The sequence below is a fragment of the Rosa rugosa genome, chromosome 2 (genome assembly GCF_958449725.1).
Source record: "Rosa rugosa chromosome 2, drRosRugo1.1, whole genome shotgun sequence".
Lineage (NCBI taxonomy): Eukaryota > Viridiplantae > Streptophyta > Magnoliopsida > Rosales > Rosaceae > Rosa > Rosa rugosa.
The window spans coordinates 41,257,077-41,400,362 of NC_084821.1; the positions used below are offsets into that span (position 1 = coordinate 41,257,077).

The window sequence follows — 143,286 nt, forward strand, 5'->3', positions numbered from 1 at the left end:
GTAGGTATTGGATTGCAGAGTAGTCAATATACAAAATTTGCCACGTATACAAATTGTGGAATATTAAATTGGAAAAAGCCCATTAGCCACCCATGATCGGTGAATGCTGCATGACAAGGCACCAATCCAACAAAATGGTGACAAACTGTTGGGTAACACACACCAACCCCAATCAGTGGGCTGAATCGGTGCTCACAAGCCCATTTTCTAGTAGTGAGATATGGATATGATATGGTGGTGGCTTCGCTGGCAGAGGCTTATGTTTATTCCAACACAAGCCAAAGCAAAAACATATTGTGAACGATCGTTGACTAGTTTAACTAGCTTCCACAATCACATTGTGATATATGAAATTATTTTAATCTTTGTCTTTGCAGCCTCTAGACTCTAGTTAATCCTTTGTTAAAATTCAAACTTAACTAATGATTCACAAAAGATTCTCAAAAAGAAAAGAAAAAATATACTACTTTTTTTTAAATAATCGTCACAAAAACTTTCATTAATAAAGGTAAGGCAAGAATTATTATTACATATCCTTCCATTACCATCTACAGATAGACAATAAGCTGTGATGAAGAAAAAACACCACGATGATACATAGGATAAGACAATTCATTTGACATGTCATGCTCAAAATAAGCCTATTTAGCTATGAAGCAACATAGTAATAGGTAAAGTTCAAACAAACATAAAACTAAATTTTCTCCTTGCCCTTAGAACTAGGGCTAGGAGGTTTCCCAGAATGGAGCAAATTCAGGACTTTTACAGCTGGTACCTTCTTCGATTTGGAGGGATTTTTATTTTTTTGGTCCCAAAGGTCTACCCTGTTTCTTCTTAATCACCAACTGATCACTATCAGTTCCATTCTTGGACATCTCTCTTGGCATTATCACCTCCCTTAGGACAAGCATACCTCTTGGAGTTTCAATTAGACCTAGAGACTTAGCTATAAACCTAGTGAGGTATCCTTACTTTCTTAGGCATCACAGCTTCAGTCATGCCATCTTGTGCGGTATTCAGCAGAACTTTAGCTTATTTAGGGAGGAGTACGGGGACATAGGTCTGTCTCGTTTTAATTCCTTTTGCTCCTCATCTATAGGGACCAATGCTAAGGTATCGTCACTACTAGCAGACCTACTATCTGCGCTTGTATTCCGAATAGCAATTGGCTTCCTCGGCTTGTTGGCATTATTGGAGCCGAACAGACTCCTTGCAATCGAAGGTAAGATTGGTGTTTGAACACCCTGAAATTTAAACGCACCATTAACAAACTTGTTCTCTGTAAAACCAATGAAAGGCTTAGGCAAAGACCCTGCTTATGGTAGATCAAGTTGCACCTTCTGCATTTTTCAATTAGGTTTTCAAAAAAGAAAGAAGTCTCCACCACAACCCCAGAAGCCAATTTTAGGGTTTTTTTTTTTTTTGTTTGGGGAAGAGAGGTTTGGAGATTTCATGAGCTACATGAACTCAAATCTTACCAGATGTATTGAAAAGCTTCTGATCCATGTCCTGATACGTCCCAGCAATAGAGGCAACGTTCAGTATCGTGCATTTGTTCCTATAGGGCCTATGAAATGTTACCTTGCTCATGATAGATCAAGTTGCACCTTCTGCATTTTCCAATTAGCTAGGTTTTCGAAAAAGAAAGAAGTCTCCACCACAACCCCAGAAGCCAATTTTAGGGGGTTTTTTTTTTTTTTTGGGAAGAAAGGTTTGGAGATTTCATGAGCTACATGAACCCAAATCTTACCAGATGTATTGAAAAGCTTCTGATCTATGTCTTGATACGTCCCAGCAATAGAAGCAATGTTCAGTATCTTGCGTATGTCCTCTAGGGCCGGTAGAATGCTACTAATGCGCACCAAAAAAAAGAGGGTTTCCATCAGATTAGTCTGAGGTACAGCTAAGCCATCATATGCTTGCAGAACAACAGGGGCTTTATTGAAGAACCAAGGAACCCCTTTGAGCACTTTGTTTCTGTCTCTGCGCAGATCAAAAGAGAACACAAATTGATTCTGAGTTTGATCTTGAACCTTGAAACACCCATCTGGCACCCAAATGCGCCAAAAATGGTGCTGCAGTTCCATGCCTCCAAACACCCTCGTCCTAAGTGAACGAGCCAGCAAGAAGGCCTGGGATCCTCGTCTGGTTCCCTAGCTGGCCATATGAGATGTCAACGACATCATCTCCAGCAAGATCGACTAAGGGATGCAGCAAAATTGGTTGTATCGTCCTCAATGAAAGTCATCAAGTAGTGGAGAAGAGCAAAAAAGCCGATTGGTGCGGCGTTAGGGTTTTTTCTTTCGAGCACAGTAGAAGCTGCTTTAGGGTTTTCACTCACTCAGATCCCAAAGTGCTACTTATCCACAAAGAATTAAGAGAAAATAGAGTATCTGATCAAAAAAAAAAAAAAGTGTATTTTTGACTAGCAAGAGAAGCCCTTGTTCTTATCATAACACATTACAGGTCATGTCACCCATACATATTTTTTGGTGACCTTGATTTTTTTAAGCCAACCATATATATTATTTTCTTTCCTATAAGAACACTTGGACACAAAGAGAAAAAAAAAACCAAGAGAGAGATCTTGTCTTCTGCATGAATGAATAATAGATTAAATCAAAGGCATAGAATATGTAGATCATGATGAGAGGATTATTTTCATACTTTTATAGTGCTAGAGATGACTAGAGTTGGGCAGTGAATTTTGGGTTGTGGCAGTATCTTTCCTGGCCGGTAGTAACTTTTTGGTTATGGGCAGTAGGTTTTTGTAAGATTAATTGCAGTAGTATTCAGAAAGATCGCGGTAGTTTTTTATTTTATTTTTTATTTTTTATTTTTTAAAGATGATTAAAATATTTCACTCCTACCCCCATGGTGACTCAAACCCAGGACCTTGATCTTAGGTAGTGAGTGCTCTAACCACTGAGCTAATACCACATCGTCAACGCGGTAGCTTTCTCAAGAATGACAATAGTTTTTTTTGGAGATGACGATAGCTTTATGGAGAAATAGCTTGTTAGCATTGTTGGTATTTTTATTAGGGGAAATGATCATTTACCCAATTTTGGAGTTAATTAACCCCACTTGTCCAAACACTCTAAGAGATTGCCCACTTACTCAAACACTCTAAGAGATAATTTCCCTAATACCCAATTAATTATTTTTTTATTCTTTTTTATTTATTTTTGGGACTTTTTTACCCTCTCCTTCTTTGTCACTTAGAGAGAGAAATTGGAGATCTTGCCGGACTCCGGTGACCAGTGGCCGGCCGCGGACTCCGTACTCCGGCGACCGGTGACCAGAATCCAGCAACCGGTCACCGGAATCCCGAATCCGGCTACCGGACTGGTGACCGGATTCCAGCGTTTGATTTTATTGCCCCCTAATAATACCCAGTAATCATATTATTGCCTCCCAATAATCATATTATTACCTCCAATAATCATATTATTGCCCTCTAGTGTATAGATCGTCTCTGCAAATTTTCAGCCAAAATGATGATCGTTAAGGCATTGATAATTGCCTTAAAGCTAGTACGGTTCAGGTTGACAGATTCAGTCCGTCCATTGGTTTAAGCGAGTTAGATACCTTAACGATCATCAATTTGGCTGAAAATTTGCAGAGATAATCTATACACTAGTACCTAAAAACTGAACGGTCGAGATGTGGATATGCGACCGAAAAGTGACCCAAAACTCGAACTTCACACGTTAATTTCAAAGCGGAGCTCCGCTCTGGATAAAATCTGTATATATATATATATATATATATATATATATATATATATATATATATATATATATATATATATATTTTTTTATTTTTTTATTTTAGGGATAATGATAAAAAAGGTCATTTTGAAGTGCCTTATTATAATTCAAACAGCACAAATGTCCCTATGATAATTAAGGTCACCTGTTCACGTTCTACCACTGTACTTCAATTTAATTACAAAACTGCCACCGTCAGTTTTCTCTGGCGGTTTGTAAGAGGTAGACTAAAACGGCACTATTGTTTCGTCTTCTCCACATTACTTCGGAAATTCAAACCTCAAAAAACCACTCAAACCTACTCCGAAATAGAGAAATATTAATCTCCGGCGGCCACATTCTTAGACACATACCTTCTCCGACGACTGTTTTGCTCAACGGTGAAGCAACGCCGACTCTGAAAAGTACTTCACAGAAAAAGCCCCAAATTTTAGGGATTTGAAGAATTGCAGAACTCGAATCGTCTAACTCGACCGGGTAATCTTTCAGCCATGATTCTCAGAAACTTCTCTTACTTAATTTCGAGTCATTGATATAGTATTTAGTTTTGGAATTATAAGTCGAATATGATATAATTATTTCTGCATTTGATTCTGAAACAAAACAATTCGATTCCAAGTTTTGGTTTGAGTGAAGATTTAAAGCTTTTTTGAGTGGAGATGATCAATGACTGTCTTCAAATTTTAGTTTGATGCTGTAACATAGCCAGTGACATAGGCTACTGACTGGGTATCATTTGATTTTGGAGGGGCTCTGTTTCCATTTTGGTGTGATTTGATACAGAGACATGGACAGTAACATAACAATTTATATGGAGATAATGACTGTGTGTCATGCTGTTTAGGCTTTAGGCTTTACTTGAATGGAAATTCTGCTAGTGCAAATACATATTTTATAGGCTCAGATAATGAAACTGGCCAGTGAGGTCACTGGCCAGGTCGCTAGACAAGTCAAAGGCCAAATAAGTCACTGGAAAAGGCCAACTCATTGGCAACGTGTGTTAAACTCCTTTCAATGATCATGTAACTGATCATGTAACTGGCCATGTAACTGGCCATGTAACTGGCCATGTAACTTACAATGCATGCAACTTATCATGTAACTGGTCATGTAACTGACGTTGTAACTTACAACATATGTAACTGGCCAAGTAACTGATCATGTAACTGACGTTGTCATTGAAATGAGCTGTAACTGACCATGTAACTGATCATGTAACTTACAATATATGTATCTGGCCAAGTAACTGACTACGTAACTGATTATGTAACTGCAAACTCAATGCTAACCTTCTTATTTTTTCAACAGAATTTAAACATCAGAAAATGGCAAGAACAAAAAGAAAAGAAAGGGAACCAAGCGATGATGACGAAGACTACCAAGAGGTGGAATCAGAAGATGAAGAACACGATCGAACGATACACAGAAAGAAGAATTCGAAGAAGAGCTTGAAGAAATCAAAAAAAAGGAGACAAGAAGAAATAGAAGAAGAAGAAGAAGAAGAAGAACCATCACTGAAGCAGATTCTCAAGAAGAGCTTAAAATCAAAAAAAAAAGACAGGAAGAAACAGAAGAAGAAGAAGAAAAAGTAGAACAATCACCAAACAAGGGTTCCTCTTTGGTGCTATTTCAAAAAACTGAAGCAGCACCAAAGAGGAAGAGAAATGTGAAACCAGGACATGTGCAGTACAGGTGCACATTAATAAGTTTCTTGAACACAATTAAAGATAACAAGAAGAATCTCAGTGCAAGAACATTAGATTTGCTCAGGCAGTCACCATTTGGAAATATTGTCGATGCATTCCATGGTGGCTACATAGAGGAGAAGTCAGCCAAGAAATCTGATGATTTCATTACACTCCTCCTGCAGGCCTACGACCATGAAACTGACCTCTTCTTCTTTGGAAAGAAGAAATTCAGGATCTCGACAAGAGATATTTCAAAGATCCTAGGAATGCCAGAAAAAGGTGACTTGGTCCCAAAGACTTCTGAGGGTGCATATCAGTCCGACTTTGTCCAACAGTTTTTTTCAAACACAGCGAGAATTAACAAGAAAGCCGTGGAGAAAGCTCTGCAAGATGCGCTGAAAGACAATCCAACAACAGAGGATGGGATTGAGAAGAAGGACAAAAATGTGGCAAGATTAATCTTGCTGGACTTGTCCATCAAGTTTCTGTTCCCAAACGCAGGAGGAACAATTTCATGGGACTACGTCAAAGCCTGCGAAAATTTGGATAAGATCGGATCTTATGACTGGGCAAGGGAAGTTGGAAGCTTCTTAAAAAAGTCTATAAAGACTTTGAAAAAGAAAAAGGAGTCAAGCAGCCCATATGGTAATACGGGGGGCTGCGTTCTGATAATACTGGTAAGTTACTGTCAGACTGAGATGTAACTGGTCAAGTCACTAATCAAGACAAACTGCATGTCACTCGTCAAGTCACTATGACTAATTTTTTTTTGTTTTTTTGTGCAAGCAGTACTGGTTCTGTCAAAAGACTGGAAAAATCAACCCAATATCTGGAAGGGAGAACGAAGATCATGGGATGAGAAAATGGGACATCCAGAAGCTGATACAGAATTGGACAAGTTTTAACAGCTTGAAAAAACTAGAGGTATTTTCTTCTCTGTCAAAGTAGTTGTCACTGGCCACGTAACTGGCCAAGTAACTATCTTGGTTAAAAGTCACCGATTAAGTCACTATCACACTGCATGTCAATGGCCAATTCACACTTCATGTCACTGGCCTTCATAACTGTTGTAAACATGTCATTGCTCATGTCACATAGCATGTCACTGACATATTGAATATGTTTCTTTCAGAAAATCTTTGAAAACCTGAAGGAGGATAGAGAGGAATCAGAATCCGAGGAAGAGGAGAATAGATCAGATGAAGCAAAGACAGTTCCGGAAAGAGAGGAAAAAGGAACTGATGATCAGAATTGTGAAAACAAAGAAGATAACCTACAAGTTGAGGTGGCTGAACAGGAAACAACTTCAGAAAAAAACAAGTGGGAGAAAGAGCTTCAGAAAAAGGAGGAGGAGATAAGATATATCACTGTGGAGAAAGATAATTTGAAGACAAAACTGAACGAAAAGGAACAGGAACTGAGGAAAATCACGGAGGAAATGATGAATCTGGAGGAACGAAATGCTACACTTGTGACCGACAATTTCTGCCTTGCATCATCGGTGAAGGAGTTAGAGATAAAATTGAAGGAATTGGAGCAAATGTTGAGCCAAAAGACTCACACCTCAACAGCAGCTCAGCAGCACAGCTCCCCACCACCTACCTCTGCAGAAGAAAAAAATGAATCAAATGGAGCTGCATCTAAGGCTGCTGAAAACGCAGAAAATAAAGATCAATCGACTGTTGAGGAAGCTCAGTCCCATGGCATCTGCACAGTCGAAGAATGTGCAGCAGCAGCAGCAGCTCAATCTCCACCTCACTGCACAGTGCAAGAAGAAACTCAATCGACAACTCCATCGCAAAAGGACTCACTGTTCCAGAGCCCCACAGTCTGCATGCTCACAGTCGAAGAAATGGAAAAACAAGCTGACATGTTTCAGATAGTAAAAAGTCCTGTAGCTGCGCGTGGCCTTCCACTTTGTACGTTGAGCCCAGAGAAAGAGGAGAAGACACCAGAGGAGAACAAAACAGGAGAGTTAACAATGCGCCTTACAGAGCAACATTCTGGTGAAACTGTATCATCAATGGGTCTCTACTCTTACGTTGTGAGATTAAAGAATAGGAGAAGAATACAGAAAAAGGACAACATTTACTGGTGGGGGGATGTGAAAGCAAAACGAAAGAAGAAAGCAAAGGAGATTGAACAGAGATTGAAAGAGGCTGAAAAGAAAGAAAAAGAAGAAAAAGAAAAGGAGATGAAGGCCTCACTGCCAGATGCTGAACGTAAAAGGCTAGAACAGATGGTAGCACAACAGAAGTTGGACGATGTACCAGAGGATGTTCGGGAAGCAATAAGACAGATGGACGCTGCAGAAAATGCACAAATCAATAAAGAGCAAGAAGAGAAGCAGCTACCTCCTGAGGTCGTAGACTGGGAGGAGAGCAAAGTATACAAATTTATGGACCAGGACACCAAGAGGAGAGTCCAGAAATACTGGCAAAATGCACCATCAGGGTAATACTTTAATTAAGTCAAAATTCTATTTTAAACTTATTGTCACTGGCCAAGTAACTGTTTATGTAACTATCAAAGTAACTGGCCAAGACGAAAGTTCTATTTTAAACTTATTGTCACTGGCCAAGTCACTGTCCATGTAACTGACAAAGTAACTGGCCAAGTAAATCGCTGGCCAAGTCACTGTCCATGTAACTGTGGAAGTCACTGGCCAGGCCAAGTCATTGGACATGTGATTGTTAAATAAACGACATCACTATCTATGTTACTTACACTATTCATTCTTTGCAGAGTATACTTCTGGGATGGAAGACAGTATGGAGCACAAGTTTCAAGACAGGATTTAAAAGACATGATCATGGACGAACCGATAGCAAGCAATTGCATCGAATGTTATGGAATTCTCTTGACTGATCAGCTGTTGGAGAAAGAATCACAAGGATTGGATGTCCCAACTTTTATGAATCCCTTGTGCTGGGTAAGTAGTGGAACGATTATCAATCTACAATCAAAGCAAATGATTCTTAATTGATAATAACTTGTCTTCTTTTTTTCTTACAAACAGAATTCTGCAGAAAATTTGACGGTGTATTATGTACATCTGTACCTATGCGAACCACTGTTCCAGAATCTGGCAAGATCCAACTATATATTGTTCCCAATCTCACATGAATCAGGATTTCATCATACACTGCTCATTTTTGACAAGGAATTAAAGAACTGGTACCACTGTGATTCAAAAAGACCGAAAAAATCATCAACTGGAAAATCCTTTAAAAATGTACAAAAAATGGTATGGAACACTTTCGTCATACTAATTTCATATATTTAATTTAAGCAGAAAGCATATTATTGATTATGTTGCGATGTTGGAAATGCAGGTTGACATGGTAGAACTTTGGATGACAGCAGTAAAAGAACAAGCCGATGACATGCTGGAACAGGGATGCAGAATGAAATTTGATGAAAAGAACAGTTCAGAAGAAGAACTGAAAATGATGGAAGTTCCATTGACTGAAACCGAGAGAGAAAGCATAAAGTGGATCAAGAATAACTATAAAACAAAAATGGCAGTGACAGAACTCAAAGACAGCCCTCAGCAAGGAGAAGATTCGTAAGTACACAGCTCTTTAAAAATGTCAATATAATCATTATAAAGTTCAAATTCATTTACTTCAATTTTTATATGATGAACAGATTGGATTGCGGACTTTTTGTAATGTACACAATGGAGACAATTTCGAAAAAAGGGAGAGTTCCAAAGAAGCTCACAAAGGATGATATTTTGAAGTTTAGAGCTCATGTTGTAAAGTCATTTGCAGAAAGTAGGCACAGCTGGAACTCAACACATGAAGAATCGTAGAAATTTGTTTAGGGAATAGGATAGGTTATATAGTTTTTTCGAATTGATTCATCATATATATCCATTCATTTGTTCAATCGGAATTTCAATTTTTTAATATTTTCTTGCAGATATTGCTTCAGTATATAAAAGTTTGTTTGATATGATCTTCTGAAACGAATTCATGTACTTAGGTACCTTTTAAAGTAAGTAACTGGCTAAGTTACAGAGACACTGAATGTCACTGGAAATGGCAACCTGTATGTCATAGACCAAGTCACTGGTCAAGTCACTGTACGTCTCAAGTAACTGGCAAAGTCACTGACAACGTAACTGCCCAAGTAACTAGCCTAGACACTAAACGAGTCAATCAATAAGTCTACAGATCTTATAGCAAGACACTGAACAAGTAATCAGCCATGATTTGGCAAAAATAATTGTAAAAGGTAATGTCATGAGCCAATACATAAAGCAAGTAACTGTAAAAAAATTCATGTCCTTATGTAGCCTATAAAGTAACTGGCCAAGTCACTGGCAAAGTAACTGTAAAAAAATTCATGTCCTTATGCACCCTATAAAGTAACTGGCCAAGTCACTGGCAAAGTAACTGACAAAGTCACTCACTAGCAAAAGACAAGACATTACCAAACTGATCTTTTTATTTTTAAATGCAGCGTGCCGTTGCACCGCAACTGCAGCGTTCCGCTGCACAACAACAAACAAAGTTTAAGTTTCAATTAAAAATCTGTAAAAGCTAATGTCATGAACCAATACATAAAGCAAGTAACTGTAAAAAAAATTCATGTCCTTATGTACCCTATAAAGTAACTGGCCAAGTCACTGGCCAAGTAACTTTAAAAACTAATGTCATGAGCCAATAAATAGAACAAGTACAAGTACCTGTAAAAATTAAAGTCACTGCTTATGTCACTTTCTATGTTTGAAATTACCTATCTAACCATTCAACTACAAGTAAACTGCCAGTGGCAGTTATCTAACCCGAGCGCGACTATTTCTCTTGGTTCATTTTCACAATTTCAAAACTCAGAGAAACTTTATACGATTTTTGCCCTAAACTCAGAGAAACTGCTCAAAGATTTTCTCTCCGGCTAAAACAGCGGACAACGACTGCTTTCCTCCACCGTAAACGGTGGGTAAGCAAGAGTGATTCACCGACTAAACCCCAAATTCTAGGGTTCTACAAATTTACCGAAAATTTACCGGTAACTTCCTCCTCCTTCTTTCATATAATTTCGATTTGAATAGCTTGCGTTTTGTTTGAATTAGAAAAGACATATTTCAATTACATGTGGAGTCTCATCAGAAAATGAATTTGCATGCGACATTTGTTTGAATTACATGTGGAATCTGATGAGAAAATGGTGAGACTTGTTTAAATTACATGCGGAATCTAATGAGAGAAAATGATGATTTCTGTTTGAATTACATGTGGAATTTGATGACAAAATGAATTTCCATGTTAGTTTTGTTTGAATTACATGTGGGATGATGCGAGAAAATTTCAGCATTTTGTCATTGTTCAATGTCTTTGTCACTGCCCATGTCGCTGCACTGGTCACTGGCTATGGTCATGTAACTGGTCATGTAACTGGTCATGTAACTGGTCATGTCACTATCATAAACATGTGCATAAATATGTCACTGGTTAAGTAACTGTCAAAAATAACTATTGAATTCTAATTTTCTTAACTGTTTACAGGATTTTTTTAAAAAAGTTCGAGGAATGGACCAACTAAAAAGAAAACAAAGTAAGGAATCTGGAGAAGAACAATCTGAAGGACAAAGTCCAGAAGAAACAATTGCAGAAAAGTTGAAAGTGATAAAATGGAAGAAACTGAAAGAGAGAAAAAAGCGAAAGCAGAAAACTGAAGATGAAGAAGAATCAAGTGAAGATGAGGAAGGAACAACTGGAGATGAAGAAGAATCTGATGAAGAACAAGTCCGGCGTAACAAGACGAAGAAGGATAAAAAGAAGAAAACTGGAAAGCAGAAAAGAAGAAAACCGGAAGGAACTGAAGATGAAGAACAATCTAATGAAGAACAAGTCCGCAGTAAGAAGAAGAATGAGATTAAAAAGGAGAAAAGAAGAAAAAGGGAAGAAAATGAAGATGAAGAAGAAGTTCGTGCAAAGAAGAAGAAGAAAATGGATAAAAGGAAGACCAAAAAAGAGAGTACAAAGAAGAAGGAAGAAACTGACGAGGAAGAAGATACAAAGGATGATGAAGAGGAAAAAGTCCCAGGGAAAAGGAAAAGATATGTAAAAGAGGGTTATGTGCAGTATCGCTGCACAATGCTTGCTTTTCTGAAAACAATTGCAGAAAACAAAAATAACCTGACTGAAGGTACTTTAGAGCTGCTGCAGAAAACACCCTTTGCAACGCTGATAGATGCATTCCATGGAGGTTCAATTAAAGAAAAGGATGCAAAGAAATCAGATGATTTAATCACACTTCTGCTACAAGCATACAACAGTGACACAGACCTTTTTGTGTTTGGGAACAGGAAATTCAGAATGTCAACAAGTGATATATCTATGATTTTAGGAGTGCCGGCATCCGGGTTATCAGTACCAAAGACCAAAGAAGGGGCATACAAATCTGAGTTCGTGACTAAATACTTTGACAAAAAGCAGAGGATCAACAAGGCGGCTGCAGAGGAAGCTTTGAAGAAGGCATTGGCAGAAACTCCAGAAACAGGGGATGAAAAAACGAAACGGGACAGAAATGTTGCCGTATTAGTACTCTTGAACCTTTTCATCAAACTCCTGTTCCCAAACTCTGGAGGAACAATATCTTGGGACTATATAAGAGTATGTGAAGAGGTGGAAAGTCTGGGAAAATATAGCTGGGCAAAGGAAGTTGGCGACTTCCTTAAAAAATCAATTAAACGAAAGGCAAAAGAATCCCAAAACATGGCAGGTTGCGTGATATTGGTGATGGTAAATTCCCGTAACTTGTTAAAAATTTGTTTATGCATCATTTTGCTGTCGTATGCTGTTGTAAGTACAAAAACTAGATCAGTGTCATGTCACTGTTAAGGTCACTGGACAGGTAACTGGCTAGGTCACTGTTAATGTTACTGTCAAGTTTTTGTCACTGACAATGTCACTGTTGTATTTGCATATGTCATTGGTTATGTTTGTGATATTCATATGGGTAAGCAGCTGTTTGAAAAATAACTAACTAGTTTTCTATTTTTATTTTTTATTTTCCAAACAGTATTGGTTTTGCCACAAGACAGGAGTAGTGCCGCCAATCTCTGGAAGAGAAACCGAAAAACACGGAATAAGAAAGTGGCAGTTAAAGACCCTGATAGAAAAAAAAGGGGATTTCAACACCATGGGAAAGTTGAAGGTATGTTAATTTGATGTAGATAAACTAGGTCAATGGTCTTGTCACTGGGTCTTGTCACTTGCTCAGTGACCTGGTCTTGGTCAGGTCACTGACCAAGTCATTGACTATGTCACTGGTCATGTTGTTGTTATATTTTCATGTCACAGTGCATGTATCTTTGCATGTCTATGATTGTGTTGTTGTTTTTTTTTCTGTCACTGCTTATGTCACTGACAACTTTTGTAATTTTGTTTCAGAAAATCTTTGATAAAGTTAAAGAAGATGCAGAGGAAGAAGATTCTGAGTCTAATACAGACACAGAAAGTAAAGAAAAAGAGAATGATGGGCAAGAAGATATTGTTGAAAATAGAACCAGTGGAAACATTAAGGATGAGAAGATGGAGACAGAGATAGGGAAGAACAATGAAGAGAAGAAGGAATTACAGAGAAAGCTGGAGGGAAAGGAAGAAGAGCTAAGTGCTTTGAAAAAAGAAGTTGAGGAGAAGGACAAGGAAATTGGCAGAATAAATGAAGAGAATGAGGATGTGTTATTGGAAAATGAGGTGCTGAAAATTGAGAAAGCCTCACTAATTAACAGAGTGAAGCACTTGGAGGGCATAGTGATGGCACTAACTGAGAAGTTTGAGTCGCCAATAGCACGTCCAGGTGATGACAACGACTCAACTCCTCCTCCCCCACCACCTAGTTTCCCTCCGCCAAAACCAAAGGCCCCTCAGGACAAGCCAACTGACAGCAAGCACTCCAAAAACACAAAATCTCAAGGTGGTAGTCAGGGAACTTAATCACAACCTGCCTGCTCCACAGCAAGCGCATCTGAGATGGCATCTGCAGCACCTCACTCAACCGACCAAGGACATCAGTCACCACTTCAATGCCTTGCCCAAGCAGCTGCACAGATTCATTCACCAACCTCTCCTGAGGTTAAATTGAGAATGACGGAAGATGCTTGCACACCGAACACTGCTTGGGTTAATGCATTGTTTGTGTTTCCACCTCCGGGCGTGTTTCAAACTCCACCTCCAAGAAAAGTCAGTTTGGAAGATATGCAAGCAGAGCCAAACAAGTATCAGATCATTATATCACCAGAGGTTCAGCCTGTTTTTGACGTCGAACCAGTCAATTACATTCCTCCTACAGAACAGATGACAAGAGCTGAGTTCATCAAGCCAATTTTAGAGGAGATATCAGGGCAGGACTCAGAATCTATTGGCCTCTATTGTTATGTGGTTAGGACGAAGAGAAAGGAGAGAGTACAAAAAACACATCATATTTTCTGGTGGGACGAGGTGAAAGAGCAAAGGCAGAGGGCGAAAATGACCAGAATCACAGCACAGGAAAAGAAAAAAGGACAGACAGCTGAACAGAAGCCACAGGAGGAAGTGATACATGATTTGACGATTAATGTGGATGACGAGGAACAAACAGAAAAAAACGAAATTGAAGTGATAGATTGGCAAAAACGACAACTGTACAACCTACTTGACAGCCCAACTAAAAGCAAACTAGAGAAGTACTGGAATAAGGCAGAACAAAGGTAATGTTTCATGTTACAGCTCACAAGATAGTGACTTAACTTGCCATGTAGCTGTCTGAGTCACTGGACAAGTCACTGTCCAGATCATGGCAATTGCCATGTAGCTGGCCTAGTCACTGGTCAAGTCACTGTCCAAATCATGGCAATTGCCATGTAGCTGGCCAAGTCACTGTCCAGATCATGGCAATTGCCATGTAGCTGGCCTAGTCACTGTCCAGATCATGGCAATTGCCATGTAGCTGGCTAAGTCACTGATCAACTCACTGTCCAGATCATGGCAATTGCCATGTAGCTGGCCAAGTCACTGTCCAGATCATTGGCAAGTGAAAAGTAACTGGCTAAGTCACAGGACTAACAACGTTCTATGTTATTCTGGGAGGGAAAAGAGCCTGGAAGCGAAATCACAAGGGCAGATGTCAAAATGTTCATAAGCGATCAATCAATAGCAAACAACTGGATTGATTGCTATGGGGAAATGTTGAAGGATGAACTGCAAAACGAAAGTTCACAAAGTTTGGGAAGATCTGCTTTTATGCATAGCATGTGTTGGGTAAGTATGACGAGCACTTTCTCATAAACATTGAATCCTTATCTCTCATTCTTTGTTTATTTATAACTCGTTCTATGTATTTCTTTCTTTCTTTTTCTAAATAGTATTCGACAATACATTTAACTGTGAGAAACCTCCATCAATACTTGTGTGAGCCGCTGTTCCAAAACATGGGAAAATGCAGCATGCTTTTCTTCCCAATTACCCATAATGAAGAATTTCACCACACGCTCTTGGTCTTTGACAAGGACATACCGCAATGGCTGCATTTTGATTCAATGAAACCAAGAAGAGCAGGAACAGGGGAGTGCTTTAAAAGTATAAAAAAATTGGTAAGAAACTTCTTACTGACCATGTAACTTACTATGTAACTATCACTCACTAATCTGTTAAAAACTACAGGTTGAAATGGTCGAGCTGTGGATGAGAGCAGTGAAAGATCAAGCAGATGATATGCTGCAGCAAGGCTGCCGAATGAAATTTGACAAGAGTCAAAGCACTCACACAAAATTAAAGATGGTTGAAAGTATTTTGAGCGATGACGAAATAAGAACAATAAGCTGGATAAAGGAAAATTATGATGGTGGAAGGATCCCTTTGAACCATGCCAGAATCTGCCCCCAACAAGACCAAGGATCGTAAGTCTATATTCAAAAATTTAAAATGATAACTTTACTGTTACTAAGTTTGGTCAAAATCATTAACTTGAAATTTTTAATTGTCAACAGATTAGATTGCGGACCTTTTGTAATGTATTACATGGACAGAATGGCAAAAGAGGAGAAGCTGCCAAACAAAGTCACCAAAGCTCAGATGATGAAGTTCAAAGCTCAAATATTCAAAAAATTTGCAGAACATAAGCAGAGCTGGAACTCAGCAAATTAAGAATTTTAGAAATTTGTTTGTTTAGTTCAGAATTTCAGAAATTTGTTTGTTTAGTTCAGCAAATATACTTGTATGGATCTTTTTATTCAAGTTTAATGCATCTTCTGAATTCATAGGGCAAGTCACTGACTATGTAAATATGAAGAACGCATATAATTGAAAGTGTCATTGTTAAATTCACTACTGCCCATTATGTAACTGCTTAAGTCACTGGCCAAGTAAAAAGAAAACTGAATGTCAGTGGCCAAGTCACTAGGCAAGTTACTGTAAAACTCAAGTAACTGACCAAGTCACTGATAATGTAGCTGACCATGTAACTGACCATGTAACTTACAATATATGTAACTGACCATGTAACTGAACATGTAACTAAACATGTAGCTGAATATGTAACTGGACAAAAAACATTAAAACTATAAGTCACTAGAGAAGTCACAGCCAAAATGATATTCCTATTTCAGTTTGCAGCGTGCCGCTGCACCGCAACGGCAGCGTTCCGCTGCCAATTAATAAACCAAAGTTGTTGTAGCTACTTCATTTTTTAATTTTCATTAATATTTGCAGCGTGCCGCTGCACCGCAACGGCAGCGTTCCGCTGCCAATGACCAAATCTATATGCAGTAATCCAACTACAAGTCATAGAACAAGTCACCGACAAGATAACTAAAAACTAATGTCAATGGACAAATCAATTAGTTTACAAATGGTTATGTCACTGTACATGTAACTATTAAAACCTGTAGACACAAAGAATACTGAAGGATTTATAAAAGAAGAAAGCAGAAAAACTGTCTCATAGTCAAAAAAAAAAATTCCAATGAGTAAGCACCTTACAAGCACTTCTTATCATTTATTGAAAAAAATGAAAAATCAAAACAAATATTCAAACTGTATTGGAGTCACTTGCTATGTCACTTGCCATGTCACTGTTAAAGGCATGTAGGCAGAATTGAACCTATATCGGAGCTGTACAACTCTTTCTGTTGTGACCATCACATTTTCCACACCTACCACACTTGATCACCCTGGTTTTCTCGCTCCTTTTTCTGAACCTCTTCTTTCTAGGCCTTCCCGGTGGTCTTCTAGTCAAAGGCGGCTGCAAGATCACAGCATCTCTACCAAAATCATGCACTTGCTTCGAAATAGAGGGAAGAGGATTAATTGGGAAAGAATAAGTTCCTCGATATTTATCCACCTTGTACAGCTCATTGACATACAAATACGGGGAAGAACCATGTTGTTGGATCACTACAAGTGCATGGGAACATGGGAAGCCATACAGCTGCCATTCTCCACACGAACAAAACCGACTTTCCAAATTTACCATGCTATTGTACTTCTGGCAGTGAACTTCATACACATAGGTATCAGACCTGCTCACTCTCCAATGCCTTCCGACTTCCAAATTGTCCTTCAGCTTCTTTTCAATCACTGGGCACAACTCAGAAAACCATTCATGAGCATCCTGCTTCCGAGCAGCAATTGAAGCCATGGACTTCACTCTAATGCCATCATTAATATCAAGAATAGGAAGACTCTTCAAAGGCAACACCCAATTATTGAAAGACTCAGCCAAGTTATTTGTCATTTCACCAAATCTTTCACCATTAAAGTAAGCCATACACCAGTTCTCCTTGGGAAGATCCTCCAGAAATTGAGCAACTATGTCCCCGCCTTCACTCCTCAAGATTTCCATGTTGAACTCATACATCTCCGGTGTGCGAGAATAAGCACAACACATAAACAAGTAAGGAATCCGATCCTTGAGGTAAGATCCAGCTGGAAATTTGTCAGAAAGGTTAGACATCAGGTGTCTAAAACAAAACCCATGTGGATTATTAGGAAACACTCTAGGGAAAGCACTAACAAGCCCAACATGACGATCAGAAATGAATGTCACCCTCCTCATAGGGTGTTTTGCAAACTCTTCAGCCAAAACCTCAAGAAAAAAACTCCAATTACTCTCATTTTCAGAATCCACAATAGCATAAGCAACTGGATACAAGCCTGAACAGAAAAACAAAATGATGTCACTGTCATGTAACTGTTAATGTCACTGACCATGTCGCTGACATAACTGCATATTACTTGACAGTGACATGGCCAGAGACATGTCATTCAAATCACAGAACATTTAGGTCATTGGACATGTAACTGTCAATGAACATGTAAGTGACCATGTCAGTAGCTATGTAACTAACCATGTCACTTACATTACAAAAAAAAAAAACAAGACATGGCAGCAAATAGAAAACAAGAAAAATAAAAAACTACAAGTAATGAAGGAGATTCAACCTTGATTGGCATCCTTTGCCGATGCAGCAATAATCTGCCCCTTGTACTTGTTGGTGATGAATGTAGCATCAATGAAAAGAATAGGTCTACAAGATTGAAAACCCTTCATCCATGCACCATAGCTCACAAACATACGCTGAAACCTGTGTGTTTCTCGATGAAACTCAACCACTATCCTAGAGTCGGGGTTTGACTTCATAACAGACTCACTGAACCAAAGTAGCTGAGCATAAGACTCAGCTTCATCACCATGTAGGGCTGTTTTTGCCAACTCCGTACCATACCAAACTGTACGATAAGCAACATCCAAACCATAATCACTCTTGATCTCATCAGCTATATCAATTGGCTTTTTGTTTGGATTGGCACGAATCTTATCCAGCACAATAGACTTGACAACCTTGGATCCCATCATCTTACTCTTCTGCAAACGAATCACACCATGACAAGTGTGAACATTAACCAACCTTTTAATCATAAAGAAACCATTAGCCCTACATAAATAAGCCTTCACCAGCCAATTGCAGCCTTGAGAATGTTTCTTAGAACACTGAGCAATAACACGAACCTTGTCATTTCTAACAAACTCATATGAAAAGCCAATTTCTATAGCATACTTACGCAGCTTATCCCTAAACTCAACAACCCCACCCTCAAACTTTTGGCCTTCAGAATGAATATAACTCTCCCAACCTTTCGTCATATAACTCTTCGGTGCCTCTGCCCTATAACACCCCAAATAATCATTCTCCTCAAGCATGGTACTAGAATCCTCACACACTGTGTTACTCACCACACTTTCACTAATAGAAGGCAAATCAGTCACAAACACTTCAACAAAATCAGAATTGTAACGAACCAAATTCCTAAAAATCATTCTCATATCAACTTCACTCTCTAGAAAACATGAAGTAGAATCCGGAGGAATAATGTACCTCAACATGAAATTGCCTTGAATCAAATCAGGAAAACGAGAGCGTATGGAATTGCATAGGTCAACAAACGACCAATTATGCAACAATGGAACTGTCGCTGCTTCACTAGAATAAATAAACTTGACAACATAGCTAGTATCCATAACAACTGCACAAGAATAAAACAAATCACTATCCATGTCACTACTAAGGAAATCAACAGAATCAACACAAACAAGTCACTGCCAAAGTAACTGTTAATGCCTGAACAGAAGAACAACCTCATACTCGCAAAATAAATGATAATTCCTGAACAAAACAGCAGTATTAAAAATGTAACTGGCCATGTCACTGATAAAAAAATCACAGTATAGAACAAATATAGTACAGCAATAGCACAAAACATCATCAACAATTCAACATAGCACTGAGTCCGACGAAGGAGAAGAAAACAGTAATCCAAAACGAACAATTGAACAATTTAACACAAACAACAAAAATACACTGCAAAATCCAAAACGAACAAATTCACAGAGAGATGGCTTACCGATCAAATCAGAGAAAACCAGAGAGAGGAAGAAATAGAGAGACTGTAACTAAGCACTGAGTCAACGAAGAAGAAGAACACAATAACGTGATCAAGACGAACACCGACGAAGCCAGAGATCCAGAAAAAGAGAAAAGAGCTGAGGAAGCTCCAAAACCACTTTCAGATCGTCGCAGAGGCACAAAGAGAAATCGGAAGCTTCCGACGGAGAGAGCGGCGAAGAAAAAATCTCGGAAAGAGATCTCCGATCAAATCGAATCAGAAGCTTTCTGATCAAAGGAGAGAGAAAATTTGAGCTCCCCGATTTTGAAATGGAAGGTTATAAAGGTTTGTTACCTTAGGGGCAGAATCGGAATGATAAAAATTAAAAACTGACCTTTTTTAACATGACCTCATTATTCATAAGGACTAAACTAATATTAATAACAATTTACAATGGACCTTCTTATCAAGTGGAAAACTAGGTGACCTTATTATCATTTCACTATCTAAAGTGACCTTTTCCATCATTTCCCTTTTATTTTTTTTATTTTATTATTTTTTTTTTTTGTAATAACTTAACCCCTTGTTGAAGACGAGATTTTCACAAATTTTAGGGATAAACTTGAAACCACGAACAATAATTGTATATGGCCTAAGAGAACATTTTCAACTCGATCACATGAGAATCCCTATCATTTCATCCAATCTTTTGCCACATGCCATTGTCATGCATGAGTTATTTATTGATCATTTCAACGGTTCATAAGAAGGGTACATATATCATCTCATTAAATTTTTTTAAGTGCAAAACATTAGCCACAAAAAAAAAAAAGTGCAAAACATTAAAACCAATTTTCAAAGTTGCATACCGTTGTATTGCCTTTGAAATAACGAAATATCTCTACATGATTGACATTTGACAAAAATTTGTACGAAAAATGGTAAATTTGATGAACAGAGTGGAAAATGGTGATTAATAAAAAAATCACAAAAATTTGATGAGAAAAAAGAATAGGAAGTAATTCAGACCCAAAGAAAAAATAATTTAGAAAAAACAAAGGTCTGTTGAAGGATATTGACACTTAGTGTGCCTAGTCAAACTAGGATAAGTTCTATAGTTGTAATAGGAGAGGTTTCCTACTCCAAGTTAGATAAGGAATCCTTGTACTCTTAGATTATGCACTTTGTAATCCCTATATATAGGGCTCCTATTCTCTATAATGAAATACACTTCTCTCATCAATCTCTCTCAATACCAATATACTTAAACACGTTATCAGCACGACTCATAGCCACAAAGCAAAAACCCGAAATCTTCTTCATCAAAACTGCCGAAGCCTCCTAGCCCGTGCTAGCCGAAGACCGCAGCCCCTGCTGCCCTGCGTGTTGCTCCTGCAGCCACACGCCCTGCGTCACTGCCTGCTGCCCCCGCAGCTCCTGCACATCGCTGCAGCCCGCGCGCCCGTGCGCCTGCAACCTCGCACAGCAGCCCCTGCTGCCCTGCGCGTCTCTGCCGGTCCCCGCGCCCCTGCGCACGCTGCTGCTTGCCCACACGTCCGCGCGTCTGCAGCCCTGCATCGCTGCCCCTGCAGCTCTGCCGTGCCCCTGCTGCCCCTGCAGCGCACCTACCTTAGCAGCTCCTTTTCTCACCTTCTACAACTCGCTGCAGCTGCAATATCACTGCAGCACCTACTGCCCCTGCTGCGAGCCTTCGCCCCATCACGCCTGCATCGACACGCGCGTGATCCAAAACCAACCAGTAAGTATCCAAAAGAGTAAGTTTTAAAGTTCCTAATTTGAAATTCTTTCTTTTTCTCGGGGACTTAAAAACCTCCCTTCTTCTTCATCCCACCTTTCATAGAACGTGGGTTCGATTCAAAGCCGAATCGTGGGGATTCGCGCTATTAACGAACTAAGAGTGTTCGTAAAAGACTTCGGACTAAGGGCGTCCGCAAGCATCGATTTATGACCTTATAAACATCATTGTTTCGGTCTAATCCAATTTTCTTGGAAATCGATTTCTTGGTAGCATAGCTCGGAAATCTTAATATTTAGTTGTCGTGGAAGTTTTAAACTCCGAAACTAATATATTCCTTCTTCTTATTTCAGGATGTCGAAACTTGACTTTCCTGCACTTACCTCAACTGGCTCGGAATATCATAGTTGGGCCACGGATGTTGAGCACCATCTCACTTCAAAAGGGATCCTACCCTTAATTCAAGCTCCTAATCCTACTCTCATATTTGAGCGTACGGCTACGAACAATGCCACCGCCCTCATCTTGATGAGGCGCCACATGGATAAATCACTCCGATTGGAGTACATGGCAATCAAGGATGCTAGAGAATTATGGGTCGCGCTAGAAGAGCGGTTTGGAAATATCAAGGATACCCTCCTCCCTGACTTGAAAGTTCAATGGGGCAATCTACGATTCGCCGACTTCAAGTCTGTAGCTGAATATAATTCAGAAGTTCTACGCCTCAAAACCATGTTGGGGTTCTGTGGACAACCCGTCACAGAGCAAGAACTAATTGAGAAAACTCTCTCCACCTTCCCCGTCTCAGCAATTTTGCTCTCAAAGCAATATCGAACGGAATTCGATACTAGACGGCTCACGAGATTTCATCAGCTCATTACTGTAATGTCTGTAGCTGAAAAACATGATAATATCCTCGTGAGAAATTATAATTCAAGGCCTATAGGAACTAAGAGCGTTCAAGAGGCGAATTATAATGATGCACCCAAAGGAGGGCGCAAGGAGCGGAACCCTAAGAATAAGGGACACAACGGACGTTCTGGTCCATATAACCGCCCTACAAAGGAAGGTACTCGTCAGAATGAAGGACGATCACGTGGCAATACATGGCAACGTGGGAGAGGAGGCCGTGGGGCTCCAGGACATGGAGGAACCACCCAAGGCCGTGGGAATGGCGCCAACTCCTATAGGGGACGCCACCCAAGTGCAAACAATGCACCTCAATTAAAGGGAGGAAATCACAATGACATGTGTCATCGATGTGGATCTAGTGAGCACTGGTTCAAACAATGCAAAGCAAGCAAACAATTAGCTGCGCATTACAAGGCATTTAGAGACTTCAGAGAACATGAAGCCAATTTTGCCGAAAATATAGAAGAAGATGGTGATGATGCCAACGTCAATCTCACCATAGCGGACTTCAAATCTGACAAAGAATTGCACAAAGATGCTGCAGATTTTGATTAGTATAGTCCTTTACTTTTCCAAGAATTATGTAATGGCAATTATGCCTTAAATCAATAAAATGACTTATTGTATTAACTTTTTCCCTCTAGGCGTACTCAAGAGTACTTGTGATGTCTAGGCAAGGTTTGATCTGAGAGAACGGTTTTAAAAGTGAGCAACGCTCCACCAAAATCTCGCCTTACCTTACCTGGTCACAACTAAATTGAAATTACCGAACGGATTGAGTGACTACGATTTGTCTACGGTTTGATTTTTATATTGGATTAGATTTTGGTCAAGAAACTTTGATGTAATCATTGGCTATTTTAATAAAGTTTTCGATTTGTTCTATACAATGTCTTGGACATATTTTTAATTCGAACTTTATTATTTTTCAGTATGTTTCCTGGAGAGCTAGAATGCCTCGTGGATAGTGCAACTACACATACTATCCTTCGAAATAGACAGCTATTTCTATGGATGACACCATCTCGATCTTCCGTGACTACGATGGCTGGATCATCTCGATTGATCCATGGTCGAGGACCAGCCCAATTTATGTTGCCAAATGGCACGACTTTAAATGTCACCGAAGCTCTTTACGCTCCTAGGGCAGGAAGAACCCTATTGAGCTTCAAAGATATAAGAGCCAATGGTTTTCATGTGGAAACACATTGTGAGAATGGACAAGAGTTCCTTTGCATCACCTCTCATGACTACGGACATAAACGAGTCTTAGAGAAACTTATGTGTCGCTCTAGTGGGTTGTACGCAACCACTATTCGAGTCATTGAATCCAACCATGTCATGAGAGATGATTTATGGGATTCCGACACATATAGGCTTTGGCACGACCGTTTGGGACACCCAGGTCGTGACATGATGATCCGTATATTAAAGACTTCACACGGACATCCCTTTTTCAGAACGAAAGGAAGTAAAACTCGAAATTTGGATCAAGGAGGAGCACCTGCGCCTCACGGCGCCTTTCCCCCTCAAGTCCGGCCATCACCGGTCGGCGCCGCCATCCCCCTGCGGCCCAAGGGTGGCTTTGACGCCACCCCTGCTCCCTTGCCTCCAATTTTTACTTCTAAGGTCCATTGTGACTTCATGGCTCAACCAAAATCCTCATTGGTTGTTTCCAAAGCCCATCATTCGTTCTGCAAAGCCTGCTCTTTAGCAAAATTAGGATCGAGACCATCCTATGCAAAGGACACTAAAGAAAATATACCATTCTTGCAAAGAATCCAAGGTGATATTTGTGGACCTATTCAACCATCATGCGGACCATTTCGATATTTTATGGTATTGGTTGATGCATCGACACGCTGGTCACATGTCATGCTATTGTCCACAAGGAACGCTGCATTCGCTAAACTCCTAGCACAAATCATTAAGTTAAGGGCTCACCACCCTGATCATCCTATTAAGTCTATAAGATTAGACAATGCTGGAGAGTTTACATCAAAGACTTTTGATGATTATTGCATGTCCATTGGGATTGATGTTGAACATCCTGTTCCTCATGTTCACACCCAAAATGGTCTCGCAGAAGCCGCCATTAAACGACTACAAATGGTCGCTAGGGCATTGGTAATGCGCACCAATCTCCCTATTTCTGCTTGGGGCTATGCAATATTGCATGCAGCTGTGCTTATTCGTCTGAGGCCCACTGCCACTCAACCCTTTTCTGCGTCCCAGATGGTGACTGGGTATGAGCCTAATGTCTCACACTTACGCATATTTGGGTGCGCAGTTTATGTGCCAATTGCGCCTCCACAGCGCACCAAAATGGGTCCTCAACGACGATTAGGCGTTTACGTTGGTTATGATTCTCCAACGATTATCCGCTACATAGAACCCTTGACAGGCGATCTCTTTACCGCTAGATTTGCGGATTGTCACTTCGATGAGACAGTCTTCCCGTCGTTAGGGGGAGATAAGAACATCAATGTTCAACAAGAACGACAGGAATTGTCGTGGTCTGTCCCCACTCTGTCTCATCTTGATCCCCGAACCGCACAGTCCGAAATTGAAGTGCGGAGAATTCTCGATCTTCAGAACGTAGCAGAATCGATGCCTGATGCGTTTTCTGATATCGCAAAAGTGACGAGATCACATATACCTGCTGCAAACGTGCCTGCAAGGATTGATGTCCCTAAAAGTAGAGGACATGACGCCAACTCAAGAATGCATGAGCATGGCGCCAACGTCCCATCTCTCAATGATGGTGACGTTATGGCTAGGCCCACGGCTCCCGCCAGGAAGCGCGGGAGGCCCATAGGTTCGATGGATTCTCGCCCAAGAAAGAAAGTGAGTTTGGCACAAAATAATCCATTAATCATCGATGTGAATAATCCATCTCATGAGAATGTTCCGGATTATGGTTATGTCCAAGAGACATCATTGGGGGACGCTCCAATGTCAGAACCAACTCCAGAGAATAGAGAGATCTCCATAAATTACACTAGTGTACATGAGATGATGGATAGAAATTCTATGGCGATTGATGATGCATTCGCATATCATATTGCAAAAGGAATTATAGAATATGATGATATCGAACCTCGCTCTGTTGAAGAATGTCAACGAAGAGCAGATTGGCCTAAATGGAAAGATGCGATCCAGGTTGAATTGGATTCACTAACAAAGAGACAGGTATTTGGGCCTGTAACGCAGACACCCCCAAGTGTAAAGCCTGTTAGCCATAAATGGGTCTTTGTTAGAAAACGTAATGAGAAAAATGAGGTGGTAAGATATAAAGCCCGCCTTGTGGCGCAAGGTTTCTCACACCGCCCTGGAATCGACTACGAGGAGACATATTCTCCCGTAATGGACGTTATAACGTTCCGCTACCTTGTCAGTTTGGTAGTTTCCGAAAAACTTGACATGCAGCTTATGGATGTGGTTACAGCATATCTCTATGGGGATCTAGATTCAGAGATATATATGAAGGTTCCAGATGGACTTCAATTACCCAAATCAAGTGGCTCTAAACCACGGAGCGCGTTTTCAATAAGATTAAAACGCTCACTATATGGATTAAAACAATCTGGACGGATGTGGTATAACCGTCTAAGTGACTACTTGATTGGGAAGGGATATATTAATAATGAAATATGCCCATGCGTGTTCATTAAAAGAACAAGTTCCGGATTTGCAATAGTAGCAGTTTATGTCGATGACATGAACCTAATTGGAACTCTAGATGAGTTGAAGGAAACTGCTAAATACTTGAAATCCGAATTTGAGATGAAAGATCTTGGGAAAACACGGTTTTGTCTCGGTTTAGAACTCGAGCACCGTAGTGATGGGATTTTGATCCATCAGTCTGCATATACTCAGAAAATTCTAAGGCGCTTTAATGAAGATAAAGCGAAGCCTGCGAGTACTCCCATGATCGGCCGTAGTCTTGAGCCCGGAAAAGATCCGTTTCGTCCAAGGGATGAGGACGAAGAACCCTTAGAGGCCGAAGTGCCCTATTTAAGTGCAATAGGCGCATTATTGTACTTAGCTCAATGCACAAGACCGGATATCTCATTCGCAGTGAACTTGTTAGCTCGACACAGCTCTGCGCCAACACGCCGCCATTGGATTGGTGTAAAGACCATCTTTCGATACCTAAGAGGTACGATTGATATGGGCCTATTCTATCCCTACAGAGAGAAAAGGAATGACGGAAAATTGGGATCAGACCCCAAAAGGCAAAACGCCCCCGTCCATGGAATGGCCGCCGGCCATGTTGCCGCCGCCGCCGCTCATGGTGGCCGGCGTCCTCCTATCTCTCTCCATCAAAACGACAATGATGTCTTGATGGGTTTTGCTGATGCAGGGTACCTCTCTGACCCTCACAAAGGTCGCTCCCAAACAGGTTATGTCTTTACCATGGGAAGCACTGCGATATCTTGGAGGTCTACGAAACAGACCCTTGTTGCTACTTCCTCAAATCATGCAGAGATTATTGCTCTACATGAAGCTGTACGTGAATGTGTATGGCTAAGGTCTGTAATTCGACACATTCAAGGAAGTTGTGGTTTGAAGTCTACCACAGATGAACCTACATGCATTTATGAGGATAATGCAGCTTGTATTGAACAAATGAAGTTAGGTTTCATCAAGGGCGACAACACCAAGCATATATCGCCTAAGTTCTTTTATAATCAGCAACAACAATCACTTCTAAAGATTGAAGTGAATCAAATCCGATCAGAGGATAATGTAGCGGACTTATTCACTAAGTCGTTACCTAAATCCACCTTCGAGAAACATGTGAAGAGTATCGGATTAAGAAGGTTATCCGAACTCCCATGATTGTAGCAATCAGGGGGAGATTTCGACATCAGGGGGAGTTACTCAGTCTCGAAGGATCAAGGACGTGTTGCACTCTTTTCTCCTCCTCGAGTTCATTTTTATCCCACAGGGTTTTTCACTTGAGCAAGGTTTTTAACGAGGCAACGGATGAAGCGTCACCACCAAGTTTGAGCGGCACAAGGGGGAGTGTTGAAGGATATTGACACTTAGTGTGCCTAGTCAAACTAGGATAAGTTCTATAGTTGTAATAGGAGAGGTTTCCTACTCCAAGTTAGATAAGGAATCCTTGTACTCTTAGATTATGCACTTTGTAATCCCTATATATAGGGCTCCTATTCTCTATAATGAAATACACTTCTCTCATCAATCTCTCTCAATACCAATATACTTAAACAAGGTCCAAATTAACAAGTCCACCGAAATTGAGGATGTAAAATGACATGTACGGATAAACCTTTGAGGTTTAAAGTAGGCAAATGAAAAGTGACCCAACGTTGGAAGCAAAGCGACGCATCAGGCCACAAAGATAACGGCAAAAACACCTCTTTTTCTCATAAGCACTTTTGGTGCTTCTAGGAGGAGGTTATCACTCTATATGTTGCTTGACCACATAGAAAGCTTGGCAGTTTCGGAAACTGGCACAATTTGTTTTCAGAATTTCCAAAAGACGCACATTGTTTTTTTCTCACATTCTGTCGAGATTGGCCCTTGATTAAGACGTTGTATATAACCACTTTCCTCAAGATGATTTCTACCAAATGGATATACCCGCCGGGCTGATTAATAAACCAGAAGAGTAACCAGCAGTCATATTAATCCAGACTGGTTCACTTACTTGATACATTGCTTTCTGACCCTGCGTAAATTTGTCAATATTGAATTTAGAATGGTGGAATAAATCAGATACATAGAACGTAACGATCCGCAAGCTGTTTAGAACATTGGTTATTCCACATGTATGAGATTAACTTTGTAATATACGAAACATGTCCTCATCTGATGAACCAGAATATTACAGCAAACCTTGACATTAATGTGAGACAATGTCTCTGATTTGAGATATTTTTCAATGGGAAAAAAGTAAAAACTCTCTATCACAGTTGCTTCAATTTCTGATGTTAGTCCAACAATGAAATAGAGCCAACAAAAATGAAGAGCAGGAGCCGTTTCAATCTGTTTCTCAAGGGCCTGATATTCATTGGAGTCCTTTCCTTCTGCACTGCGGTATGTAAGGGAGGTGAGTCATCGGAATTTGAATCATTGCTGAGGTTCATTAGAGCTGTTGATCCTAAACATGTATTGAATATTGGCCACAATATGCCATATTCCTGCAAGCATAAGTTGAAAGGTGTGGAATGCAACCCCGAGGGTAATAGCATAACAGAAATAAGGCTTCAAAATCTGCATCTTAGTGGCACACTTGATGTAGATTCACTATGCAAGCTCCCGAATCTACAAGTTGTTAGCTTAGCAAGAAACCGCATCCGAGGAACTATTTCTAACTCCATAGTGCACTGCACAAGACTAGCCTATTTGGATCTAAGCAACAATCTTCTGAGTGGAAGTGTGCCTAGGGCTCTGAATAAACTGAAATATCAAAGGAGATTGTACATCTCCAACAATTATTTTACTAGGGACATCCCAAGTTCGAGAGAGGAATATCAGCTTCATCCACATTTCAAGGAATCAAAGACATTACAGAGATATGGTGCCATGGACAAAGAAGAGGCAGGGCATCCAATGCGGATAATGACAGAGTCTGGGAGCCCTAGTTCTCCTCCTAAACCTGATGGTAAAAAGTGGTACAAGAGCATATTACCAGTAGTTTGTGTGATAGGACTATTTCTGGTGTTCATATTCTTTGCGGGAAGGAAGGCTGCTAATTTAGCTACTCAGAGGGAGATTCTGAAGTCACTTCAAGAGTACTCTACTCCGAAATCACCTCCAGCTAAGGTTCGACAGGAAGAGAAGCCAGTAGAGAATCAGTCAGAGCTCGTGTTCTTTGTTGAAGAGCATGAAAGTTTCAAGTTGGAGGACCTGTTTGAAGCCACAGCAGACTTGAGAAACCAGAGTTTCTGCAGCAGCCTTTACAAGGTAATACTCAAAAACAATGAACTGTATGCAGTCAAAAGGCTGAAGAAGTTGCAGGTACCCTTTGAGGAGTTTGGCCAAGCAATGAATCAGATAGGGAACATAAAGCATCCCAACATTCTGCCTCTTGTTGGTTACAATTGTACCAACGACGAAAAGCTTGTGATATATAAGTATCAAAACAATGGGAGTCTGCTAAACCTGCTTCAGGGTAAGTTGAGATAAAAAAAAATTTTAAAAAAATCCATTGATGGCAAGGCATCAATTGACCATACCAATGCAAACATTACTCTATAGTCTTTACTTATGCACACTGCATTCATATACACACACATAACATCCTTTCGCTTTTACTCCTACCTAAAACACAAATCTCATTAGTGTAGGCAATTTCAATGATAGAGTGGCAAGTACTATTGAATTAATTCACCAAACATTCACAAGAACTATTGATTAGTACGTGCATTTTGAATATGTATTCCCTTGATTATCTGCAGATTACACAGAAGGAAAGAGGGATTTCCCATGGAGGGTGCGGCTGTCCATAGCACAGGGAATTGCAAGGGGCTTAGATTTCATATACCAGAGGTCTGATGAGTGCATCCCTCATGGGAACCTAAAGCTTTCGAACATCCTTCTTGATGAAAAGGATGAACCACTGATCAGTGAGTATGGAATTTCAAAGTTCTTTGACCCCCTGAAAGGATGTGTCATCATCTCCAATGGTTATACAGCCCCGGAGAAAGATTTATCTGAGAAAGGCGATGTTTATAGTTTTGGAGTGATTCTTCTTGAGTTACTGACTGGCAAAACTGTAGAAACAAGTGGGATGGACCTTCCTAAGTGGGTTACTGCCATGGTTAAGGAGGAGTGGACTGGTGAAGTCTTTGACAAGGAGGTTGCTAAAGCTGCAAAAGAGTGGGCATTTCCTTTGCTCAACATTGCTCTCAAGTGTGTATCAGCATTGCCACAAAATCGGCCGAGTGTAGCAGAAATTTATAAGAAGATTGAAGAGGTTATGCAGGATAATTTGAATACATCAGATTGTACTGTTGAGTGTGGAACCGATGAAGACAACTTTTGTATGCTTCACTCCATCATACCTGAGACCTGGGATACTCCTGGATCAAATTATTAGTTGAAGGTTATACTTTCTGCATGCATATTTTCGCTCTCTTTTAGATTGGATTGTAGATGATCATAGAACCTTTTTCTCTACATTCACCAGTAAACAAGCTAGCCAGTTGAGTATGAATAATCAGTCTAGCTATTTTATAATGCAAGTAAAGGCAGCAGAGGAAATAAAAACTTATGGACATTTGAAGATGTACATCTAATGCAAAATATACAAACTATGGCCATTTCCTTATTAAGCCTGGAATTGAATGGATCACTGCATATTTTCCTAACTTTTAATTTTTGCTATATTTCACAAGTTCAAGACTACTACGTAAATTTCTCTCTGCTAGTGGAAGTTATAAGAAGAGATTGAAATATAAAAGCAAGCAGATTGATCAATTGATATTCATAGTTCATAGGTGCTTGCACCCTATATGCGTATATCTGCATTAGAGTTCATGGTCATCATCTTGTATGAATATAAGAATGTGAGCTTTTTAAGGAAGTTTAACTCTAGTATTGTTATTACTGATGGATTCTTCCAAATCAAGAATGTATATAACTACATACTGAACAGTTAGATCCAACCAGAAAACTGAGGCACTATTCTAATCTTGCAACAAACTATTGTCAATGGCTGGTGGTTATACATTATGAAAATAATCTACAAACATATCCATCTCATCTGACAAAATAATTCATTAAGGGAAAAGCATGAAACTAAATATTAAATCAAATTATTAATGATAACTGCTGGTATATAAATTCATATACCTTCAGGTTTAGAAGCAAAAGCATGAAGAGTGGCACTGAAGGATGGCAATCTGGATACTGATTTCGCAAGTACTAATATTCACCTTTGCAAGTTTGCAACCTGGCTTGCTTCTCTGTAATCAGCAAGTCTCTGATATATAAATAACTCTTCTGGCTTCTATTACCTATGGATTGTGCCAAATCAAAAGTGTCTAGAAACTCATACAACCAGAAAACCTTGTAACCTTCTATCCTGATCTTGTATCAAACCCTGTCAATGGCTGGTTATTCTACAATATGAAAAGAATCTACAAAATTATCCATCTTTTTTCATTAAATTTCTTCATGAAGAAAAACATCAGTTACTATTGAATAAAAACTGCAAGTATATAAACTCGGTTACCTATCAAGAACAATGTACAAAATCTGATCCGCTAATCATTCTACCATAAAGAAAATGTATTCTACCATAAAGAAAATGGGTTCGCATTCACTTTGAATTCAAGCCAGAGGGTGGCAACAACGGATTGAGACAGACAGTATTCCTTCACAGTAAATACTTTAGCCAGCTAAAAGGCGAGAAAAAGAAATGAAAAAGAACAAAAGAATGAAATTAGAATGAGTTCATCTACTTAATAGTGCTCCAAAGGAGGAATTGCATACTGTTACATTCTTAACATTGAAAGAACAAAGTTAGAAGGAAAGTATTTAAATAATTCACTGATCTAATTGGTAAGAGACGGTTGAACTGTGAGCTGGGTTATGGAAGTAACTGATGTTTAAATACTCCTACCATAAGTATTTAAATACATCACAAATACAATGCAAATGTTAATGAGCATTAGACATGCCTATTTCCTTCCATAACCCAGCTCACAGTTCAAATCTAACTCGTCTGTCTCTGCCAAGTCTCTTCTTTTTATCTCAAGATCCACCTCAGCAGCAATTATTACAGTCCTGTGTCTCTTTAATTCAACCTCCAACTCATCCACATGTTCCCTCAATCTTATAACTTTTCCTGACATCTCGATAAAATTCTTCCTGCCCAAAACAGATTGAACATAAGGCTTCAACCAAGCCAAGTCAAATCCGAAGACATCAAGCTCTTCCCACAACTTTTGAAGATCCGCAAACTTATCCTCAGTCATATCCTTGACCTCGTAGTCTTTAGAATATGCAGTAGCTTACCCAAGGATTTGAATGCACATTCACTAAATGTACGAGTTCTGTTCTTCTGGCATTCAATCAATGAAGGGTGCCATGAACAGACTTCCTCAAGCAGTGGAACAAAATGTTGATCTATGAGCCCTAAACCCCTGAATTCTGTAAGTGATGGGGTGGTGAAGACTCCACCAAGTTTCTCAACTACCGAAGGGCCAGCCGGGTCATCATTAGAAGCCATAGTGCAAAATGGTTCAAAAGCTGGTGTATCTTGCAAGTCAGCCACCTGTTCAGAAGAGATTGTGTCTTAGATGCTGCTGAAAAGACTTGAGCTTGCCCCAGAATTCACATTTGAAGGCTCCTCCCTGTTGGATTCTTTCTTTGAGGCAATTTCAGTTCCTGGATCTTCAATTCTAACGATTGGGGTTGCAACCGTAGTGCAAAATGGTTCAGAAGCTGGAGTATCTTGTAAGGTAGCCACCTGTTCAGAAGAAATTGTCTTAGGTAATGCCGAAAAAACTTGAGGTTGCCCAGAATTCACATTTGAAGGCTCCTTCCTGTTGGATTATTTCTTTGAGGAAATCTCAGTTCAGGGGTCTTCAATTTTAACGATTGGTGTTGCAACCTTTGCTTTTATAATACACATGTTGCTCATGAGATAACCAGCAATCCTGTCATAAAGCTCACTAGCAGGCACGAAAGACTTGAAGCCCAACTCACACTGATTTTCATTGAATAGTACAGTGCCTATGAACAAAAACAAAAACAATCAAGAACACAACATGGATCAGCAGGTACAAAGAAACAATAATAAACAAATCGACTCAAATTTATAAGTTACTACAGTCAATGAAATATGAATTCAATCAAGGTCAAGAAATACTGCTAATAATACAAACAAGAAACACACACACACACAGAGATGAATGTGTGTGTAATATCCAGCCTGTACATACATAGTATGTCCTTTCTATAGAACAGTAGTAAAGAAATACCCTTTGTAGATTTTGCTATTGACTTCTTGCTGTCAAGTTGATTAACCAAGGTAAAGCTAGAGTGGGCAAGTCTACTCCACCCAACTGGCAATCCTGAAGCATCTGCAACAGCCAAGTACATTGATAACTGCTCCACAGGAATTTTCATCACATAACCTTGGACATGCAATAATCTGCCTGAAAAAGTGGAGACACACCAAAAGCACATAAAAAACTAATAACATTATATGTCAATGATGTTACAGTTACGGACCATCTTTGGCCTTATGAGCTATTATTGGATGACTACTAGCTAGAAGCATAGATGGTTGCTATTTTCAGAAGATTTAAAAGTTGAGCGGAACACTCTTAGCATTTTCCTTTCCTCCATCTTCATTTGCAGCTTGTTGCTTATAGAACGCAAGAAAGGCCCACAAATTAATCATAAAGCTCCTCTTATTTTCTATCTGGGGTTACTGAACCAATTAACTAAGCAAAGCTATCCGTTCTACAATACATTTGGATAGAAAATGCCGGAATACAGGACCATTTCCTCAAATTGTTGGGAGTATCTAAAATCCACGAATAAAGAAATTCGAAAAAGAACAAAGCACCAATTTTGAAACTAATACATCATACTCATATGATAGATTACTTTTGAACCAATAAACTAATCGTAAGAATTTGAGAATTCTTTTGAAAAACCTTCCTACATACTTTTTTTGGCTCTTCACGAATAAAGACTATTACTTTAAACAAGTTCTTCTCAGCTAAAAGCTATTATGCAACCTAGAATTAAAAGCTTATTTACTGAAATTGAAATTTCATGGGTAAAAGACTGAGCTTGGCCAGAACAGATCAGGTATGAAAACCCAACAGTTTGTCAACTTCGAAGCTAAGATGATGATGACATAATATACAACAGATTATAATCTTTAACATGTACGCATAATGAAAACTGAAGCAAAATGTAAACAAAGAGAGAAGAGATGCTCACCATTTAAGACCACCGACGGTGGAAGTGTCAGAGTAATTTCGGCTGTTCTTGAGCTCAGATAAGCGGACTTTCCATATGAATGTGTGGGATACTTCTTCCTTCTGTTCCTTGATCTTCATTGTGCCAACTTTCCAAGAGCTCCAAAACCCAGAGACGGACAAATACCACACTACACTCTGACCCCGCGTATACTACCAAAGAGTGTTTTCATGGTGTGCCTTTATTCTCTTTTATTGTCATTCACCAGCTCTTTATTAGATTATTTTAAATCACACAATCTTGGATAAGGTTTAAAGTTGAGAAATATTTTCGAATAAATGATAATTCAATTAACAAAATAGAGAATTAATTAGCTAAAACAAAACAAAACTAAAATAGAGGCCACAGCCCAATCGCCCACAGTTTGCCCTAGCCAGAGCCCAAAAACAAACAGCCTAACCCAACCCTTGTCGCACTGTGCAAAGCCGCACCAAGCCACCACCTAAAAACCCCGCTGCCTATGCCTCCATCAAAGCCACCACATCTGCGTTGCTCCTCGACCCACCGTGTGGTTGTCGATCCCACATGCCTTACCGCAACAACATACTAGGATCCGGCGCCGATCCTGTCAACCTCCAATCCAAGAACAAATTAAAAACAGCCATCAACAGACCTTTGAGGCCCGTTCGGCAGCAGCCCAAACATCACACGACCAAGACCGACGTAGATGCGGGGCCAACACTGGACATGCGCTATAAACTTGAAGAGACGCGAACTGATATCATAGAGTTTTTATTTTTTATTTTTTTTATTCAAAATTTGTGATGCACTTCATAACTCCGTAGCCATGAGAAATTAAAGAGGAAAAGAAGAACGTGTAAAGAGCATATTACATCACTGGAGATGTGCAGGTGGTTTTAAATTATGCAAGAACCCAGAAATTTTTGTGGATTTTTGGGTTGAGAACGTAGCCTCCAGCTTGGCCCTTTTTCTGTACTCCAACATAATTGCACTTGTAATTCTCAATTAAATACTCTGTTGTATGCCTGTATTTATCCCTTTTGACTAACCTGTCGATGGCCCTCCACACCATGCCATGTATAGAGTTTAGACTTTAAAGTTGGTGGTGTGGTCATATATTAATCCTTCCTCTCCTCTCTATGTATATAGTTTCTTACCGGGCAAAGATAAAAAAAATTGATGTTTAAAGGAACTACATGTATCATTGTAGGAGGTATATTAAAAAAATAAATATAAAAAAGTAAAATACAAACAAGGACAAAAGAGGAAGTTTGTTGAAAAAAATTGGGATGGGAGGTCCAAAGAGCAAATTAGGAGGTCCAACTAGAACCACCCTTTTCTTTTTGACAAACTAATAAAGTTGGACAATATTGAAAGAAAAAAAAAACAGGATGAGAGAAAACCCTAGCCGCAGGTGGTCAGGGAGTGAACCCAATAATCTTCCTCTCATCCGGCGGTGTCCAGTGTCAACATTGGTACTTGCCTCGCTCCCGTTAGGATGCTGCCAGCTAGGAATGGTTGCTATTGCCCTAGGATGGATTGTAGTGTTTGAGGTTTAGACAGTGAGTGGGCAATTCTGCTCGGGTTTGAATCTCTTCTGCAGTTTAGGGCGTTCGTGGGCACTGCCTCATGGGATGACATCGGCAGCGCAGTATTACTTCTACTCGGCGATGTTGCTTTTTTGAGGATCTGTTGGAGGCTTGGGGCATAAAGGGCCCAAACCCGGTTGGATTTGGGTCTGGCCGAGATGTTCCTGCTTTGATTGGTGTCTTCAAGATGGCAGCGTTGTGGTGGTGATGATGTTTCCTTAAGGCGTAATGGTGGTGATGATGTTTCCTTAAGGCGTGGCGACGGTGACACGCTCATAGTGGTGGTGGCATTGAAGATACACTCTGATTGCGTGTAGTAGATTTCTGCATAGGGGTGGATGCTTGAACTGGGCCAGGCCAGTCATGTTTGAGCTTTGGGTGCTGCTTTTTTATGGGCCTTGTGGGCTGCTGTGGTTTTAGATAGTTTTAGTTTGTTTATTTTCAATAATTCTCTATTTTTTTAGAGGGCTATGCACTTTATTTTCTGCACCCTAAATATCTTGTCTAGGCGTCCTAGCGAATCTTCAATCTGGAGTAGTATCAAAGGAGGATTCAAGCTATTTGTAATCATGGTGCAATAGATGGCAAATGAGTGGACCTATTCCTATGCACCACAGCGGGTACTACTACATCTTCTTGTCTGTCTTAAGATGGCAGTGGAAGGGTATGTAATGGTCATTCTGGCTTGCGATGGATGCAATTAAAACCCGATTTGCGATTGATTCAATAAATAAATATATATATAAAGTTGGACATGTTATCGGCATAAGAACTTACACTTAATTAAAACGAGTTAATCAGCTAAGAAAAACATTAATGAAGATTTACAAAATGAAAAATTAATTTCAGTTTGGGCAACGAAGTTTCTTTAACAAATTCACTTCATTCAGAATACTTGAATCACCCATCAGTCACAAGGCGACTAATCTAATATTGTTTATGTATGAATACAAAAAAAAAAATTAGTTAATGGAGGTTTAAGTAGTGGAGTTGGAATTATAGTAGTAATTTAGTGTTTTTATGTTGATTTTATCATCATAATAATTTTATGAATTTATATGAGGCTTCGTAAGCAAATTTGCATTTTTAAAAGCAAAATGGAGGTGCACAGTGTATGCGAGGTTAGCAAGGAGATTTAAAAATCCCAAGAAAACTCATATTTCATAAAAATAAAAATAAAATAAATTAAATTAAGAGTACGATTTGCTACTAGCTTCGTAGAAGCTGTATAAAATAAAGTGCAGGAGGTCAAATGATATTGAAAGAGCACTAAATTGCTACCAATAAATAATACTGTTTATCTGGATAAATTTATTGAATTTGTCTCTCTACGTGACTAAGGGTGAGTTTGGCCTCGAGGTGATTAATTTAAAAGCAGCTTTAGCTGTGCTGTGAGTATAATCAGCTGTGAAATTAAGTAGTTGGGTGTTTGGTAAACTGTGCTTTTAAAAGTGATGTGAGTACAAAAGCAATGTTTAAGTGTTTGGTAAACTTTAATATAAAAGTGTTGTGAGTTTAGAAAATGACCAAAAATTACAAGAAGTTAAAATGATGTTACTTATACATATTTTTAGAAATATCTTTATAATAACATTTATTATCTATCTTACTACTAGGTGTTTTCTTTAGAACGCGCCCCACGCGCGAGAGGAAAAGAGAAAGAGAATACGGAGGAGGGCTTTCTCTCCCGGCCGATCGCCGATGGATCCTCCGTCGCTGCGCTTCGGTCCGGGAGGGGAGGCTGTTTGTTAAGATGTGGAGGGGTGCCAAGGATGCGGTGTGGCTCTGGGTAGGTGGCTGGGATGTTGTGCCGGTTTGGGCGGATTGATCTCGATCTGCCATCTCTAGTTCATGGGGGCCGGGCGCGGGGGTGCTGGGGCGGATCTCGGGGCTCCGGCGGTGGCTTCTATCGTCATCGTCTCTGCGTGTTGGCTGTGGCTGCCCGGATCTGATGTTGGTGGTGCCGATCCCGATGGGATCTGGCTCGATCTCTGTCTTGGATCTGCTGGGGGTCTTCAGTTTGGTGTAGGGGTGTCTTGCGGCGTGTCAGGGCGGTGCTGCGACGGAGGTTTTCGGATTGGCGCTGTTTTGACGCGTGGTGATGGCGTGGTGGCGGTTTTTGGTGCTTGCCGGCTGCTGGAGGTTTGCCTGCCGCGTTTGCCCGTTGCTGGGGTTGGTGGTCTTTGGGCTGGGCTTGTGTTCTTGGGCTTCTCTGGTTTTGTTTGGTAGATGTTTGTTTGAGGTTTTGTTGTTTGTTTTTCGGTGGTTATTTTGGTGAGGATAAGCCCCTCCTCGGAGGGCATGGTTAAAGTCCCTCCTCGGAGGGCGTGGTTAAAGTCCCTCCCCGGAGGGCATGGTTAGTGGCGGTGCTTTCTGGTTATCAACAGGACGGTGAATCACCCTTACACGTGGTCTAGCTGTTTTTGGACACGGTGTTCGAACGGGTGAAAACAATTCATCTTTTTGTTGGTAGCGGGGTGGTATCGTTATAATTGGGTCTGTTTAAAGGGTTTGTTGGTTCGGGGTTTTGAGTTTGTTTAGCTCATGTAAGAGTCCCGTTTGTTGCATTCAAGGAAGTGCTTGGGATATGAGTAGTGATTGGAAGTCTACTGTGTTTGGAATCCATGAGGCTACGTCGGGTCATTCCCACTATTTGTACTTTTTCTTTGGATTTAATAAACTCGTCTTTTATCAAAAAAAAAAAAACATTTATTATCTTTATAAGTTATACTCTACTCATTCATTTATCTTACATGTGTGTGTGTAATCATCTGCAAGTGTCTTTGACGTACATTATATTTCATGTTCTAATTATACTATTGCAAGGAAACATGGGTTCTTTCCTCTAAGTAACTTCCGTCGACTGAATCAATAAACTTCCTTGCATCCTCTTCCATGTGAAGTCTTGTAATGCCAAACTTACTATTCCACCACCAAACTCTACTAGAATATCCAAATCAATGTAGCCACTGGTTGCAATTGGAACATCAAAGTGGGATATTTGGTACGGCGTAAAAGCATTGTTTCCAATCAAACAATTAAGATAGCTAATATGTAAAGGAGTTGTTTGCTTATACATAGAGAGTAGAGGATGCACAGACATAGTTCATTCGATGTTTCTGGGATACAAAATCTTTAACACATCAGTTTACTTCCATTGCCAAAATATATACATCGAAAATTCAACCTAGCTCCAATGGAAAGGAGAGAATCAAAATGGAGGCAACAAAAATCACTCCCATTTCTTGATCACCAACGAGATAGGTAAGGTGGAAGAGTTCTTGATATCAACACGTCATCATATGAAAATATCAAATGGATCTTCTATGGTGAGCGAGCGTTCATTAAACTTGCAGCAATATCATTTCTCACTATATCCTTTCTTGTGCCCCGAGATTGTAGTTATACCATGTTCTTGTTGTGCATTCCCCCCATATCCATCTCATTTTGGACATTATTTCTATTATTGAAATGAATATCATCTCGACTATGCCTTCTTACATAGTTATGAAGCGTCATTGTCGCAATAATTATTTTGACTTGTGTAATGAAGGGATACTAGGCATGTCTTTTAAAATCTTAATTTTTTTTTTCCATGCTCCAAAAGTACGTTCAATGACACTCCTAAGAGATGAGTGCATATGGTTAAATACCTCTTTAGAAACACCACCGTACCGAAATTGTGGAAGATGATACCTCACACCACCTCTATAAGGTCCTAGATATCCCTTCATTTGTGGGTAACCAACATCCACAAGATAATATTTCCCTGTCAAATAAAAACTATGATAATTTAATTTCTTGTTTTTCAGTTTAGAAATTGCATAATTTGAGTCATTACCATTGGGAGGCTTAGGAAACTTCAAAGCATCATTCCTTATAGATGAGAGAAATATCCTTGTATCATGTGCAATTCCTTCCCACCCAGCACATGCAAAAGTGAATTGCATGTCAAAATTACACACCGCCATTATATTTTGAGTTGGTATGCCTTTCCTTTCAATATATGGTATTTGATTTCGAGAAGGTATTGAGGCATACACATGTACACCATCAATAGCCTCTATACAATTCTGCAAATAATATGGGATTAAAATGACTAAATGCTATGAACAAAATCAAGATATGCAATAAATAACAGAAAAAAAAAATTAACATTACCTTAAAATGAGGCATATATCTTGCATCTCTTGATATTTCTTCAGGCATTTCATTGAACTCAGGATCCGGCGGCTTTATAACATCAATAGCCATTCGACATACACTATCTAGGACAATAGCAAAGTATCTACTCACAGTCTCTCCAAAACGTTGGAATCATTCTTACGGGTAAAGCTATGGTATGTTAACATTTCTCATACATCAACTATTTTTACCACTTTAAGGACTCATGTTACCACTTTGAGGACTAATATTACTATTTTGAGGACTCATATGGTAAACTAAGAAAATTTACCACTTTTAAGGACTCATGTTATCACTTTGAGAACTAATATTACTATTTTGAGTACTCATGTGGTAACTAAGAATATTTACCACTTTAAGGACTCATGTTACCACTTTGAGGATTAATTAATATTACTATTTTGAGGACTCAGTTTACCACTTTTAAGGCAATTGTATGCATGTCATACGTTAACACATTGTAGAATTTTCCCATTCTTACACTAACTTATTCCCAACACCATGTTCTAACATGTGCACAAACATTCCCACTATCTCGATAGGACATATGTTCTTTGAACCAGTCAATCCATAATTATCTTGTAAATTATTATATAATTTAAGAAAACATGTTTTTTCCATCCTAAACATTCTATAACAACAACTTTCATGTCCTGCTAGTAATTCCATTATCCATCTATTTCCTGTTTGGTCAGAATTCATGCATGGAGTTTTAAGAAGATATGTGTTATGATAATATTCAGCTGTGCGTAGCAACAAACATACATCTTGGTAGAAGTAAAACTCCTCTATAATGTCCATATTGTGAAAACAGGACCTGCAATTCATCATTTCATACATTCAATTTATCTTAATACAATCAAAGATAAACAAACAATATATAAATGAGAAATAATTAAGAAATGAGAAGTAAAACAAAAAAGGATAATCAACCAAATATATGATGACCGGTGCAAATTAACATTCCAAGTTAATAATTCAACTTACGAAATAAAAATATCCAACTGACAATAGAACATATATATAATAGTTTATCCAAATACTAGCAGCACATGGTACTTGTCCAAGCTTCACAAGTAAACTAGGTTTCAAAATCAAAATAGCTAGTTTCTTCCTAGTAGCTTCTTAGTCATCTTGTTTGCCACCAGTTCCCATTTCATAAGAAAGCCACTGAATCTTGATATATGTATCTTCTATGGTGACAAACATCTCTCTCTTTTCTTGACTGATAAATAACTGAGTTGCAAAAAACCACAAAGGACTACCTGGCTCTGCCCCAAGTAAAGATGAAAATGATTTCATCACTTCAGCAATAGAAGTCCCCAACACACCTTTATTCATTACTGAAGTCACAGTGCTCCTATTTTGAATTGATTCCACCATCCAATCAATCTGTAATGATAACTTGGCTGCACCTCCCATCTTTCTTGATCCTATACCTTTGCGTTTATTATTTTTCTCAGTACCTGCATTAAATTGTTTTGTTGGTGTCCTTTTCCTCTTACCCAAAGAACCCGCAATGACCTCAATGGAACAGGCCAAATCATCATCGGTATCTAACGGAACTGCAACATTGTTAACTTCTATATCATCATGTGGAAGTACACCAAATGATGGTGCCCAAATCTAGTTTCTCTTCCAAATCAAGGTTAATTACCTTTTTACGCAATTTGGCATATTTAGGGTTGTCTTACATTTTAAAAAAGATGACTATTGAAATAAGTTCATTGTGAATTAACAAAATGCCACATTAAAACTAATTAGAAGATTACAAACCTGAATTTTACTACACCACCATTCATCAAGAGCATCTACAATTTTCAGTTTGGGGTTCCACCCCAAACCAGTCTCCTTCCTAATTAGTTCGTTCCACAATTTTCATTGATTTCTTAATAAATCCCACTTATTTTTTAATTGAGATTTAGTATATTGAAGTCCCGTCTCTTTAGCAAAGTTAACACCCAAATTGTCATAACCTTTTGTTGTGAGGTGAGTGCCTGGACGAGTCCCTTTCCCAATCTCCTAGATACAAAGGTCACAAAAGACATCTACATTATGATCAGTTCATGCAAGTAGTCTTTCCTTTTTCTTGTATTCCACTCTTGTTTGCCATCTGTGTTTTGTAAGTTGAAATTGAACAATTACAAGCTTATATTTAGCACAACAATTACTGTTACCAATAGAGCAAGTAATTAGAGATATTAAGTAATTCATAATTCCTGTTAAATATATTTATTATATGAATCAAATGAATATATGGGAAACCTAAATAGCTTGAATCAAGTGCTAAGATGTCGGAATACATATATCATAGTGATTACAGACATTATTGTGATTACAATTATCCTTTATGGGAGGGCATTGTATTAGGATGTTTTCACTATAAATACTAGGTCCCTGTACCCTCTTTAATATGAGCTATTCAGTTCTTGCCCCATAGATAGATAGCAAACAAAGAGAAGTACAGAAGATCTGTATTTAAGATGGCTTCACAAGTTCCAGCAGGTATACACCTTGTTCTAAGGATCTGCATATTTATTTCTCTATAATTATATATGCATCTGTGTATGTGAGCGCAATACATGTGTTTGTGTTTTATATGCAATTGTTTTAGTGTTCCAGATTTGCACTTTCAATTGGTATCAGAGCTTATTGCATGTTGCATAGACCAATTCACTTTTGTATGTTGGGTTTTGCACGTTCTCATTCTTAATAAAATAAAAGAAGAGCACTAACTTATTAAAATGTAAAGTTTGTTTCCAATAAACCCAACACTTCCCCTGATTTCGGGCCCACAAGTCCACATACACATAGTGCACATATGCAAAATCACGATTCCTATTGACCATTGCTTTCTAACCGGTCATTGACTTCAGTTTTCCCAGAATTAGGAATTAGGGTTCTAGAGAAAATCATTATTGATACTGTAAATTCCGCGTTTTTGACCCAAATTGCTGTGAGATACAAGTTCGATATGTCTTTGTATGTTGCTGTAAATGTTTATCTTGCTTCGATTAACTGTACAGCAGCGCAGCAGGAACACCGGGTTAGTTCCCAATTTTGAAATCTTCTTTTTATGTATATGTATATGATTCTTGATTGAGCATCTGAACACTAGACGCATTCCTGGCATGCACCTAGGTTAGAGTACATGGGGACCAGATGAAATTTACTTTAGCATGATTGATCTTGAATTTTTGATGTTTTGGAATTGGTTGAAAATTTCTGAATGATCAATTGTCTGCTCTTGAATTATGGTTGAATTATATATATATTTGTTTGTCTTGAATTGTTGACAAGAAAATCTCCCATTTTGGTAATCCAACTATCATAATCTTGCTCATGGAAATTCATTGATGAACAGGTTGTTTTCTTTCTTTGGTTTTAACTTAGCTTGCTGTGTTAAAAATTAAGGAGTAATAACCACTAGTTCTAGATTACAAGATGGTATATTGACACATGTTGTACACATCAATCTGTTAATGTATTGTTTTGAAGTCATTTGGATATAGAATTAGGAAATTGTGTCTTTATTTTTTTGGAACAAATTGTATCTTCAACAGAAGGATTAACTCTATGTTCTTAAAAGTAAAACAGTGCATCATGAAGTATTAAAAACTAAATTCAGAGAACTGGACTTTTCTTCTTGCTATACATGTGTTGACTGTTCCAGGGATATTTTGGTTTTTAGTATTTTGGTTTTGCAAAATAAGAAACTTAAGTAATAACATATTCTTTTGCCATACAGGTAAGATTTGTTATTGAAAATTAATATGCATATATTGGGGATTCTGATTACCATATATTCTGGTTTGATTTCGAGTTGTTTTGTTGTGACTTGATTCCTTTTGTATTGATAGTTTTCTGAAATTTGTTTGGACAAAAACTAAGGCAGAAAACTAAAATTTTCTTTACTTTTCTTTTCCAGCTTTGAACACCTCAGGATTATCCCTTGCAACCATTGAACCTCTCAATGGTTGTAACTTTAAGAAGTGGAAGGAATCCATAGAGCTTTACCTTGGCCTTCAAGGAATTGATTGGTGCCTAACTGAGCCCGAACCACTGATAGATGACACAAGCTCTGACCCAGTGATTGTGAAACATAGAGAATGGGTTAGAGCCAACAGGATGACCAAGCTTATTCTTAAGCAAACCATGACTGCTGTGGTTAGGGGGAGTATTGCTGACAAAGACTCAGCCACTGAGTTTATGGCTGCTATTGCCTTGAAGTTTCGAGAGAATGAGAAGGCAGAGATTTCTCTTCTGCTGGATATGTTGATGGGGATCAATTATGATTCCTCTAAGAGTGTCCGTGAGCATATCATGAAGATCATTGACATCACTACTAGGCTTGGAGATCTGGAGATACCCCTACCTGCTGAATTTATAGTGCATCAGTCCCTAAGAACCCTGCCTGCCTCTTTTGGTCAGTTGAAGACCACTTATTTTACACAGAAGTATAAGTGGGATTTGAATGAGCTAATAGCGATATGTGTGCAAGAGGAAGATAGGATCAAGAGGGATGGTCCACTTATTGTGAATTTGATCTCAAAGTCGAAATGGAAGGGAAAAGGCAAAACTGTTGCCTCTAGTGCAGCTGGTTCTGGAGAAGGTACCAGTGGGACCAAGCCTTACAAACTTGGCCCCAAGAAATCTGTGAACAGTAAGGGTAAGAAACCGGGAGTTTTCAAATGTTTTTTTTGTAAAAAGGAAGGTCATATGAAGAAAAATTGCCAGGGATTCAAGGATTGGATGGTAAAGAAGGGTAAGTCACAGTTAGATATTTTCTCTATTGAAGTTAATTTAGTTGATTTATCTCCTAGTTCTTGGTGGATTGACACCGGCTCACCGATTCACATTACAAATTCGTTGCAGGGCTTTCTAAGCAAGAGAGCTCCAAGGAAAAATGAGGTGCAAGTAGCAGTTGGGAATGGCATGGGAGTGGCTGTGAAGGCTATAGGCACAGTCCGTTTAGTGTTAGGCTCAGGCACTCATTTTGATTTGAGCAATGTTTTCTATATTCCCTCGATGAAGAGGAATTTAATTTCTGTTTCTCAGTTAGTGAAACAAAGATGTACTTTTTACATCGACTCTTTCGGAATAAAAATCTCCCATGATTCTCGTTATATTGGCTCAGCTTCTTTCTTGAATGATTATTGGTCTCTTGAATGTTCTTATCCTAAAGAAATATTGCTGATTGAGAATGCACAGAAAGATATAAGTAAAAAGAGAAAACACAGTGAGAACTCAGCTTATCTTTGGCATCGAAGGCTTGCACACATATCTAAAGATAGATTACAGAGAATGGTGAAAGAAAACTTGCTGCCTGCACTAGATTTTTCAGATTTTGACACTTGCATTGAATGTGTAAAGGGGAAAATGACTAAATCCAGAAATAAGGATTCCAATAGAAGCACAGAGCCATTGCAACTTATCCACACGGACATTTGTGGACCTTTTGCACACCAAACTATATGTGGTAATAAATATTTTATTACCTTTATAGATGACTACACCCGATATTGTACGGTTTTCCTCATTTCAGAAAAATCACAGAGCCTAGAAAAATTCAAAATTTTTAGAACTGAAGCAGAAAAAGAATTGGGAAAAGAAATTAAGGCTGTGAGGTCAGATAGAGGAGGGGAATATTATGGTAGGTATACTGAAACTGGACAGCAGAAGGGGCCTTTTGCTTTGTATCTGCAGGAGCATGGGATACAAGCTCAGTATACAACTCCAGGTACACCAGAATCAAATGGTGTGTCAGAGAGAAGAAATAGAACTCTTCTCAACATGGTGAGGAGTATGATGTGCACCTCAGGTTTGCCGAGATTCTTATGGGGAGAGGCTCTTAAAACTGCAAATTACATTACGAATAGAACTCCAAGCAAAGCTGTGGCTAAAACTTCTTTTGAGCTGTGGAAAAACAGAAAACCAAGTGTGCATCATGTGCATGTTTGGGGTTGTAAGGCTGAAGTTCGACCATATAATCCTCAAGAAGGAAAATTAGATCCAAAGACAATCTCAGCCCATTTCATTGGATATCCAGAAAATTCTAGAGGTTACAGATTCTACTGTCCTTCTCACACCACAAGAATAATTGAGACCAACAAGGCTGTTTTTCTTGATGAAATCAATTATTCTCACTCATATGAAAATCTTGAACTTGAGTTTCAAGAGTTACCTGAAGATGAATCTGAAAACATTGCCATCCCCATCACTTTTGAAACTGCAGCTGGAGATATTGAACAACCTCAACTTGAAGTTGTTGCAGAAAATCAAAATAACAATTTTGAAAATGCAGTGGGTAATCTGAATGAAGTAGAGCAAGAACCTGAGCCTCAAAACTTGCAAGAAGCACAAGTTGATCCTGAAGCAGCCCCTCAACAACTTAGAAGATCTGAAAGAATTAGAAAACCTGCCATTAACCCACAGGAGTATATGGTGTACTTGCAGGAAGCTGAATTTGATTGGGGAGAAGATAATGATCCGAAAAATTTTAGTCAAGCCATTAATAGTGATCAAAGCTTGAAGTGGATAGAGGCAATGGAAGCAGAGCTGAAGTCTATGTATGATAACAATGTTTGGGAGTTGGTTGAGCCTACTGGGAGTCATAAACCGATTGGTTGCAAGTGGGTTTTCAAAACTAAAAGGTGTGTTGATGGGTCAGTGGAGAGATTTAAAGCTAGACTAGTGGCGAAAGGGTTCACACAGCAAGAAGGAATAGACTTTAATGAAACCTTTTCACCAGTATCTACCAAAGATGCACTCCGAATCATAATGGCTCTAGTAGCTCATTATGATATGGAATTACATCAAATGGATGTCAAAACTGCATTCCTCAACGGAGATTTGGATGAGGAGATTTATATGAAACAACCAGTTGGTTTCATAGAGCCTGGAAAGGAACACTTAGTGTGCAGATTGAATAAATCCATTTATGGATTGAAGCAGGCATCCAGGCAATGGTACCTAAAATTTGATGCAGTAGTGACTTCTTTTGGTTTTGTTGAAAATCTTGTTGATGAATGTGTATACATGAAAATCAGCGGCAGAAATTTTATTTTTCTGGTGTTATATGTTGATGATATTCTATTAGCAAGCACTGATAAAGGGTTATTGCAGCAAACAAAGCATTTTCTTTCAGAAAACTTTGATATGAAGGATTTGGGAGATGCTTCATATGTTCTGGGGATTGAAATTACCAGGGATAGATCTAAACATCTTCTAGGTTTATCTCAGCAAGCCTACATTTCAAAAGTGTTGAAGAGATTTGAAATGCATACTTGTTCACCTGGAGCTGCACCTATGTCAAAAGGTGACAAGTTGAACAAAAATCAGTGTCCTAAGAATGGGTTAGAGAAGGAAGACATGAAAACCAAACCTTATTCCAGATTGGTGGGAAGCCTAATGTATGCACAAGTGTGCACTAGGCCTGATTTAGCCTATGCAGTGGGTATGTTGGCAATATTTCAGTCAAATCCAGGACATGAGCACTGGATTGCTGGAAAGAAAGTGTTAAGATACCTTCAGAAAACCAAGAGTTATAGTTTGGTGTATAGAAGAGTCAAAGATCTTGAAGTGGAAGGTTATTCTGATGCAGATTTTGCAGGACATTTTCCAGCTTCAGGAAAATCGACATCAGGCTATGTCTTTATGTTAGCTGGGGGTGCTATAGCTTGGAAGAGTGTAAAGCAAACACAAACAGCAACCTCTACCATGATGGCAGAATTTATTGCTATTTATGAGGCTACATGTCAGGGACTATGGCTGAAGAATTTTCTTGCACAGATCAAACTAGTTGATAGCATCATTTCAAGACCCTTGAAGATTCATTGTGACAACTCTGCAGCAGTTTATTTCACAAAGAATAACAAGAGATCCACCAACTCCAAGCACATTGACTTGAAGTATTATAGTGTCCGAGAGAGAGTGAAGCATAATGAGTTGGTTATTGCCAAAATCAACACTTTGAACCAATTAGCAGATCCTTTCACTAAGCCATTAACCATCGCAGCTTTTGAAAAACACACTGAAAGCATAGGCATTCTGCCTACTCTAGATACTTGAGCTTTGTGGGAGTTTGATTGCTAATTTCAGTGGGAGTTAGTGTTCATGTAGTAAAGCTGGAAATTTTATTCCATTAAGTTGCAGAATTTTCTTTTGGTTGTATTTTGAGATCTCATTGAGTTGTGAATCTTATGAATTTATTTACAATAAAACTCTTCTTTTACTGGATCCAATTGCGTATTTTTTGTTGTTGTTGTTACTGCAGTACAATTGTTTCATTCTTGTGATTCTTTCAAATAACTATTTCATAATTGTATACAACTTCAGTTTATGAGTTATTTTGAATCATTTTAGTTTCATTCCAGACTTGAGCTGGATAACATATTCAGAATAGTTGCTGATGCAATTATGTGTTGAGGTTCAGGCATATGGAACCATTTAGAGGACCATATACAAATGCATTTAGAAGATTCATTAAACCTGCATTGTATATATTAAGTGACATTTTTGTGTCTCATGTAGTTCATGGTTGTGATGATATGTGATTGTGGAGTAGCTGTGCTTTTAAGTGCAACCTTTTCTGCAGTTCTTCATCATGATTATGGATTGACAGAGATTTGATTAGGTACTTGAATGCTTTTATCTCTGGTGCACACTTTGGATTAATTACTATGTCTAGAACTACAGTATTCTTGTTGTATGAACTTGTAAATGTTCAAGTGGGAGATTGTAAGTTGAAATTGAACAATTACAAGCTTATATTTAGCACAACAATTACTGTTACCAATAGAGCAAGTAATTAGAGATATTAAGTAATTCATAATTCCTGTTAAATATATTTATTATATGAATCAAATGAATATATGGGAAACCTAAATAGCTTGAATCAAGTGCTAAGATGTCGGAATACATATATCATAGTGATTACAAACATTATTGTGATTACAATTATCCTTTATGGGAGGGCATTGTATTAGGATGTTTTCACTATAAATACTAGGTCCCTGTACCCTCTTTAATATGAGCTATTCAGTTCTTGCCCCATAGATAGATAGCAAACAAAGAGAAGTACAGAAGATCTGTATTTAAGATGGCTTCACAAGTTCCAGCAGGTATACACCTTGTTCTAAGGATCTGCATATTTATTTCTCTATAATTATATATGCATCTGTGTATGTGAGCGCAATACATGTGTTTGTGTTTTATATGCAATTGTTTTAGTGTTCCAGATTTGCACTTTCATGTTTAAATGATCATTCCAAAATCTATTAAAAATAGGTAACCGAAGATCCCTCATGTCACCTAAGAAGAAGGAAAGCACAAAGAAAAACAAAGGCCAATAACCATGGCACAAAACAAGAGCAGAGCAACAAGACACACTAGGGGTTGCCTATAATGTTCTTATAGTTTAAATATTCTGCAAAGATGCTTTTTTGTGCAGAGTTCTTTTTACTTGTTCATCTGTTACTATGTCCACTTTGATTCTGAGTTTCTTATATGCTACTTGCTGCTATATATTTGAAATTGGGAATGCAAAGATTGTTTTGTAATCTTTACAGAGCAAAGGTACGTAGAATCTTTACTTTAGTAAGCTACTTGCTTTCATATAATGTTTTAGTTTAATATTGCATCTCTCTACTTTAGATGTTTTCAACAATATCAATATCTAATCTAATCTAATGTATTTATAAAGTAACAAAGTTTTACTCTTTATTTACTCTTTATCAAACTCGATCAGTGTGATGATTAATTACAACAATATCAATTATCTATTAAGTTAGTATCAAAACGTTTTACTCTTTCTCAAACTTCATCAGTGTGATGTTTTACTCTTCATCAAATTCTACCTTTGGCTTATCCAGATTTGTACAAACAAATAACTAAACAATGTCCATCAAAACAAAGGCACTCTTTAGTACTTCATGTAAGATTCAACCAGTGGCGGAGCCAAATTTCGATTTAAGGTGGGGCACTCACAAAATATCAAAACCTAATTAAAATATTAAAAAAAAAAAGTGATATATATACATCTTGTAAATTGTCTAAAGCAATAACATAACTATATGGGTAAAGCTATGGTATGTTAACATTTCTCATACATCAACTATTTTTACTCACGTTAACACATTGTAGAATTTTCCTATAATTAACTACATATGTAATATATAATTATATATATATACCCACATGTTCAGATCAAAAAAGAAAAAGAAAAAAAAAATAGACCCACAAAGATATAATTAACTACATATATATGTAATATATAATTATATATATAAACCTACATGTTCAGATCAAAAAAGAAAAAGAAAAAAAAAATAGACTCACAAAGCTTACCAGCAGGAAGCATCAAATCCATGAGGCCATGACCATATTGTTATTGATTCAATCAAACAACCATTACATCAGAGTATCTTTGTTACACTGTGGAGAAACTAATATATATTTGTACGAAAACTCTAGTAGGCCCCTGTGTGGCTCCGCCCCTGCAACCACATATCCAAGTATGACTTCCCACCAAAAATAGGAGTCATGCTCTGCCCCAAACTTGATACCACTGTAATCAAATTTGAGGACACATTCTCATTGCATAGCTTCTACCATGTTATTAAAATTTATTACCATTGCTGGTCTACTTCCAACAATATCAATATTTGATCTAAATTATTTAAAAAGTATCAAATTTCTGCTAGTCTACTTCCAACAATATCAATATCCAATCTATTTACAATATCTTTAATGTGTTGATCTCTAAAGCTAAAGCAATTTATGATAGTAAGATGTTAACATAATTCTAGTGTGATGTTTAAGTGTTCAACAAGATTTCAACTGCGCGCTTTTATCTTAATTTGTTTTTTTTACATATGCTCTCCAGTCAAGTGGAACATCAATTTGCTTGCTCCTTGAATTTCTAGCTATTTCATGATATTCTACATAATTTCCCTCTCATACTTAATTTCCTTGGCTTTTGATTTGACGTTCAGAAATTTTGTAGTACTTGTTAATAAAGAATTTTATTGACAAAGTCATAGTTATGTACCTACGTATATTACAGAATGACAAGTGTACATGCATACAAATTAGATAGGGGTCGTCAACGGGCCGGGCCGGGCCGGGCCTTGCTATATTTTTAAATAATAGCGGGCCGGGCCGGGCCGGGCTTTATTAAAAATAGACGGATCCAAGCCCGTCCATATAAAGCGGGCTTTGCGGGCTTTTTCGGGCCGGGCCGGGCTTGGCCTTGCGGGCTTTTTTGGGCCGGGCCTTGCGGGCTTTATGTATAAATAAATATTTAAAGACACAAATTTTTTTTTTTTTTAATCAAGCTTTGGAAATTCATTGGATAATGATCAAATACAATCAAAGATAACATATCTATAATTCTATATTGTACCAAAAAAAAATCTTTATTTATATATAGATACTAATTCATTGATAAATAAATTTTTAAAGGCACTAATTTTTTATAAATCTATATTTATACATCATACACTCCAAAGAGCAACATATAGCAATTCAAAGAAAATGAGAAAACTGACCGTTGGATGTGATTATTACAATAAAATAAGAGTGTGGTTAAAAATTTAGTCAATTTCACCATAGTTTCAAATCCGATCGGATTGGTCAACTGTAGTCACTTGCATGTTTTCTTGGTTGACCGATGGCGTGATGAACGCAAAACTTGCTTATTTTTTTACATCACGTTTGTAAATATTTCATCGATGGATGTGTGTGGACATAAGATAAAAATTTCAATTTTTAATTACAAATACATTGACCTATACTAATTTGTCTCCTAAAGTTGTATGACTTATACATTGCATTTAAATTGTTGAGGTCCATTCTAAAACAACCGTGAAGTGGAAGATGAATTTGGAGAAATCAACCGCTTGATTGAGAGATTGTAATATTTTATGGTGGTTGTAAAAAATCTAGCCAATTTGGTTATCGTTTCGAATTCGATCAACTAGGTCAAACGTAGTTACTCTTATAAATCTATATTTATATATCATACACTCCGAAGAGCAACCCCTATCAATTCAAAGAAAATGAAAAAACCGACCGTTTGATGAGTTTATTACAATAAATTATGAGTGTGATAAAAAATTTAGCCAATTTCACCATATTTTTGAATTCGATCGGATTGGTCAACCGTAGTCACTTATATGTTTTCTTGGTTGACCGATGGCGTGACAACCGCGAAACGTGCTTATTTTTTCACATCACGTTTGTATATATTCCATCGATGGATGTGCATGGACATAAGATAAAAAAAATTAATTTTAATTACAAACACATTGGCCTATACCAATTTTCTTTCTAAAGTTGTATGACTTATACATTGCATTTAAATTGTTGAGGTCCATTCTAAAACAACCATGAAGTGGAAGATAAATTTGGAGAAATCAACCGCTCGATTGAGAGATTGTAATATTTTATGGTGGTTGTAAAAAATACAGCCAATTTGGTTTTCGTTTCGAATTCGATCAACTATGTCAAACCTAGTTACTCTTCTAAACCTATATTTATATATCACACGCTCCAAAGTGCAACCCCTATCAATTCAAATAAAATGGGAAAAACGACCGTTGGATGTGATTATTACAATAAATTATGAGTGTGGTTAAAAATTTAGTCAATTTCACCATAGTTTCGAACTCGATCGGATTAGTCAACTGTAGTCACTTGCATGTTTTCTTGGTTGACCGATGGCGTGATGAATGCAAAACTTGTTTATTTTTTTACATCACGCTTGTAAATAATTCATCGATGGATGTGTGTGGACATAAGATAAAAATTTCAATTTTTAATTACAAATACGTTGGCCTATACTAATTTGTCTCCTAAAGTTGTATGACTTATACATTGCATTTAAATTGTTGAGTTCCATTCTAAAACAACCATGAAGTGGAAGATGAATTTGGAGAAACCAACCGCTCGATTGAGAGATTGTAATATTTTATGGTGGTTGTAAAAAATCTAGCAAATTTGGTTATCGTTTCGAATTCGATCAACTAGGTCAAACGTAGTTACTCTTATAAACCTATATTTATATATCATACACTCCTAAGAGCAACCCCTATCAATTCAAAGAAAATGGAAAAACCGACCGTTGGATGAGTTTATTACAATAAATTATGAGTGTGGTAAAAAATTTAGCCAATTTCACCATATTTTCGAATCTGATCGAATTGGTCAACCGATATTTAGAATATATATATATATATATGCACAAATTTTATATAGAAGTATAAGAACTTCCACACACACACACACATAGATATTGATATATATATATCTCTATATATATATAAACACACACACATACATGATATATTGATATATATATATATATATATATATATATATATATATATATATATATCTATATATCTCTATATCTCTATATATATATATATATATAAACACACACACACACACACACACACATATATATATATATATATATATTTATATTTATAAACACACACATATATAGATATATCTATATAACACACACACACACACACACACATATATATATATATAAAAAAAATATTTTACGGGCTTTTACGGGCCGGGCTTTTGCGGGCTTTTTGCGGGCCGGCCCACTACCCACCCGAGGCGGGCTTTTTAACGGGCCGGGCCGGGCTTTTAGCCCTCAGGGCCGGCGGGCCTCCATCGGCCCACTTGATCCGCGGGCTTTTTGATGAGGCCTAAAATTAGAATTTCGACAGTACAAGTAATCCCCCCTAAACATCTTCAATTCTTCCAGAAGTAGACTTTTAACAAATTTCTCAGAAAATTTCTTAAATCTTTTTTAATGAGAAGCTTCCCAACTGGAATATAAAAGAACCCTACAAAATAAATGTTCTTCTTGTAGCTGAGAAAGGAAAAAAGAAAGGAAGCATCTTGGTTCATACCCTTGTATGAAGTTGGTTTCAGTACCTAGACCACTTGTTTTTCTCGTTTTACGTGTAGCAATCCCTTTTTTCCTCTTGGTTTGCTTCTACATATCTCTGTCAGTTTCTAAGCACCATAGTTTTATTTTCTCCACCTACGAGTTTATGGTAGTGGCAAAATCAAATCGCGAGTTCGTGTTCGATCTTTATGGTCACTGTTGTTTCTCTCACGATTAATATCGTGTTTGGGATTTTGAGGCCTCCCAGGGAAGATGCTGATCATTATGCTCGGCTAGATGAAGTGAAAGACTATACTGTATTGAAGGTAAGTGATGAAGATTACTATTACTACTACAAATGTAGCGATTGCGATGAGGATAACAATGAGTGCGGTTCTGATGGTTATGATGAAGATAATGATGACGATGTTAATAGTGAAGAGTTTTATGGTGAAGAGATTGATAGTGAAGAGTTGGAGAGGAGAGCTGAGGAATTCATAGCCAAGCACACAAGGAAATGGAGAGAGGATTTTGTATACGAGAAGCTCACGTACATGGCCGATCTATATAGAGTTGCAATCATCAAGCTCTATCTAGCCCAAGGTGAAATGAATCCTTTTATCATAGTTTCTCACAAGAATAAAAAGATGGCCTGATACTGTATTTTTTGTCATTTGGCTTTTCTCATCTTTAAGTTTTCTCCCCTTCATCTAAGTTTTAGTTTGTTATGATGAAGCTGGGATTGAATTAGTCTCTTGGTAGTTCTGTTTTTTTCAAGGAAACTGTTGGGATCGACTCGATTGATGATCTGTGGGTATATATGTAATAGGAAGTTCTATTATAATATGATTGTATATAGACAGTTGTTGTCGATATTATAGTGGTGAAGTAAATAATCAATTTCTAGTGGAATTTTGTTACTCTTTTTGTACATGTAGCAGTTATAATATTCCATTTTACATGGCGTATTTAAAAAGTGTTCTAGAGATGATCTAGTAATCTACTGGCTTTGCCTCCTGAATTGACATAACTTTTGATTCCATAGAGATGATCCATATTCTTTCCGGCCATTTGGTAAGTTACAAATCAGAAGGTTTCATGATATTAATTAGTAAAAGCTAGTATGGCAACACCTTGAAACCCCTATTACTTCCATTTGCCGATTGAGGTGTGATCATTCACCCAATGTTGCTTAGTCAACACATCGTCATGGTGTAAATAGATCATGATACAAATATAGCTTATTATTATCAATGTTGATTCGTTCTTCCACAGTTTTAGAGTTCGCTAACTAGCCTGTAAATAAGGATCAGAAGCCTAACTTTATAAAGTTTTGGGTTCGGAACCTCTTATCCCTTTAAATCATCTAATTCCTGACTCTAAGTCATAAACCAAGCCATTTACTTCTCTTTCATAATCTTCGTCAGGCCTTACTATTAAACTATTTAGCCATTAATATATATATATATATATATATACAGATCCTATCCAGAGCGGAGCTCCGCTTTGAAATTAACGGTGTGAAGTTCGAGTTTTGGGTCACTTTTCGGTCGCACATCCACATCTCGACCGTTCAGTTTTTAGGTACTAGTGTATAGATCATCTCTGCAAATTTTCAGCCAAAATGATGATCGTTAAGGCATTGATAAGTCCCTTAAAGCTAGTACGGTTCAGGTTGACAGATTCAGTCCGTCCATTGGTTTAAGCGAGTTAGATACATTAACGATCATCAATTTGGCTGCAAATTTGCAGAGATGATCTATACACTAGTATATAAAAACAGAACGGTCGAGATGTGGGTATGCGACCGAAAACAGAACGGTCGAGATGTGGATCTGATATAGTATATATATATCAGATCCTATCCAGAGCGGAGCTCCGCTTTGAAAATTAACTTGTGAAGTTTGAGTTTTCGGTCGCATACCCACATCTCGACCGTTCTGTTTTTATATACTAGTGTATAGATCATCTCTGCAAATTTGTAGCCAAATTGATGATCGTTAAGTCATTGATAAGTGCCTTAAAGCTAGTATGGTTTAGGTTGACAGATTCAGTCCGTCCATTGGTTTAAACGAGTTAAATGCCTTAATATATATATATATATATATATATATATATATATATATATATATATATATATATATATATAACCAATTACACAGATAAGTAGCATATATGGCATAGTTAAGAACATTTATCATGCACATGCTATTATTGCATAATAAAACATAAGGCAGGAAGTGTGATCTTCATTTTATCAAATTGCATGCATGTCAACTTCTATTCATTATTCTCAAAAAAAAAAAAAAAAAAAAACCTTCTATTCATAAATGCCTTTGATAATCTCATGCATAATCTGGCATTCAGTCAATGACACATAAGCAGCAGACTTCAGCTATGCTTAGGTCACATAACCTATCTCTTATCGATCAGCAATGACGTCCCCAAATGAAAATTATGAAACGCATCTACCCAATATGCTTTTTGTTTTCAGAAGTTGATCGAGGAACCTAATTAACTTGCTGTTCTTTCTCTTTTTTTTATCTTGTTGTCTTGGCCAATGTGAAGGTGAAAATATTTTAATTGTAAGATTTCTGATCAACTAAAATATTTACAAATAAAGTACTCTCCTGTACGTTACCCTAGCAGAAAACACCCTAAAGGACAAATGGTAGAAGTGCAAGATAGAAACCCTAGTTTTGTCTAAGGTTGCTATTGCTGCAGTAGCGGTGACATAGGTTTGATCCGGTGGGGCGGTAAGCAAAATTGTTTGGCTGGTGTGAAGGTGGGGTGGCACCAAGTGTACGAAGGTACATTGGGGATTATTGCTCTTCAGAGTTCCCGTCTTGGTCCGGTTGGCATCCAATTGCATGTTTCGGCTTTCTTGTTGCTGCTATCGGTGATAGCTCCTTTTCCATAGTAATTGTTGACGGTGAGTGATCGCCTCGATCTTCTCCGTCATGGTAATTTAAATTAAGAAGCTAGATCTACAGAACATATCAGGTGTTGGTTCACCAATTCCGATTGTCGAAGGCTGCAAACGTCTTTTCCTGCTGAATCTAGGAGATCCTCTACAAAACTAGTAACCTTTTCATTCTGGTTGCACTACTAGAAAAACAGGTCCTTTCACATGGATGGATTCTGTGTGAATACATTGAAATACACACGGAAATCTGTGTGTATAGGCAGTTTCACACAGTACAGTCACGGATTCATAATTTGTATGTGTTGCAAGCGTTGCTAGATCATTTTCACACGGAAAGCTTGTCCGTGTGAGCTATATTAGGTGGGTCCCGTATGAATCCTAATTATATTAACTTCCAAATTTACAAACATTTAATTGCACTGTAGCATCAATGTTCCACACAGACAACATCCTACACACAGATGATATAACTGTGGCTGTCTTTCCAAAAAAATTTAAAAAAAAAATTCTATTAAATAAAATTATACAGAAGGAAGTTTAAAGATATAACCCAAATATAAAAGCTTAATTATATTCTTCAATATATACAATGGCAAATGCCACACTAGATTAATAACTCCTAGAAATTTTGGACAAAAACATACAGAATCTAGAAGTCATTAAACCAGGATCAAAACAACAAAAACATGGCTGAACAACAAACATCATGATGAAGTTAAGAGCAGCAAACATGGCTGAGCAATCACGTCCTTGGCATTTCCATCAAGTCTTGCATTTTTTTCATGTTCTCCATCATCTGTAGTTGATCAGCTCTTATCTTATCCAACTATGCCTCACGTTGTTTTTCTCTCTCAGCGACTTCATTCCTTTCCCTTGCTCTTTCAACCTCCATCAATGCTCTTGCAGACACACTTTTTTGTTCCTCCACAGCAGCCCTTAGTTCCTCCACCTCTTTTGAAATCCCTTTGTTTTCTGTATGGATAAAAGGCACATCAGCCCATTTATATCCCGTTCCCATTCCTCTAACTCGGTTCCTCCTCTCAACACCAAACACGTCAGCATATATATCTTCTACAACCTTAGGGGTTATTTCTATGTTTTGGTTAGCCTTCTCTGCTTCTTTTTGTTCAAAGATAAGCTACAACCATTGAACACAAACAATCATATTAAGCTACAGCAATTTCAATTATAATGCAAATAATTGTACTCAAAGTAATTTCAATGGAAATGGGTATATGATTACCTAAATATGTCTGATATCCAGAAGAAACTGTCAAGCAAAGTAATATTCTGCCATACCATTTGGTGGAGAAAGTATGTCAAGCAAGTAATATTTTGCCACACCAAAGGCCAAGATATGTAGTCAATGTCACAAAGTATGCTGCCATACCATTTGCCTGCACCTGCACAATTCACAGGTTATATTAGAACAGGAAACTTCGAATGATAAAATGTCTAAAACCATTAGAATGAGCTTCCACCTTCAGTTTCGATGTGGACAAGAGAAGTAACCAACCATTGTAAGATGATCAAATATTGCATATTCAACCATTGTAAGATGATCAGATATTGCATATTCAATCATTAAGAAGAGCATGACACATTTGTTATCAGCCTGAATAGAAGCAAGTCTAAATCAGGTAACTTGCTAATTAAAGAAAGCATGTCTGACTCTAAACTGCAAAAAGTATTTGCAGATGGGTCTGCAAGTGAGGCCATGTCATATCTTCTACTAGCAGAGCAAGAATCAAGTAGTACCTCTGAAGGGCTGCTACCATTTGTTATCACCTCTTCTACCATTTCAAAATTTCAAAGTGATAAGAATCATCAGCTGTTGCTTCCAATGAATGTGTAAACCTGAGAAATCATAAACAATTTAGAAATAACTAGTTAAATACCAAAAAGTTTATCCAAAAGGCACACAGGAAGAAAGAAGAAAAATTACAAGGATATCAAACAAAGGTTATACAATTATAAAGAATCTAGGAGTAGATGATTAGCTTTTTCAAGTACAAACACTACCTTGGAGATAACTACTCTAGTAAAGCACACAACTAAAATTCTCAAAATCACAAGAACTTCGAAAAACTAGTATCGTAGAGACACAATGTAAATCTCAGATAACTAGCTAAATCACCATCTTTAACTAGCAAGAGGTTAGGTCAGTTGCAGCACAGCGGTCCAAGAGGCATGCCAGTTACTGTGTGATATCAAAGTATTATGCCTTAATCTTGAACTTATATATTGCTTGACTGATATTTAGAAGTCACCGATGTTACACAGTTGAAAGCGTTTCAATGGTTTAAGTATAAAGCATACTATCATCTCGGGTCAAATCACGAGAAGCAAATAAGAATAAGGACTATAGAAAACCACCTTCCAATGTCCAATTCATGTCCATCTAGTAGACCATCCCAATTATACCTTCCAATGAACTGCAGAAGTTAGACATGTGAAATTAAAAATTAACAATTATTGGGAGTAGTATAATCAGAAACATTGAGAACAAATTCAATTTGACCTAAAAACAATCGAAACTTATAAATCTAAAATTGAATTCAAGGAAAGACAATTTCTTTCTGAAACCCACATGGACATCAAGGAAAGAAACAACCCAGATGTATTAAAGGAAGGAGAGATAGAAGTTATGAACCTTAACAAATCAGTTGCATCGCCATGCAATACATGAGACGGAGACTGACGACATGTCGGCTTGACTGAAGACACCGTTCAGATCGATAGCAAGATCCACTCTTATGCGAAGAGATTCTGGATCTGAGTCGATTTCGACCAAAAGAAAAATTGCAGTTGGACTTGCGATGGTGCCGGCCATGACTTTGTTGGATCTAGTGGCGGTGGCCGGTGGGGCTTGAAAGGCTGGAGGCGGAGCTCGGAGACCGGAGATCGGTTGCCTTCTTGCTTCTCTATCGGACTCGAGCAGGGTGAGGATGTCGCCCTCCCGGACAGGACCCTTGACGTTTCTCAGGATGAACCGGTTCTGGTCGTCGAGAAACTTGACTCAGACTTGGGTCACCTGACCTCTAGATCCGGTCTGGCCCATCACCTTCACCACCAGGGTGTGCTTCACAGTCGATTCCATGCTCAGATTTGGGAGCTCGAGACGAGGGTCTGGAGGAGGAGGAGGCGGCTTGGCTTGGAGGTTGGAGGTTGGAGGCGGCTTGACTAGGTGTCTGGGTACTTGAGAGAGAAAATCGGAGAGAGATGAGAATGAGGGAGATGGAGAGAATAGAGTCTTTACCCTTTCGATCGGAGATGCAGAATTAGAATTTTATTATTTATATTTTTACACAAATATCTGTGTGAAATATTAAGGTGGTATTAAAATTTTATTATTTATATTTTTTTATACAGATATCCGTGTGAAATTAAGTGGGTATTATAATATTTATTTATATTTTTACACAGATATCCGTGTGAAATTAAGTGGGTATTATAATATTTATTTATTTTTTTACACAGATATCTGTGTGAACTAATATTTCACACTGGCCGGTGGTTTCTCAATCTTTACCCGAGTATGGGAAACACGAGGCTTTACTTCAAGATCGTCATTACTAAGATTAATAGGGTAACTAGGGTCTGTCCCGGGATAAAACCAAGCTGGTAAAACTCGGCCTCCCGGACAATTAACAACTCCTGAATGTAAAGGGTTAACCTGTATAGCAGGCAATGGATGTGCAGCAGGTTGAACACCATTGATATAACTCAAACCAAGATTTGAGTTAACTGGAGGCATTTGTGCACCAACATCTAAACTGGAGTTACAAAGATAATTATCATTTGGAGGAGATGTAGAGCGAATACGACTTCGTCCATGATTACGACTCCTATTTGGACGCTTAGAAGACATTGACAAAATTAACTGAAAGACTAACAATGCAAAGACTGAACTTCAGAACTCAGTTCGAAGGCAAAGTTAACAAAAGATGATGATATTTTTTGGAGAAGAAGGAAATGTGATGCTGAATTTATAGAGGATGCTGAAGAAAAATTATTGTAACCTATACACGGTAGTCTGTGTGTAAACTGAAAAGAAAATTTTGATAAGACTAAACGCTGATATTAGAATCTTATGTTTTTACATATTCACACGGAATACAGTGGGTAAATTAAATTTACACTTATTTGACATGACTAAAAGCTGGTGCTGGAATCTTATTATTCATATTTTTACACAGATATCCGTGTGAAAATCTCTTCACACGGAAAACAGTGTGAATTTTTATTTTACCCTCCGACAAATTTACAGAATTATCTTAATTGTACTTTATTTCACACGGACTCCGTGTGTAAATTGGATTGAAAAATATTGGGTCCCAGTTTGAACCTTATGTGGTCACGATAGTCTGTGTGGAAAATATATACACACGGATTTCCGTGTGTACTATAGCACTTTATACACGGATAATTGTCCGTGTGAACCTCTGTGACAACACTTTCCGTGTGAAATGACCTGTTTTTCTAGTAGTGTTGTGAATGATCTTTGCCTGAGGTGTAGCAAGTCTTGAGGGCACGGTTGTAGATTAATTAGCTCTCTCTCGCCATATAAAATCTCCTTATTATCTGAGAAGGTTAGTCTACCATTGTACGGAGCTGATTTACCACTAAATAATCAATATATTGACACATCGACGTATACAAACCTCAGAGTAGGTCATAAAATTTATGTTTTGCCTAGTGACCCTTGAAGTCGTTTTCTATAATTGTCACTTGGTGACTCCAGTTTACATGGTGTGGGACACGGTTGTTCCCAACCAAACCACCAAATAACCACATTTCAATGAAAGTAACTGCAAGTATATTTGCTTCCACATTGCAGCCCAAGTCCAAAGCTGAATTTTCATACATACAAAAAGACTGGCTTTATCCAACTGTTACTTACATGACCAGATAAACACAATAGAATTAAGATATGTGTGGTCTAGTCCACCCGAAGATATATCCCATAAATGGTGGAACCGGATTTTGCAGGCCTTCATCAACCTTTCTACTTATTCGAACTTCATTGTTTGGTAATTTGGTAAGGTTTTGGATCTTGATTGGTGCAGTCTCTATAGTTGACTTGGACCTAAACCACCCGCGAAGTGGAGCGATGTTTCAACTGCATGTGGTTCGACTCATGCTCAAATAAAGAGTAAATATATTTAAAGTGGATCAATCTAAATTTAGATTCATTTAATTAATAAGAAACAAAATTCAAATCTCATATGAGCTGATAATCCAATGGATCTTGCTTGTCAAATCAAAATCCATATCAGACGATTTAACGAATATCCAAACTACTAATTTGTTCATTTTATTATAATAAATAGGATCCTAATAATTTGTTTGTGGGTTGATTTGCTCTGATTCTGGGGTCGCTGGCGGTGATGATGGCTGCTGGTGGACTGCATCAATCTGGTTTCTGGGTAAACTCAGACGTGATGTTTGGGTTTGCTTGGTTTTCAACCTTCGGGATCAAGGTTGTCGGAGTTGTTCGTTGACAGCCTCGGGATACAGCTACGTAGAGGGCTGTGGCAGCGCTGGACGTGGCGGCGTTGAGCAGTAGTGCGTGACGGAGATGAAGACTTGGACCGGGTTTGGGCCGATTGCTAGGGTTTTGGGTGGAACTGTCCTTGGGCTGTTCTCATATGGACCTAGTTGTTTTATGCTTGCATTATGTTAGTAGCTCATTTACTTTTAATAATTCCCAAGTTTATTTAGGGAGCTATACACTTTTCGTGCTTCTAACGAATCTTCTGGAATAGTACCGAAAGAGGATTCAGACTATCATCTATGTATTTGATATATAATGAGTGGACCTAATTTTATGTACTTTTATGGCTACTACCACACCTTCTTGATCTGTCTGTAGATGGTAGAGGAATGATATGTAATGGTCAATCTGGCTTATGATGAATGAAATTGCTACTGATTTTGGGTTTGATTCAAAAATTTATTGTATTAAATAAAAAATCATAGTATGTAATAAAATATTAAACTATAACAAGATATTCAAACAATTTTAAGATTTTCAATTCTGTCAAAGTTATGTATAAATTTTTATGTAAATACATATATTATTTGAGAAATTCTTAGATACGACAGACGTGCCACGTGAATAGTAAGCCAACCAATCATGATTCTTTCTCTTAACTATATTCCAAAACCATCCATATTTTATTAAAAATACCTAAAAGTTCCTGCACATCCCCTTGCATGAGCCACGTGGTACTAGCCATGCATACTAACTACGTGGCACGTCTTTCTCTCATAATATTTGTCATTATAAAGACGAATTTGTATTTAATCTACTAATCGAACAAATTAACATATTGAATTATCAAATCCAAATTCATTCAATAACTACATTTCCAGACCAGATTTGAATCAAAATCTAATTTATTGACAGGTCTACTAGTGAGGCTTTGCATAGTTTTTGCTGAACAATTAGGGCCACCATTGCTACTGGACACAACATCCGTTCCCTTCCACATCTTCAAGCGGGGAGCTTCCGCATAGCATCCTTGTAGTAAGTCCTTTCCATCCTATGTTTCAAACAAGTCGTCTTCTGTGGTGTATCAATAATGTTCAGTCTGAACGACAAAATCAATCCAGTCCCAAACATTTTCCTCCATTTCTATCCAAGTAAGGATATCCTTGCACCAGAGAATGTTGTCGGTATATAATTCCGACAAAATAAGAGAATGCTCCAGGAAGTATCTAGCTCCTACTCTCGACATATCTAGTACCAGAAGAATGTTTCATATGGGACTGTCTTAATTCTCACACGTCATAAGCCTTCTAAGCCATCAAACTAAGTGGATCCTTGCTTTGCTACCAACTGCCCAATTCATTTAGACTCGAAGCCACCCCACAACGTGCTAAGGCTTCCAATAGCAAATCCAAAGAAAGTAGAAGTCAGTTTAATATGAACAATGAAGCCGACGCCCTAATCAAACAATAGTTTATAATTGAAACTGCTCAATCTAATCTCCCAAAAACCACAGAAACTTTTTAATACCCGATACGGATTTGAGTGCTGTTTCCCAACTTCACACCATTTTACCTCACTTTGATCACTCTTTTTCCTCGACTTTCTTCTCTCCATCATACACAAGCCACTTTTTTCCCTACATCGACCTACGATCTTAAAGAATGAAAATTGTAGGCTACACTCATTTGATACAACAAGGTTTTACAAATGAAAGAATTAGAGATACAAGAGATACAACACTACATACAACGATTTATGTACCCTTTTCTTCCTTGACATCCCCCAACGCTTCTAATTCAGCCAACATTAGAGAGTATTCATCATCAACGTCTTTCATTTCCTTCTTAAGCTGTGCCACCTGCACACAAACAACAATAATCTTTGTTAACCATACATTTCACGGCCAAAACATGTTTAATGAACTAAAGAGTAACATTGATTTTGTATTCCAATAAGATACTGTATTCAAAAATGGGTTCACAAAACCTCGAAAGTAAACAAGGCCAAAATCTCAGTGTCGAAAATAAGAAGTTAAGGTACAGAATGAGCTTCGGATCAACAAGAATAATTTGAAGGATTGAAATGGGGTATTGTACAGCTTTTAAACGACAAACGAAGAAAGAACAAAACTAAGACAAGAACAAACATCATATGCACTACAGAAGTACCTTAAGATTTAGTTCCCCCTCCCTCTTCTCATATTCCAAGCATCTGACAATATAGAAAACATCGTTCAGAATCTAAAAGCTTAGAAAGTAAACCTCCAAATATGCAAGAAAACCGATTCATCACAGAAGGAATTGCAGTGAAAATAACAAAACAAATAATCATGCGCTCACTTAGATCGCAGCTTGTTGTTCTCTAGCATCAGATTTTTAGCCTCTTGATCTTTCAGCTGATTTCCAGTAGGATTCCCCAGCTACCAAACAAAATTCACAAAAGAAAAGTCATTAAGCAAAAGGAAGTGTATTAAACAACATGTGCAGGCCATATCTTTATAGACCGATACTGTGTCATACTGGCATGGGTATATTAAGTCTGGGCGAAACAAGTGCAGCTTTCAGTGAGATATATATTTTAATCCAGTTTTTTTTCTATTCCCAACTGAAACACATATTACATAAGCTGAAATCGCTTAATAAACTAAATGCCCTTCTAACGAGAATGGAACCATGGTATGTTTCAAACAAGTTGCTTGCTTACCTGTACAGACTGACTTTTCCCAGTATTGATCACCTTGGCCCGTTTCACATTTTCAACCGGCAGAATATCATCATGTTCTTTCCTCTTCATCGTTCCTATTACACCAAAACACAGAATAGTACTTGCAATTTATTTTTGTTCTATTTCAATAAGAATCAGTATGTAAAATTATTGATGAGAAAAGATGCTCAAGCTGCTACCTTGTACAGATTTCCTTAAGGTGCTTGAAATTGATGGCCCAGATTTTCCAAGTACTGTGTTTTTACTACCAAGAGCAGGGGAATTTTGGCCCAATGTGATAGATTGATGAACGCCACTTTGTGAGGTCACTGGTTTAAGCTTTTTCTTTACCTGATACCCAATTAGTCCACAGTGATAATCCCTGCCAAAGTCCAATAGAAACATCATCTACAGTCATCAAGACACTTCACAGAGATTCCATCATACACAAGTATGAATGCCAGATGCCGCTAAGTGTCTGAGAACTTTTTTGAAATTTTTCCATGTATTAAAATTGTACAGTGACCATAATATTCAGTGTCATGTTCTGAATGAAAACATAGAGATGTTCAAAACTTCCCGTTTGTCTGTAGACAAGAAAAGTTTGATAGGCCATGGCTCCATGCAAGATCAAAGTAAATGCAAAATGACGCTCTATATAACTATTTAAACATACAAGGTTCATTATTGTGGGCATATAGCTTTACCAGTATTCCCACGTCATCTCCTTCAAACGGACTTCAAGTTTCTGAAAAAGAGAAGTTCTCTCAAAATCTTGTTTGTTATGACTCGGCTCAACAAAATCTGCTTCCAAAACACCTATGAAATATCCCACAAAGCATTGGCCCATAATTACAACACCCTCAAAAAGCAATATAGCGCTCAATAAAAGTGCTTTGCTAGTTCATACCAACAACTCCACGACCCCTGCTGTCTAAATAGCTCACAACCTGCCAATACGGCTGCCAAAGAAGAAAAAAATTGGAAAAGAAAAAAAAATTATATTATATTCATAAAGCTGAAGATTTTCACTTGAAATATAAACAGAAAAAGTATGCACAGCTACGAATAGTTTTTTATTTTTTTTTTTTTTTTGCAACAAGAAAACAGATAAAGCACTGGATTGTCACTTGAAATAGACAGATATCATACAAATGAATCCATTTGATTTGCAATAGGAAAACCTAAGAAAATAGAAACAAGATTATTCAATGGAAATAGAATCCTATTCGGAACAATACTCAAGTTAAATACAGTTTTCTGCCTGCCTTTTTCTATGCCACAAGTCCAGTCTTAAACCACTACAGAACATATACTAAAAGATAGAAGCACCAGTGCCATAGACAGGAAATGACTTGATCAAAGACATTGGCCTAGGTCTGTCATGCATGTGTATGCATACGTGCTCATATGACTATAGTCCTGGTGCTTGTCTGGAAATCACATATAGACCAAAAATTTCTCCTTTATAAAATCAATTACCGATTATTGAAATTCCTCAAAATTACAAAATTCCTGGACGTATAATTCAGCAAGGAAAAGATACCAGTATCAGACGATTCTTGTGATAAACATTGAAGCCGTGGTAACTGACATATGGAGCATCGTTTAGAAATCCAATAGTCGTAATAACTTGACCCTGCATGTTTAACAACTTGATTGTTTAAGCAGAGAGGAAGCAGTTCATATGATAACAACTAAGCAGTCTAATGGAATCATTTAGTATAACAGCAACTAGAAAAAAATTGTCTATGAATTCAGTACAACCTCCACAGTACCCCCAGTTTGAGGTCTATACAAGATATATTCTTGAAATTTTAGGTCATCAGCAATGTTATGATGCTCAACAACTCTCCCACGCAGTATTATTTGAAAGGTTGCTGGTATACGCAAGTACAAGATAGACAAGTAAACCTGTGGAGCATAGAGAAACACACTCAGAGAATTTCCAGTCTTCTATGTCTAATTCAAGTATACATAGGCTATGCTACGCTTACACGGAGAGAGTGATGGAAACGATTAGCAATGTGCTGTTCATTGACTTCTTTCCATCCAAGTCTAGCATTAACTTTTTTGGTATCCCCACTAATACGAATATCCTGCAACAACCAAGATACAGGAAGCCACCTCATTAGACTGGTACACGCTACTTTCACAACATTCAAGAAGAAGAAAATAGTGACATAAATTGTTGACCTCGGGATCAGTATCGAAGTCCAGCTCTGCACTCCCATCATCGTTGAACCATAAGTTATAAATCATAACTTTTGTCCCATGAGCTCCAATGTCATTAAACTGTCATCTCATGATTGAAAATTCCGGATAGTGTATAAATGTATAAATCCCGGATAATGTATAAATGTAAGAAAAATTCACATAGATTAAGATAGCATTGTTGTAGAGGAATTTGGCTAATAATACAGTGAAGCATAGATATAACCCCCGCCCCCCCAAAAGAAAACTCACCGTTTCTCTTAAAATAATGAGAATGTTATTACTTAAGAAAGAAAAACTGTAAGAGCTTACTTGTTTCAGTAGCTCAGCCTCTGTTGAAAATGGAGACCACTGTAGCAACAAGGAGAGATTAGACATAAAATGTTCTCTGCCGTGCATTATATCTAATGTCTCAGTTGTAGGGTTGAATTCGTAATCCACCTGCAATTGACATGCAAACTTGATTGAGAACGAGAATAAATGACAAGCAGCATTTCAGCTGCCCATTGAACTAAAAACATCAAGGCAATTGAGATCTGTGAAACATAATGTGTATGCTCATCCGCCTGAACGCTAGAGTTCATGTTGCAATTACATATTGCAACTTGTCAGCTTGCCTTCTAAAACTAAAAACAACAGCCTCAAGGTAGTCTAAAATATGGCTGTACAATGGCACATCAAATATCCTGGTAAATTTACTACCAGATACAACAATAAGCCACACTTCACTTACCATCTTAATTTTAACACACAGAAAAATATTGAAAAGAGTCTAGACACTAAAAGCTTAAGCAAGAAAGCTCACCATCGGTACTACTATTCTATCATGTCCTGTTTGTGCCAAAAATGTGTAAGAGAGAAGACCAATGCTTTGAGTCAATGTCCTGATGAAAAAAACAAAAAAACAAATAAGTCAACAACAATATTTATGTTACCCAACTTGCAGAATTCCAAAATGTTGGATGCACAATTCCTCAAGGAAGAAAAAAAGAGAGAACAAATTTGCGAAAAGGTCATAGAGATTTACAAAGACAGGATTCAGGACTCGTAAGCAATGTACTTTTGTTAATAGGAAACAGATAATATTACATATTAAAAGTGGAACTAAAAACCACACTAAGGGAACCAGCAGTCTGCTTTAACAGAAACACTAATAAATGTAAGCTGTGAAAGGTAAATAAAAGATCAACTGAACAAACAGAAGTGCAACAAGCATAAAAATAACAACTATTTGTAACACTAGAAACTATACTAGATGCTTCCGATCCAAGTTGAAGGAAGAAAGGACAGTGTGAATCCAGAAGAAACCAATGCCCACAGCGAGGCCGAGAATCTAGCCTGGTCCCATACAAGTCCCTTGTCTCTCCTTTACACTCAAATGTAGACTCTGACCAAACCACCTGAAGACATTGCTACCGCATAACTCCCACACTCCTTTGCTCTTCCACCTCCAGATGACAGAAGCAGAAGGCCTCTCCATAAATAGGGAATCACATAATACAGTAAGAGACAACACCCAGGTCAATCTAGCAACTTTAAAAGAATTACACAGCAATCTCAAAGCAATCAGACCATTCATTAAAAGGTGACTGATGCCCTCCACACCTAGTTGACCAATAGGCAAAAAGTACACCCATCGTAGGACTTCAAAAGCACTCACTATTTTTGTTTTGTAAAAACAAGCTTTCATAGGAAGCTCTAATAAACTACATCAAACAATGGGCAAGGAGTTCACCCAAAATCTTCCCACAACGCCGCAACCCCAAACCCCTTGCGAATGACAAAATTACTCACTCACTCTCTATCAAGCAGCAAGCAAGCAAGAAATAGTTCCTTTAGAAATAAATCTATCTTCAATAACAGATTTTAAATGAATCAACAGTCAGTTTCAGTGTTCAACCCTCTCCCAAAACTATCGCAAACCCACTGAGGAAACAAGGAGAGATCAGTTATAATCCAAATTTCAAGATTCTGTTATCTTGGTCATAGACAATGAAAAACACGTATGACGTTTTCCAATAGCCTATAAATCATCAAACAAGACTTATTGTTGGACTCTAAACAAAGAAGTTGAAAATGCTATTGTAATCTAACCTCTTATCCTGGTGGCGGCTGAATACAATAACATCCGCACCAAGTCTCATAGTACTGGTCTTGAAGCCATTACCATCTGGAAGGATATAAGTCAAGTTATAAGTGCCAGAGGGACTAGTAAACCAGATTCCAGAATGAATGCTAAAATTTATACATTGGCCAATGGCTGATTTCGACTTCTTATCTGAAAACCCAAAACTCATACAGCGGCGCATAGCTTCAGGTTCCATGCCATTACCATCATCTATACAAAGCACAAAATTTTGGATACACAAGTTAAATACATACATTCCTATCAAGCATGTATATATGCTACAAATCGGGCCTCCAATCATCATAAATTCATACCTTGAATTAACAATGCTGGGCTTCCATCCTTTGGATTTGAGATTTTATCTACATTGACAAAAGTGGCCCCATTTTGGATCTATCCAAATGTAAAACAAAAAAGAGTGAGTGCCAAATGTAATAACACAGGTCAAAACCAGGCAAAAACATTAAAATAAGAGAAAATGCCACAACAAAGCCCATTACTGAAAATACATGGACCCAATGATCTTTATTGTGTAAATTTATGGATGGATATTTTATAAGGAAATTAATAAAACAAATTCTTCTGTTTTTATAGCTAGAAGCATCCACCATAATAAATTAATTGATGTGTGTAAGAAAGTACTTTATCGAATCCCAAACCATCAGATTAGAAATTAACAAGCAGCTTAGAATTATTCAACCAAAGAGAGATTAGAGTAATTAAATAAAGAAATTCCGGAATTACCTCATCAACTGCATTGTCAAGGAGTTCTGCTATGGCTGAAAACAAAAATTAAACGAGAATGTAAACTTCTCAAAATGATAGAAGAGGCAAAACATATAGAGATGCAGAAAGCTCAATTCAATAATCATATGCAGAAATCAGAGATACGTAAAGAAACACATTACCACCAAAGGCCCATTTATGTGAGGTGGCATTCGAGTGAAGAAACATGGGGTGGACATGTAGATAGTTTTTGCCATCTGTCAAGCCGAAAATAGGAATGTCAGAGAAACAGCCATGGGCAAAAACAACATCAGATGGTGGAGAATGCAAGTATACTAAGTAATACTCATCAACATAAAAGACCAGGTTGGGAAATAGGCTTCAATGTCACTACTGGTTCATCTCATCAGATGACAGTGTATATTTAACCACCAATATTAGTAAAATTCACATGCAAACCCCTCAAGTTAGAACAGAAGATATATAGAAGAATACTTTGAAAAGTGGCTTTAGAACCGATGCCATCATTGTAGTTCCCAGCTTTCCAAAATTGCCGACAAAGTGGTGCTGGACATATAGGCGATGCTGAAGAGATGCCTGTGTCATCAACAGGAGACTGCCCTTGGTCTAATATACTGGAACTACTGTGACCAGTACTTAAAGCATTTGAGCTCCTATTTTCTTCAGAATCTTGTATAGTACGTTGGGTTTTTGACAATTTATTCTTCACAGGCTGAGCTTTACACTTCTCTTCGTGTCTTCTAACAACATCTAGCTCCAGCTTAACAGGTTTCACATCCACCTCTCCAAGTTCATCATCACTAGATAAGTCCACAACGTCTATCAAGGTCATCCTGCAGGCCATACAAAAGTTAAACATGCAAAACCAGGTAAGACAATAACAGCATAACTAAGCATGCAAGATATGAAAACGTAGAAAACTAAGACATTGACGTTTCCATAAAGAACAAAGGTTTCATTATAAACAAACCTGGTAAATTTAGACACTTTAATCATTTGGTTCAATTACATATAAGCAACTATTGCAGAATGCTCACAAACATACTGCAGTTAGAAATAAGAAGGGAATCGCCACAAACATTTTTCATAAAATGCTCTACAACATGTTGTAAAGCCAGTTCATAGCCATTGCATTGGCAATGTTATACGATTTCCCACCAACTGCCCCATAACTAAAACAAACCAATTACCAAACTATATAGTGCGGCTTATACGTGCAACATACACAAACTAAAAAACAACAAAATGTTTTACGAATCATTGAGATCTCTTTTTCTGAAGATTGCGAGCACTAAGGATATATAAAATTGATGGAACATGAACTTCAAGATGTGGTTATTAAATGTGATAAATGCTACAACGGGAGAAGGTATGTAGCAGGGTGTTCGAAATTGGAAGTACACTTCATTTGAAGTATGCATAAGAATCAAGTACAATTTCTTGAAATGAGTGTTCTCGTTACCTTGGTCTCAAATTCAGAGAATCAAAATCTCTTAGAACTCAAGTAAAATTCATGAAGCAGTTATCGTCATCCTAGTCTACATCAAACCATACTTTCTTTCTCTTTTAGTCCCCACCCCTACCCATTCCACTCCACCCCACCCATCTATCCCATGATGCTAGTGTATGTAGCAGGGTGTTCGAAATTGGAAGTACACTTCATTTGAAGTATGCATAAGAATCAAGTACAATTTCTTGAAATGAGTGTTCTCGTTACCTTGGTCTCAAATTCAGAGAATCAAAATCTCTTAGAACTCAAGTAAAATTCATGAAGCAGTTATCGTCATCCTAGTCTACATCAAACCATACTTTCTTTCTCTTTTAATCCCCACCCCTACCCATTCCACTCCACCCCACCCATCTATCCCATGATGCTAGTGACATTTGAACCCGTGACCTCCATAATGAACTCCTAGTTAGAAAGACGGCGCGGATCATGACGCCAATGAGATTTGAAACTATGACCTCCACAGTTGACTCCTAGTTAGAAAGACGAAGCAAATCAAGATGTGAGATTTGAACATGTGAGCCCACAACAGACTCCTAGTTAGAAAGACAGAGGGGATCATGATTCCAGTGAGATTTAAACCTGTGACCTCCATAATGGACTCCTAGTTAGAAAGACGGCACGGATCATCATACCAGTGAGATTTGGAACCGTGACCACCTCCTAGTTAGAAAGACGAAATGGATCATGATGCCAGTGAGATTTGAAACCGTGATCTCCACAATGGAATTCTAGTTAGAACGAGAAAGCGGATCATGATGCCAGTTAGATTTGAACCCATGACTTCAGCAATGAACTACTAGTTAGAAAGATAACTCAGATTAAGTGTGATAAACCTCCTAGAGACTAATTACATTCACAAATAGGATTCCAAGGCAAAATTCTATTCAAGAAATACAAAGTCAAGAAGGCACAATGGTAACAGTACTAACTACTTATAAATCATATCCAAAGACAATGTGGGGTAGCAGCAGCCATAGGAGATTGGCCACATTTCAACAACACCCAAGTGTAAAGTTGGACTTTCTACAAACATCATGCAACTTCTTGCCATCACCAGCCTTGAGCAAAATAGACATTGAAACTTTCATTTCAAACCATGGGCTCTGTGTCCTTTGCATTTTAACATGAACCGTCTCCCACAAGCTGGCCAAATTTCAAACCGCCTCATTATTCCACAATTTAACAAACGGATCCCAAAATGAAAATGCGAACATATCCACTAAGTATCAAAGCAAATCCTCACAACAATTTCAGAAGAAGTTTCTATAGAAATTACAGCCTTACTGTACAATTCAACAAGAAATGTGGTTCTGAATACCCAATTTAGACTGCTGAAGAAGAAAGAGCGCGATAAAACCCAGGAAAGACAACTTTTCCAGAAAAGGAAGGAAATAAAAAGTACAAGAAAGGTGTAGGACCCTTACCTCCTCAAATGCCAAGTATGGCAAAATTTCTTCTAAATTTGGAGAAGACGAGCCAAGCATGCCCAGTGAACAGATCTAAAGGATTTTGAAACATGTTTCGAGCCAAACATGTTTCGAAATCCGCTCTACTTGGCATTTGAGGAGATAAGGGTCCTACACCTTTCTTGTACTTTTTATTTCCTTCATTTTCTGGAAAAGTTGTCTTTCCTGGGTTTTATCGCGCTCTTTCTTCCTCAGCAGTCTCAATTGAGTATTCAGAACCACATTTCTTGTTGAATTGTACAGTAAGGCTGTAATTTCTGTAGAAACTTCTTCTGAAATTGTTGTGAGAATTTGAATACTTAGTGGATATGTTCGCATTTTCGTTCTGGGATCCGTTTGTTAAATTGTGGAATAATGAGGCGGTTTGAAATTTGGCCAACTTGTGGGAGACAATTCATGTTAAAATGCAAAGGACACAGAGCCCATGGTTTGAAATGAAAGTTTCAATGTCTATTTTGCTCAAGGCTGATGATGACAAAAAGTTGCATGCTATTTGTAGAAAGTCCAACTTTACACTTGTATTGTTGAAATGTGGCCAATCTCGTGCTGCCCCCACATTATCTTTAAATATAATTTATAAGTAGTTAGTACTGTTACCGTTGTGCCTTCCTGACTTTGTATTTCTTGAATAGAATTTTGCCTTGGAATTCTATTTGTGAATTTAATTAGTGTTTAAGAGGCTTATCACACTTTATCTCAGTTATCTTTCTAACTAGTAGTTCATTGCCGAAGTCATGGGTTCAAGTCTCACTGACATCATGATCCGCTTCCTAGTTCTAACTAAAATACCAAATAAGGCAAGATGATGTAGAGAATATTGAAGAAACTAACTTTTTGGCGGATTCGCCATTGGGCTTGGCGGAGACGGAGGTGGGGGCGTTCTGTTCTTCCTCATCGTAGTCAACGAGCTCTTCTTCGTACCCATCGTTGTCTCTGATTTTACCCATCCTATACATAACAACCTAACCTAATTTGAGTTCCAGCCAACCATAAAAGTTGTGAACCACAAGCTTTAGAACAAATTAAAGATTGCGTACCTTCAAGCTTGAACTGAGCGACAGAGAAAGAGATGCGGAGCTGGGATCTGTAAGCGCGAACCCGGCCTCTGTTGAAATTAAAATAAAATAATAAAATTGAAAAAGATTTTTGGGGTTCCTCTGATATGGATCGATCTAGGGTTCGAAGAGAGTTGGAGTTCGCAGAGAGTGGAGGAGATATAGGGACGGAAGAGAGGAGCCAAAGGATGAGTGAATTGACGAAATTAGCCTATTTACTTGCCTTGACGGACTACTACGCGGTGGATGAAAATCAAAATTTTAAAATAATAAAATTTGAAATTCAATTATTTTTAATAAAAATTGATATTATTAAATCAATAGCAGATGTACTTGAAATAAGATAATCTATCTATTATATTAAGCAATTTCTTACTTTCTATGGTTAAATTCTTTAAACTCCTATTATGCCCTTTTGTTAATTGAATTGTTTAGAAAATAAAAATTACATTAGAAGGTTAAAATCGTAAATAAATCAAATCAGTAATTTCCCCAAGAAATGATAGACAAAAGATAAGGAAAAAAACTCCCACGTTTGAAACCATTATGCTACCTTCAATTTTCTTCTTTTTTATTTTCTTAAAATTTTACCTTTTTTATTTTAAAAAAAAAATTTCACTTTTGTTTAAGTAAATCCAGAATATGTGTTTGACCCAAACTCGAGATTACTTGCCCTAGTTGAAATAGGGTTTATATTAGAGATATTCTCGGAGAATCTTAGGAGATATCCAATCAATATACGATTATGTTTCCATGTACAACTCTATCTTTATGCTTGTAATCATCTATATAAAGAGACTCCTATTATCAATGAAAGCACGACTCAATTCTCTCCCAATTTCAGTTTTCCTTAAACACGTTATCAACACGAAGCCCTAACTCTGAAACAAATAGCTAAACTCTGATTCAAGAAGCTAAAACCTTAAATCCGAATACAAAACCTTGAACCCTTTTCTGCCTCCGCCACACAACTTGAAGCGCTCTACCCCAGGAACCCATAACCGGCGGCAGAACCACCAGAACCGGCCGGAAACCTACCGAACCGGCCACCGGAACCTCCATACAACCCGCAGCAAATATTCCACCAGTTCACCATCTTTCAGACCTCCAATTTCCACCAAATTTTGCTAACAGAAGCCCCTTAATCTAAAGATTTTGTAACTGGAAGAAAAAATCCAAAAACCGGCCTAAAACTTGCTGAACCAGGCGCCTGATCATCCGGCAGAAAAACCGGCAGAGAAAAAAAAAAAAAAAAGGAGGAGGAAGGAGAAGCCCGCTGCAACTGGCCCAAGCCGCAGCCCAAGCCACTGCCACGTCAGCCCACCGCTTCAGCATAAGCGACCCACGCCACGTCAGCACAGGACCCACTGCCACGTCATCACCGCCCAAGTCAGCAGCAGGGACCCACCACCACTTCAGCAGCGAACCCCAGTGCCACGTCAGCACGGTCAACGCCAGTCAACACCGGTTGATCGTTTCCGGATAACTTTCCAGTGACTTTTCCGGCCACTTTTTCCTGTGAATTTGTCCGGTCAAATTTTCCGACTACCTATTTCAAGGTATTTTTTACTAAAATTTCCCGTTTTTTAAATTCAATTTCTCTTCTTTTTCGAGGACTTGCAAACTCCCTTCTTCTATCCCCCTTTCTTCATCATAGGGGAGACCTAATTAAGCCGACCTGTGGGGGTTCGTACTCACTCCAAGCTTAGAGCTTGTTGAGATCTCCAAACTTAGAGTTTGTAGAGAATTTATGATCGACCACTTACGTCATTGTTTCGATCTAATCCAATACCTCTTAGAATTGAATTTCTTGGAAGCGATTATGTTAACGTTAGAACCGAAGGCTCTAGTTAGCTTTAGAGAAAGAGAGAGAGACACACAAGAAATATAGTGGTTCGTCGTTCGTCTCCCGCCTTAGCGGGAGACTACGTCCACTTGAATATTGTACTATGTGTGTTTGGGCCTTACGGCCCAAAGGGGATTACAAAGTGCGTAATGGGATGATGAGTAAGTGGGAAGGAGTCTCCTTTTATAGGGAATGGAGGCTCCTTCCTTTACATGTTTTCCAATGTGGGATAAGAAACCACTATTCTAGTCTAGAAAGCCATATTGTGGAGGCATGTTGGCAAGGCCGGGAATGTGGCTTCCCGGTGAGGTATTGGCCGCTTCCGACTACCATGGCGTAGCTTGGACATCGGGCCACGGCATGCATGTCTCGGTTGGGCCCCACCATGGCTTGTGGGCCCCCCAAGAGGGTGTTACTTATGCTTGGTGATATAGAAAATAGTCTTGCTAGTAGAGGTATCTACAAGTCCCCAAGTAAGAGAAGCTTCTTGGTTGGAGAGTTATAATCATGAAGTCATCAAGCATAAGCAACCGGGCGGCACGGAGCCCTTATAAGTCCCCGAACTCCGAAAGCAAGAAGGGACTCGTTAACCTGCACAAAAAAAGACAAAAACACGCAAATGGAGAATGCTTGTTGTGTTGAGCGGCGTATGTGAGTTGCATTGATATGCATTGGCATATATGAATATACTAGGTGCCTGATACATATTGATGTATACATGTGAATGGCGCCATGTACGATCGATTATGGCGTATAGGCTCGAGAATGCATACTAAGAATGAGTATACGGATTGCATATGATAAATGCGTGATGCGCGCGAGAAAACGAAAGGGGTCGAGTGTGATGAGGTTACGCTCGTGAGGTGCAATTTGCATAAGTGCCACGAAGGCAAGAGTTTGTAACTCATGAACAACGAATATACGAACGCTTGTGTTTGTTTGGTTTTTGCTCGTATTAATAGAACGTGAAAAGAATTCGATTTGTTGCAAACAACAAATGGTAGAAGAATTCAATGTTCCATTAATGTGTATTATGTCGAGGGGATGTGAGTGTAAAGCTTAGGAATGCCGGAAGGCAAGAGCTTGAAGGCTCGGGGGTGCCGGGAAGGCTTGAGCTGGAAGCTCGGGGTTGCCGGGAAGGCATGAGCGGGAAGCTCTGGGTTGCCGGGAAGGCGTGGGCGGGAAGCTCGGGGTTGCCGGGAAGGCGAGAGCAGGAAGCTCGGGGGTACAGGAAGGCATGAGCGGAAAGCTCGGGGTTGCCGGGAAGGCATGAGCAGGAAGCTCGGGGTTGCCGGGAAGGCATGAGCAGGAAGCTCGAGGTTGCCGGGAAGGCACGAGCGTGAAGCTCGATGGTTGCCGGGAAAGCGTGAGCGGGAAGCTCGATGGGTGTCGTGAAGGCGTGAGCGGGAAGCTCGGGGGTGCCGTGAAGGCCTGAGCGCGAAGCTCGGGGGTGCTGCCGAGGCGTGAGCGTTAGAGCTTGTGAGCGGGAAGCTCGAGGATGCCGTGAAGGCATGAGCGCGAAGCTTGGGGGTGCCGTGAAGGCGTGTGCGCGAAGCTCGGGGGTGCCGCGGAGGCGTGAACGTTAGAGCTCGTGAGCGGGAAGCTCAAGGGTGCCGGGAAGGCATGAGAGGAAAGCTCGTAAGCGGGAAGCTCGAGGGTGCCATGAAGACGAGAGCGTGAGAGCTCGGCGGTGACGCTGAGGCAAGAGCGTGAAAGCTCGGCGGTGCCGCTGAGGCGAGAGCGTGAAAGCTCGGCGGTGCCGCTGAGGCGAGAGCGTGAAAGCTCGGCGGTGCCGCTGAGGCGAGAGCGTGAAAGCTCGGCGGTGCCGCTGAGGCGAGAGCGTGAAAGCTCGGCGGTGCCGCTGAGGCGAGAGCGTGAAAGCTCGGCGGTGCCACTGAGGTGAGAGCGTAAAAGCTCAGGGATGCCGTGGATGCCGTGGAGGCGAGAGCGTGAAAGCTCGGGGTTGCCGCTGAGGCAAGAGAGTTATAGCTCATGAGCGTAACTGTCGCTAATTATGCTGGGTTGTATGTACAAGTCCCCGAAGTCCCTAGTCAATGAGGGTTTTCTTGCGGGGTTGATACCAAAGCGTAACTTTGTGCCGTATTGCGAGCATAATTAGTGCAAGTGTGTCGTCCATCTAGAATTGGTCGGAGCGAGCGCTTATGCCCTTTCGGGTGGGCCCCCTGCTAGGCCCTCCGAGGAGTCCCCGACTCCTGGCTATAGACCTCCGTATGGTCGGAAAATTGTTTGATGAGGGGAGTTGCGTATGAGTAGTGGGTGTTAGGTAGAGAACCTAATTTTTGATATCCAAGCGTCGGGGGTTAACTGCCGGATCAATGGCTGCCGTGTGCTATGTTAACCGATCCCTTTACTCTTTCCCGGAGGATAAAATCTTGACTGCAATGCCGCGTAGCGGTCATTGTCATTATGAGGCGTTTGCCTTACCGCTTGGCGGTTGGTCGTGGACCACAGACTCCACCACAGACTCGTGGAGTCTAGACCGATTTAGGTCTCTTTCCCGTGGGGAGGCTTTGACAAAATATGGTGGCCAAGAGGCCAGACAAAATATTTACATATAGTGTACATGTAAATTTTGCTAATTGTATGAACAACAAATAAGCATGGCATAGTTTGTTTGAATGTCACATGTTTGTTTACTTTTGCAATTAAATAGAAGCATGGCATATGTGTATAGCATGTACTTTGTAGCAAAGTTGCTAGTAACATTTTGTATTTTTTGTAGGCATTCTTCAAAATCATTGGAATATATAAAGCATGGTAGTAGCTCTAATTACGAGAGCGTCACTACTACACAAAACAGGTTTGGGGACACCCACTAATTTTTTTTAAGACGTTTTTTTGTATTGAATGTCCTTGTATATATGCCACGACGTCAACACCACTCTAGCATTTCAAAAGCAAAAACAGGAAAAGTTGCGCAAAGGCCAGCGCGTCTAAAATCCACAGAGGTCTCGGGTTCGAATCACAGAATACCCAAAAACCATAATAGTTGAATAAGGCCATAAGGGAATCCATGCAGGGCGTTCGTCCGCTACATGACCCCAAATTCCAAAAACAGAAGTCTAAAGTTCGAGAGCCTCTCTCTCTAAAAACTAGAGAGAGAAAACAGATCTGCAACCAACACCCCTCCCCCTCCTCTCTTGCCCTGATCTTGATCCCTCCGGATCCAGATCGTTGGCTCGAGGGTTGGGGGCGGCTCTTCTTCATTTTGTTTTCTTCGGTTGTCTTCTTCAACGCTGTGCAGGAGCTTTGGGTCAGGCTGGGGACGCTTGGATCCTGGTCGGTTCGTCCCGCTGGTGTGGTGCGGAGGTGCGGCGCGGTTGAGCGGTGGCTGTGGCGGTGGCGGAAAGGCCAGTTCCCGGATCGGTTTCTACCGCGGTGGTTCCACGGCTGCCTTGGGATCGGGTTGCAGTTGTCGAATAGATTCAATCTATGGTGGCGCGGTAATGTGCTGCGGTGTGGCATGACGCTGCGGTGGTGGAATAGATGGAAGCCAGTTCGGGTTCGACTATGGTGGCTGCTCGGGCTGCGGTGCTTTGGGTTCGTTCGAATGGTGGTGGCTGAAGATAGTCGGGTCGGGTCGTGGTCATGAGATGGTGTGTATTAGATTGAACTGTGACTACCATGTCTTTTACTAATTTATGTTTCCATTGACTGCAATTAAAATTGTCTGGGATTTGCTGACAATTAAAATTCTGGGTTATGGTCGATTTTGATTTATTATTTCTTTCAAAATCTGGGTTTTTCTGTTGCTTCTTCTTCCTCGAACTTGTCTGCTCAATGGCACCACTAAGTTTTCGTGTTTGTCTGCTCAATGTTGTGTTCGATCTTCTCCGTTCAGGGAGGAAAATTGAATCGAGTGAATGCTTGTTGGGTCATATATCTGCTACCCTGTGATTTTGCTATATCCAGAATTTTTAATAAAATGGGTCAAATGGGTCTGCTCTATGTCCCTCTTGAACATCCAATCAAGAAATTTGTTGGGTTATCAATATCCTCAAACAGCTCATAGGATCTGAGCCATCATCTTTCATATTCAAACTCTTTCACTTGGAATGTGGTATCTACCTCTATCTTTCTTTTTCCTAAACTGTCGATGATAATTGATGTATCATGGAGATACAAAACTGGATTTGTGGACTTTTAGTTTTTAATTTCTCTCTTTTTGCCAGTTTCTATCCTATGATCAACTCCTTGAGCAACTTGATCTTTCAAATGTATGTGAACTTGAAGACTTTCTTATCAATAAATGCATGTATACTAGAGCTTGTATAATCTAAATTTAAGATGATCCTAAACTGACAATTCTAATATTTGTGTTTTATTTATAGGGCATAATCAAAGGGAAGTTGGATCATTTGAAAAGATCTGTTGAGGTTGAATATGTTGCTTGATTATATTTTCCCTTTCATTATAATTTCCTGGTCACATGTTTTCAACTATGTAGTCTCACCTTCACAGCCTCTCTCTACATAGGCTTCATGAAACGGCTCTTCTTCGTCATCATCATACTCTTTTTGATGCTTTGAGGAATTACTGCTCTGTTAGAATCGAAAGAAGAGGAGAAGAATTCCGTTTCGATAAATACTGGGTTTAAGGTCTTTGTGGGTTTTGAAAGGCTGAACATTGGAGGTATTGTTTTGTTGATTTTTATGTGTTCTGGTTTTTATTGGGTTTTTTTTGTTGTCGTTGGTTTTGAACTGATATGGGTTTTCATGTTTTATAGGGGTTTTGTTTGGCCTGCAGTTTGGAATGTGGTTATCTGGGCGATTGATTGATTGGGTTTCAAGGTAAGGTTCTGATTTTTAGTCATTTGAAAACTTTGGGTTTTGATTGGGGAGGAAGGGGAAATCCATGTTCATTCTTTAGTATATATTATATTGCAATTGCTTCATTCTTTTCTTTATTACCAGACCCCATATACGTTGCTTACGATGACTCCCTTACTTACTTGGCCATTTGAGATTGTTTCCTACTAATTATTATTAGTATTGTAATTGTTAATTAGTGTTCTCATTGTTAGGAGGGAGAGAGAGAATCAATGGGAGATTAAAATGGTGATTGTTGGGTGGGATTATATGGGATTTTGCGTTGAAAGTCACCATATTTTTTACTTGGATTATATGGAGGGAATTTCTCATACACCCAAAAAAATGCAGGAGCTATGGATTGTTTTATTATCAAATACCTAATGGTCCTTTTTGAGGTTAAGCAGAAACTATGGGGCTTTTGAGGTTGAACTTTGGTTGAATTTATCAATAAAAAGATATTAGAAGGCCATACAAGACCTCTCTGAAATTAAGACAGCTTGGGAATATAATAGAGACCTTAACGGATTGGTTTGTATCCTATTTAGTCATTGGTCCTATGTGTTAGATTCGATCTTCCAAAAAACTGTCCTGCATCTCTCTCTCTCTCTCTCTCTCTCTCTCTGTATTGATGAAACTTGGGTTGTTGGACTTTTTCTATTCCAAATGGTACCTTTTCTTGATTCTAACTGCTTACAAAATGTATGATTTTAAAGACAGTGTCCCTTTATTTTTTGTAATTTATATCTTCTTTATCATTTTGCTAAGAAATTTTGAGGGTAGATGATTTCTTACAGTAATTACTTGCAATTGTTAGGTTAGCCACTAACTATGTTCAATCTCTTTCTCATTGTTGATTGCTTTATCTTCTCCTTTTCATAGTCATCCATACCCTCTTCATCTTATTTAATGGGGTTTGCATTTATTTTTCTTCCGTAGGTACTAAAGCTTGGGCTACTTTTGATTGCCAAACTTTCTTTCCATTTTGCTGATCAACCAAGAAGCTTCTCCCATAACTGAAGTAAGAAACCATCTTGATATGCTAATGTTTCTGAACAAGATAGTCTATAATATTCGAGACCAAGTAAAGGTAGCTTTCATTAATATACATCTTTATATTATTCTTTTAAGTTTACTTTGCATATTTTGATATGCTTTTCTGTACTTTATTTAATCTTTTTTTTTTTTACTGGGCAGATCACATGCTCAACTTAAGTTGCTAGTAGCTGCTGGCATGTTTAAATGTTAAAGTTTATAACAGGTAAAGTTGAGAATGTTTGTATTTTGATTATGGCTTATTGGTTTACTCTACAAGTACTAAGTCATCAAGTGTGGTTACCTCTGAGCCTTGAGGCTTGATGGGATAAATTGTTAATCTCAAGTTCAATTTTATCTGATCCCTTCCTATTACTTATGTTCAACTATTGACTTATGCAGGGCAGAGTTATACCAATAGTTGCTTCAAATATAGTTATCTGTTCAGATTCATGGCTCGTGGTTAGTATCACTTGTTCATAATGAGAATGTACGTTTAACTAGGAATTAGATAAGATTAGAATGTACGTTTAACTAGGAATTAGTTACAAGAAGTGCTTGTAGTCAAGTATATTGTAACGAGTAATAGATACAATGACGTTTTGGGATTGTAAAGATTATTTGTATGTAAATGTCTTCTTTTTGTTTCAAGGACATTTTTTTTTTGTGTTCTATAATAGATATAAGGACGTTTTTTTAGCGTCCTAGTATACATTAGATGACCCTTTTATTGGATTTAAGGACACTTAAAAAGTGTCTTAATATACATTAGAGGACACTCTTCTAATGTCCTTAAAGACATTAGAGGACGCTTTTTAAGTGTCCTTAAAAACATTAGATGACGTTTTTTTTTTAGATTAGAGGACGTTTTTTTGGTGTCCTTATAAAAATTAGAGGACGTTTTTTGAACGTCCTTGTAAGTGACTTACAATGACTCCTTGATAGATGACGTTTTTTTTGCGTGTCATCTAAAGTTTTCAATGACGTTTTTCGAACGTCCTAAAATGCTTTTTTTGTAGTAGTGCGTGTAGTGAGATAAAGTTACTTATCTTATGCCGATTTTGGAGTGAGTTGGAGTTGGAATTGATATAACTACCCAAATCATGTTGGAGTTGTCCAAGCATGACGCTCCATTTCTTTGGTGGATAAAGTGCTCCGATAATGGACGTCAACTAGTAGTTGAGGTATCATTTGCAAGTAGTTGAATGCTCGGTAGAAATAGTTGAATTTCCTTGAAACAAAATAAATTATTCATATGTGTATTTGTAAAATCAACATAAATAATTTGCGTATGTACTTTGATAAAATTGTAAGCAAATGTAGTGTTTGATGACAAATAACACGCATATACATCCATTTTGAATGTCAAATTGGTGTTTAACCGAACGCATTATGTGCCATGATAATTGGAATATAGTAATGACGACAGGGGCGGAGGGAGGCCGGGGTCCGGTGGGTCCCGTGCCCCACTCAGATTTTGAGAAAACGATTAATATATATATATATATAATATTAATATTATATTAATATCAGATTTTTATTATATATTTTTATATTATTATCTCAACTTGATGAATGATTATGGAGAGCACGTGAAGTACTCATCTTTTTTTTTTGTCTGATGGGATTGTTTGAGGGATGTGCTCCCACCGGTCCCACGTTTGACTTTGTTATAATATTATATAAATATTTTTTTTTCCCCAAATCTTCTTGACATCGGTAGTAGAACCGGATACAATTAGGCTCAGTTTGGTTTGTGGAAAGGAAATGAATCATTTTCCTTTCCATTGGGAAACATTTTCCCTTCCATTGTCACTCCCAAACACAGGAAATGAATGACATTCCTTTTCCAATGCCTAAAATCTGTGAAACAAACACAGCCTTAAGGATTCCTATTGAAGGGAATTACTGATCTTGCACAAAAGATGGTTCAGACAAAAAAGATGTGACATATCCATCGGTGTACTTGCTTGTGACATTAGCATTGATTTTACCAGTTGCAACTGCAAGTGTAGAGAGAGTATTTTCTGCTATGAATATTGTGAAGACTCGTTTACGTAGTCGAATGGGTGATGAGTTTATGAATGATTGCTTGATTTCATATATTGAGAAAGGCATTTTTACTAGTCTAGATGATGAGACTATCATGCAATGATTTCAAAATATGAAATCTCGTCGAGGACAATTACCATTGTAATAGATATAAATTATATTTAAAGATTTTGTGTGTTTTTATATATATATATATATATATATATATTTGTGCCCCAGTAAACCTAAATTTCTGGCTCCGCCACTGAATGACGACATCAATTATGTGTAAATGCACTAGTCGTGTGGCAGCAGTGAGATAATCTTTTTGACATACATATGCAGCAACTTATACACATGTATATAGGTCCCTGCCCACAAAATATGTGGTAGAAGCATGAGCTTTTGTTGGCTTCCATACGAATTTCAAGTTGGTGATTATATTTTAGAGACATTTTGAGTGAAATGGCATTCTGCAAGGGACAAGCTTTGTTTAATAGTCATGTGGTTTAGGCCATCTCCAACCCAAAGGGCTAAAAATGGCCCTGGGGCTAAATTTTAGCCCTAAATTCTGTACTATTCATTGATCTGACATCAACCGTCTCCAACCCGTCAAGGCTAAATTATAGCCCTAAAATATATTTTAACATTTTGGATTGGTTATATATATATATATATATATGTGCTTATTTTTTAAAGTCAATTGACTTATAGTAATTGAAATAAATTATATGATAAAAAATATTTTTTCGGTTGTATTTTTTTTTTTAAAGATAATTAAAAATATCTTTAGCTAATGTTGAAATGAAATAAAACTGCAATAGAATTTTTAATATTTATTTTATTCATGACATAAGCATTTAAAAGTTACACAACAAAGTAAGACAAGGAAAAATTATTAATAAAAGATAAAAGTTACAAGCAAAATTTATTCATAATAAATAAAAGTTACAAGCAAAATTTATTCATAATAAATAAAAGTTACAAGGAATTTTTAATAGATTATAACAATTTATTTGGGCAACATTAATTACTCATCCGAGTCATTGAATGACATTTCCGGGTACTCATTCGACGTCGAACCGGATGACGGAAACAACTCACGGCGCCGAATTTTCTCCATTATCTCCCTTTTCTTTCCGTCATAATACTCTTTACTCAAAGGCTATTATTTTTTTCAAACCAACGGCTATATAGCCAACGGTAAAAAAAAAAAAAAAAAAAAAAAGCAACGGCTAGCTGACGTCAGCAACTAGTCGTCGCTGACGTCATGCATATGTCACACAGCACTACACGGGTGGGCCTCCCATTTCTGATCCATTTGGCCCTAAGGGCTAAAGTGCTATCCTAAAGGCTATATTTAGCCCTTGGGTTGGCCTTTTGGCCCTCAAAAATGGCACTTTACCCCTTAGCCTCATGGGTTGGAGAAAGAAAGGGCTATTTTTTGGCCCTTTGGCACTTTGGCCTCTTGGGTTGGAGAAGGCCTTAGTGCGTAGCACATGTATGACATAGTGGCTGTATTTAATATATATACATGCTCGTGGGTCGCCAAGCTATGTACCAATTGTGAGCATATAAAAATAATAGACATAGCTGATGGTATATACATCTGACCTAAATACAATTGGATATGTACTTGTCAATTGTCATAGAGGCATGGGCCTAGCTAGCATGTTTAATAAGTGATTATATTTTATTATCTTGCATGCTGTGGGTGATGAGTAAAAGGACAAAATGTCGTGTACCGAGCATCACCTAGATGCTCCAGTAAGTAGCATAGCACGAACAAAGCAATTATGTGGCTATGTGCTTTATGTGTGCTCAGGTGGCCAAATATGACATGCTGCGGCAGTAGATGACGAGTTCATATATATAAGGTTTACTGAACAGATAAAGCAGAAAGGAAGATAAACTTAGCTTTGTTGGCTGTTCAACCACCACAGAAACCCAGCACCATAATTCATAATTGCAAGCAAGTCCTCAGGTTGACTACTGGAGCAAGGCCGGAGAGCTTGAGTGATATTGACGATAAATGACAGTTTAGCGGGGCTTTGGCCAGCGGATGGCGACTAGCAGAGGATGGCTAGCGATAGTGAGATTGAAGCGTCAAGAATGGACCCTGGAGTTTGCTGCTGTTGCTACTGATGGAGCTAGCATTTGCCGCTGAAGCCTGTCGCTAGCGGTGGTGTGTAGCGGTTGGCGGAGCGTGGCCTCATGGTTGGCGCTAGTGTTTAGCGGTGAAATTTTTTTTTTTTTTTTGTTGAAGATTGGCAGTGCTGGGCTGTGCGTTTATCAATTGCCTAAAGCAAGTCCTGGCATATTGGACTGTCGCTGGTGGATCGATCCTTGATGGATTGATCCCTAGCGGACCAATTCAAGGCTTGATGACCACGTTGAGATGGCCTTTGGCAGTACCTTGGCCGGCAGAGACTCCCAGCGGAGGTCGCCTAGCGGAGTGGTGGCGCTGAGGTGATGAGTTGTGGCTTCTGACGATGACCAAAGGATGGGGAGGATGATCAAATGATGATGATCAAAGGCCTTTGAAGCATGACGCTGACCAAGTGAGTTCGCGTCATGAGTGTTTGCTGCTGTTCCTAGCGTAGCACCTGCCTGGCAGTGGCTCTTGGCATTGTTGGCTGATGGTATTTGGCGGTGATAACAGTATTAACACTATGCCAAAAAGGCCTTCAGACGACAGAACTGTTCTGTCGTCTGAACGAACAAAAATGTGTCGTCTAGTACGGTGTCGTCTCTTGAGGGCATCAGACGACAGAAGTGTTCTGTCCTCTGATGAGTTTTGCATTTTGGGAACTCTCTCATACAACAACAATTAAAAGTTGTGCTAATTTACTTTAAACGATAATTATATGTGGTCGTAAAGAGCATCAGAGGACAATTAAGTGTCGTTCTAGGATAGGTTTGTATGACATTTAAGTGTTGTGTGAAAGATTTTGAAATTATACATATGTGATGTTGGGAAATGGTTTAGACAATAGATATCATATTCTTTCTGTTATGTCAGTCTCATTACGACGACAATTTACTGTCGTTTGAGATTATTTAGACGACAAATATTTGTGGTCTGAATATAAAAAGGACTACTAATAGTACATGTTTTATATTGTCTGTAATCACGTCCAATCACACTTATTTGTTGTTGTTATACACTTTAGCCAATACTTTCAACTAACTTATGTTGTTGTTTTGCCTTTCAGACTACAATTTTCTGTTGTCCCATTGTCAAAAAGACAATAGACTTCTTATTGGTTTTTGTGTTGTTTTTGTGCAGCTGCAACCACACGTTTTGGTGTGCCTTTGTTGTAACTTGCAATTTGAAATAACACATATTACTAGTCTCTTGTTACAATTGGTATGCATGCATTTGGAAATTAAAATTACTCGTTCATGAAACCATAAAATCCACATCCAAAAGCATTCATTGCAATTTCCACTAATCCATCATTGTCTCATGTACACAAACCTAATCATGAGCATCAATTCAAAATGGCTCATATCTACTAATTTGAATCTGCAAACAAGTCCAAATTCTTAATGAAGGAAAAATTTCTACTAGACACAAGTTAAATATAGGAACTAGCTAGTTGTACTATTATATTACACCTGGTGGCTTCCCTTGGGGATCACATAATCTCCATAATTGTCCCTTGACAGTTTCCTACACAGAAGCATGCATGATTATCACCAAAATAGGGGAGAAACAAACATAACATGTTAAAAGGAAATCTCAATTAAGATGCCACTCTTGTAGAAATGAACTAAAATAACATGACCAAACATACTAGGGGTACTCATGTGCTTAGACGAGAAGATATTTTGATGTAATAGTTGCCTATTTTAGTTTCTTATATAGAAATAAACAGATTCATAACAAAAATGTTTGGAAACTTGGCATAAATTACTGGATACTAATGGTTATAATGGCTAGGACTCATATCCAATGGTCAAAACAAGAACAAATGTAGATGTCCTCTCAAGAAAAAATAAAAAATTGCAGAAACTAAACAATTACCTGTAGTTACTTCATCTACCACAGTAGAGCAATAGAGATCGATAGAAATCATTGACGTGAAACTGCTTCCCAGATTGGGTTTGTGAGAAGTCAGAAGAGCTGTTGCTCCACCAGTTGTTCCAGCAAAAAGAAAAAGAACATCCCAGCTAGAAGCTCGGGGTGCAAGTCTTCGACCTTGGCCTTCTCCTCCTGAAATCATCACAACATAATCTTGTTTCAGTTACTACTTCTATGCTGCGGTTGATTGTATTTTCATACCACATAATCAGAATATCATTTTCGGTATCCAAGATACAATCCATAGCCACCCATTAACAGCCTACACAGATCAAATCGTAGACAACAATGTGAAGCGACTCTTACACAAGATTAATAAGGTATAGCATGCTATACAAATGCATAGGAGAAGTGCACTTTGTACTTTCAGTAAGTGAATATAGTATTCTGTAAATGAGAGGTACACTATGCTAACCTTACTTTTCCGACCGTTATGTGCTATGCATGTTTGAAAGAGTTTATAGTAAACACAGATGATAGAATGTAGAAGGCATGGGACATAGTGCAAAAACTACTTCTGTTAATAACATAAATAAATCAATCTCAGTATTAAGCTGGGTTAACTACATTTTCCTTTCTGCAATGGTTACAGAGCATCTTCTGAACACCAAGCCTTTTGCATAAACTCAGACCATTTTATTATTTAAAAGATCACCATAGTCCACAGTGTGGAACTTGACATTATCATAAAACTGGAGCTGAATCAAGTTCCAAACTATTGTAAGAAACATACAGAGAAGTCATCCAAAAGAATAATAGAATTCATTATATGCTACTTTCCTATTATACTAACCAGATGAAGAAGCAGAAGAGTTTTTCTATTTACAATGATACAAATGAAAGACTCAAAGAAGTAGTATTTCACCTCTTTCGTAAATTTCGTTCAAAAAGATGGGTTGGTTCTGAAATCTTGGATGTCTTTCTTCTCGATCTGCATGAAAACTTTGAATCGAACTAAGGGGCTTCAGTTGAACAGAGATGAAGGCCACTGCATATCATAATCCTCACAATTCTGTCTGGCTCACCCAGGTCTCATCCTTCCTGTAACAAAAGGCAAATTCATGAATAACTCGGAAGCTCAAATGAGAGCATTCCAGCAATGATCTGAAACCTAAATGTAATGTACTTTAGGTTATTAATGCTTATGTAATTTACCACTCTCCTGCCTAAGTTTTCTGAAATGTAATATACATAGGTTCTGTCTTGCTGCTGATTGTAAAGAATGGATTTTTAGATACCAAAGAGCAATAAGAAGAAGGGTAAAAAAAAAGGAATCAACTTATATCTATTGAAAAAAGCATGATCTTTTTGTACTATCCAAAATGTTGCAAACCAGATCATTCAATTTGATAATATCATGAAGCATCTAATCCATCACTAACTTATGAAATATATAAAAGCTCTAAACATATATGAAAGGAAACAGAGATACGGAAACTGTCTGTACCTTGTAGACATATATAAACCACCCTCTCCAACTTGTAGACATATTAGGAGCATTGATGTTAAAACTGACTGTAGCTGGAATTACATTTAATAGCCTATAAACTGATCTTTTAATTTTGTCTATAATCCCTAAACAAAAAGTTCTGTAAGAACAAATTAGATTCTTCTCCCAAGGTTTAGTGAAAGAACTAAAGTAAAAAATTAAAAAAAAACAGTGATTCAACATTTCTCTCTCTCTCTCTCTCTCTCTCTCTCTCTCTCTCTCTCTCTCTCTCTCTCTCTCTCTCTCTCTCTCTCTCTATATATATATATATATATATATATATATATATATATATATATATATTAACAGTTTAAGAAGATTACCAATTGACTTGACTACGTACTCTCCTTTTTAGAAAATACATCATTGTTCTCAGTAGGATCATAATCATAGGAATTGTGATCAGAGCAATCACCAATAACCGTTTCTTGTTTTGTTGACCTTCTTCCTCTTGAGCTGTCAAAGTGAACATATTGGTGACCTATCTTCTTAATTAAACATGTCGAATACCTGATATTGCGTAACAGTAGATGGTGACTTTGATGGAGGCTTCTCGAATTGGAAAGCAGCTGGAGATGTCAGATTTATACACAGGGATTCAGAGAAAAAGTGTAATCCGAGAGTGAATCCCTTCTCAACACTGTATGTCTCTACTCCAAATTTTTGAAAGGGAATACTCATTATCATCCTGCAAACTAAAATATTTTTTTAGGATCTTAAGGTTGAAAATCAAAAACGAAAGCCTGCAAAAAGAGTTTCAATAAAATTCAAGTCTAAACTTTTCTGCTATGTTACAGAGAATGTCCAAACTTAAAGTCTCAAACTTTCAATCACAAAGCTTGATACTTGATTCTAGTCTGTGATTTTATATAGCCAATAAAATCAGTAAACCAAATATGTTTGATTAAGGACCTCGAAGATTGTAGAACCTACTATTATGCTAGACCTATTCAACAAAAACAGAACATGAACACCAAAAGTTTATTACTATCATTCAAAAACAAAACAATGAGCTACTGAGGACTGAGGAGTGACACAACCAATGCAACCAAAAGCACAGTATACATTCAAGCAATTGCAGCAAAACTCTCAATTTCAAGCTACAGATCTCATTTTGATCAAACCTTTTAATCTAAAGGGCCCCTAATCTTGTGACTCAAATATGCAATGCAATACCACATTAGAAAAGGTAATGTAATTGTAAATAAGAAGGCTCACCTATTTTAAAACCATTATATTTAATGATTGAAACATCTGGTCTTGCATTTTCTTTGCTCTGGAATCCATCGATATGCCCATGCATCCACCCTGTTTAAAACCAATTGTCAGGCATAAATCTCAAAACCAATATATGATAAGGGTTACATTGTTGGAAACTAAAGAGCAAAAACTATTATATTTTTAGGATTACATCTCAGACGAAGACACACCAACATAGACCACTTGCAGAATGTATACAATTGTCACTATTCAGTCAAAAGTGGAAATGAGTAATTCTCCCAACTGAAGAAATCAAAACGCAGAAAACTCAAAACACCCGAGACTACCAAACTCTATATACCAACATTAGTAAAAGAGAAAAAAAAAATTATGCGTATAGGGATGCAAAATGAAAATGAAACTACTCAATTCTATAAACACTCCATAATGCTTCAAAGAATATGAAAGGTCCTATCTTTACACACCGAACCTAATCATAATACTCCTACCATTTAGTTTTATTTGCTGAAATTAACAAAACCCAGAAACATTTTTTATGGAAATAAATAAACAGGTTTTTGTTTTCAAATATATTTCAGTTTCAAATTGGATAATAGAAAGCGAAAGTTTACCCAGTCTAAAAGAAACTAGTCAAATGCGGAGCTACAAGCACAGAAAAGAAAACCAAATTCACAGTCAAAGCCAAATACATTCATATCAATTAGTGTTGTGTAGTGAAGAATAGTAAACTGACCCTAATGCATTCAAATACCTTAATGAAAGAATCTGAGAGTGAGCACTGAGCAACATTACCAGCCAAATTCCACAAACCCTAACCCTGTGGAAGGAGACCACCAAATTCAGTCTTAGATGAACAATTTTCAAGTATACAACTGACATAGCGAAGAAAGTTGATGACAAATCTACACTAATATTGCTGACAAATTTTCAATATCAGTAGCCAAGAAGACACATGATTTTCATTGATACCATTGATTATACATAACAAAAGCTATATCCGAGTCATCTGACTATTGAAACAAAGTTGGAAACATGCATAGATCATCCAATTTTCATGTGTCATCATTCAGATTCCAAACTTTCAAACAATTGATGATGCCCACAAGAAAAGGCTCACTACCAATTGAAAGGCCCAAATTCTACCACGCATGAACATATTTAGGTATTTAGTTGGGAAAACGTAATGATATTTATCATTCATATTTGATAAAACCACTCAACCCAACATCTAGTAGTCTCTTGAGAAACTGACCAAATTGGTACTGAAAATACAAATACAACTCAGCCTTAAAACTAAATGTACTAGTCATATACCAAATTTCTGTCAATATTACTCACCAGTTTAATCAAATGTACCGGAAACCAAAACCTCTACAACTAGCAATTATTTGCTGAACTTGCAACCCATTGAATTCCTCAACAGAATCACTATAAAATATCGAAAGTTAACCAAAATTAACCTCCGATTAAATGAAAATCCAAATTACAGAAAACAACAAACTATCAATAAGAATTCGGATCCTAAGCAAACTAGTTGTATTATAATACCTTTCAAAACGAGGCAAAGCAGAGTCGCGAGGATGAACTGAAAATAAGATTCATGCTCAGCTTGCCGATTTGGAAACCAAAATTTCTGCCCGGGCAATTGGAAATCTATCATGGATCGAAAAATCAACTCAAACCTCATAAAAATTGAGATAGTCGTCAATTCACACATTCACAGAACATAAAAGTACAAAATCGAGGGGAGAGCATAAGAGATGTGGGGTATTGGAGCTGAGGGGTTAGGATTTGTGTTTTGGGTATTAGGGTTTTTGGGCCTGGATTGAATTTCAGAGGCAATGGATCGGGATATGAGAGAGTGAGAAAAAAGAATGACGAAGAAGACGAACGGGAAGGGATGTGTGATTCAGATTTGGGTTTGGTGCGTTTCTGATTTTTTGGGTTTCAGTCTTACGGAGAAATAGAGACAAAGGAGAGAAGAAGAAAAAAAGTAATAGATAGACAGAGAGTTTGTGTAAGAAAAACGAAGAAAAATGATAAATTAGACCAAACCTTTGGAGCACCAAAAATCCCGCTCAATCAAAAAGCCCAAGTCAAAATAACTTGGAAAATTTTAAAACAACCTTCACACTTAGACAACACTTAAATGTTGTCTCAATGTCACAATATTTTCTAGTCAACTAAGGCCTTGGCTATTTGAGAGGGAAAAGACTCAATCAACTTTTGGATATCCCTCCAAATTTGAGATAGGAAATCATCACCTTCTACAACTACATAAATGTGTTGTCTGAATGCTCACCATTTTTCCAAATTAAACCAGTATGGTTTTAGTATATATTCAGACGACAGAAAAAAAAATTATGTCGTCTGAAAAACTCAGACGACATAAAACAATACTTATGTCGTCTGAAGTGTGTCGTCTGAAGGCCTTTTTGGCATAGTGTAACGTGACTACTGTGCGCTGAGCATAATTGCTGCAAAAATGCATTGACTTTTATGCCTACGCTGAGCATGACGTTGATGCTTGACGCCTAACTCGTATGGTTTACGATTTGGCGGTGTACAGTCTGGCGGTGCTCGCTTGGCGGAGGTTGAGCAACGAGCCGAGATGGTTTGGCGGTGTACAGTTTGGCGGTGCCTTGCTTGGCGGAGGATCCTAGCGGAGGTGGTTTGGCGGTGATTGCGGTATTGGTTGGTGAAGATGGTTCTCAGCGGAGAACCTGGTGTCGTTCAACACGTCAAGAGGGATAGGACCTGGTGCCCAGAGCATATTCTGGGTGTCCAGAGGAAATTGGCAAAAAAGTTTTTTTTTTTTTTTTTGTGCAGCATTGACCAACCTTGTTGACGTTGACCAAGCTCAAGTTTTGAGTGGGTTTAGCGTTGACCGACCCTATGGGCGTTGACCAAACGTTGACCCTCCCTGATGGGCGTTGACCGGCCCCGATGGGCGTTGACTTGACGCTAACGGGCCAAAGTTCATGATACGTGACGAAGCTTTTGTGTTGGCTTCCCACAGACGGCGCCAATGTTAACGTTAGAACCGAAGGCTCTAGTTAGCTTTAGAGAAAGAGAGAGAGACACACAAGAAATATAGTGGTTCGTCTCCCGCCTTAGTGGGAGACTACGTCCACTTGAATATTATAGTATGTGTGTTTGGGCCTTGCGGCCCAAAGGGGATTACAAAGTGTGTAATGGGATGATGAGTAAGTGGGAAGGAGTCTCCTTTTATAGGGAAGGGAGGCTCATTCCTTTACATGTTTTCCAATGTGGGATAAGAAACCACTATTCTAGTCTAGAAAGGCATGTTGGCAAGGTCGGGAAGGTGGCTTCCCAGCGAGCTATTGGCCGCTTCTGACTACCGTGGCGTAGCTTGGACATCGGGCCACGGGATGCATGTCTCAGTTGGGCCCCACCACGGCTTGTGGGCCCCCAAGAGGGTGTTACTTATGCTTGGTGATATAGAAAATAGCCTTGCTAGTAGAGGTATCTACAGATTACGCTCAGAAATTCCTAATTTCTTGGAAGCGACTACGCTCAGAAATTTTATATGTTTTCGTGGTAGCTTTTTCCGCTCCGAAACTAACCATTTTTCTTGTTCTCTTTCAGGATGAGTAACCTGAAAAAATTGGACTTTGCTCCATTGGGAACAACTGGCTCTGGATATCACAGGGGGGTTCGTGATGTCCGCCAGCATCTCAAGGCCGATGGAATCTTGGATACGATTCTCGAGCCTAGCCAGGACATGCTAACTGTTGAGCAAGCTCAAGCTTTGGAAGAAAATAGAGCAGCCTTAGAGGCAAATAAGGCGAAAGCCATTATCCTAATGACTCGTCATATGGATGATTCGCTCCAGTACGAGTGTATGAATGAAGAAGACCCCAGAAGGTTGTGGGTCTCACTCGAAGAAAGATTTGGCAACGTCCGTGACTCCCTGCTTCCTGACCTAGAAGTGAGACGGCATAGCCTCCGCTTTTGTGATTTCAAGTCAGTTATTGATTACAACTCAGAAGCACTTCGCATTAAATCTTTAATGGAATTCTGTGGTAAAGAAATCACAGATGCGATGTTGATTGAGAAGACTCTCTCTACCTTCCCCGTCTCTGCATTGATGGTTGCTAAGAACTATCGAATCGATGTTACTGCAGGACGTATCACAAGGTTTCATGAGCTCATTAGAGCTATGAATGTCACTGAAAAGCATGACAACATCCTTATGAATAACTATAATTCGAGATCCATGGAAACAGAGCATATTCTGGAATCCAATTATAGTCGCGCACCTCTAAGAAAGGGCGCCTAGAGCGAAACCCTAATCTTAGGGATACTTCTGGACGTTTTGGTCCATATAATCGCTCTACTTGGAAAGGTAACCACCAAAATAGGCTAACACGGAACCGAAGAAGTAAACATGGAAAAAGAGAGGGAGGCAACGCCTCTGGCCATGTTGGTGGCGCCACCAACACTAAGAGCCATCTAAATGACGTTTTCAAAGTGCCTCAATCAATGGAGTCTGAGCAAAGAGGTGTATGTTCTCGATATGGAGTATCTGGTCATTGGGCACACATTTGTAGAGCTCGTGAAGAAATTGTCACCGCCTACAAAGCATATTGTGAAGCAAGAGAAGCTCACGATATGGAACAAGAAGATCAAGAAGATGATCTAGAGTGAAGGGTTGAAGACTACAAATCTGGCTGGGATCAATAGATCGCCAATTCTGTTTAAGTCTTTATTTTTCCAAGAGATGTAATAGGCAATTGCCATATATTTTTGTAGTATATGTCAATGGTTTAGTCTTTCTTCAAAGTAGGCTCACCCAAAGTAAGTGTGATGTCTAGGAAGGTTCTGAGATTAGTGGTACTTAAGCGAGCCTTACTCCACCGACATCTCTCTACTCACCTGGTCACATTTATTTTGGAATTACCGAAAGAAGTTAGACGACTACCATTGTTTTGCATTAGCTAGCATTTTGGATTAGATTTTTTTTGGTCAAAGAGACAATGATGTAACTCCGTTATCTTATGAATAAAATTTCGAGTTCTTTTCATTATGACTCTATTTTGATTCTGAGCATATTACTTTGTGACTACGATGGTTGGGCCATCGGTATTAATTCAAGGACATGGAATAGCCCAAGTTCCACTTGCCAAATGGCACCTTGATTACTGTCACAGAAAGTCTCTACGCTCTTAGGGAAAATCGTACCCTATGAATAGCCAACGGATTCCATGAGAAAACGCATGTAGAGAACGGAAATGAGTTCCTTTGCAATACCTCTAATGATTGCGAACAAAGGCGCATCTTAAAGAAGTTTATGTGTCTCTCTAGTGGACTCTATGTCACTATTCGAGCTATTAATCCAATAAAAGTTATGAGAGAAGATCTTTTGGATTTAGACACATATTGGCTTTGTCACGACAGGATAAATCATCCTATTCATGATATGATGATCCATCTACAAAAGACTTCACATGGACATCCATTCTCTCGAGCGCAACTGTTTCTACTGAAGAATACGGTAACTAAGAAGCATGATGGGGAGAGAGAGAGATGACACCGGATGTATAGTGGTTCACCTTGCACTTGGGGCAAGGCTACGTCCACTTAGATATTTTACTATGAGTGAGGTCAAGTGACCTTTGTAGTGATACAAGTGTGGGGATTATGGATCCATCCCTTCTAAGAAGGGGAGGACTTCCCTTTATAGCTAAGGGAAGTCCCCATCTATTCTATATTTCCGATGTGGGATACAATGTACATATTGCTTCTCTTGAAGCCTCTTGGGGAGCATGGGAGGGTGGCCTCCCAACTAGATACCGGCCGACCTCCACCATGACAAAGTAGCTCGGGTGTCGGCCTACCGGATGCATGCCATAGGCGGGGCTAGCCATGTCGTGGGGCCCACCTATGAGGTCGTTGATTATGCTTGGCGGTATGTAATATATGTGGTATGTACAAGTCCCCCAAGTCCCCGAGTAAGAGGCGCTTCTTGGTTGGGGAGTTTAAATGTGATGCCGCCAAGTATGAGCGATGACCTCGTTGAACGCTATACCCATACTAGTCCCCCAACTCCGTAAGTAAGAAGGGACTCTACGGGTATGTTGGTGCCCCGGGGCCCTCATCAAGCTAGTACCTGCAAATAAGATGAGTGCACACAAAGCATATTGATTACGCTAGGGCAATCGAAGTGACATTTGGATCAAATGCATCGAGGTGCATGAATGTTTATGTGAGATGCATGTTACACAATGTGTGTATGCACATATTATGTAATGTTTGACATACGACGTATAAGTCGAAAATGTATGTGTTATGATAGTATAACGAAGTGCATATGATGCATAGATGTGTGATGAACTCGTTGACACATAATGATATGTAATGTTGTATGCACGTGATACATATGTGTTAGGATCAGGAGTGTTGTTAGTCGCCGAGTCCCCCAAGTCACATAGTAAAACAGGAATTTGGATTTAGGCTACGGTGGACGAAACCGGTAAGGCTAAGAATGAAGCTCCGGTATCGAAGTAACCATTGATAATACTAGCGAGACTATGGCGTGACCATGATAGTCCCCCAAGTATAGGTTAGAGGAAGAAACTCTAACTTACTTAACCCGAACGTATAAGCCATAACCTGATTGTTTGGCTCATGTGTAACGGGAATGTAAGAGATGAGCTCACTCATGTTGAGCGGATGTGAGTTTTGTCCTATGGTCTTATTAATGGGATGTAAAAGAAATTTAATTGTTGCGATCAACAATAGGTGAAAATTTTCAATATTTCCATTAATAGACCATAACACGAAAGTATGAGCGTGAAGCTCAATGATAGTCCCGGTCGGGTACTATCTCCACTTGTGATAAGTGGTATGAATAAGTCCCCTAAGTATAGAGAATGCTCGGGAGGTGAGATGATTCAAAAGCAAAGGATTGGACCTTGGCTTACCCCGCCTCCGGTACCAAGTGGGGTTTTCTGAGGGCTTGAGCCTATGGTACCCGATAGGGTAGAATGAGGATTTGGGTCTCTGATACCCGGAAGGGTAAATGAGGACTTGAGCTTCTGATACCCGGAAGGGTAGATTGAGGACTTGAGCCTCTGATACCCGGAAGGGTAGATTGAGGACTTGAGTCTCTGATACTCGGAACGGTAGAATGAGGACTTGGGCCTCTGATACCCGGAACGGTAGAATGAGGACTTGGGCCTCTGATACCCGAAAAGGTAGAATGAGGACTTGAGCCTCTGATACCCGGAAAGATAGAATGAGGACTTGAGCCTCTGATACCCGGAAAGATAGAATGAGGACTTGAGCCTCTGATACCCGGAAAGGTAGAATGAGGACTTGAGCCTCTGATACTCGGAAAGGTAGAATGAGGACTTGAGCCTCTGATACCCGGAAAGGTAGAATGAGGACTTGAGCCTTTGATACCCGGAAGGGTAGAATGAGGACTTGGGCCTCTCGTACCAAATGGGGTAGAGTGAGGGCTTGATGCCTCTCGTACCCGATGGGGTAGCCTGAGGGCTTGTACAGCGTGGCCCGGTGGGGTCACGTGAGGGCTTGAGCCTCCTTAACCCAATGGGGTTGAATGAGGGCCGGTGGGCCTCCTTTACCCGGTGGAGTGGCCCCGGGTAGAATGATGTAACTCTGTTGGGGCAACCGGTGGCCTTGGGCCCCGGTACCCGGTGGCCTGGCCCCGGGTAAAATATATATTGGCTTCGTAACCCCGCTGGGGTACCTCGCCGATTGGAGAGGATTTTGTAAGGACATGACCTTGGCTTACCCCTTGGGGATACCGCGCTCGGAGCGAGGATTTTAAGTGCCGCACGTAACACGTTGTTCAGTGTCACATGCATATATGTAGCAATTTTGATTGGTTTGCAATTAAATTAAAGCATGACATTAATAAATAGGCACAATGAATATGCTATTGAAAGTATCAAATGTTGTAAGCATATGCTTAGATTATAGAAATCGTTATTGAAGCATGTAAAGCATTTGTATTAGCTCAAATTGAAAGAGCGTAAGTGAGAACTTACTTGGAACCGGTCGAAAAATGATATAAACATTGTAAACAATGACGGAGTTGTCCGAGTATGAGATTTCCATGTTTTGAAAAGTGGTGTCACAGTGTAGTGTGGATAATATATCCAGTTCGATTAATCGAGCCTTCTCAAAACAGAAATATATAGAGGTTAGCCCATAGCGTGACTATGATAAAATATATAATTGTGAGGAGTGATAATTCGCTAAAGCTCTAATCAATGTGATTATGGCATGTAAATTACATGAAGTAACTTATGGAGGTATAGTGTATATGTGTGCACAAAATAGTACATATATGCCTTAATTGAAAGGTAATGCATAATATATAAGATTTGAGAAATAACCATGGGTATCACTTAAAGCGTACTTATCACATGGATTGGATGGTAATAGAGTTCATGCAATATCACTACAAAAAAAAATTGCAATAGCCACGGCGCCTTGCCGTAGCGAAAAGCTATTTTGCCGTAGCAAAAAAGCATTTGCAACGGCTCTGCGACGGCAAAGCTTCCGACGCCGTTGGTGGCGTCGCCAATATCTTTTGCCACGGCATTTAGCCGTAGCAGACCACTTTTGCGACGGCAAAATTTTTGCGACACTTACTCTGCGACGGTTTTATGCTACCCCTAATGCCGTCGCCATTACAAAATATACTACGGCAAATTGCCGTCGCAGCATAATTAATATTAAGATAATTATATTACTTCCCGCCAAAATTTGTTTCCTACTAAATTTTTTTCCCGCCACTTTTTTTTTGGCTGCCAAACTAATTTGCTTCCCGCCAATTTTTCAATAGGAAATTTTACTACGGTCTCGTTGCCGTAGCTTCGGTGTGGTGTTATATAGAAATATATTCTTGGCTACGGCAATTCACTGATGTTAGTAGCCAACCAATATTTTTTTTTTAATAAAACCTGTATTTTTGCAATATCCAAAAATGGGATAAAAATATCATGAATACACAACACATATATTGTTCATTAGCTCATCTATTTCATTGCAATGTAATTAAATTGTTGCAGTGTCAGTATAGGTAATTAGAAGAAGTACAAATTAAGTTATACTAGAAATGGCACCCCGCGCGTTGCCGCGAGACTTGAAATTTAGCAGAAACAGAGGTGCAATGAGAAATAAGAGGAATCTCAGAAGTATATGAACCTACAAAGTATAGCAAATTAGCAACTAAGGCCATAGGTAGAGAAACATAGAATTTCATTGCAAAGTATAAGAAAACTTGTTATTGTTTCTTTCTATGCATAAAATTTGTACTTCACAATCGAACTGAAAAACACAAATCTAAGTGATTGTCAACCATTAACCACCACGATAGTCTTCAACTTCCAAAAAGAATTTTCCTTGGACGATTTGATTTCCTACTGTTGACCTGCAAAAGTAGATAACTAACAACACTGTTAACATGATTGAAGAGAAGTATTGTAATACAAATTATTGGCAGGTTAATTTTCTTATGTAAACCTCAGTTTTTAATGTATCCAACAAAGTACAATGTATTATTTGTAGGCCTGACAATAGGATTGAAAAAAAGCAACCCAAGAACTCAAAAAAGTAAATATCAGGATTGAAAAATGCAGGATTATAACCAGATCGAAACTATAAGTATAAGGCTCCAACTGCAGTTTAGTTCTCTGCTCTAAATAGAATTATACTCCTGTAGATAGCCACCGCCAAAAAATGCAGCAAAAACCAGGGCATTCTCATTTATATCACTACAGCTATCACTATGCCAAAAACTGCATCACACTACACTTTTTAGACAACGAAAAAAAAAATTCCGTTGTGTGATCACTGAAACTGCTTCACACAACAGGTTTAATGAGATTGGCGTTGTATAAGGAGGTCGTACATCAATTTTTTTGGGTCCAAGATTATTGTACAACAGTTTTAAGGATTTGTCTGTTGTCTGAATGTAAAAAAAAATTCCCCCTCACCTTGCTCAAATTTGGGTCGAAATTTTGACTCACCTTGCACAACAGTATTGTTGTATATGTTGTATGAGAGTAAGTTGCAAAATAACATACAACGCATTTTTTTGTTTCCGTTGTGCAAGTTTGGAAGAAAATCACATGTACCCCAAAATGTGAGTGAGTAGCCCCAAAAAGGCCAATATTTGAGTGAAATGCTGGTACACGATAGTAAGCTCCTACAACGGAATGACTTATTTTTGTTGTGTGAATGTGCGATGGTAATCCTAGGCGGGAAAAATGAGTTTGTCCCTTTGCACTAGGCGGGAGATTTGCTAGTTGGATCTATAAGCTGAAGTTTCATTGTATATTATCAGACAACCAAAATTATTTTGTGTGTTGTCTGAATTGGTTATACAAATAAAAAATTAAACTTAAATGCACTTTGTCTACCACACTCTGACAAGAATTAATAGCTAGGGCATACATACTGGGTTCCCATCTTCGACAAAACAGCAAAACTTAAATGTACTTGGCCGTTTTCAACACTGGGGTAGCTAGTCTTCGACAAAAACCTGAAAACTCATATCTCAAAGCAAAACCCCCGCCGTGTTCTTCTCTTTACGGATCGAACCCATCTTCATCTCCAAACCCATCTTCTTCTCATAACCCATCTTCTTAGAACACCATCTTCTGAAAACACGGGATTAGGGTTTTCAATTTGGGGATTTGGAAGAGGAGGAAAAGGGGGGAGGGGGGAGTTTCTCGGTACATTAATCGATAAATCTGGATGAAGAAGATGAGGAGGAAGACGAAGACTCAACAATAACAAGAACAACGAGCTGGGTTACTTGGAACAGTAGCGGAAGAAGATCATCGTCGATATCCTCTGCCCGAGGTGGTCTGTTTGTCAAGGTAAAGTTTGGAATTGGGCAAAAATACTTGAGCTGCAAGTGTTTGAATTCTATTTTTGTTCCGTTTAGGAATTTGGGGTGAGCGCGACTTCCTTAATTGGTACTGCATGTGCAATCATTCATATTCTTCTCTTTGGTTGTTCTAACTTTACCTTGTTAGATGATTGTCAAGTCCTCCGATTTCTGTCAGGTGTTAAAGAGATGGGTATATTTTCAAATGTAAATGTTAGTTGTCCAAAAGTGGGTGCCATCTTTGTTTGGTGAAAGACCATTCTTTTTACTCTGTTAATTCTTGGTAGATTATACTTATTTGATCGTTTTGTTAATTGGTTTGTGGACTTTGTGGTTAGTAGTTGTTTATTGAATTGTTGGTGAAATCTTTTCTTTATTATGTTTTGTATGAACAACTTGGTTGTAATTTAGATATTCTTGTTGTCTGTTGGTACTTAGTAAATCTTCTTGAGTGGAAGCCTATGTATGTGTGTGCATTGAATGAAACAAGTTTAGATTTTTTTGTTGTTCTGAAGTTGGTTTTGGTTTTCGAGTTGCAGGGAGAAATCAAAGTTCTAAGAACAACAAATCTGGGTCGAAATTTGCTTCTGATTCTAAAAGTGGATCTCGAAAGAAAATCGAATGTCAATGCTGTAGGATACCATTCCCATTTTGTTGAACTTCAGGTGTGTTTTTTTGGCTCAAGGATTATTCGTATTATGAGCTCAAATTGCAGTTCGTTTTGTAATGTATACTACACAGTGTTTGAGAGCAAAAGAACTTAACTTTTTTAGAGGTAGACTTATGAGAGTGAAACTGGTTTTCCTGTTTTTTTTTTTACATATAGTAATTAAGTTAAAAGTATAAATAAACCGCCTTGTGTTCTGTTCTTGTAATCAAGATACCGAATTGAAGTACATAGTAATGTGAACTGGTCAATGAGGGTGGCTTATATGTTGAGTTATTTTCCCACTTTTGACAATGTGAATAACTTTGATAATGCATTGAGTTTTGGTGAAGTATTGATGTAGGGATTTCAGTTCTCTATTAATTTAGTCTGGATATGCTTTTGGTTTATACAAAACAGGAGTATTTAATTTTGAAGGTCCGCCTTAAATTCTCGGCTCCATGCAGTGGCGGAACTATTAAGGGGCCGGTGGTGGCCCTGGCCCCCCCAAACTTTTCACTTGCACACATGGGCACATGTAATTGGTGTATAGATTTAATATGATTTAGACAAGAAGTATGAGATTGGCCCCCCCATAACATATTTCATAATTGTTCGGCCCCCTCAAATGGAACTCTCTAGTTCCGCCACTGGCTCCATGTTTTGGTTTTGGTTTTGCTTTTAACCACTGCTTTTGTTGTATAGGGTTTTATCCATTAGAGTTGGGAGATTGAAGCTAGCTAGAGTTAAGCAAGAGTATTGTTGGGAGCTTAACTGTAACTACCATCAGTATGTGTTACCTTTTCTTACTATTTCAACTCAAGTTGGCAAGTCTCAGGCCGCTGTGTTCCATGTCACTTTAATTTACTTATGCTCGCCTTCCTATCAAATTGAGATCCATTTAGTTTCAAGTTATACGGGTAGTCAGTTTCTACATCAAACACAATGGCAGTGCTAACTTCAGCTCGTCCAATCCATTCAAATCCGAAAATTAGTCTAGTCTTGTTCAGGCCAATGATGCCATGCAAATCTTCCTTTCAGGATATGAAATATGACCTGGGAGACAACAGGGTGGCTACCCTGTGGGATTCATTTTTCTATTTTTAATCTAACCCTTCAGTAAAATATTAAAAGAATCTATCTTTTGACTCTTGGATAGAGCCTTGCAATATCGACGTGTCATCTCCTTTGATGGCAGTGTGTTGTGCACATAGAAATTTGATAAAATAATGGAACATTTTGGTAGCAACCATCTTAGGGGTTGAGGGTTGTTTTCTCTAAAATAATGCTCTTTGTTCTTAATTTGCTGATTATATGCTTTCAAATAACAGAGTCAAGGCAGCCATTAATTACCAGACTCTCTCTCCAAAGGATTTAGCAAAGTCTGCTTTCAGAAGGGGGCTGGTCGAACTTGCTGGTATTTTTTTCTTCTGTTTGCAGAGGTAGTTTTTGCAGTTCTTGTGATGTCTTAGACTTTATAACGTCTTGTTTCAATATTTATAATTCCTCTTGTACTCTTAATTTTATCTTATATATATCTTTCTTCATTTCCGTAGTGCCCTAGCAATGAAGTTCATCAGCCTTTGGACCTTGCTCTTGTCTTCGTTGGTACAGAGGTAAGAACACTGGATATCCTCCTATTATCATGTAACTTTCTTTATGTGTTCCAAATTCCAAAGAAATCCTTTTTATATTTGCTACCTGTTACTATAGCTGGAGAAATATGCAAAACTAAGTCAATAGTTTCATATGATTCATGACTTCCTATGCTAACTTAATTTATTCTGGATTGTTTGTAAGCTCGAACTTAATTTGGCCATTCATGTTTGTTTATTTTTCAAAGTACTTTATGTTTTCATATTTGGCCAATTAATGCATAGATGATTTGCTAGAATCAGCAGTCTGCTTGTTTTGCATTAAGTATGAGACCTTAATCAGCAATCTACAATTTACAATGAGTATAACCATTACACTCTGTCACTGTCTAAGAACCATACAAGGCCTTAATGGTTATGATTGAGACAGCTTCACTTTTTGGATGTGGCTTTGTTATTGACATTGTGATACAGTGAAAACCTTTTTGCTGTTGTTTATTTTTGGGGATACTGAAATAATTCCTTTGTTTCTTAGTTGCAATCTTCGGATATTTCTGCAAGCAAACATGCTGATCCAGCTCTTGTGGACTTACTCAAAGTAAGTAGAATTTGCTAAATTGCATTTAGTCTTTGGTTGGAGTTTATGATTCAGGAGTCAGATCACAAACTACTTTATTTTTCAAAATTTCTGCTTTATTAGCTCAAATTCTATGGTCTCAAACAGGTCTCTTTTACACAATCAAATTTCTCCATGGCATTTCCCGATATTGCTGCATCAGAGAAGGATGCTATGGAAAGTTCTTTAGTGTCAGGGATGTCAGAGATCTGTGGGCAGAATTTTGGATTCAATAATGTTCGTTTCTCGGAGTCATGCTCTATGGACAGTGATAATGTTCAAAAGCTTTCAGACCTGCATTCGGTCCATGTAAGTCCACTTGATAATTGTGTATTACATTATAACTTTTCAGAAACATCACAAAGATTTGGTATATTTTTTTTCCTCAAAAAATTGGACAGTATTATCTTCTTTTGAGGATGGAGAAAAGATCAAGTGGGGAAGCAGATTTGGTGGTGTTCTGCCACAAAGGATCTGATTCTTCAAAGGAACTAGAACACCCAGATTTAGAGAGTAGGTTAACTTGAACTCTACTAGTTGTTTATGTGATTAATTTACTCAAATCACAGTGGTCTAGGATATTTATTATAAGATTGGTCTAGGACAAAGCCATAACACATATTAAAGAACAATGTTGTAGTTATGTGTTGCATTTGCCTTCTGTGATTAATGCTCGCCCTTGAGATAAAACATAAAAAGCAAAGCTTTGCAACTTAATGGCCGTTCAAAGCAATTAATAGTGAAGGTGTCAAGGTGGTCCTTTGGTTTTGAACACTTCGAAGCAATGATTATCTTGTTACATTTGTTCAACCTTATATATACTATATGTGTGTGTTTCAAAATCTGTTTATTAATAAGTTGATAGTCTGTTATATATGCAGTCTTCCCTTACAAAGATCATGTCTTTACCAGCTGATACAGAAGTATACTTTGGTCATGAATATACATTGGTTACTTGAGTTTGCAATACCAGATGTAAAAATAAGTCTTTGTATTTTGTCTTTCTCTGCAGCTTCTTACTTCTGTCATTTTGTCATGTTGCTCATGGGTAGTGTGGCTTTTGATGTGGGAGTATTGTATGCAGCTTCTTGAAACAAGTTGATGTGGTGGCAGAAGCAGAAGAAAAAAAGAGGAGCAGCAGGAGCAAGCATTAGTCGTGGCCGAAGTGGGCAAGCAATCATAAATAGTCCAATAGACAATGATCCATTTCTAGCACACTAATGTCTTTGTCCCGGATGCAATGTTAAACAATAAATTGTCACAAATTCATGATTTTGTGGAACAATGACTAATACGAATTGTATCTTGGTGGATCCAATGTACTTTGAAGTTTAAAATATGGGTTAGAGTAGTATTACTTCATTTGATTGTTTGCATAAAATTTTATTTCCATTTGATCACTACTGTTCATTAGGTAAAATGAATGTTTAAATGATCATACAACAAATTTCTCATTTATCAGACAATGGTTTTTTTAAAAAAATAAGTCTTCTAATTTACTCTCACACAACAAAAAAACACTAGGACCCCGTTGTCTGACAAGGCTTAACAAACAACGGACTTAAACAAATTCTGTTGTCTGAAAGCAACGGCTCAATTGCTGCGCCTGGCATCTGCCGAGCCATCTGTCGAGCTATCAGACAACAGATTTAACACATACCCGTCGTTTGTGTGTTTCTCAGACAACTGTGTTCCACCGTTGTCTGAATTTTCAACAGACAACGGCTCGCTCTACAACGGTGGCACTCCAAATCAGACAACAGTTTCTGTCTGTCGTCTGATACCTTTTTTGGCATAGTGTATATCTAAAATTATCCTTAAAGTGCCTATCAGCATGACAATGTGTTGAGCCAAGGGCACTACAGAACCAAACTTCAGTTTCAACATTGGGAATTCAAGAAAGCAATGAATTTGGCTTTGTCAAACATAAATAGACTTTCAATTAAAAAATGAAGAGGGAATAGTTTTTTCACCAGGTTTAATACCCAATTTGTAATGCCTTCTTGAATAAGATTGATTGAGATTAGTGCTCTAAAGTGTAAAACAGTTTTCTTATTAATGAACATACTACATACATATAAAAGATGTTCATGTAAGCATTTAATCTTTTCTATCGCCTTTCAAATTAGCAAAGAGAATAATTTTGTATGTGTTGTGCAGAGCAAAGAAAAGATAACAAATAATTCTATAAGAACTTAATCAACTTATGGCTTTACTGTATTGCAAGATACCTGAAATTTTTTGGCCTAGCCAGTTCTGCATAAATTGATGTGCCACAAAATAAAGAAAATGCTACAAAACTTCCACTCAGCAAAAGGCCATGGCTTTCCCTGCAATGCAACATTTCAATTTAATCAAAAACTGAAAATAAGCTATAGAAGATAACTAACTAAAGGACCATCAAGTGGAAAACAGTTGCTTTACTGTTACAGAGAAGTCTTTCTGTAAGCTCAATGTCTAGGTCAGAGATATGACCACAACATTATTAAACAGCATTCACAACATCATTATATAATTCATTCCTAATAATGAAAATTAACAAACTAACATATGTGGGTCAAAAGTTCATCGCATAACTTTATGAATGGACAACAATTAGCATTAGCACCATCTATTGGTAATGCCCTTGACAATCAATAGAAGGAAACAAAAATCATTAACATACCTTAAGACAATCACGATCCAACAGAGGCTTGAGCAAATCTCTGTACCCAAAATGTTTCTCAAGAAACTCTCTCACCAGAATCGGCTCATAAAAAGCCCTTGCTGAGAAATCTGCAAGAAATTACATTAAACTTGGAGTTGAGACATCCTACTACATGGCCTAGTTTAAAGAGAAGGAAGGAAAAAATTAAGTGAAAAAACTTAGGGACAGACCAAATTGGGTTGGCCTTAGGCTTTGGTAAAAGCCTCTCCAGTATTCCAAGCCATATCCAAGGTCATCTTGGGGACCAAATCAGGGTTTAAGAACAACCTACCAATTACACAGTAACTGTAAAAGGATATCAAGTTAGAACCAACCAATTTGTATAAGTTATTATTTGAAAGGAACCAAAATGTACATACGGCGTCTACAAATTAAATTGGTTGATACAGGCCAGGTTTGTTCGCCAACTTGATGCAGACCTTGAACTCTCTGTCTTTCCTGCAAGATAAGTTTACTGACGATTTAATAAAGCTAGAGCTCTATGATATTATTAAACACTTTTTTGCATAGAATCTAGAAAACATAAACAAAACAACAATTATTAGAAGCAACACAAACCCGATGCTAACAACAGTCAGAAATTACAGTATCATTCACATACTTTAAGAGGAACTTCAGCTCTGAAAGGCTTACTCGCTCTTTGAATGATGAAACAAAAGATAACAAACAACACCACAAAACGTTACAAAGAAAATTGATTCAAACACGTCTTCAAACCAAACTAAAACAAATACATAAATAACTTAAATTTGACTACACAAAGTACCAAACACAGATAAAGGATTAACCCACAATAGCTGCAGTCAAACCGAACCTTGATGCACAAAGCTGCAATTCCAACCATTTATATCCACAATCTAAACCATCCCTTTACTGCAAATACTTTGCAATTTCTATGATAAAAACCAACAAACAATACATGTCACAACATTTGAAAACAAAATTTACATAAATGACAAAAAACCGAATACTAGACAAAAGTTACCTTCTTCTTTTTGTGTCTTTAGATTTCTATCAAGCTATGGATCTTCCATTCCCTGTTCAAGATGCTGATCCCATAAGCAATCCAAAAAACCAAAACCGATTATTAGCCTTTTTATTGAGGTCTCAACGAAAAACAAGCATAAGTAAACACTCTCAAACAGAACTAGAAAAGAAAAGAAAAATTGAATAATAGTGAACTTAAGTACCTTTCCTATGATTTCACTTCATCATTGGAAGCAATAGCTGATCTATATCAAAATCACATGCCAACACAAAAAAATTAATTAATATTAAGCATTAACATCTAAAATGGACTAACCAACCATCAACAAAAGACTACAAGGACCAAAGTCCCAACTTACAAGTTGCACGAGAAGAAACAAGAAAATTGGGGAAATAAGAAACTAATAATACAAGTTACAACTGTCCTCAAATTGAATGACAAAGATCCTTACTCTATTTAAATTAAAGTCGAACTCCAAATGAGTTGCATAAATGACAATGCATTTACTAATTGCAATTCTAAGAACCTTGTGCTCAAAAACAATATTCATAAAATGATCAATGAAGACCTATAATTTGAATAAGGTGATTGAGACATAATAGGGCTCATTGTGTACCTTTCCACAAAGAAGAAACAAGCCGTCGTGGAGCTGCTATTGGTTCACCAAGCTTGTCTTTCTTCCTATAAGCAGAAAAAATGTTTAGAACCTGTACATATTTCCAGCAAGTTAGCTAGGGCCTAAAATATATTATTAAGAGAAAACCCGGGAAAGTGAACCCGAGTTTCATTTGAAAATTACAAGAGAAACTAATAAGTAGTAACTCGCTACCTTAGAGTGAATTTTCTAATTATACTGCAAAACAATAACAGTGCAGAAAAATGCATGAATAAGACTTCCATCACTCACTGCCTTCTTACCTTGAACTATATTCATTTGATCCCTCTGTTGCCAAGGCTGAACCCATCTCTCCACCATGTACTACTTCTCTTGATTATTTCTGCGACGCTCCATTGAACATATAATAAGTTAAAATTGACCAACTTAAAACTAAAACCACCAAGTATCACAGGGGGAAACATAAAATAAACAAAACATACATACATATTGCCTACTATCTGCAAGGGAACTGAAAAGAAACCAGCTTAGCAGAATAGTAGGTATAGGCTTCTCAATTCATTCTAAGAAACCGGCCATGAACTTTTTCTCAACTCAAAACCTTAATCTCCAATTCACTATCTGCAAACTCAACTAAATAATATCTAATATTTCTGAAGCACCATAGGTCTCAATTTATTTATTTTGGCTAGATAAACATCAGTCTCACCAGGGATTGATCCCCAGCACTGATTCTTCTCAAGGAAGAGAGTGTATAATTATGTCTGAAGATTGAAAGCTAGTTCAAAGAAGAAACATATATATAAGAATTGAGCACACACACACATATAACAACAAGAATGATTCAATTCAACTTTCTGCTGCACCTGTTAATTTAGTCATTATTCATTAACAGAATACACTCAATGCAGTAACATGAATAATTGAAGGAATTTCACTCAATCAAGACTAAATCACACAATCACACATTCACAGTAAACTTAGAAGTAAAAGCATAATTAGTTATTAATTAATTAACAATCAACAGTTAATTCTACTTTTCAAACAGAAGAACAATGCGAAGAACTGAAGAATAATCAACATCAACACCAACACCAATAATCAATGTTTCAACAATCAACACCAATTCATGTATCCAAAATAGATCAGCAGATTCAGTAGTCAGTACCCAACTACCCACTAATTAACCAAAATAATGAAATACAAATTCAAACTTCCAATCGTATCGAAATTTCCGTCGATTTGAATGGAATTTGTAAGAAAATGAATTAAAGGTAGAATCTTTACAATGAAATTAGTTTCCTTTGTACAGAAGATCATCATGGTTTCAAAGGGTATCAAGCAATGACATGGTTTTGGGATTGATTTTAGCAGACTGAAGATTCATTGCGGTTGAAGTTTAGAAATTAGAACTTACCGTTTCGAGGCAGAGGCACGGAGCAGAGGGAGTCTGAGGCAGAGACGCGGTGGAGCTGCGGTGGCTTGGGGGAGGGCGGAGAGCGAAGACCTGCGGTGGAGCTGTGGTGGCTTGGGGGAAGGCGAAGGCCGAAGAGCTGCGGTGGAGCTGCAGTGGCTTGGGGGAGTACGAAGAGCGAAGAGCTGCGGTGGCTGGGTCTGTTTTGCTGGTTTTGGGGATCGAATGAATCGATCTGTTCTGCGGTGGCTTGGGGGAGGGCGACGAGCGAAGAGCTGCGATGGCTTGGGGGATGGTGAAGAGCGAAGAGCTGCGGTCGCTTTTGGGTCTGTTTTGCTGGTTTTGGGGATCGAATGAATCGATCTGTTTTGCGATCAAAAGAAAAGAGCTTAAAAAAAAAAAAGGCCTAAATCCGCCTTGCCAGAAAGAAAAGAAGAGAGTTTGTGTTTAGGTTTCAGATCTCAGGGGAGTTTGTGTTTAGTTCACAGGGAACTAAAATCTAGACGCGCCTAATTTTCGTCTATTGGTGCCTTGGAGCTAGGTTAAGTTTGTAAATAAAGGCTACGGCAATTGCAGCGAAGCATGTATTAGGAAAAATTTTGCTATGGCATTTTTAATGCCGTTGCCATTTAAGCATTTTCATGCTACGGCTCTCCTTTGCCGTCGCAAAATTTTTAATTTTTATGCTACGGCTCCCCTTTGCCGTCGCAAATTTTTTTTTTTTTGCGACGCCTTGTTTCCCGTAGCAAATCTAGGACCATTAGCTACGGCATTTTTGCGCCGACGCTAACTGGGGTGGCCATTGCAATTATTTTTTGTAGTGAATAGTAGTCGTAGGTGAACTTCATGGTGGTGTAATTAATAATAACTTCTAGTTTGAACTTGGTGTAATATATAGAATTGAAGTTGTGTTTGTGTGGTGCGGTGAGACCACGTATATGACTAAAGCAAATATGTTTTGCAATTGTATATGTACGGGATCGTGTATAATAGTTGGTACCGATGAAATGGCGTCATGGCTAGTCAAGTTTGACATTTGTCCTCAAGGTGAGAGTCATGCATGAACTGGTCATATACTTTGAACTTGGTCAAATGGTAGAGGCAAACACGTATAGATGCCTTTCTGCTTTAAAAATATATGCTCCCACATTCTATATGTAGCCATGTGCGTAGATGTTATAAATGGTAATCACCCACTTCTGATACAGCATGGACATAGACATAAGTGTGTATGTATGTAGCATAGGCATGATAATATTCCAATTATGCTATTCAATTAAGGCTGAGTGTCTTGTCCTACCACAGAGGCATGTATGTATATATGTAAAGGGTCATAGACATCAGAAATGTATGAATGCCAGATCGCACTTCCAATGCATAGATATATACAGATATATATGTATAATTTAGGATAAGGACTTAGCTTTTCTGCAGCAGCACCGCGTTGCAGGTCCGACTTCAAAAGGCTCATTGTCGTGAGTCCAGGAGTATTGGAGAGGTCCCAGAGATCTGGTCGCTGCAAGGAGTTGAGTCGCCGGGAGGGTGGATCGTCGGGGTGGGTTGGGTGTCCAAACCTTCCCGGGTGCCCAGAGTAGATTTTTTTTTTTTTTTTTTTTTTTTTTGAGTTTGTAATAGGCAAAGTACCGCTGGGGAGATGAATTGCTGGTCGAAGTGCCGTATGTTGCCGGGAGGCGATGGGGGGGCCGAGATGAAAAGTGAACTCGGAGCGACTGCCAGCGACCGGGATGAGCCACCAGTAGTACATGGAGCTACTGCCAGGTTTGTAGACCAAGGAGAAAGAAACTCCGAACCAAATTCTCTCTTTTCCACCTCTTTTTTCTTTTTGGTTCCCAGAGTGCCTTTGATTCCCAAGAGAACAGAAGTTGGTTAAGGAAACCAGCGGGTACTTATCTCCGGGTTAAGTAGTTGGTACCGATGAGGATTGGGGCCGGGTACCGGAATTTTTTTTTTTTTTTGAAACCCCGGACGTGTCTTGATTCCCGGAGAGTAGTGGGTGAAGGAGGCCAGCAGGTACCGGTGAAGGCAGGGGTACCGGTGAAGGCAAGAGAGTGCCGGAGTCATTCGGGTGCCGGATGCTTAGTGGATACCGGGCGGGGTCGTCGGGTTTCTTTTTTTTTGGAAACTGAGTCTTCGTTGCTCAGGGAGCTTTGGGTTGATGCATGAGGCCAAGAGAGTGCCGGATGCTTAGTGGATACCGGGCGGAATGAGCCTCCACTGACTCGGAGCCGGACTTGAAGTGGTGGACTGAGCTCATCGGTACCGATTCCCGGATTGAGGGGGTTGACATGGCAAGTGGAATTCGGACGCGACCAGTGGGTACCGGTTAGTCTTGTTGTGGTAAGTTCCCGGAAGAATAGAGTGGTACCGGTAAGTGCTGCTGGTAGCATGAGGCAGACCAGAGTAATTATACCGTACGGGAACCAGATTGAGTAGAGGTAGTCACCGAGAAATGAATGGGTGATACCGGTGAAGAGTCAAACCCAGCGGGTCCAAGTAGAGGTCGGTGTCTCCGGGGTGGGTTGACATACGGGACTATATGCAACTGGACCTTGACTCCTTGATGGGTGGTGGTGTGGCAGCGTGATCATGAGTGGTTCTCGTCCATGACCCTTGCTCAAGGTCGGAGGCTCGTTACCCAAACATAGGGACCCTCCTTCTAGCGCCAATGTTTCTACTGAAGAATACGGTAACCGGTAACTAAGAAGCATGATGGGGGGAGAGAGAGAGAGATGACACCGGATGTATAGTGGTTCACCTTGCACTTGGGGCAAGGCTACGTCCACTTAGATATTTTACTATGAGTGATGTCAAGTGACCTTTGTAGTGATACAATTGTGGGGATCATGGATCCATCCCTTCTAAGAAGGGGAGGACTTCCTTTTATAGCTAAGGGAAGTCCCCATCTATTCTATATTTCCGATGTGGGATACAATGTACATATTGCTTCTCTTGAAGCCTCTTGGGGAGCATGGGAGGTGGCCTCCCAACTAGATACCGGCCGACCTCCACCATGACAAAGTAGCTCGGGTGTCGGCCTACCGGATGCATGCCATAGGCGGGGCTAGCCATGTCGTGGGGCCCACCTATGAGGTCGTTGATTATGCTTGGCGGTATGTAATATATGTGGTATGTACAGCAACGAAGCATGAATCAAAAATTGATTTCTAAACTAAGTGTGACCGCCGTTGCTGCCTCTAGCGTCGCCGCTGTCCACCACCAGCCTAGGGCTGGCACAGTCCCTATCCATGACGCCATGGATGGCGTCCATCATGGTGATAACGCCCCAGGTGATGATGCAATCACCAACTTTGCTTCCAATAGCGTTTCAGACGCTCATGCCCAACCAAAATCCTCATTGGTTCCTCATTGGTTGCTTCTACGGCCTCTCGCTCATTTTACAAAGCCTGTTTCTTAAGGAAATTAGGACTGAGACCGTCCTATGCAAATGATATGAAAATACTCATTCTGTTCTAACATAGAATCCATGGGAATTCTATGGACTGATTCAACCAACTTGCGGACGTTTAAATATTTCATGATGTTGGTTGACACGCAAACACGCTGGTCACATGTTGTGCCATTGTCCACTTGTAATGCTGCTTAAGCTACACTCCTAGCACATATCATGACAATGGGCTCACTCCCCGGATCATCCTATTCTGTCAAATTGGACTTGACAATGCTAGAGAGTTCACATCGAAGACTTTCAATGGTTATTGCATTGGGACTGATGTTGGACATCATATTCCCATGTACACACCCAAATGGTCTCGCGGAAACGACTACGATGGGCGTCAGGATATTGGTAATGTGCACCAACCTCCTTAGATCCGCTTGGGGTGATGCAATATCGTATGCAGGTATGCTAATTCGTCTACGACCCACCGCCACTCAATCTACCTCTGCGTTACAACTACTGACTGGGTACAAGAATCGTACTTACGCATATTTGAATGTGCCATTTACGTGTCAATTGTGCCGCCACAACGCTCTGTGATGGGTCTTTCTAGACGAATGGGCAACTACGTTGGATTTGAGACTCAAACAATCGTCCGCCACTTCATACCCTTGCAAGGCGATCTCCTTACCACTAGATTTGCGGGTTGTCACTTTGATGAGACAGTCTTCCCATCGTTAGGGGGAGATAAGAACACGGATGTTCAGCAGGAACGATAGGAATTGTCGTGGCATGTCCCCACTATGTCTCATCTCGATCCCCGTTAAAGTGACGAGATCACACAAATATGCTGCAAACATGCCTGCAAGGATGGACGTCCCTACGAGAAGACGTAGCGCCACCCTACACGGAGGTAGGCATGGCGCCAAGTCGCCAACTCCAAAGAGAGTGGCACTCTAGCGTTATAGGCCATGGCCCCAGCTAGGATGCGTGGGAGGCCCGTGGGTTCGAATGATACTTTGGCACATTCCAATCCTTCGACCATCAAGACTCAAAATCCGTCTCATGAGAATCTTCGGATTATGGTTATCGTTGGGGGACGCCTCAACGTCAGAACCTATTCTTGAGAATATATAGCTCTATGAAAATTACACTAGTGCATGTACATGAGACGTGGGATAGAAACTCCATCATAATTGATGATTTCGTTGTGCATGAGTTTGTTGAGTTCGATGATATCGAACCACGCTCCGTTGATGAATAAATGCCAACGTAGAGAAATTTGGCCTAAATGGAAAGATGTGATACAGGTTAAGTTGGATTCTCTAACGAATAGGAAGGTTTTTGAGCCAATGATGTCAACACCTCCTAACATAAAACTTGTTGACTAATGGGTCTTCGTTAGAAAGCGTAGTGAGAAAAAGATATGGTAATCTAGCCTTATGGCGCAAGGCTTCTCATAAAACGCCCTGGAATCGACTACGATGAGACATATTCTCTGGTAATGGATGTCATTGCACTCCACTACCCTGTCAGTTTGGTAGTTTCCGAATAACTGGTCATGCAGCTTACAAATGTGGTCAACCACGTATCTTTATGGGGATCTAGATACATAATATACATGAAGGTTCATGGTGGACTTCATTTACCCAAGTCAAGTGGCTCTAGACCACGGAGCGCGTTTACAATAAGACTGAAATGCTCACTAAAGTGACTACCTGATTGGGAAGGGATATGCCCACGCGTTTCCATAACAAGTTTCGGATTCTATCGCGGTTCATGTTGGACATGATCTTCATTAGAAGCCCTTAAAGAGTTAAGGGAAACCGATGAACACTTGAAATCCGAGTTTGAGATGAAGGATTTTGGGAGAACACGATTATGTCTCGGTTTGGAACTTGAGCATCGTGTTGATAGATGCTTAGGCATTTTGACAAGGTCAAGCCTTTTTGCACCCCCATGATCGTCCATAGTCTTGATCTTGAAAATGATCTTCTTCGTCTAAAGGATGATGACGAAGATGTACTAGAGGCAGAAGTGTCTTACTTAAGTACAATAGGCGCATTATTGTACTTACCCCAATGCACAAGACCGGACATCTCATATGTTCTGAACTTGTTAGCTAGATATAGCTTTGCGCCAACGCGACACCATTGGATTTGTGTAAAAGATATCCTTTGGTATATATTTGAGATGTACGATTGATATGGGCTTGTTCTATCCCTACAAAGATACGATAGATTCGGACCCATCACACACCAGGAACGCCGCCAACACTGGCCTGCATCCACTATCCCCATCCCAAAACGACATGTGTTTTGGAAGATTTTGATGATATTGGGTATCTCTCTGACTCACACAAAGGTCATTCCCAGACTGGTTAAGTGTTCACCATCGGTAAAGACCGTGATATCTTGGAGGTCTATAGAACAAACCCTAGTCGCTATATCTTCGAACAATGCAGAGATCATTGCTCTTCACGAAGTGGTTCGTGAATGTATATGGATTGGATCCATAATTACGCATGTTCAAACAATTGTGGTTTGAAGTCTACCATAGATGAGCCTACGAGCATTTAGGATAATGCTGCTTGTTTTGAAAAAATGAAGCAAGGCTACATCAAAAGAGACAACGCCAAGCATAATCAGCAACAACAGACTCTCCTTAAGATCAAAGTGAACTAGGTTCAATCTGAGGACAGTGTGGCAGACTTGCTGTACATACATGTACATTTGCAAGCATAATTAGCTATAATGGGCCACGCTCATGGTACCGCCAAAGGTACTAATTCCAACCAAAGGAGTGACATACAGATACACCGCCAGGCGGGCTATAACCTCAGCGTCGGATCACCCCCAGGTCACCGCCGACGCGCCGCCACGCGCCGTGCCAAAATGGCATCAGTAGCTCCCAGAGCTGGGAACTGAAGCACATCAGTCCCACATCGAAAACAAGGAGGAGGTCAGCCTCCTCCTCACCTATAAAAGGTTCTCTCCTCTCTCCTCATTAATTACGCATTCAATACTTACCTACTGTTACTTTGTCAACATAAATACATTGACTAACTTAGGCATCGGAGAGTTGAAGACCGCCCAGCGCGGTCTCCCTCTGACGCCGCTGTGTATTTTACTTGACAGGTAGCGGAAGCTTTGGGAGTGTCACTAGTATCGATCCGCCCATCGGATCAGCGTTAACAAAGGTTCAGCTACCGCCGAACTTTTAGACATTAATATTGGCGCCGTCTATGGGAAGCCTTGAACAAAAGGTCATCCCACCACAATCACCATGACTAACGGTAACTGGGGAAACGCGGAAGAGCAGGCAGACCATTCTGCCATTCACCAACCCCCTGACCCAGCGGTAGCCATTAACCGCGCACTATTCACAACCCCGGCGGCGAGGCAAATCCAAGCAGCAGCCGCCCGCCGGGCCAAGATCTCGTCACCATGTACGAGCTGGCACTGGCGGATCTTCATAAGGCAAACAGAGAGCGTGAGGAGGAGCGCAAGGAAAAGGCTGAGGCCCAAAAACAGGTGGCTACGCTCATGGCACGTTTTGAGGAACTGAAGAGGACGTTGGAGGCCACCGCCCGCCCAGCACAGAGCGAGCAGTCACATAGCACCAGGCGTAGTCGACCAGTCACTGGCACATTGTTACCAGGGCCAGTCATACAGATGCAGGTACCGCTGGACCCACCTGAACTTTTGGGGATGGGACCACCGCCCATCCCCCAGCTAATGATAGAGCAGGAGGCGGAATCACTGCCACACACCAACCGCTCGGAAGCTAGGGCGAGGACTGAAGGCAATCCGCCTGCGCCGAGGCGCAGGCAGACCCAGCGGATTATTCAGGCTAATTCCGCCGGCGATGCAACCGCCCAGATATTGGAAAGGATGCACCAACTGGAGCAGCGGTTGATCCGGGCGGAGTCGGGCGCCCCAGCGCCAACTCAGAATCCACTTTTCGCCTCCAGACCTGGGCCCTTCACCGCTGCGATTCTGCAAGCTATCAGACCAGCGTCTGCAAAAACCCCAAAGATGTCGCATTACGGCGGAATGTCTGATCCTTTCGTCCACATGGACACCTTCAAGAAAGTCACCAACAACAAGGGATTCGACGACGCCACCCTGTGCCACTTGTTCAGCGAGACATTGGACGGTGAGGCGATGAGCTGGTTTTTCGAGTGTCCGCCAGGGTCCATTGACTCATTCCATGCGCTGTCGCACGCCTTCCTCTCTCGGTTCGTCCTATTGTCTGCCGGACATCACAACACAAGTCAGTTGTTCTGCGTCAAGCAAGGGGCGGACGAGTCACTGAAGGCCTTCGTCACAAGGTGGCGAGCGGCAGCGTCTCAGTGCAGTGACCTAGACAAAACAATGGCATTGGCGGCCTTCAAGCAGGGACTCCTCAAGGGGCCATTCCTCTATCATCTCAACTACAATCATCCTAATGCGGCATATGACCACGTCATGAGTGAGGCGGTCATCCATGCCCAGGCGGAATTCCTCACATATGGAGAAACCCCACCGCCACCAGCAGCTCCAACAAAGCCAACACAGCCATCCTCCAGTCATCAGGAAACTGCTCACAAGACCCCTTCAGCACCGCCAACTGACAAGAAGAGGGAGTGGCAGCAGGGCCACCACCAGAACAAGCGGCAAAAGGACCACAATTACAACAAGGGAAACCGCCCAACCCATGGGGATAACCGCAACAAGCAGGCAGAGTCCTCGCAGCGGTATGCAGTGTTCACGGTCCTCACGGCCTCGTATGAAGACATCTACAATCAGTGCAAGGATCAGATCCCACTGCCACCCCCTCCAAAGTACCCAAAAACGGGCAAACCTAGGAACACCGGCAAGTGGTGCAAATACCACTAGGACAGCAGCCACAATACCAACAGCTGCAATGCTCTCAAAACGGCAGTTGAGACCTTGTACCGTGACGGCAAGCTGGAGCAGTTCAAGGTACGCCAACCACCACCAGTAATTGCCAACGTTGAGACCTTGGGCCGCATCAACACCATCGATGGCGGCGCTCCAATCACCAGCATGTCTCACAGGGCAAGAAAGCGCTATGCACGCGCCAATCATCCAAATGAGGTCTGCAACATCCGTTACGAGAGGTCCGCCAAGCTCCCAAAGGCAGGTTGGGAACCTATTACCTTCTCAGAGGAGGAGGAGCGCGGAGTGCATCTACCACATGACGACCCATTCTTGGTCGACGCCATTCTTGGCTGTGGTGACCCGAGAGGGGGGTCCCACAGCGCCGCGACTCCGAGCCAATGAGGAACCGACATGTCACGAATGACATCCCGATAACTCATCAACCCGAAATCGCAAGGCCTTTTGGGTTTAGCTTGTTGGTTTACAAAACACTTTCTTGGACAAATCATTCTAGCAACCTAACAACAGATTTTCAAATGCGGAATTCAAAGTGGGCTAAAGGATTTGGGCTTATAATAGGAGCCCAATTTGGAAAATAACAAATCACTAAGTAAATACAAGTATGAGAGACGCGCCCCAGGGTTACGGGTCTCCCAAAGTTTTGTAAATAAGTGAGTAGAAAGCAAACAATTAAATAAGAAGTAAATAGGTAAGTTACTTCAAAATCCGATAAGGGACCAAAACCATCTCTTGATAAAGCTAAAGAGAAATGCGCCAAGCCGGGTCATGTGCCTCCCCTGTACGCTTCCCAACCACATGCTCGAAACCTGCACACTATAGTAGGGGTGAGCTTTCGTCCTCGCATGCCCAATAGGGGCCGACCCAACCATGCCAGGTTTGAAAAATAATATACTTGAAAATATTTACTACATAATATTGTGCACGTTTATCGAAAAATGCTTTAAGAAAAGTGGCAACCACAAACATTTGTTTTCTTTCATAAAACATGTGCAGTATGCTTCACACACTTGGAGCTCCGAGATACTTACCTGCCGGCTAAAGTAAAATAAATCAAATCGGTGACCGACCTGGTTCGTCCTGAGTATGAGAACCAGCCAACTACTCTGTAGTCCTTATGACTACAAGTAGCGAAAGTGTCCATTTCCTGGCCCTGAGTCTCCTATGACTGGTTCACTGTCTGTACTCACTCTTCCTCGACAAACATAGGAGCACGGCCCCCTCCGGAGGTTCACGGTTATCGACACCGTGGGATCCCTAGGAATCAACGCGTCTAGGTCCCATTCACTTTCAGGTCACAAGTACACACATACAAGGGTACAGTATCTCAACATGCAAGTCTAGCCTCGGTTTTTCACAATTAGCAATTATCAGTTCTGAAAACACACGTATCACGAGGCATCGACTAATGAACAACCAAAAACGTTCTTAACAGGCAACATACTATCTTAGTATAGCATTCCGCATATACTGAAAAGCCTCTAACAAGGAAGGGACAGCTCACCCTACCTGGAATTGGAGTGCTCGTCCACATTCTGGTTCGTTCCCGACTTTCGATACTTCTTCCAATTTCATGTGCACACGCTCGAGTCCTTTATAATAAAAATTATATCCGATGAGTAATTAATTCATAACTCACTTTAAAATTCACCAAATAACCCATGATCGATAATTATCAAAAACCATTCCCGAACAACTCACTTAGAATAGTAAGCCCATTTGGGATATGGTGATCATACCTCTTTCAATAATATAGTTTGGGTTAAATATACTGTCTACCATTCCTTTCTTTTAGTAACAATTATGCTTACCATTCCCAACTAATCCAAATGATCGATGTAGCATTTGAATCACTTGGGATATGGTGATCATACTTGGCACTTTCACCTTCTTTTGTTTAGTACTTTTACTTTAAGAAAATAAATCACAACTACCATTCCCGAATAATTTTGTTTACTAAGTTCATTCCGGGATATGATAACTTCGAGAATACTTTCATTGTTTTTGTTTCATTAACTTTAATAGAATAACCTAAGCATAAGAAATCCATCATTTTCCTTATCAACAGCTTCTCAATATTAACATCAATCACAGCATTTAGCTTACGTCGTAAAATTGATCCAATCTCAATTTTCATACTGTTTAAGCCTTTGACCCAAAATGTCATCTTAAATTTACCTTTATTTAATCCATTTTCCAACCATTCAACATCATGCTCACCAACTCACTCTTTTTACCCATTTCTACAATTTCAATCGAGAGTCACAATACCAAGACTTAACCGAGTCACATAGTTGCTACTAAAAATTTCACACATTAACCATACTCATTCATCGATCAAACAACGGATTACAACCACAATAGTTTCACCAAACAACAGATTCAAAACCCGGACCCTTACCAATTCTTCTTTTCCAAACTGAGAGCTAATTCCAATCCTTGCAATTCACCATCAACAATCATGTAAACACCTATCAAATACCAGAGCATTAATAACCAACCCTTGACCATTTCGGCACCCAAAAACAGAACCTGTACATGGTTCTTACCTTTTTCCAGGTTCAATCGAAATTAACCCAGCAGCTTCCTCTCCTCCAACACTCCAAAAACGCAGAAATCCACATCCATTAACCATCCGAATTCCTAGCAGACAATACATGATCAATGAACAACCCTCAACCAATATTCCATCCAAACACAAGTCCAGATTCTTACCTTATTTCGATTTCAATCGAAACTGACCCAGTAGCTCATTTCTTCTCCAAAGCTTCAATTTTCCAGATTCCACAAACCTCATATTCCAAATCAGAGAGCAGTGAGTTAGGCTTTTTGATTCACAAGGACTCATGGCATTATCCAAAGGCAGAGGACGAAATATAGCTTACCAGACGAACAAGGTAAGCCGGTGGCTCTCACGGTGGTGCTGGGTGGCTCTGGTCGAAATTGGAGGTCTAGGTGAGGGGCTATTCTAGACATTGAGGCGCTTACTACATCCATGGTGGTCGGGTAGCCCAGGCATGGATGGAAAGTGGAAAACGACGACATGCAGAGTCTCGGATTCCGGCGATCGGAGTTCAGCGTTTTCCGGCGTCGGAGTTTGAGACTATGGTTCGTGTTTTTCTTTTTAGTACCTAGTGCTTCAATTCATGGTAGTGAGTGTTTGAATCGATGGCTGGAAATTAGAGAAGGATGATGAACAGTGATTTCGCAGGTTTGGAGATCGAGTGTGAAGGTTGGGCCTGATGCATGGCTGTTCTTTCTCTTGGGTTTTGGTCGGATTTGGATGCTGGACCAATTGGTGGTGGTGATTTCGCTAGGTGGTGGCCGGAGATGGAGTTCTCCAATGATGGCAGAGAGAGTGAGAGGATGAGAGTGTTCGGGGAGGGAGAGAGATGAGAGAGGACGCGGCCGAGTGAGAGGAAGAAGGAGTTTTGGGTTCTAGGGTTTTCTAACCCCTTTTATTTATATCTCGTGCGAAATGTCCGTTGCGTCCTTGTGACAAATTACCCAATTCGTTTAGTTGATTACTTTCGGGTTTTGGGCTTGTAACCTTCAATTGTTTTTCGTCGACAATCCTCTTTTTAAATTCTCGACTTTACTTTAAGTTCAAACTCGACTTCGTTAAAGCCCAAAATTCAAGACTCTGCTACAACTCAATTTATCATTTTCGAAACTTCAACAAACGGTCGCCTCACTAAACTTCGGTAACCTTCTGGGCCCAAATGAAAGAACATTGGCCCAAACTTAAATTGTCGGTCCAATAGGTGGTCTCGACACCAAAACAATTTCCAAAATAATTTCCTTCACTTAAATTACCTTGCGGAAAAATCTTATTGGCGAAAAATTACCTTCAAAAATTAAACGAAAATTTCGGGGGCTCACACTCTACCCCCCTTAAAATAAATTTCGTCCTCGAAATTTGCCCAACGCATGAATAAGAGAGGTTACTTCTTTTCACCTCAGACTCGAGTATACACAAGACATGGTTTTACCTTCCTCTGATACTTTTTGAACCTTTACCATTCACATGGTTCATCTTACTTCACTTATGGGGACGACCTTGTCAAACTCTCTAACCATTTATTTTTCACAAATTGCAATTTTCCTCAATCACATTGTGTGTGTGTACGCATACATCAACACCCAACTCCTCTGAGTTCAATGCCATAGACAAAGACATTATCGCTTCAGCATTTTTGAAAAATTCAATGAGCCTTAAAACAAATCGGGGACTAACACTTAGTCACCCAATAATCTCAATAACAACATACTGCAAAGCAGTGGCAAATCCACTCGTCGACCTCATTTCCACAACTAAATGACCAACATTTTAGTGTAAGAATCCTCAAGCATTACTTGTAAACAATTCGCGTGGAATGCCCCGTCACACATTATCTTACACAACACAATGACATTCGTAAAACTTTCACAATTCGTGCTTCCATTAATTTCATACCCCCATTCCGGAGCTATCTTTACCAATTCAGTAAGTGTTCCTATCATACGTTCCATAGGATACACTTTATTCCGTGAATCTTGCTTCTTTTCGATAAGCAACTCGCTGAATAGCAACTTCGTTGCAACCATGCAATAATAGCTTACTTTTGAAAATCACCGGAACAAATTGACGTCTACACCCAATTCCCATTTAACGAGAGTAGAAAATTACTCGGGAATTTGAGTCTTAAACATGAGTTGCAACAAAGAAAGGAGACCAAGCTTTCTCTGTATGTCTAACATAAACAACTTTCGTAGAACGTCACCATGAATGACACACCAACGATGTCATCACTGACATTAGCCTCGTAGTCATCAACGATCTTGGTTGTCATACCTCATGCACACTTATACGTAGCTTAGCGGATACTGTTTACTCCATGAACAAACAATTGTGGCAGCTTGTACATATGACGTCGAAACCAAGCAAACGATTCAGTAAATTCGATGTCACATTGTGAAATCGCAACACCTAAGTACCTACAACACGTCATGAGACACCAATCAATAGGTCGCTTGGCATTGACCAAACAAACCGTCCAATGCTCAAGGCATCAAGTTGCAACAATACTTTTCGCTAAGTTTCAACGAAATTCGAGGATCACCAATCGAAGTTGACTCCTCGAGATTTGTAAAGTTCGTAGCATTTCCATTAACGGTCTCGACCTTGAACTATCATTTTCATCATACGAACTCGTTTGATGTCAATACTCAGAAACCAAGTCATAAGCGCTCCTTCAATTTTTGGTCAAGCCAAAACAGTTGAATCGGTTACAAGCACTTTATTTTCTTGTGTCCTCGTCCGACAACAAGAAAAAGTAATTTCTATATATTCTCCTTTAAAGTAATCCTTTACTTTCGAAATGGGTGCCCTGAGTAAATCCGAAGGTGAACTAACATTCTTCCAACCACCAGTTTACATAAAAGATAACTAATGATAAGAGAAAGCCACAATGAGATTAACATTTCAAGTTTCCAAGAAGTTGGAAAATAATTTCGAATGAGTTAACAACTAAAATTTTGGGATATGCAATTTCAACCAAATCCCTAGATCCAAATCTAGAAATGCTGACTGAGACCGTCGTCAAAATTTCAGAAATTTAAAAGTAGTAGAGGTCGGATAAAACTAAATTTCGAGTAGTTGCGGAGACAAAATAGTAAAATTCTTGGAATTTCAATTTTTGCTTGAAAACAGAATAGGGAAATTTCCAACGTTCCTAGTTTTCGAACAAGATTTGTCGGCAAGAACTTTTTGGTAGGTAAGGGAATAATTTCAAATGCATTTCACTGAAACAGCCTTGAAGATAGTTTTGAGTTTGTTTTCAAAGTCTAGGTTGTAAAACTTCTAAAGAACCTAAAATTGTTCGAGCTTCGTAAAACAAAACACTTCTGTAAGGAAAACTCGAATGTGTAAGGGATAGTCTCTTGACTTATGAGGAAAACAGTTTGAGTAATGCAAGAGACGAAAATCAACTTTTGTAGTAAGAGGCAAGAACGTAAAACAATTAATGTAAACTCCTGGTGTGGAAGAAATGTTACGAATTCCTTGTCTCAAAAGCGAACGCATAGGGTAAATGCGTAATTTGTCGCCTCGATTCTCGAGCTCGTACTCATATTCGTCTTTTACCTTGTCATGATGGCGAAGCCACAACATGTAATCCTACATGGCACACTGATCGCCTTTCTCCACATCCCTGGAGAATGAGGCCTTAATTCAACTTTCGAATTTTCAAATACTCCTTGACGTCACCATTTCAACTTCATTCTAACCACGTAACCAAAGTTGTCTTTCAAGAGTGTGCCACCAACTTTTCTACTTTCTGAAATTCGTGGCGTTATTGACTTCAAAGCAGTCAAAGACTCCTTGAAGTAAAGAAAACTGGCTGCTAAAGTTATAATACTTTAAGGATCTTTTCATGACCACTCTTAGAATCGTTGCTAGTGATCCTACTAAATACCAGTACAAGGTCGTGACCTTGTGATCTCAAAGCATACTAACATCTCCAAGTACGTTGCTGGTACCGCAATCATTTATTTTCCCAACAATTTACCAGATTATAGGGAACATAATTTCTCAACTCTATGCAATCAACTCAATAATAGTTTCTATGACTCTACTAGTCATTCCTCAATTTCGTGTGTTTCCCAACAAAATAATATTGTCAACACATCAACACAATATTAGATTCTCCCGAAGCAACAAAGCTTCATATCGTTCCACAATTTAACAACAAGATTGGGGAGATGCCAAGCTCAAGCAATAATCAATTTCATGTTTGTGTTGCCACTGTAAGTTTCCCTATCAATCCACCACTCGGGAAACACTTGAGTGGTGTCTACCTTACTCGAAAATCACACATTCTTTCCGTAGAGCATCGATGGGGAACCGCTGCAGTCGGGCCATCGCTCGGAAGGAAGAAGAGGAAATCGAGTGAAAATATGAACACCACTGATCCAAATGACTATATAGGGGTCATTATCTCACTTTTTACTCAAGTTTTCACTTTGCTCCACACAACACTCTATATTTTTCAATACGTGCAACAATATATGTAGTACAACAACTTTAATCCATCAATAAAATTTACTTTATAACACTAGCATGGGGGTACACAAACATTCCTTTCAACTTCATCTCGATTATACTTTTCCGAGTATCAACTCACCTAATATAACCTCATTAACTCCTTAATGCTCAATCCCCTAATAATTTACCCAATACTTTATCCAATGTTCATACTTACTACCTTTGGAGCGTTTGTGGTCGAGTGGCATCATGACGGCATTGGCAGTTTTAAAATTTATACCAAACTTTAAAGCAACACAAGGAAACAAACAAAATTACTCTCTTTTTTTTTTTTTTTTTTTTTTTTTTTCAAGGGACCTCAAATGTATCTTTACTTTTTAAATCCATTGGAAATACTTTGAACGACTCGGAAGTAGCAACAATGAAAAATATTTGCATGTGAAATAAGGCAATAGGGTATCCTCCGGGAAGAATAAAATAAAGGAGGGACGTCGAAAACATATTTTTGCAAATTTTTTTTTTTTTTTTTTGATGCCCAAGAAAACCAAGCGTTTTGCTTAACCAAATTCGACACTTGAAACCTTTGAAAAGAGTTGCTAGATTTGTAAAAATAATTTCAAAAGTATTTCGGAACCTAGAGCTCTGATACCACTTTACTGTGGTGACCCGAGAGGGGGGTCCCACAGCGCCGCGACTCCGAGCCAATGAGGAACCGACATGTCACGAATGACATCCCGATAACTCATCAACCCGAAATCGCAAGGCCTTTTGGGTTTAGCTTGTTGGTTTACAAAACACTTTCTTGGACAAATCATTCTAGCAACCTAACAACAGATTTTCAAATGCGGAATTCAAAGTGGGCTAAAGGATTTGGGCTTATAATAGGAGCCCAATTTGGAAAATAACAAATCACTAAGTAAATACAAGTATGAGAGACGCGCCCCAGGGTTACGGGTCTCCCAAAGTTTTGTAAATAAGTGAGTAGAAAGCAAACAATTAAATAAGAAGTAAATAGGTAAGTTACTTCAAAATCCGATAAGGGACCAAAACCATCTCTTGATAAAGCTAAAGAGAAATGCGCCAAGCCGGGTCATGTGCCTCCCCTGTACGCTTCCCAACCACATGCTCGAAACCTGCACACTATAGTAGGGGTGAGCTTTCGTCCTCGCATGCCCAATAGGGGCCGACCCAACCATGCCAGGTTTGAAAAATAATATACTTGAAAATATTTACTACATAATATTGTGCACGTTTATCGAAAAATGCTTTAAGAAAAGTGGCAACCACAAACATTTGTTTTCTTTCATAAAACATGTGCAGTATGCTTCACACACTTGGAGCTCCGAGATACTTACCTGCCGGCTAAAGTAAAATAAATCAAATCGGTGACCGACCTGGTTCGTCCTGAGTATGAGAACCAGCCAACTACTCTGTAGTCCTTATGACTACAAGTAGCGAAAGTGTCCATTTCCTGGCCCTGAGTCTCCTATGACTGGTTCACTGTCTGTACTCACTCTTCCTCGACAAACATAGGAGCACGGCCCCCTCCGGAGGTTCACGGTTATCGACACCGTGGGATCCCTAGGAATCAACGCGTCTAGGTCCCATTCACTTTCAGGTCACAAGTACACACATACAAGGGTACAGTATCTCAACATGCAAGTCTAGCCTCGGTTTTTCACAATTAGCAATTATCAGTTCTGAAAACACACGTATCACGAGGCATCGACTAATGAACAACCAAAAACGTTCTTAACAGGCAACATACTATCTTAGTATAGCATTCCGCATATACTGAAAAGCCTCTAACAAGGAAGGGACAGCTCACCCTACCTGGAATTGGAGTGCTCGTCCACATTCTGGTTCGTTCCCGACTTTCGATACTTCTTCCAATTTCATGTGCACACGCTCGAGTCCTTTATAATAAAAATTATATCCGATGAGTAATTAATTCATAACTCACTTTAAAATTCACCAAATAACCCATGATCGATAATTATCAAAAACCATTCCCGAACAACTCACTTAGAATAGTAAGCCCATTTGGGATATGGTGATCATACCTCTTTCAATAATATAGTTTGGGTTAAATATACTGTCTACCATTCCTTTCTTTTAGTAACAATTATGCTTACCATTCCCAACTAATCCAAATGATCGATGTAGCATTTGAATCACTTGGGATATGGTGATCATACTTGGCACTTTCACCTTCTTTTGTTTAGTACTTTTACTTTAAGAAAATAAATCACAACTACCATTCCCGAATAATTTTGTTTACTAAGTTCATTCCGGGATATGATAACTTCGAGAATACTTTCATTGTTTTTGTTTCATTAACTTTAATAGAATAACCTAAGCATAAGAAATCCATCATTTTCCTTATCAACAGCTTCTCAATATTAACATCAATCACAGCATTTAGCTTACGTCGTAAAATTGATCCAATCTCAATTTTCATACTGTTTAAGCCTTTGACCCAAAATGTCATCTTAAATTTACCTTTATTTAATCCATTTTCCAACCATTCAACATCATGCTCACCAACTCACTCTTTTTACCCATTTCTACAATTTCAATCGAGAGTCACAATACCAAGACTTAACCGAGTCACATAGTTGCTACTAAAAATTTCACACATTAACCATACTCATTCATCGATCAAACAACGGATTACAACCACAATAGTTTCACCAAACAACAGATTCAAAACCCGGACCCTTACCAATTCTTCTTTTCCAAACTGAGAGCTAATTCCAATCCTTGCAATTCACCATCAACAATCATGTAAACACCTATCAAATACCAGAGCATTAATAACCAACCCTTGACCATTTCGGCACCCAAAAACAGAACCTGTACATGGTTCTTACCTTTTTCCAGGTTCAATCGAAATTAACCCAGCAGCTTCCTCTCCTCCAACACTCCAAAAACGCAGAAATCCACATCCATTAACCATCCGAATTCCTAGCAGACAATACATGATCAATGAACAACCCTCAACCAATATTCCATCCAAACACAAGTCCAGATTCTTACCTTATTTCGATTTCAATCGAAACTGACCCAGTAGCTCATTTCTTCTCCAAAGCTTCAATTTTCCAGATTCCACAAACCTCATATTCCAAATCAGAGAGCAGTGAGTTAGGCTTTTTGATTCACAAGGACTCATGGCATTATCCAAAGGCAGAGGACGAAATATAGCTTACCAGACGAACAAGGTAAGCCGGTGGCTCTCACGGTGGTGCTGGGTGGCTCTGGTCGAAATTGGAGGTCTAGGTGAGGGGCTATTCTAGACATTGAGGCGCTTACTACATCCATGGTGGTCGGGTAGCCCAGGCATGGATGGAAAGTGGAAAACGACGACATGCAGAGTCTCGGATTCCGGCGATCGGAGTTCAGCGTTTTCCGGCGTCGGAGTTTGAGACTATGGTTCGTGTTTTTCTTTTTAGTACCTAGTGCTTCAATTCATGGTAGTGAGTGTTTGAATCGATGGCTGGAAATTAGAGAAGGATGATGAACAGTGATTTCGCAGGTTTGGAGATCGAGTGTGAAGGTTGGGCCTGATGCATGGCTGTTCTTTCTCTTGGGTTTTGGTCGGATTTGGATGCTGGACCAATTGGTGGTGGTGATTTCGCTAGGTGGTGGCCGGAGATGGAGTTCTCCAATGATGGCAGAGAGAGTGAGAGGATGAGAGTGTTCGGGGAGGGAGAGAGATGAGAGAGGACGCGGCCGAGTGAGAGGAAGAAGGAGTTTTGGGTTCTAGGGTTTTCTAACCCCTTTTATTTATATCTCGTGCGAAATGTCCGTTGCGTCCTTGTGACAAATTACCCAATTCGTTTAGTTGATTACTTTCGGGTTTTGGGCTTGTAACCTTCAATTGTTTTTCGTCGACAATCCTCTTTTTAAATTCTCGACTTTACTTTAAGTTCAAACTCGACTTCGTTAAAGCCCAAAATTCAAGACTCTGCTACAACTCAATTTATCATTTTCGAAACTTCAACAAACGGTCGCCTCACTAAACTTCGGTAACCTTCTGGGCCCAAATGAAAGAACATTGGCCCAAACTTAAATTGTCGGTCCAATAGGTGGTCTCGACACCAAAACAATTTCCAAAATAATTTCCTTCACTTAAATTACCTTGCGGAAAAATCTTATTGGCGAAAAATTACCTTCAAAAATTAAACGAAAATTTCGGGGGCTCACATTGGCAAATTCTCAGTGGGGAGAATCTTGGTGGACAGCGGGTCCGCTGTCAACGTCATCTTCAGCGGATGCTACAACCACCTCAAGCGAAACAAGAAACTACTCCAGGATCACGAGCCATTGCTCAACTTCTCCGGCGACGTCACACAACCGCTGGGGTCGGATTACATGCGACTGGTTATTGGTGCTAGCCCATGCATGGCGGAGGTACATACGGAATTCATTATTGTTGATTGTTTCAGTTCGTACAACGCCATCATTGGACGACCAACGCTCAACAAGCTCAAGTGCATTATCGCCGGATACATGCTTCTCATGAAGTTCACCACACCCAACGGCACGGGCTATGTGAGAGGAAGTCAACAGTTGGCTCGAGAGTGCTACTCAACGACTGTGGCGCGGTCGGCCCGCCGCCATGAAATTCTGACGGTGGGTAGTCAGGCACTAAATATCTTTGAGGATCCTAGGGATGAGGAGAAGAGGTATGTAAAGAAGGAACCGGTCAACCCGGAGACGTCGTTGAAAGTCATCTGCATCTCGGACGAACACCCTGAGCGGACGGTCTGCATAGGCGCCCAGCTAGACCCAGAGGTAGCGGCGGAGCTCACTCAGTTCCTGCGTGATAACGCCGCCGTCTTTGCCTGGTCCTACGCTGACATGCCAGGTATCTCTCCTGAAATTATAACTCACAAGCTGACCATCAAACCCTCCTTTTATCCCATCAAGCAGAAGCGGAGGGCCTTTGATGAGGAAAAGTACCAGGCAATAGGAGAGGAGGTTGCCAAGCTCCAGGGCATTGGATTCATCCGCCAAGTCATCTATCCCCAGTGGATCTCCAATTTGGTAATGGTCAAGAAACCCAGCGGCAAGTGGCGGATGTGTGTCGACTTCAAAAATCTCAACAAGGCATGCCCAAAGGATAGTTTCCCGCTACCTCGTATCGATCAGCTAGTCGATGCAACCGCCGGACATGAACTCCTCAGCATGATGGACGCTTTCTCTGGATATAACCAGATCAAGATGCACCCCGGAGACCAGGAATGCACCACCTTCACCACCGACAAAGGCCTCTACTGCTATAATGTCATGCCTTTCGGTCTGAAGAACGCCAGCGCAACTTATCAGCGATTGATGAACGCCATGTTCGCTGAGCATCTGGGAAAAATCATCGAGGTCTACGTGGACGACATGCTAGTCAAGAGCATAAAGGCCAGCGGACATGTGGCAAACCTCAAGATCATAGTAACCATTCTCCTGGCCTATGGTATGCGCCTCAACCCAGAAAAATGTTTCTTTGGAGTCACCGCCAGCAAATTTCTGGGTTACATCGTCAGCGAGCGGGGCATCGAGGCTAACCCAGACAAGGTGCAGGCCATCCTTGACCTGGAGGACCCGGAGTATAAGGTGGACGTCCAGTGCCTCCAGGGCAAGCTAACCGCCCTTTCTCGATTCATCTCCAGACTCACTGATAAGTGTGCCCCATTCTTCAAACTCCTCAAAACAACTCACAAGAAAGTCATCAACTGGAACCCAGAGTGTTAGGCGGCGTTCCGGGGCCTGAAGGAATACCTGGCGACAGTCCCTCTCCTTTCTGTCCCTGTGCAAGGAGAAACACTATTCATATACCTAGCGGTATCAGCATCAGCGGTAAGCTGCGCCATTGTCCGGCGGGAGGGCCAGGATGAGCTCCCAGTGTACTACGCCGGCAGGGGCATGAACGGAGTAGAAACAAGGTATCCTCCCTTGGAGCAACTAGCCCTCGCACTCATCGTTGCCGCCAGGCGCCTCCGCCAATACTTCCAGGCTCACACGATCCATGTGTTAACCAATCAACCGCTGCGGCAAGTGCTGCAGAACCCTGAACACTCGGGGCGCCTCAGCAAGTGGGCCATTGAGCTCAGTGAGTTCGATATTGATTACAAGCCAAGAACCGCCATAAAGGGCCAGGCAGTGGCGGATTTCATCGCTGAGCTCACCGAGCGCCAGCCAGAGCCCGGAACAGACATGATAACCGCTGAGGAAGCGACTCCCCCACAGTCAGATTGGAACCTGCATGTGAACGGCTCCGCCAGCGCCAAGGCCAGCGGCGCCGGAGTCATCTTAACAGGACCAGGGGGACTGAACGGGAGTACGCGTTGAAATTCAACTTCAAAGCTTCAAACAACATGGCGGAATACGAAGCACTCATCGCCGACCTGCTCCTCGCCATTGACTCAGGGGCTGGCAGCGTCAACATCTTCAGTGACTCTCAATTAGTCGATAACCAGGTCAACGACAGCTTCCAGGCCAAGGACCAACAGTTAGCGGCATATTTGGGGTACGTCAAAACGTTGCTCAAAAAGTTCAAATTTCACACCATCACACAAATCCCCAGGGAAAAGAACGCCAAAGTTGATTCACTGGCGAGACTGGCAACCACCCAACCACATCAAAGTCCAGCGGACACAAGAGTGGAGTGCCTTGACAGGCCAAGTATCACAAAAACCCTGGCGGAGATCTTCAGCATTGAGGTAAGCCCCAGCTGGATGGACGAGATCATTGCATACAAGCGCAGCGGCACATTGCCGGAGGACAAGGTTCAGGCGCGACAACTCAAGCGGAAAGCAACTCGCTACAACATCCGGAATGGCAAGCTTTACCGCCAGGGATTCACCCATCCCAACCTCCGCTGCCTAACCCCGGAGGAGGGAAGAGTGGTTCTAGCGGAGATACACGGCGGAGAATGTGGAAACCACTCGGGCGCCAGATCCTTGGCCAATCGCACAATGCGACAGGGCTACTTCTGGCTCACACTTGGTGATGACACCCGGCGGATTTCGAGGTCTTGCCACAAATGCCAACAGTTTGCAGATCTCCCACATGCACCGGCAGAACCACTGTCAGTCATCATCGGCCGTTGGATTCACTCCACGTGGGGCCTCGATTTGATGGGACAGTTCCAAACTCCCAAGGGCCAGTTCAAGTACATCATTGTTGCTATCGACTATAACAGCAAGTGGATAGAGGCGGAGCCACTGACGGCGATAACCACCGCTAAGGAAGAACATCTACTGCCGCTATGGTGTCCCACATACAATCATTACAGACAACGGCACGCAGTTCAACAACAAGGAACTCATCTCCTTTACCGCCAACTTGGGCACCAAGTTGAGTTTTGCATCTGTCGCCCATCCCCAAACCAACGGACAGGTCGAAGCAGCAAACAAGATAATCAAGAAGCTGCTAAAAAAGAAGCTCGACGACGCCAAGGGTTTGTGGGCGGAGAAGCTTCCAGAGGTCCTATGGGCCATCCGGACAACTCCAACTACCGCCACTAGCGAAACCCCTTTTTGTATGATGTTCAGAGCAGAGGCTGTCCTACCTATTGAAGTAACTCAGCCTACCGCTAGGGTCGAAGGCTACTGCCCAGAGACCAACAGCGACGGCGTCAACCTGGACAGGGACCTCCTAGAAGAAAAAAGACACAAGGCCCATTTGCACAACTTGCAAAACAAAAGGCTGGTATCGCGCTTCTACAACGCCAGAGTCAGGGCCCGGAACCTCCAATTGGGGGACTGGGTAATGAAGGAAGTCATTCCGCCACCAACAAAACTCCGCCCAACTTGGGAAGGTCCATACAAAATTGTGGAAGTCGTTAGCCCGGGCACCTTCTACTTAATGGACAAGGATGGCGTCACGTCGACCCACCCTTGGAATACCGAACACCTTCGGTATTACTACAAATAGTCATCCGCTACCCAGGAGCATCTTGACTTAGCTAAATTTTTGTTCAATATTTAGCTAAGGGAAGCTACCCAACGGATACTACCCCACTTTTGTACACGCTGGTAAATCAGCTATCAATGAAACGAGGAATTATTCAAACCATTGTTACCAAGTCTAGCACTGAGGGCAACTGGCAACGCCAGCAATCATCAGCGGACCTCGTCCGCTACATGGTGCACTTGGACCAATCTTAATTCCTTTAATGTTTCATTGATTGACAAAAGAAAAATCTAAGTCAGAATACTAGCGGTACAAACACATCATAACAAAAGCATTCAAAAGTTCATTCCATTTCAAAATGTCTGGTACAAATTTTTATGCCTCAGCGGCTACAAAAGGACAAGAAGGAAAATATAGTGAAGGTTCGAGCATCAGGGGTGGCCCTCGGCATCTTCTGCTTCAGCGTGCGGCGGCGGGATTGCGCGGCTCGTTTGATCAGACCCTCGGGCTGCGGGACTTGGTGTCTCTATCGTGTCGTCCGCCCGGGTGTGCGCCGCCAGGAAGCCAGCAAATGACACCTCTGACGGGGTAGGACGAGGAGTCTGCTGGGACCATTCCACCGGCCGTGCGCCACTTTCTCCACTACCTGAGCGGGCACCTTCCGCGGGGGCAGGTATGACGCCTTTCTCCGGTGGGGCACTCTTAGCCGGCGGCACGTCGGGCTGAGAAGCTTTGGCGAAGTCGATGGCACCCTTCCGCTTCAGCATGTCTATGTTCGCTAGGGCCCCTTCCTTCGCCGACTGGGTCAGAGCTTTCTTGTACTCCGCCGACTGCTTGAATGCCTCAACAGCGGCGGCCGCGGCAGTATTCCCTTCAACCCTCAGGCGGGCAACCTCACCCTCCAGCCGCTTCACCTCAGTTATTCTGGCGGCGGACTCCCGCTGCACGATAATGAGTTTTTTGTCCTTGGCGGCTATCCGCTCCTGCAGCAGGGCGATGTCCTGCTCCAGCTTGGAGACGTGTTCATTCCGGTCCAAGTCCCGCTCGATGGCCACCGTCAGCTTGCCTCGAGCGTCCGCAAAATCACACTCCGCCTTCGCCAAGCGCCACTCTACCTCCGCCAGTTTCTCCTTCGCCTCCGCCAGCTCCCTCTGGAGACCTTGGATTTCCTCCCTGAGCTCCCCCTCGACCAGCGGCTGCTTTGACGCCGCCACGAACATGTCATGCAGCCCCGCCGATATTTGACCAAACGCCGAGCTGTAGGGCGATTGGTCAATTGCCGTGGGGCGCGAGATACCCGCTAGGCCGCTGAACCCTAGCCGTTAGCAGAGATGGAAGAGGAACTCCCGCTCACCATCCGTCATAAACTTCGCATACTCGGCGAACGAGTCCAGGTCACTTGCGGCGGGCGCCTCTCCCTCCACCACAGCAGTTTTCGACGGAGCTTGACGGGCCTTCTTCTGTCGGCGGGCCCCGATTGTCTCCACGTCCTCCCTCTCTTCCTCGTCAAGGGAGTCGATCTGCCGACGCTTTCTCTCCAACGCCCTTGGGTTCCCGGCGGCGGTCCTCGTCACCCTCGCCGGCGGCTCCTCCCTTAGCACAATGACAGTCTCCGCCGGCTGCACCACCCTCTCCTTTTGAGGGCCACGCCTGTTGGCAGGCATCCGCTCCTTCTGCTGCCCAGCTGCAGCGATTCCCCTCTTCCCGCCGGCCACTTGGGCCCCCGCCTGAACTACAGGCAGACCATCCTCACCAAGATGGGAGTGGTGCGGCATTGGGAGCACCACCGGAACCTCGGACTGGTTCAGCGCCAGTGTCTCGGGGTTCACCAGTGTCTTCTGGGCCGCCAGCCCCTCGGCGTACATGGTCTCCAGGAAGTTGTCTATCTCCGCACGGTCCATTGCTTTTTCAAAAGCGTCGCGACTCGATTTGTTACCTGGCGGAGTTTCTAAAAAAAAAAAAAAACCAGTCAGCCTGGGTTACTTATTATAAAGCAAAAGCGCTGTGGCGGAGATTTCTTACCAACGGAGCGAGTTAGCCGCTGATCGATCAGTAACTCCCAACCGGTCAGAAGTCGGAAGTCCAGCAAGTTGCGGTTCCGCCAACAACCCCTGATCCTTGCTACGCGACACTCTTCTTCGCGCGTTAGAGTATATCGCAGTCCCGCTACACAAACACAGTAGTCGTTAGTAAGAATACAAGTCTGCAAATACAAGAACCCGCCAACTACGTTCAGCGGAAACCGGTTACCAACCTCGGATGGGTTGGAACTCCGACTTAATCCTAAATGTCGGCCCTTCCTCATTCGACCCAGCGTGATACTCCCAACCCTTTGTGGCGACGCAGAAGGTCCCCCGCCAGTAGGACATTGAGTCCCTTAGATTCTCGATCAGCTTGGGCGCTCCCTGGCGGCGGCTCAAGTTCACTTGCCCTCTGCAACCCTGGCGCTTTACATAGACCAGCTCGTAGAAATGAAGCACCTCCGCCACGGTAGGCCCTTCACATCCGGACAACCGCCACAGAGAGTTTAACGCCAGCATCAACCGCCACATGTTGGGGCAGACTTGTCCAAAGGCAAGACCAAACTCGCACACCAGAATCTGAAGGTTGGGCACCATCGGGAGTGTCACTCCTTGGCGGAATATCGCCTCGTGTACGGCGGCAAACCCCTCCGGGAGAATCGATGCCTTCTCATCCACCGTCGGCGGGCGCAGTTTCATCGAGCCCGGCAGCCGGAACGTCCGCTTCATCCTAGTAACGGCGGCAACATTCATCCGCCCTCCTGCCTCGTCAACAGGGGTGCCATCTTGAAGGAACCACGCTGACTCAGCGTCCTCCCCCGCTGTTTCCTCTTCCCCAGCGGAGCCGCTGGCAGCGCTGTTGCTTGCCAACCGCTCATCGCGCCTAGCTTTGGCCGCAGCAGCCTCACCCGCCTAGAGCTCTTTGGACGTGATGCACGACCCATGGCTACTTCCCAAGGTATGGTCTGTAGCGGCTCAACCTCTAGCGGTTCTGGCAGTGAGGTTCCTGCATGGGCAGACGGACGCAACGAGTCAATAAATATTCTATCCGTCGCGCTGAACGACACGTCAGACCCGGAATCCTCACTGCTCGAAATCTCTATGACGTTAGCCATCCCAAACCCTAAAACCCATAGGCCTCATCAAAAAGCCCGCGGATCAAGTGGGCCGATGGAGGCCCGCCGGCCAGTCAAAAAACCCGCAAAAGCCCACCTTGGTGGGCCGATGGAGGCCCGCAAAAAAGCCCGCAAAAACCCGGCCCGGCCGGTAAAAGCCCGCAAAATATTTTATATATATATATATATATATATATATATATATATATGTATGTGTGTGTGTGTGTTTATATATATATATATATATATATTAATATATATATATATGTATGTGTGTGTGTGTTATATATATAGATATATCTATATGTGTGTGTGTGTGTGTTTATAAATATATATATATATATATATAGACACATATAGATATATATTTGTGTGTGTGTTTATATAGATATATATATATATATAGACACATATAGATATATATTTGTGTGTGTGTTTATATATATATATATATATATATATAGAGAGAGAGAGAGAGAGAGAGAGAGATATATATATATATATATATATATATATATATATATATAGATATATCATATATGTGTGTGTGTTTATATATATATATATATATATATATACATATATATATATATATTAATATATGTGTGTGTGTTTATATATATATATAGATACATATATATATATATATATATATATATATATATATATATATATATATATATATATATATTAATATATGTGTGTGTGTTTAGAGATATATATATATATATATATATATATATATATATATGTGTGTGTGTGTGTGTGTGTGTGTGTGTGTGTGTGTGGGGAAGTTCTTATATAAAATATGTGCATAAATATATTCTACATATCGGTTGACCAATCCGATCGGATTCGAAAATATGGTGAAATTGGCTAAATTTTTTACCACACTCATAATTTATTGTAATAAACTCATCCAACGGTCGGTTTTTCCATTTTATTTGAATTGATAGGGGTTGCTCTTTGGAGTGTATGATATATAAATATAGGTTTATAAGAGTAACTACGTTTGACCTAGTTGATCGAATTCGAAACGAGAACCAAATTGGCTGAATTTTCTACAACCACCATAAAACATTACAATCTCTCCATCGAGCGGTTGGTTTCTCCGAATTCATTTTCTACTTCATGGTTGCTTTAGAATGAACCTAAACAATTTAAATGAATTGTATAAGTCATACAACTATAAGAATAAAATTGGTATAGACCAATGTGTTTGTAATTAAATTAAATTTTTTTATCTTATATCCACGCACATCCATTGATGGAATATATACAAACGTGATGTGAAAAAATAAGCACGTTTCGCAGTTGTCATGGCATCGGTCAACCAATAAAACATATAAGTGACTACGGTTGACCAATCCGATCGGATTCGAAAATATGGTGAAATTGGCTAAATTTTTTACCACACTCATAATTTATTGTAATAAACTCATCCAACGGTCGGTTTTTCCATTTTCTTTGAATTGATAGGGGCTGCTCTTTGGAGTGTATGATATATAAATATAGATTTATATGAGTAACTACGTTTGATCTAGTTGATCAAATTCGAAACGATAACCAAATTGGCTGGATTTTCTACAATCACCATAAAACATTACAATCTCTCCATCGAGCGGTTGGTTTCTCCGAATTCATTTTCTACTTCATGGTTGCTTTAGAATGAACCTAAACAATTTAAATGCAATGTATAAGTCAAAAGGGAGACCGAGACAGGCAAAAGGGAGAGTGAAAAGCTAAAGGAAGAGGTGAAATGTTCGTATTATTCCTCCAACGAGGTTAGTATTATTCTCCCAACGAGGTTCGTATTATTCCTCCAACGAGGTTATTACACCACCATAACCCCCCCCCCCCCCCCCCCCCCCAAATCTCACTTCACACCTCAGAGCACACCAAAGAAGACCAGAAAGCGCCCCAAAAATGTAAACAAAAATAAACCCATCAACCAACAGATCCAATAAAACAGGAGCAAGAATCCAAATACCAACCTTGGTGGAGAAAACTCCGGTGTGATGGTGAGCAATAGCCTTCAGTGGGGAAAATCTTCGACTCTCCGGGTGCGATACCTCCAAACTCCGGCAGCCTCTTTCTTCGGTATCGGACGAACAGAGAGCTTGAAGACGACGACTCAGGTTTGAAGTTTTCGCAGAAGTGTCAAATCTCGCTGAGTTCCCCCCCTTTTATGTCAACATCAGCCCATTCTCAGCCGTCCGCCCAAAAAACGACATCACACACCAGCAGTACAAGTGTCGCGGATCTCCACTTACTCTCCGGATTAACCGAGGCGTCGCCTCGGTTACGGAATCCATAATTACTATCATTTATGGCGAGAAGACGGCCAGGCTTAGGAGACAAGCCTACACACGCTAACCCTCTACGGGTTGGACACGTGTCAACCACCACCAGACGAAGCGTCTGGTGGAAGTAACCGCTTGGGATGACTTCCCCAACCGTCCGAAGTCTCCGCTGAGCGAAACCCCGCCAGCTGAACTTCTCCCTTGTCATCTTCCAGGTGACGAAGTCTCCGCTGAGCGAAACCCCGCCAGCGGAACTTCTCCCTTGTCATCTTCCAAGTGACGAAGTCTCCGCTGAGCGAAACCCCGCCAGCGGAACTTCTCCCTTGTCATCTTCCAGGTGACGAAGTCTCCGCTGAGCGAAACCCCGCCAGCGGAACTTCTCCCTTGTCATCTTCTAGGTGACGAAGTCTCCGCTGAGCGAAACCCCGCCAGCGGAACTTATTCCTTGTCATCTTCCAGGTGACGAAGTCTCCGTTGAGCGAAACCCCGCCAGCGGAACTTCTCCCTTGTCATCTTCCACGTGACGAAGTCTCCGCTGAGCGAAACCCCGCCAGCGGAACTTCTCCCTTATCATCTTCCAGGTGACGAAGTCTCCGCTGAGCGAAACCCCGCCAGCGGAACTTCTCCCTTGTCACAATCAAGTCTCCGCTGAGCGAAACCCCGCTAGCAGAACTTCTCCCTTGCCATCCTGCAAGCGGGGCGTCTTCCGCTGCACACCCCTAGCGGAACCCCCTTCATCTTGCAAGCTACGTGCTTTGTTCAGCGCAGTATCGCTCAATAAAGTACCGCTAGGCACGTCTACTGGACGCTGCTTCCTGCTACGGTCAGCGGGGGGATATCCGCCATCGGCGGATCGCGAGGCCACGCCTCCCTCTGACAACGCCCGCCACGCGGCTTTACGGTCAGACCGTCCCTACGAGACACGGGGACTTGTCAACAGTCTACGACGGCCCTGATCAGGCACGTTGACCCCCGTCACTCGGGTACTAAGATTGGGTTCGCTACCCAACACCCTCTGCTCCGTGCAGCTCCCCCTCAACAAACAAATTGCCGACCATCAGGAGGTCTATCTTAGCCGGGGAGTGGGGGACTCCCTGGGGGGCCTAGCAGGGGCCCACTCGAAAGGGTATAAAGCATTTGCTCATTAAATCCATGGTTGACAACGCACTGACGCTAATTATGCTCTTGCAAGTCTAGCGGAAGAAAACGCTTCAAACCGCCGAGCAACTCCCCAACCAAGATTGCCCTCCTTGACTGGGGACTTGGGGGACTTGTACATACATGTACATTTGCAAGCATAATTAGCTATAATGGGCCACGCTCATGGTACCGCCAAAGGTACTAATTCCAACCAAAGGAGTGACATACAGATACACCGCCAGGCGGGCTACAACCTCAGCGTCGGATCACCCCCAGGTCACCGCCACGCGCCGTGACAAAATGGCATCAGTAGCTCCCAGAGCTGGGAACTGAAGCACATCAGTCCCACATCGAAAACAAGGAGGAGGTCAGCCTCCTCCTCACCTATAAAAGGTTCTCTCCTCTCTCCTCATTAATTACGCATTCAATACTTACCTACTGTTACTTTGTCAACATAAATACATTGACTAACTTAGGCATCGGAGAGTTGAAGACCGCCCAGCGCGGTCTCCCTCTGACGCCGCTGTGTATTTTACTTGACAGGTAGCGGAAGCTTTGGGAGTGTCACTAGTATCGATCCGCCCATCGGATCAGCGTTAACAAAGGTTCAGCTACCGCCGAACTTTTAGACATTAACACTTGCTCACTAAGTCATTGCCTAAATTCCACTTTCGAGAAACATGTTGGTAGCATCGTTTGCTGAAGTTATCCGAACTCCCATGACCGTTGTCATCAGGGGGAGATGTCTACATGTATGGTCTCGAAACGTGAAGGGTGTGTTGTGCTCTTTTTCCCCTTCGACCGATGTTATTTTTGTCCCACAGGGTTTTTGTTACTCGGCAAGGATTTTAATGAGGCAACGAGAGGAGCACCACTTTTGGGCGACACAAGGGGAAGTGTTCAAGTAAATCCAGAATATGTGTCTGGCCCAAACTCGAGATTACTTGCCCTAGTTGAAATAGGGTTTATATTAGAGATATTCTAGGAGAATCTTAGGAGATATCCAATCAATGTACGTACGATTATGTTTCCATGTACAACTCTATCTCTATGTTTGTAATCCTCTATATAAAGAGGCCCCTATTATCAATGAAAGTAAGACTCAATTCTCTCCCAATTTCAATTTTCCTTAAACAACTTTTAAATTTTTGATTTATTTTTTTATTATTATATTTTTTTTATGAAAGCAGATTGGCATGCGCTTCGCGTTTGCCAAGAGGCTAGTAGATAATAAAATCCTAAAATTCTATTTAGCAAATGCAACTCGTTTGAAATCTATTTTGAGCTCGTTAAGTTATAAACAAAGAATAATTTTGTGTCTTCCAAAGAAAAATCATTGACTAGCCAACATAACATTCACATGACTCCACAAACACAGAACCCATATTTCAAAGTATTACAAGAGACTGAGCAAATGCAATTAACAACATGCAGATCGTACTTACCTTTGCTAGGTTATTAGGAAGCAGATACATCCTTCTTCTAATTGCAACAGAATAGTCCTTTTTCTTCGAATCAGTTACTTGTGTGATCATAGTTTCATCAAAACTTCTAAACAAAATCTCTGTTTTGAAAGTTTTAATCTAAAAACCTAATCTAATTTTAGAGAACCCATAATAATTTATTCATCATGTAGACAAGAAACCACCTAGGATGATGAAACCCAAAATACAACAGAAGATAAACAAGAATCAGATATACAACCCTAAATCAAAATGTCAGAAACATTCAATTCCCAATTCAAGCGACTGACTTTTCACACGTATGAAATCCAATAACCATATAGCCTTACCAAATAAGATTGTAATGAGTGATTTTCTGCAGATATGTAGATGGAGAGAAACAAGAGTTCTTTTTTGTTTGATGTCGATCAATTTTGGTGAAAGTCCATAATGAAGTTCGCGACGCGACTCGAGAGCGTGTAAGAGGTGATGATATCAGGTAATATAACAAATTAGATGAGGGCAATATAGGTAAAGCCAATAAATGGTCTCAGCTTCTAAAATCTCTTAATCTAGAAGCATCACTTTAGCAGCTTCTGAATTATAACATTGGAAAGTGGGAGGAACAACCTCTTGTTTTACCAAACACCTAATCCAACTTAAATTAATGAATAAGTTGCTTAGACCTCAGGGCCAAAATGGGCCTAAGTTGGACACCATCCAGGGCGAAGGTACATAGGGACCAGCCGGGTCTCATGGCCCACCTTATTTATCTCCTAAATTCTCTTGTTCTTAAACAAGTCTCTATTTGAGTAGCCATTCGTGCACTCTTTGTTAATTGGTGCTTGTTAGAATACATAGATTTTGTGGAGAATCCAGGTTTTATTCTAGGATGTTCTCTTTATGCTTATTGTAATTTGGGGTTCAGGCTCTACGTCCCCCCCTTGTATTATGCAATTTCATTAATCAAGGCTTGAGGGCAGCCGCACCAGCCCCTATTAAAAAAAAAAAACAAGTCTCTATTTATTAGGCTTATGCAATTATTCTCATTGAATTACTTAAAAAATAATAATAATAATAATAATAATGCTAGAAAGAGTCCATTCTCATTCACGTTCTTAATATTTGATTTTAAGCTACATTTTTCTATTTTAAACTCGTTTTAACTTTTAATTCCTAGATATTTACTAATTAACTAATTGGAATAGTTTTTTTTTTTAGTTGAAAATGTCATTCATTATGCATTTCAACAAGCAGTACACAACAATGGTTTGCCCGTAAGGTATGTCAAGAAAAACCATCGATCATATAGAGTACACAAAATAAATACACCCCAAATCAAGTATACCACAAAACACACCCCTAGCACACCTACCTTTTTTGAATAAGTGCAAAAACAAAAAAACTTAGCTACTTAGAAAACAAATAAATTAACTATGAAGAAACTAGTTTCTTGTCGATTTTCCCCACTCAAGCGAAATAAAAGCAATAGAAATATCCTCAGTTGAGGTAATCACTTCCTTAACCAGATCAGAAACCATTTTAAGTGAACCAGAAATCTCACTAGCATCCACCTCATCCTCCATTAAATATTTCTCCACAATAGCCTCTTCCATCTCCTCATTTGAATATTTAGGTTTCTCCACCTCTTGAGGATCCCTTGAAACAGGTTCCATTGAATAGTTATATGAACCTATGCATTGCAAACTTCTCAGCGAAAAGATATTAGGCACCCAAGGGTTAAAAGCTTATTTACTAAAATTGAAAATTTATGGGTAAAACACTGAGCATGGCTAGCATGAAATTCTTTTGTCAACTTCGAAGCTAAAAAGATGATGATGACATAAAATACAACAAATTTTAATCTTTAACATGTTCGCATAATGAAAACTGAAGCAAAATGTAAACAAGAGAAGATATGCTCACCATTTAAGGCCACCGATGGTGAAAGTGCCAGAGTAATTTTGGTTGTGCTTGAGCTCTAGCAAGTGGACTTTCCATATGAATGTGTCAAATACATCATCCTTCTCTTCCTTGATCTTCATTGTGCCAACTTTCCAAGAGCTCCAAAACCCAGAGAGAGATAAATACCACACCACACTCATACCCTATACTTGGA

At 39.9% G+C, this 143,286-nt stretch overlaps 9 protein-coding genes, 5 long non-coding RNA genes and 2 pseudogenes across 23 annotated transcripts; 7 read left to right on the forward strand and 9 right to left on the reverse strand.

The window, feature by feature from the left end:
• The first annotated feature begins 5,805 nt into the window (after positions 1-5,805).
• On the forward strand, positions 5,806-9,377 carry LOC133733232 (uncharacterized). The gene is made up of 7 exons (XM_062160879.1): positions 5,806-6,138; positions 6,251-6,385; positions 6,594-7,915; positions 8,207-8,393; positions 8,481-8,708; positions 8,797-9,029; positions 9,113-9,377. Exons 2-7 carry the CDS (start codon positions 6,317-6,319, stop codon positions 9,276-9,278), a joined length of 2,205 nt encoding a protein of 734 aa, XP_062016863.1. The 5' UTR covers positions 5,806-6,138; positions 6,251-6,316; the 3' UTR covers positions 9,279-9,377.
• A 1,069-nt stretch (positions 9,378-10,446) lies between these two features.
• On the forward strand, positions 10,447-13,398 carry LOC133733679 (uncharacterized). The gene is made up of 3 exons (XM_062161324.1): positions 10,447-10,480; positions 10,978-12,631; positions 12,868-13,398. The coding sequence occupies exon 2, from the start codon at positions 11,002-11,004 to the stop codon at positions 12,313-12,315; it is 1,314 nt and encodes a 437-aa protein (XP_062017308.1). The 5' UTR covers positions 10,447-10,480; positions 10,978-11,001; the 3' UTR covers positions 12,316-12,631; positions 12,868-13,398.
• LOC133730761 (uncharacterized) lies at positions 12,430-13,413 on the forward strand. Its single transcript, XM_062158288.1, has 4 exons — positions 12,430-12,433; positions 12,497-12,631; positions 12,890-13,087; positions 13,193-13,413. Exons 1-4 carry the CDS (start codon positions 12,430-12,432, stop codon positions 13,411-13,413), a joined length of 558 nt encoding a protein of 185 aa, XP_062014272.1.
• A 1,140-nt stretch (positions 13,414-14,553) lies between these two features.
• LOC133728632 (uncharacterized) lies at positions 14,554-15,698 on the forward strand. The gene is made up of 4 exons (XM_062156056.1): positions 14,554-14,715; positions 14,820-15,047; positions 15,118-15,353; positions 15,444-15,698. Exons 1-4 carry the CDS (start codon positions 14,587-14,589, stop codon positions 15,598-15,600), a joined length of 750 nt encoding a protein of 249 aa, XP_062012040.1. The 5' UTR covers positions 14,554-14,586; the 3' UTR covers positions 15,601-15,698.
• A 531-nt stretch (positions 15,699-16,229) lies between these two features.
• LOC133730762 (uncharacterized) lies at positions 16,230-18,852 on the reverse strand. The gene is made up of 3 exons (XM_062158289.1): positions 17,896-18,852; positions 16,653-17,607; positions 16,230-16,263 (listed from the first exon to the last, which is right to left on the reverse strand). The coding sequence occupies exons 1-3, from the start codon at positions 18,836-18,838 to the stop codon at positions 16,230-16,232; spliced, it is 1,932 nt and encodes a 643-aa protein (XP_062014273.1). The 5' UTR covers positions 18,839-18,852.
• Positions 18,853-27,887: 9,035 nt separating this feature from the next.
• LOC133732723 (probable inactive receptor kinase At5g53320) lies at positions 27,888-30,315 on the forward strand. The gene is made up of 2 exons (XM_062160307.1): positions 27,888-29,153; positions 29,440-30,315. The coding sequence occupies exons 1-2, from the start codon at positions 28,001-28,003 to the stop codon at positions 30,078-30,080; spliced, it is 1,794 nt and encodes a 597-aa protein (XP_062016291.1). The 5' UTR covers positions 27,888-28,000; the 3' UTR covers positions 30,081-30,315.
• Positions 30,316-30,921: 606 nt separating this feature from the next.
• On the reverse strand, positions 30,922-34,127 carry LOC133733073 (uncharacterized; annotated as a pseudogene).
• LOC133730763 (ubiquitin C-terminal hydrolase 13-like) lies at positions 32,283-34,065 on the reverse strand. Its single transcript, XM_062158291.1, has 5 exons — positions 33,947-34,065; positions 33,492-33,574; positions 32,971-33,147; positions 32,601-32,722; positions 32,283-32,456 (listed from the first exon to the last, which is right to left on the reverse strand). Exons 1-5 carry the CDS (start codon positions 34,063-34,065, stop codon positions 32,283-32,285), a joined length of 675 nt encoding a protein of 224 aa, XP_062014275.1.
• A 4,533-nt stretch (positions 34,128-38,660) lies between the features above and the next one.
• Positions 38,661-39,856, reverse strand: LOC133728128 (uncharacterized). 2 transcript variants are annotated; one of them, XM_062155538.1, is made up of 3 exons: positions 39,697-39,856; positions 39,377-39,608; positions 38,661-39,304 (listed from the first exon to the last, which is right to left on the reverse strand). In XM_062155538.1, exons 1-3 carry the CDS (start codon positions 39,787-39,789, stop codon positions 39,066-39,068), a joined length of 564 nt encoding a protein of 187 aa, XP_062011522.1. In that variant the 5' UTR covers positions 39,790-39,856; the 3' UTR covers positions 38,661-39,065. The 2 variants fall into 2 exon arrangements, with proteins under 2 accessions (XP_062011522.1, XP_062011521.1); XM_062155537.1 differs by having other exon boundaries at positions 38,661-39,608.
• Positions 39,857-58,181: 18,325 nt separating this feature from the next.
• LOC133734513 (uncharacterized) lies at positions 58,182-59,658 on the reverse strand (annotated as a pseudogene).
• Positions 59,659-63,548: 3,890 nt separating this feature from the next.
• Positions 63,549-74,069, reverse strand: LOC133733901 (protein MICRORCHIDIA 6-like). 5 transcript variants are annotated; one of them, XM_062161549.1, is made up of 22 exons: positions 73,861-74,069; positions 73,655-73,785; positions 71,990-72,017; positions 70,322-70,680; positions 70,009-70,083; positions 69,845-69,879; positions 69,415-69,493; positions 69,221-69,310; positions 69,067-69,142; positions 67,778-67,856; positions 67,285-67,413; positions 66,955-67,053; positions 66,756-66,857; positions 66,526-66,672; positions 66,305-66,397; positions 65,669-65,720; positions 65,466-65,577; positions 64,959-65,140; positions 64,759-64,853; positions 64,395-64,474; positions 64,224-64,266; positions 63,549-63,913 (listed from the first exon to the last, which is right to left on the reverse strand). In XM_062161549.1, exons 2-22 carry the CDS (start codon positions 73,746-73,748, stop codon positions 63,809-63,811), a joined length of 2,154 nt encoding a protein of 717 aa, XP_062017533.1. In that variant the 5' UTR covers positions 73,749-73,785; positions 73,861-74,069; the 3' UTR covers positions 63,549-63,808. The 5 variants fall into 5 exon arrangements, with proteins under 5 accessions (XP_062017533.1, XP_062017532.1, XP_062017534.1 ...); XM_062161548.1 differs by lacking the exon at positions 71,990-72,017; XM_062161550.1 differs by lacking the exon at positions 71,990-72,017 and having other exon boundaries at positions 73,655-73,771; positions 73,861-74,068.
• Positions 74,070-78,758: 4,689 nt separating this feature from the next.
• Positions 78,759-82,239, forward strand: LOC133733903 (uncharacterized). Of its 2 annotated transcripts, none has more exons than XR_009857969.1 (7): positions 78,759-79,341; positions 80,077-80,121; positions 80,222-80,377; positions 80,472-80,535; positions 81,493-81,643; positions 81,751-81,814; positions 81,991-82,239. It is a non-coding gene; the product is annotated as an uncharacterized LOC133733903 (long non-coding RNA). The 2 variants fall into 2 exon arrangements; XR_009857970.1 differs by having other exon boundaries at positions 81,493-81,574.
• A 4,788-nt stretch (positions 82,240-87,027) lies between these two features.
• LOC133733008 (uncharacterized) lies at positions 87,028-92,361 on the reverse strand. Of its 2 annotated transcripts, none has more exons than XR_009857449.1 (8): positions 91,965-92,361; positions 91,755-91,844; positions 91,168-91,233; positions 90,414-90,503; positions 89,706-89,883; positions 88,572-88,747; positions 87,650-87,838; positions 87,028-87,295 (listed from the first exon to the last, which is right to left on the reverse strand). It is a non-coding gene; the product is annotated as an uncharacterized LOC133733008 (long non-coding RNA). The 2 variants fall into 2 exon arrangements; XR_009857448.1 differs by having other exon boundaries at positions 89,706-89,890.
• Positions 92,362-100,273: 7,912 nt separating this feature from the next.
• On the forward strand, positions 100,274-105,492 carry LOC133732977 (uncharacterized). 3 transcript variants are annotated; one of them, XR_009857434.1, is made up of 7 exons: positions 100,274-101,296; positions 101,847-101,972; positions 103,285-103,395; positions 103,510-103,569; positions 104,084-104,146; positions 104,273-104,473; positions 105,177-105,492. It is a non-coding gene; the product is annotated as an uncharacterized LOC133732977 (long non-coding RNA). The 3 variants fall into 3 exon arrangements; XR_009857433.1 differs by having other exon boundaries at positions 105,249-105,488; XR_009857432.1 differs by lacking the exon at positions 105,177-105,492 and adding an exon at positions 104,566-104,852 and having other exon boundaries at positions 100,873-101,296.
• Positions 105,493-106,405: 913 nt separating this feature from the next.
• LOC133734140 (uncharacterized) lies at positions 106,406-107,836 on the reverse strand. The gene is made up of 4 exons (XR_009858104.1): positions 107,231-107,836; positions 107,042-107,156; positions 106,830-106,939; positions 106,406-106,494 (listed from the first exon to the last, which is right to left on the reverse strand). It is a non-coding gene; the product is annotated as an uncharacterized LOC133734140 (long non-coding RNA).
• Positions 107,837-107,856: 20 nt separating this feature from the next.
• On the reverse strand, positions 107,857-108,574 carry LOC133734142 (uncharacterized). The gene is made up of 3 exons (XR_009858105.1): positions 108,476-108,574; positions 108,062-108,103; positions 107,857-107,920 (listed from the first exon to the last, which is right to left on the reverse strand). It is a non-coding gene; the product is annotated as an uncharacterized LOC133734142 (long non-coding RNA).
• Positions 108,575-143,286: the final 34,712 nt, after the last annotated feature.

Coding starts and splice junctions, on each gene's coding strand:
- LOC133733232 (XM_062160879.1), top strand. CDS start 6,317: ATGAGAAAATGGGACATCCAGAAGCTGATACAGAATTGGACAAGTTTT. Junction 8,394..8,480: donor TTATGAATCCCTTGTGCTGG/GTAAGTAGTGGA, acceptor TCTTACAAACAG/AATTCTGCAGAAAATTTGAC. Junction 9,030..9,112: donor CCTCAGCAAGGAGAAGATTC/GTAAGTACACAG, acceptor TATGATGAACAG/ATTGGATTGCGGACTTTTTG.
- LOC133733901 (XM_062161548.1), bottom strand. CDS start 73,779: ATGTATAGGATGGGTAAAATCAGAGACAACGATGGGTACGAAGAAGAG. Junction 70,084..70,321: donor TTCTAAAGCCACTTTTCAAA/GTATTCTTCTAT, acceptor TCGGCTTGACAG/ATGGCAAAAACTATCTACAT. Junction 66,673..66,755: donor GTTTCCATCACTCTCTCCGT/GTAAGCGTAGCA, acceptor TATGCTCCACAG/GTTTACTTGTCTATCTTGTA.
- LOC133733679 (XM_062161324.1), top strand. CDS start 11,002: ATGGACCAACTAAAAAGAAAACAAAGTAAGGAATCTGGAGAAGAACAA.
- LOC133732723 (XM_062160307.1), top strand. CDS start 28,001: ATGAAGAGCAGGAGCCGTTTCAATCTGTTTCTCAAGGGCCTGATATTC. Junction 29,154..29,439: donor TCTGCTAAACCTGCTTCAGG/GTAAGTTGAGAT, acceptor GATTATCTGCAG/ATTACACAGAAGGAAAGAGG.
- LOC133730763 (XM_062158291.1), bottom strand. CDS start 34,065: ATGAAGATCAAGGAACAGAAGGAAGAAGTATCCCACACATTCATATGG. Junction 33,148..33,491: donor CAATTTGAGGAAATGGTCCT/GTATTCCGGCAT, acceptor CCACTTTTTCAG/GCAGATTATTGCATGTCCAA. Junction 32,723..32,970: donor AATAGCAAAATCTACAAAGG/GTATTTCTTTAC, acceptor TTTTGTTCATAG/GCACTGTACTATTCAATGAA.
- LOC133730761 (XM_062158288.1), top strand. Junction 12,632..12,889: donor ACACCATGGGAAAGTTGAAG/GTATGTTAATTT, acceptor ATAAAGTTAAAG/AAGATGCAGAGGAAGAAGAT. Junction 13,088..13,192: donor GGGAAAGGAAGAAGAGCTAA/GTGCTTTGAAAA, acceptor AAATTGAGAAAG/CCTCACTAATTAACAGAGTG.
- LOC133728128 (XM_062155537.1), bottom strand. CDS start 39,789: ATGGCTATTGATGTTATAAAGCCGCCGGATCCTGAGTTCAATGAAATG. Junction 39,609..39,696: donor GATATATGCCTCATTTTAAG/GTAATGTTAATT, acceptor TATTATTTGCAG/AATTGTATAGAGGCTATTGA.
- LOC133728632 (XM_062156056.1), top strand. CDS start 14,587: ATGTTCATAAGCGATCAATCAATAGCAAACAACTGGATTGATTGCTAT. Junction 14,716..14,819: donor TTATGCATAGCATGTGTTGG/GTAAGTATGACG, acceptor TTTTCTAAATAG/TATTCGACAATACATTTAAC. Junction 15,354..15,443: donor CCCCAACAAGACCAAGGATC/GTAAGTCTATAT, acceptor AATTGTCAACAG/ATTAGATTGCGGACCTTTTG.
- LOC133730762 (XM_062158289.1), bottom strand. CDS start 18,838: ATGTTGAGGTACATTATTCCTCCGGATTCTACTTCATGTTTTCTAGAG. Junction 17,608..17,895: donor GGCAAAGGATGCCAATCAAG/GTTGAATCTCCT, acceptor TTTTCTGTTCAG/GCTTGTATCCAGTTGCTTAT. Junction 16,264..16,652: donor GGAAGGCCTAGAAAGAAGAG/GTTCAGAAAAAG, acceptor ATTAGTTTTTAG/TTATCTTGTCGGTGACTTGT.